The following is a 120900-nucleotide window of genomic DNA, read 5'->3' on the forward strand; positions in this document are numbered from 1 at the left end:
GCTGATTACAGAGCTACTGCCTGTGTGAAAAGGGTCATAAAGAATATGGGGATCTCCCTTCTCCCAACCCCTGGATTTTAGGGAATAAGCAGAGGCAAGTTAAACCTTCTCAAGGTGCACCCCAACACTGAGGGAAGGGAGACTTGGATCCTGAATAAATTACAGGCAGGGGAGGTGTTTGGGGAATGAAAGAGTTAAGCATTGGGGGGCTCCCCTTTTGGGGAACCCGTGTAGTGAAAACTGCCCCCTCCTGCCCATGGAAACCAGCTCCTGTCCAATGACACAGCTAGCACATTTCACCCAATAACCCCAATAATTGGTCCTCCAGGCCCAAATGTGGCTCCAGATCTCTGGGGCTCCCTTATTTCCTTCCCAGCAGGAAAAGATCTAGACATGCTCACGGCCACACTGGATGCCAAGGGAGCTAATACTAGGAGAATACAAGTTGCACAGCATCTGCATTCCTCACATAACACTGCAGAGCAAGTCTGACCTCCACCGTCCACTCCTGCTGGTCCAGAGGAATAGCCTAGCTTAGCATCCCTCAAACAGCCTTTTCGGGTTCTCTCCTCAGCCTTAGCCAGGTACCTGGTTGCGTGCAGAGAAGTGTCAGCAAAGCAAAGCTGGCTGTGCATGCAGAGCTCTCTGGGTCCAAGCCTCCCGCCTAACCCAGATCTCTGCTGGAACATGGAATCCTCCAGAGGCTCCCAAAAGCAGTGCTTGTTCCTGTGACATACAAACCCGTTGAACTCCTCTGACTTGAGTCATGTGAGTAGCCGAGCCCAACGAACAGAGACCGGGGAGGGGCTCTTAACACTGCTGCTGAGATCGTTCCATCTGTTCTGATGAGAACAGAAGGAAAGGTATTGCTGATGAGACTGGGGCTCTGAGACAATCTCGTCTCTACATACACAAGGGAGACATTGCCAGTAGCTTATTCAGTCCTTTGGGTCATTTATTGGGAGAGGCTAATGCTGCGCACTTGGATAGTGCCTCCCAGTCAAGGGTCATAAAGTGCTTTACACAGAGGGGTACGAACACCTCATTCTACTGGTGGGGAAACTGAGGCATGGAGCGGGGAAGTGACTAGCCCGAGGTCACTCAGAAAGTCAGTGGCAGAATCAGAAATAGAACACGGGTCTCCTGACTCCCAGTGCCCTGCTCCAACCACCAGAAGAAGTTGCCTGCCTCACACACCGAAGGGGACTTCTCCAAGAGCTCTGAAGGGCTCCTGTGCTGGAGAATTCACACTGCAGCAAGACAGCCCATCCGCCCACTACTGAACTGGCAGAGGGGCACACGATCCCTAGTGCCGTGGCGACCTGGCCGTCTGTGCAGGACGAAAATGCCTTCCTGCCATCAGAGGTTGATAGAGCCGCCTGGAAAGGTAACAGCAGGGTCCAACAACAACAGCTGTTCAGTGTTCTGATTGGGAGCGGGAGAGGTCTCCCTCGGGGGGGGGGGGGGGGAATATAGCAATAGAAGGATTAACCAAGGGAAACAAGGAAGCTAACTTATCGAAGAATGGCTGGATGGTCCATGGAATTTAATGAAGGGTGGGGATGGTCCTTTTGTGGGTAGCTTTTCTTATAGCCTTCCAATTCTGCTCCCAACACCAATGAGGGGCAGGAAGTTGGGTAGATAGACCCCAAACTCCACACCCCTCTCAGCCTAAACCGCAAACACTGCCCTACAGGAAGATGCTTTAGGGGAGAGTGACTTTGGAAAGGCACAAGCATTCTTAACCCAACAGCACCTGTCCCTCCCCAGCCACACCATCTGAACAGGTTTCAAACACACCTCCAAACTTTGGATTATCTGCCCATGGCCAGTGGTTTGGGCTGCCCTATATTGTAAATGACTCTCTGCTGCATGGAGTAACAGGTGTTATAGAATACAAAAAGCTTTGTTTAAATAACAAAGAGAAGAATCTTGCGGCCCAAAAGAGCCACTAGCAGCCTGGGACTGCAGGGAAAACCTAATATTGCTTCCCAAACCCACCCTGTTTCTGACCAGCTTAGATCTAAAGTTGGTGTGAAAAATAATTCACTGCATGTTCCAACCAATATTTTGTGTTTCCATCACTACGTAGGTCCTACATCACATGCAATATGTCCCTGTACACAGGACTGGAAAATAAGAACAGTCACACTGGGTCAGACCAATGGTCCATCTAGCCAGTACCCTGTCTCTGACAGCGGCCAGTGCCAGATGCTTCAGAGGGAATGAACAGGACAATTTTGAGTGATCCATCCCCTGTCATCCAGTCGCAGCTTCTGGCAGTTGGCAGTTTAGGGACACCCAGAGCATGGGGTTGCATCCCTGACCATCTTGGCTAATAGCCATCGATGGACCTATCCTCCAAGAACTTACTTAATTCTTTTTTGAACCCAGTTACACTTTTGGCCTTCACAACATCCCCTGGCAACGAGTTTTGCAGGCTGATTATACATCATGTGAAGAAATACTTCCTTTTGTTTGTTTCAAACCTGCCGCCTATTAATTTCATTGGGTGACCCCTGGGTTGTGTTAAATTAAATGATTCAGGGATGTGAGGGAATTAAGCCTTGGGGCATCTAGAGGCCACAGAGCAGGAAAGAAGGTGGGAAGTAAGAGGGATATTTGCAAAAACTTTAAGTCCATATATTTAAATGATAATGCTTTCACAGCTGCCCTGAATGTAGACTTCAGCTGCTTCTAAAAGCACTAACCCCCACAAAGTTTCTTATTTTAATAAGCATCTAGCTTTGAGTGAGCCAGGTGCATTTCAAATCCAGTTCTGACTGAGAAAACTTAGAAGCTGCTTTCCTCACACCATCTACAGAGCACAAAAGCTGGTTTGCATAACCTGTTGGCCCAGATACTTAGGTTGCGTCCAGCAATACCATATTAAAGGAGGCGGGTTTCTGTGCACCAAGGCGTCCAACGGATTAACGTATTAAAGCCCCTTATACAGCCACCCTGCTTCCTCGGCTCAATTTGTTTTCTTTGCAGAAGGGACACGTAATTGGTTCAAGATCTAAAGCAGAGAGTTCCTACTGCAGCCTTTAATTTTTGCACTCACTCAGACTAGTGTACCTAAGCTACCTAATTCACACCCAGAAATACAAAGTTTGTAAGTAAAAATGTAGAGGCCAGCAGAACACTGGATTCTAAGCGCAAGGCCAAGATTTCTCCTCGGCTGACGCTGCTCCCGCTTCGACTTGTGACTGGAAGGATACGGTCTATCTTTAGAGAGCATTTCCTGGCCCGCAGTTTAAAGCAGCCTCCCGGCAGACCACACTAGGTTCATGCCATGAAATGCAGTGTCAGACCCCACACGTGGCAAGCTGGGTACCACGAGCCTCAAGGGTCATCCTGCTTTATTAAAGAGATTGATTCTTAAAGGTAAAGGTTTATTGAGTTAGAGCAAGCAGGAAGCCCTGCCCATGTTTCAGCTTTGAGTCTTTCTTTGCAGTTTCTTAGATGCACAGGGAACAGACAACCCAGCTCAGGGGAAAGTTGCCAATTGTCCTAGACTTCTTTCTGAAGACGGGAAGCCAATTCCATTGCTCCCATTTCCCTCTTCTCTTCCCCTCCTGTCTACACTGACTGTTCATTCAGTCCCACACTCCTTAGCCTCTCGCCTTCAAGGTCACCAGGGTCCCTCTGAGGTTCTTCCTGAGTCAAAGGTGGGCCTGTTTGACCTCTCCCTTTGACCCACCCTGGAGTTGAATGTGCCGTGCTCCAGCCCTGCCTGCCCAGAAGGCAAGACAAGGAGCAGGGCCCCCAATACCACTGAGTCCCACAACAGGGCAGAGCTCTGTACTGCTGCCATGCCAGCTGGGCCCCACACTCAGCAGATCAGGTCACTGGCAAGGGCACCATTGCCATTAGCTGGAATGGGCGAGTGAAGAGTTACCACTATGATCCACAGGGACCCCAGCCTAGATCAACACGGGAAGAAGTTGTCAAAACACCAGTTGAGGCAATAAATCAGCCAGAGCGGCGACAAGGATGACCTGACAGCTCACTAGTGAACTAACCTCAAATGCCCTCTAGCCTACGGCTGCCTCATTGGGTCCTTCAACCTGCAGCTGGCTCCCCACATCCAGTCCTAGAACCACACACCTGGGGCCGGGGGGAGATGAAGCAGTAGGAATGCATAACACCTTGGTCTATACAGGGCCAGAACCCCCTCCCCTACAGAAAAGTCTTTGCACTGAAAAGCGCTTGGAGAAGCTGGAAAGCGGCACCACACTAAGCTCTGCTCAAGGGCAGGCGGAGGGCACATGCAGGAAAGGAGAGCAATTACCCAGGCTGTTGCTTAGCTGGCTAGAACAGTTCAAATTCTCACAGAGACAGGGTTGTTTAAAACCCGTCCCTCCTCGCGGATGCCACCCTGCACTGCCAGACCTCGTCTCCCCCACCCTGCCTGGGCCGACCGACTGCTAGTGAAATACAGGCGTCAGCACGGCACCCAAACAATGCTGCTTCTGTCCTGGAAAGCTGCAAGGAGCAGCCAAAGCCCATCAGGAAGATACCAGATCTTTGGCTGCGACAGCTCTGGGCTCAGTCTCACCCCGCCCCAAAGAGATCTGATCAAGGAGTGAGGAAAGCCACAGATGGAGCCTCACTTCCCCTCCAAGCTGGATGGAGCTAATTCTGCTTTGGGCTCTCCTTTTCACACCTCTGCCTGAGGACCAGAGAGCCTGCCCAAGGACTATGCACCATCCCAGCTCCACTTAACCCTTCAAACTATGGCTGCAGTGGGCCTTACACTGAGAATAGGCCTTAATCTGGCTCTGGCACAGAGGTGAATTTTGCTCCTTCGGGCTTTGATCCAAAGTCCATTGAGGCCAATGGGAAGACTCCAACTCAAAATCCATCCTACCCATAGCGGTCACAGAGTCCCATCAATTACAGCATCACACCCTTCGTGAACATTTACACCCGTGAGTAGCCCCACTGATTTTAAAAATGCTACCCAAGGTAAGGATGCAGGATCAGACCGTCAGTGAACAAAATCCCCTCTCTCCTTGTCCCACTAGCTCTGAAGCCAGCTGCTTTACACACTTCTTAAAAAGGTTCATTGCGAAAAATGAAAAGAAAAAAAAATTAAAAGCCTGTAAACGTGTCAAGGTCCTTTGAGAGGAGAGGTATTTCCCTGTAATGTAACTTTTTTTCTTTTTTTTTTTTTCCATTAAAGTTAGTTTTTAAAAAAACACGATGGATTCGGAGGAAAGAGATGCGTGTAAAAACGCAAGCTTAGAAAAGGTACTGCTGCTGATATGAAATTTTAAAAGAAATATATAGATATATATGTATATACGTGGGGTATTCTGTATATATATCTTTCTTTTTTCTTTCTTTTTTTTTTTTTTTAACATACATACATATATATGTCTGAACAGTGCAAATGGATGGCATTTCTATTTCCAGTTGTAAAAAATATAATATAAGCACAGTCCATCTTCCAATGCAGGACCCAAGTGAAACGAAAAAAGAAAAACAGAATACCCTTGGGTGGATTTTGTCTGTTGTTGAAAAGTTTTCCCCTCTTGTTACTCTGATAAGCCTGCTGGTTTTTTCCTAGTTGCTTAATTCCATAACCATGAAATTCACAAATGGTATTGTTATTAATAATATTTAGTTTAAGGGCTTTTAATACAATAACAGAATTTTTTAAATCTTTTTTTAAGTGTTAATTTTGGGGGGGTTTACGTTCTTTCACGACAGGAGGGGCTAAGTGGCGGCGTCCCTCTGCTGTGATCTGGCCATCTGAAAGATATTCTGAAAGAGAAGAAAGGGAAATTAAAAACAAGATATTACTTACAGTAAGCCTCTGGGTTTGCTCTTGCAGCCTCATTAATCATCAACCCTCTCGGGGCAAGTTAGACAGAGGGAGCCTCCTTTGCAGAGGGGGAAACTGAGGGACAGAGAGGGTGACTTGCCCCAACGTCACTTGAAGAGTCCACGGCAAACCAAAGAACAGACCGCTGAGTCTTAGTTCCAATTCCCAGTCCCCCACTCTAGACCCCTTCCCATTGCTCGGTCTCATCACTAAACTAAAGTCCCTCCCATGAGTGAAGGGCTACCAGGATTAGAAAACCTGCCTTATAGCAAGAGACTCAAGGAGCACAATCTACGTAGCTTAATAAAAAAAGAACGCTAAGGGGTGACTTGATCACAGTCTGTAAGTACCTACGTGGGGAACAAATATTTCCTAACGGGCTCTTCCGTCTAGCAGAGAAAGGTCGAATACGATCCAATGGCTGGAAGTTGAAGCTAGACACACGCAGACTGGAAATAAGGTGCACGTTTTTAACAGGGAGAGTAACTAACTTTTGGAACAATTTCCCAAGGGTCATGGTGGATTCCCCGGCAGTGACCATGTTTAAATCAAGACTGGCTGTTTTTCTAACAGCTCTGCACTAGGAATTTCTCTGGGGCAGTCTCTGGCCTGTGTTCTACAGGGGGTCAGACGAGATGATCACCGTGGTCCCTTCTGGCCTTGCAGTCTATGACTATGAAACCTCCTGGGGCTAGTCACATGAGGCTCCGCTAATGCTCCTCAGTGCTGACCTGCAGCTCCTCCACCTGCTACACTAGTCCTGCCCTCCCTCCTCGTTCACCTCATTCTTCATCTGCTGCCCCCTGGACCATTCCAGCTCTGCCAGTACGTCACGCCCCACTCGCGACCTCCATTCCCCAGCCCTGTAATCCAATCCTGGGCACAGCCTGGCAGTGAAGCTAGGCCAAATGGAGGCTCTGCAATCGACTGTTCACTTGAGACCCAGACAGGACTGCTGAGGGAAACGACTGGCGCTCTAGCCCACCGTACGAGGCAGCCTCCCCCTCAGCTTCCCAAACCCACCATCACCCTAAGTTTGTCTGTCTAAGAACACAGCAGCGCGGTGGTTGAGAGCAGGCAGATCTCCAAACACACACACTGATTCCTTGCCAGTGCTGGGTGCAGAACTGATTCAGGTACCTGGAGCTACAATCCCCAGCACCTTGGGATGCGCAGGCTGCAATTCTCTGCTCCCGCTGCACTCCCTGCAGCAGCCGCACAAGCTGGCTTGATGGATGACACCAATAACCATGAGTAATTGCCATCGCTGGCAGCAAGGGTTGGAGGACCAGCCTTGTGGCAGGCAGCAAAGATCGACCCCCCCTGGGCGTGCAGCTGTAGTTTAACTACCCCCAGCAAGGATGAGGTTTCCATTCATGGCGGGGGCCTTTGCGGAAGCTGCAGTCGGTCTCATGGCAGTGTGTTATAAAGGGGAGGGGTTTATACTCCCATCTCTCTAGAGGTTTGTCAGCGAGTGGACATGGGAAGCCGTGCTCTGGAGGGGAACCAGCATCTGGCCTGAAACAGGTGAACTCCCAAGAAAGGGAAGGAGAGGAATCCAGACAGGTTGCACACACTTTGCTCCTCTTTGAAGCAAATTCATCCAACTGTCGGGTGGTTTGTTGTACTGATTCTTTTGAACAAGGCATTTAAAAACCAAAGTTCCTGGTTGTGCCAAATGGTCATTAAAAATCTCACAAGAGGGTTTTGCCCAGGTGTCCTTTGTCTCAACTCCTCCCTCCCAATCCCATAACCACTGTGCCCTGGTGCCCAGGCTGTCCACTCACAATCCCCACTCAGAGGTGGCTGCATTTCAATAGTGAATTGATTCCTCTGCGGATTGCTTTGGGAGCCGGCAGAGGGAACGGAAACACACGGCTTCCCTCAGTCAAGGCTGCTTCCCCCCTCTCCAGAGTTCCTCTAATTTAGTGCTTATCACCACAGCGTTTAAGTGCTGGTTACCCTTGTGACTGAATTAAACCACTGATCTACTCTTCCATATGGTCACAAGGGGGCATCTAACAGCCTGAACAGCACATGACACTGCAAAGACAAACCCTGGCACCGAGTCTCAGAGCCCAGGTCGGCTGACTCAGGCTCACGGTGCTTGGGCTGTGGAGCTAAAAACAGCAGTATAGAGGCTGGGGCTGGAGCCAGGGCTCTGGGACCCTCCCCCAGGTTTCAGACCCCAGGCTCGAGCCAGAGCTGGAACGTCTACTCAGCTATTTTTAGCCCCATAGCCTGAGCCAATCAGCAGAGGCTCAGAAATGTTTATTGCAGTGGAGACGGACCCTAAGCCCTGAGTAACTGTGAATCGCAATCTCCTCTCTAGCCATATTACTGACCACATTTTACAGCCAGCAACTGACTACTCCAGCTGTCCAGTGGTCACCACGGCAAACCTGACATTTAATGCTGGCTGAGATTCACATTCTCACGTGCTTAGCACAGGGAATACGGCGCGTACCATTTGAGCTAACCACAGTGCCGTTAAATGGCAGCCACTGGCATTGCTTAAATGCTAAATAAAAAGGGGAAGCTGCCGTTTTTGTGTTGCTTTGGAGGTCTAAGTGACTTAGTGCCTTAATTTAGGATCTACGAGCAATTAAGTGGAAGGCATCGTATACAAATGCAAGAACATCTGGAAGCTTAGCAAGGGGAATTATCTAGATCCGAGTTCTCCAGAGCCAGAAGGGGCATTGTGGGCAAAGACAAACGTCATAAGCAATTTTTACAGGCCAATAAATCAAGTATGGAAATTCCATGCTGCTCATTGTGTCCCCCCCTACCCCTGCACATATGGAATAGGCCACAGCAGTCTGCAGAGACTTCACTTGGCAAGATTTCTGGCACATAGAGATGCAGGTCAACAGCACAGGCCTATGCAGAACCAGATGCTGCATCCAAATATAGCTGGAGGGGAGGGACAGAGTCAAGTGCATTCAAAGCTGCTGCAAGCAGCCTTTACTTCAGCAGTAGAAATGGCTGGGCTCTCACCCGGAAGGAGGAGTGCAAAGCAACTAGACAGGAACTGGTACTCACTGGAGAGCCTCAACTGAACTCATCCACCCTCCTTTAGAACGCGGACTAAGGAATCCTCGAGCGCATTTAGGGCAGCAACGGTGAGATGAGGAGTCAAAGATTCCCCTGCAGGAGGCTTTGGCACAGCGGAAAGGCTGGAGACCGCACCACAGCCAGAGGTTAAAGCAGAGCAGAAAATGGGTGAGGGGAGGGCCTCAGGACTCCGGCAGTAAACAAAAGGCCTAGGCTCTCGCAACACGATGAGACGAGTGTCGGGTTTGGCTCATGTGTGTCACGTACACTTGGACTGTATATTAAGGTGGGGGCAGCAGAATAAAACCCTGAAACGACGTCTACTCTACAGCGCCTACACCAGCATAGCCCCTAGCAGAGACACAGCACACGCCGACAAATGGATAGGATCACCTCCCCAGATGACATTAGCTACGTTGACAGGAGCACTTTTCTGCTGGTGTAGTTGTGTCTACACTGGTCAGCACAGCTACGCCGCATGGGGGTGTGGCTTTTCACATCCCGGACTGACCCAGCTACGCCAGTCTAAATTTTAAGCATAGATTAGGCTTAAGATAGAAAACCCCAGTCAGGCAATGGAAACTTCTTGGGGGCATCTGAGGGCAAAATTTGAGGCTAAAATCTGTAGAATCAGTGAGAAACGCTTCAGCGTAACTGCTTAGACAACAGCAGGGCGGCTTTACTTAAAAGATTCAGCTACACAAGATGTTTTCCCACCCCATTATTCAATTAACCCCTTGATTACTGAGATGGAAAAGAGATCAGGACCTGCCAATCAAGTGGTACCAGAACGCCCCTCCAGCACTACCATGGTAAAAGTTGGCATACAGCTGCCAGGATTAGTCTTTGGTCCTTTAAAGAAACTGAAAAATGTGTTTCAGAGTAACAGCCGTGTTAGTCTGTATTCGCAAAAAGAAAAGGAGGACTTGTGGCACCTTAAGAGACTAACCAATTTATTTGAGCATAAGCTTTCGTGAGCTACAGCTCACTTCATCGGATGCATACCGTGGAAACTGCAGCAGACTTTATATATACACAGAGAATATGAAACAATATCTCCTCCCACCCCACTGTCCTGCTGGTAATAGCTTATCTAAAGTGATCATCAGGTGGGCCATTTCCAGCACAAATCCAGGTTTTCTCACCCTCCACCCCCCCACACAAATTCACTCTCCTGCTGGTGATAGCCCATCCAAAGTGACAACTCTTTACACAATGTGCATGACAATCAAGTTGGGCTATTTCCTGCACAAATCCAGGTTTTGTAAGAAACCAGGGGGATGTGAGAAAACCTGGATTTGTGCAGGAAATAGCCCAACTTGATTGTCATGCACATTGTGTAAAGAGTTGTCACTTTGGATGGGCTATCACCAGCAGGAGAGTGAATTTGTGTGGGGGGGTGGAGGGTGAGAAAACCTGGATTTGTGCTGGAAATGGCCCACCTGATGATCACTTTAGATAAGCTATTACCAGCAGGACAGTGGGGTGGGAGGAGGTATTGTTTCATATTCTCTGTGTATATATAAAGTCTGCTGCAGTTTCCACGGTATGCATCCGATGAAGTGAGCTGTAGCTCACGAAAGCTTATGCTCAAATAAACTGGTTAGTCTCTAAGGTGCCACAAGTCCTCCTTTTCTTTTTGAAAAATGTGTGTCCCCTTTACTGCTCCTTTCTGACCCCCTTTCCTTCTCATCTGGGAGTAGAGACAGCTTCACAGGTAAAGTCTCATTCCAGGTCCTCCAAAGATTGCCAGTGTCCAGGACCCATCAGGACTAAATATTTTCAATGTAAGGAAACAAAGAACATTTCTTAAAGCGGCATGGCAGTCTCTCCCCAGCATACAGCAGCAGGAAATGTTTTGCTTTGCAAGGTTCCTTTAAGGACGAGCTGACACTATTATGAATGCTATTCTACACTAGCAGGAATTGGAATGGAGAAGCAGGAAGTAAATAGTAAGTCCGCAGTACAGCAATCAGACTGGCTCAGAGAGCCCAGATGCTGTTTGCTTTCACCCCAGTTACCTTGCTGCACATATTGTCTTTACTGAAGTTCTTGTTATGCTTGTCTGTCGCTTCCTCCTCCACCTTTACAAGAAAAAAAAAATATAAAGGATATAAATAAAAACTGATGGGGTGGGAGGGGACTAAATCTATTTCTATGGTAGTGGTGCATTTAGGGTGAATTTAGGGATGGGATTTGGGAGGTTCCAATAAGCACCCCAGAGCACCAGGCAATGAATTTCAACTGCCTACTATTCTTTCTGTTAGGAACTGACGACCTACGCTCACCACACACGCTCAGACATGGCTGCTGCTAGCCCTGCTCAGACACAAGTGCAGAAAGAGATGCGAGATGTGAACGTTTGGACTTAGCCCCTGGAGCAGATCAATATTTCCCAAGCAGAAGACAGTAAGGGTATGTCTACACTACGGAATAAGGTCGAATTTATAGAAGTCGGTTTTTTAGAAATCGGTTTTATATATTCGAGTGTGTGTGTCCCCACAGAAAATGCTCTAAGTGCATTTAATAAGTGCATTAACTCGGCGGAGTGCTTCCACAAGACCGAGGCTAGAGTCGACTTCCGGAGTGTTGCACTGTGGATAGCTAGCCCACAGTTCCCGCGGTCTCCGCTGCCCATTGGAATTCTGGGTTGAGATCCCAATGCCTGATGGGGCTAAAACATTGTCGCAGGTGGTTCTGGGTACATATCATCAGGCACCCCTTCCCTCCCTCCCTCCACGAAAGCAAGGGCAGACAATTGTTTCGCGCCTTTTTTCCTGAGTTACCTGTGCAGACGCCATACCACGGCAAGCATGGAGCCCGCTCAGGTAACCGTCACTGTATGTCTCCTGGGTGCTGGCAGACGCAGTACGGCATTGCTACACAGTAGCAGCAACCCATTGCCTTCTGGCAGCAGACGGTGCAGTACAACTGGTAGCCATTCTCGTTGTGTCCGAGGTGCTCCTGGCCACGTCGGCTGGGAGCGCCTGGGCAGACGTGGGCGCAGGGACTAAATTTGGAGTGACTTGACCAGGTCATTCTCTTTAGTCCTGCAGTCGGTCCTATTGAACTGTCTTATGGTGAGCAGGCAGGCGATACGGATTGCTAGCAGTCCTATTGCATCATCTTCTGCCGGGCAGGCAAGAGATGAGGATGGCTAGCAGTCCTACTGCACCATCTTCTGCTGAGCAGCCATGAGATGTGGATGGCATGCAGTCCTTCTGCACCGTCTGCTGCCAGCCAAAGATGTAAAAGATAGATGGAGTGGATCAAAACAAGAAATAGACCAGATTTGTTTTGTACTCATTTGCCTCCTCCCCCGTCTAGTGGACTCATTCCTCTAGGTCACACTGCAGTCACTCACAGAGAAGGTGCAGCGAGGTAAATCTAGCCATGTATCAATCAGAGGCCAGGCTAACCTCCTTGTTCCAATAAGAACAATAATTTAGGTGCACCATTTCTTATTGGAACCCTCCGTGAAGTCCTGCCTGAAATACTCCTTGATGTAAAGCCACCCCCTTTGTTGATTTTAGCTCCCTGAAGCCAACCCTGTAAGCCGTGTCGTCAGTCACCCCTCCCCCCGTCAGAGCAATGGCAGACAATCGTTCCGCGCCTTTTTTCTGTGCGGACGCCATACCAAGGCAAGCATGAAGGCCGCTCAGCTCACTTTGGCAATTAGGAGCACATTAAACACCACACGCATTATCCAGCAGTATATGCAGCACCAGAACCTGGCAGAGTGATACAGGGCGAGGAGGCGACATCAGCGCGATCACGTGAGTGATCAGGACATGGACACAGATTTCTCTGAAAGCATGGGACCTGCCAATGCATGCATCATGGTGCTAATGGGGCAGGTTCATGCTGTGGAACGCCGATTCTGGCTCGGGAAACAAGCACAGACTGGTGGGACCGCATAGTGTTGCAGGTCTGGGACGATTCCCAGTGGCTGCGAAACTTTCACATGCGTAAGGGCACTTTCATGGAACTTTGTGACTTGCTTTCCCCTGCCCTGAGGCGCATGAATACCAAGATGAGAGCAGCCCTCACAGTTGAGAAGCGAGTGGCGATAGCCCTGTGGAAGCTTGCAACGCCAGACAGCTACCGCTCAGTTGGGAATCAATTTGGAGTGGGCAAATATACTGTTGGGGCTGCTGTGATGCAAGTAGCCCACGCAATCAAAGATCTGCTGATATCAAGGGTAGTGACCCCGGGAAATGTGCAGGTCATAGTGGATGGCTTTGCTGCAATGGGATTCCCTAACTGTGGTGGGGCCATAGACGGAACCCATATCCCTGTCTTGGCACCGGAGCACTAAGCCGCCGAGTACATAAACCGCAAGGGGTACTTTTCAGTAGTGCTGCAAGCTCTGGTGGATCACAAGGGACGTTTTACCAACATCAACGTGGGATGGCCGGGAAAGGTACATGACGCTCGCATCTTCAGGAACTCTGGTCTGTTTCAAAAGCTGCAGGAAGGGACTTTATTCCCAGACCAGAAAATAACTGTTAGGGATGTTGAAATGCCTATATGTATCCTTGGGGACCCAGCCTACCCCTTAATGCCATGGCTCATGAAGCCGTACACAGGCAGCCTGGACAGTGGTCAGGAGCTGTTCAACTACAGGCTGAGCAAGTGCAGAATGGTGGTAGAATGTGCATTTGGACGTTTAAAGGCGCGCTGGCGCAGTTTACTGACTCGCTTAGACCTCAGCAAAACCAATATTCCCACTGTTATTACTGCTTGCTGTGTGCTCCACAATATCTGTGAGAATAAGGGGGAGACGTTTATGGCGGGGTGGGAGGTTGAGGCAAATCGCCTGGCTGCTGGTTACGTGCAGCCAGACACCAGGGCGGTTAGAAGAGCACAGGAGAGCGCAGTACGCATCAGAGAAGCTTTGAAAACCAGTTTCATGACTGGCCAGGCTACGGTGTGAAAGTTCTGTTTGTTTCTCCTCGATGAAACCCCCCCGCCCCTTGGTTCACTCTACTTCCCTGTAAGCTAACCACCCTGCCCTCCTCCCTTCGATCACCGCTTGCAGAGGCAATAAAGTCATTGTTGCTTCACATTCATGCATTCATCACACAAATAGGGGGATGACTACCAAGGTAGCCCAGGAGGGGTGGTGGAGGAGGGAAGGAAAATGCCACACAGCACTTTAAAAGTTTACAACTTTAAAATTTATTGAATGACAGCCTTCTTTTTTTTGGGCAATCCTCTGTGGCGGAGTGGCTGGTTGGCCGGTGGCCTCCCCACCGCGTTCTTGGGCGTCTGGGTGTGGAGGCTATGGAACTTGGGGAGGAGGGCGGTTGGTTACACAGGGGCTGTAGTGGCAGTCTGTGCTCCAGCTGCCTTTGCTGCAGCTCAACCATACACTGAAGCATACCGGTTTGGTCCTCCAGCAGCCTCAGCATTGAATCCTGCCTCCTCTCATCACGCTGCCGCCACATTTGAGCTTCAGCCCTGTCTTCAGCCCGCCACTTACTCTCTTCAGCCCGCCACCTCTCCTCCCGGTCATTTTGTGCTTTCCTGCACTCTGACATTATTTGCCTCCACGCATTTGTCTGTGCTCTGTCAGTGCGGGAGGACAGCATGAGCTCAGAGAACATTTCATCTCGAGTGCATTTTTTTTTCTTTCTAAGCTTCACTAGCTTCTGGGAAGGAGAAGATCCTGTGATCATTGAAACACATGCAGCTGGTGGAGAAAAAAAAAGGGACAGCAGTATTTAAAAAGACACATTTTATAAAACAGTGGCTACACTCTTTCAGGGTAAACCTTGCTGTTAACATTACATACATAGCACATGTGCTTTTGTTACAAGGTCGCATTTTGCCTCCCCCCACAGCGTAGCTACCCCCTCAACCCTTTCCCCTCCCTGTGGCTAACAGCGGGGAACATTTCTGTTTAGCCACAGGCAAACAGCCCAGCAGGAATGGGCTCCTCTGAATGTCCCCTGAAGAAAAGCACTCTATTTCAACCAGGTGACCATGAATTATATCTCACTCTCCTGAGGATAACACAGAGATAAAGAACGGATGTTGTTTGAACGCCAGCAAACATACACTGCAATGCTTTGTTGTACAATGATTCCCGAGTACGTGTTACTGGCCTGGAGTGGTAAAGTGTCCTACCATGAAGGACGCAATAAGGCTGCCCTCCCCAGAAACCTTTTGCAAAGGCTTTGGGAGTACATCCAGGAGAGCCGCAAATGCCAGGGCAAAGTAATCCTTTCACATGCTTGCTTTTAAACCATGTATAGTATTTTAAAAGGTACACTCACCAGAGGTCCCTTCTCCGCCTGCTGGGTCCAGGAGGCAGCCTTGGGTGGGTTCGGGGGGTACTGGCTCCAGGTCCAGGGTGAGAAACAGTTCCTGGCTGTCAGGAAAACCGGTTTCTCCACTTGCTTGCTGTGAGCTATCTACAACCTCATCATCATCATCATCTTCTTCGTCCCCAAAACCTGCTTCCGTATTGCCTCCATCTCCATTGAAGGAGTCAAACAACACGGCTGGGGTAGTGGTGGTTGAACCCCCTAAAATGGCATGCCGCTCATCACAGAAGCGGCATGTTTGGGGCTCTGACCCGGAGCGGCCGTTCGCCTCTCTGTTTTTCTGGTAGGCTTGCCTCAGCTCCTTCAGTTTCACACGGCACTGCTTCGGGTCCCTGTTATGGCCTCTGTCCTTCATGCCCTGGGAGATTTTGACAAAGGTTTTGGCATTTCGAAAACTGGAACGGAGTTCTGATAGCACGGATTCCTCTCCCCATACAGCGATCAGATCCCGTACCTCCCATTCGGTCCATGCTGGAGCTCTTTTGCGATTCTGGGACTCCATCATGGTTACCTCTGCTGATGAGCTCTGCATGGTCACCTGCAGCTGGCCAAACAGGAAATGAGATTCAAAAGTTCGCGGTTCTTTTCCTGTCTACCTGGCTAGTGCATCTGAGTTGAGAGTGCTGTCCAGAGCGGTCACAATGGAGCACTCTGGGATAGCTCCCGGAGGCCAATACCGTCGAATTGTGTCCACAGTACCCCAAATTCGAGCCGGCAAGGCCGATTTAAGCGCTAATCCACTTGTCAGGGGTGGAGTAAGGAAATCGATTTTAAGAGCCCTTTAAGTCGAAATAAAGGGCTTCATCGTGTGGACGGGTGCAGGTTTACATCGATTTAATGCTGCTAAATTCGACCTAAAATCCGAGTGTAGACCAGGGCTAACATGAGGTCCCGACGGAACGCTGCCCAATGCCAACCCAAAGAACACGGATGGAGTTAGAAGTCTGTATATACTGACCAAAGAGCCTCTTCTCCCCCTCGCTGTGTACCCATAGTGCCCAGCTGTTGCATGTGATTAAGAATCCTGCCAGCCACCACAGTGAATGCTGCCCCTGAGGAAATCCAGCAGTGCACGTGGCAAAGGCATGGTTATGTACAGATGAGAGCTATCCAGACTGCCAGAGCATATTCACATACCAGCTTCAGATCTCTGGGGTATAGGAGCCCACACAAATATCAGCACGTCAGTCCTTACAGAAATACACATCTGCTCCAGGAAGCTTGTGTTCAGAGATGGCACCCAACAGTGTTCTAATAAGCAAAGCTAGTCACTTCTAGAGGCTGCCTGCTTCAGGATCAAGAGACGATAGAAGTGACAGAGTTGATCCTCAGAGGTAATGGGTTAAGCAGCGGAGCTTAGCAGCACAGAACAGACTAATGGCCCATTTAGTGCAGTATCCTGCCTCCAGCAGTTGCTTATATCCAAGGCTCCAAAAGGAAGACACCATCTCCCTTTATGTACTGGGATGACTGAGAATCACCAAGACAATAGAGCAGCACAAGTTTTCCAACAGGCACCTTGTGGCGATTCAAGACACTACACATGATGATGCCCAGCACATTGCTAATATCAGACTTCGGCATCCTAAGCAGAGGAGCTCTGCATCATCTCCTCTGAGTCAACTGCCTGGAGGGCAGGTTGCCAGCTACCTTCTTCTGCCATCTCCCTGCTACACTGCAGTTAGCTGTAGCAGGAAGCTGTACCATGGGGACACAGAGCCAGGCAGCAGTCACATGGGGATAGGGAGACTCTAGCAGGTGGATGAGGGGCGGCCAAACATCTCCTCTAAGGACCAGGAGAGGATGGAGAGGTGCATGCAGTAGAAATAGAAAACACTGAATACAAACAAGTAAACAAGCAACAGGTGGGGTGGGCTTATTTGCTAAGGTCTCCTTGGCTTGGAAAGAAACCCCAACACCAGCCAGAGTCCCACCTAAAAATTTAATAATTTACCAAGAGGACATCATGACTGACAGATTCTGAGCATGGGATTCTTGGTATAATTGAAAAAAAAAAAAAAAAAAAAAAAAAAAGATACTTTGCACTTCTACAGAGCCTTCCCCTGCAGGATCTCAAAACTCTTGATGAACAATTAAGCAGTCCTCATAACCCTCCTGGGAGAGGGAGGCTTTGCTCTCTCCTTTTAACAGATCAGGAGACTCAGGCAAGGGAGTAACTTGCCCAAGGTGTGTCAGGCAATGACTTGCAGAGGCGGGTGTTTGATTACCCCATGCCACACACGCCCAGTACCACCTCTTCAAAAGGAGTTACGTGACGCAAAGGACGAGACCATCAGGCCCCAGGAGTCCTGACACCCAGCTCCCTGTTCTAGTCACTCACCAACACTCCCATCCAACAGCTGCAGATAAAACCCCGGAGCGACTCCCATGTGCCCGCTCCCAGAGTTGGGAATAGAACCCAGGCGTCCCTGCTATCAGCCCTCCACACTACAAAACACTCCCCTCCTTGTTTGGGCGGTAAGCCGATATTGCGAACGAGTATGAAAGCTTGCCAGGAAAAGGTTACTGCCAACTCACAAATGTACTAAGCAATTTCTGTGCAGTTACAGGATCTTACCTCCTTCCTCCACTTGAGCTCACAGAACACCCGCTCGAAGCACTCATGCATGTAGTTGAACTGAAAAGATAAAGCAGCCCTCTCTTAGGTTGACATAAAGCCAAGCACAGCAGCATAGCGCTGTGCAGCTCTGAAATGACAGCCGCCCATCAGAGAGCGGGACAGGAGTCAGAAGCTGTACACCCCGCTTCCGTTTACAGCAGGGGAAGACAAAGGTACCAGCTCTAGCCAGCAAGAACTTACTGTATCTCTGGCTCCTCCTAGTGGCTGTCTGGTTACGCAGCGCAAGGAAAAGTTGAGTGTCAAATCTTCTCTCACACCAAGAGATCAGAGCAAAGAGAATTTTACACCAGTTTCTAAAAACTGGGCGAGTCCCTCTCCTTAGTGCATTTGCAGTTAACAAGGTCACTTACATATGGGGTGAAGATTTTAACCCATCGAGGTTTCTTCTCTCCTCGTGCGTATTCAAAACAGAATGCCATTCCTTCTTCGTCTGTGTCCCACCGCTGCATCTCGTCCCACTCAAATGCTATTACCTGGTTCTAAACAGAAGAAGAGATCAGGGTCCAGAGCGGGCCATGCTCCAGTTGGCCGAGTCAGGAGGCAAGTTAGCTCCTGAAATGCTACAGGGCAAATCTGAACCGGAGCCGGGGGTGGGGCAGAGTGCAGGGGAAGAGATGAAAAAACAAGGGAGTTCCAGGAATGCTGCAGAATGGCACGCAGGGGAAGTGGGGATACAGAGTCCTAACGCTGCAGAGCTTGCCGTGGGAATCCAACATAGCAGCCGTCCCTGTAATCACACAGCAGCAGCCGTCCCTGTAATCATACAGCAGTGCATTTACCACCCTGTTTTAAAATCCACCTCATCCTGCTCTCAACTTTACTCTTAGAGCAGCTGCAGTATCCCAGGAATGGGGAACCAGTGTTCTGCCTCTTCCTACAGCAAAGTTGAACTTCCTCAGACCCAGGAAGCCCTGCCATGTCCTTGAGTTGCTTACCTCTAGCTGACCCTCCTCTGTGCAGGCATGGAGTTTAAAGTGCTTGATGCTGATGGCTGTAATCACATGACCCTTTCGCCGGGAGTCACAGGAGCAGTGGGGGAAGATGATCTCATTGTAACCCTCACATGTCCGCAGCATGTTTAAATACTGGAGAAAAGCAAGAAAGTGATGTGTTGGCTCTTTTAACAAATGAAAGGCCCCCCCATCACCCCAAACCTCTGAAATCCCCTCAGTGCCCCCCAGCCCCTTACTGCAATCCTGTACTCCAAATATGAACCTTAATTTCTCCCTCTAGCTTTATGATTTGAAGTGTTTTATGTAAGGTTTTGGGGACAAGAGCCATGTCTTCCAGTGAGTTTGAACAGCTCCTTGCACAAGAGGGATCCGATCATAACTGGGACCTATAGACTCTCTTGCAATAGGAACAGTTATTAATTAGCACAGGTGAAGTGTTCCAATTATATTACCTTGACATTGGCCCTTTAACTCTATTTATGATGTTTGCAGTAGTTGAAAAGCCAGTGACGGAACAGCCCGTAAAGGAAGGTAGGGGCTCAAAGCTTACTGGAATGTCTGGGCAGTGAAGCAGGCAGGGGGAGGGGGATGTTTTGTATTCACTGTGGTAAGCAAATACATGGATTAGGGAGTGATTAGAATGCCTCGCAGATGACCTGGAGCTCCCCACAGAGGCATTTCAAGCTCCTAGAGCAATGATCTGTGGCAGCTGTTACTGTCAAAAAGGGTCAACAGGGCTCCCACTAGTACCAGCATGGGCGGCAGGCGGAGCCACCTCTGGGGAGGCTAGCCGCCAACTCCGCCCCTTCCGCCTGCGCCCTCCCCACAGCCGGAGCTGCAAGCCCCTCCACCCCCCAGCTACAGGAGCCCCAAGCCTCCCCAGGCCTGGGCAGAGGAGCTCCGGGCTGGCCAAAGCCTCGAGCGCCCCCAGCACCTTTCACCTGCCTGGAGGAGCCCGGGGCCAGCCCTCTCAGCTAGAGGAGCCCTGGGCCAGCCACGTACAAGCCCGGAGTGCTCCCACGCCACCTGGAGGAGCCCCAGCCGGGCTGGCCGAAGCCCCAAGTGGAGGAGCCCTGCAGGACTGGCCAAGGCCCAGAGTCCCTCCCTCCCCCCTCCACCTGCCTGGAGGAGCCCCGGGCCAGGTGCAGCCTGGAAACCCCTCCCACGAGCATAGGAGCCCCGGCCAGGGTGGCCAAACGCCGAGCCTCTCCGCACCTGGGGAAGCCCGGGGCTGGCCACAACCCTGCCGTGCCTCCCCTCGCCAGACCCAACCCGCCCACGGGAAAAGCGTCTGTAGAAGACGCTTTTCATATGCTCCATGCAGGTTCTGGGGTGGTTGCGGAGGCACATACAGTACCACCTCCTCAGCCACCCCGGAACCTGCAAGGGGCATAATAAAACAAAAACTTCGCTGCCAAATGCCACAACCAGGGGTCCGGTGCCCGCAGCAGCCCTGGGGGAGGCAGCGCCTCCCTGGCCTATTATACCTGCAGCCCACGAGTACAAGGCGCAGTAAGAGCTGGCAAAGACTAACCGGGGAGAGGATTTCAAATTGGGAGATCATTGGCACCAGAGACCAGCAATCTACAGGCGGGAACAATGCTAGAGGCTGTGAGCATCCACCAAAGGTGATTAGGGAAATAAAACCTGACAGGATGGAGCTCCCATTCATAAAGGACAGCGGAAGGCCCCTTGTTTATTCAGTCTCAGTGATCCCAGAGCAATTCAGTAAGTTATTCCACGTACAAGCCCAGTGATTCTTCTGACCTTGAAGCTACATTTTCTGCCTCTGACAGCCCCAGCAGCAACAGGGAGGCTAGGACCAGAGCTCAGCTCACTGTGTGGTGATGTGCAAGGCAGGGTACCACCCAGCTTGCTCGTGCGCAGCCTCGTTGGCACAGACCAGAAGCCAGAGGTGTGTAAATAAAGTTACACTAGTGCCACAAGCACCAGCTATGCAGAGTGCTTGGCAATGGGTTTTAGAACCTTCCCCTGAAACGTCTGGTACAGGCCACAAAGAGAGAGGAGATACGAGATGAGACGCACCACTGGCCAGACCATTCTTGTTCTTAGAACAGATCCGGATGGAAACAGCCCTTTGATGATCAAATACTAAACGGGCAGAAGAGCTGCCATAAAAGGACCCCAACTGAGTGATTTATAAAAAGTCTTTAAGTGCTGTAGATTTACCAGCTCAATGTTTTTTAAACAAGAATTGAGTCTTGCCCCAGCAGCACATACCACACAAGTAAGGGAGTTTGACTCAACGCAACGCATGATCTGGTATATGGACATTAGCTCCATACAAACTAACTCACCGAGTGTTTTGGGAGTCTCGCTTACCAGTCAGCACCGTGATAACCTTGCATTCCCTTGTGTATTCAACCAACGCAAGTCAAAATACACCCACAGTGCTCTTCCAAACACAGCTTCCCTTGGAAAGTGGTACTTTTATAGCTTCACTGCAGACTGGAAAGGCACAGTCCAGGGCCAATGCATCTGGCTTCATTTGCCAGAGGAAACAGCCATTTCCAAGTAATGAGAAAATAAACATACCATAACCATCTTTTTCTGCTCAGACAGCTTCTGTAACTGGTAGGACTTTTCCTCGGCTTTGATGCAACCTTTCTTTACATCATCCACAGCCTAAACGAAAAAAGGGGGAAGGAAACTGAGCAAAGTTGAGTCTTCAACAGACTATTAAGGGATTTCTTCACTGGTCTGAAATGAAGTACTTTCACCTGGCACTTCTACAGGATAGTCATGTGCTTTACAAATATGCATTCAGTGCACAGCACCCTTGGGCAGTAGGTGACACGCTGGTTTTACAGAGGAGTAAATGAAGGAAAACAGGTGAAGTGACTTGCCAAACGAGACAATGAGTCAGTGAGAGCAGAGACAAGAACTCAGGGGTCCTAGCGTATCTGGTGGCTAGTGCAGGAGACGGAGTCTGAACTCCTGAGTTCTTCTGTTTGCTCTTTGAGGGCCTGAGCCAGTGATGAGTAGCAGCAGGATCCTGTACTCTGTTTATGAACCTGCCACGGAGTCACTGGGCGACAGTGGGCAAATCACTCAACCATCAATTTCCATTTCTTACACAACAGTGATGTACATAGGATGGGGCCTTCCCCACCCCAAGCTCTTCATGGCGCTGAGGCATTCAATGTCTTGGAATTCAAAATCGCTACAGCAACACGAGTGGGAGCTGGTTTAAATGGCCTGTGGTAAAGTTAGTTCAGCATTCCGAGGCAAGGAATTCACATGCACCCACCTGGTGGAAGAAGTAGGTAACTGCGAGGTCATTGTCATTCAGAAGGGCTTCCTCTTCTGTAGTGAAGAGCCATTTCCTGATAGTCAGACAAGTCCCCGGCACCGCCGAAGTGTAGTTCTGTACGTAGAGCTTGTGTGGGAATTCATTGGGCGCCAGTTTACGCACTGCAAGATGTATGGGAAGAGTAGGCTGAGCTCTTTGGGGCAAGAACCATCCTTTTGATCTGTGTTTGTACAGCACCTAGCACAATGAGTTGCAGGCCCATGACTGGGGCGCCTAGGCAATACCGCAACACACATGAATAGCTGTACCTCAAGGAAGTTACACTGCCTCGGCTAACACAATGCAAAGGCGAGTGAGTGAGCAGGTCCCCATGGAGCAGATGGGGTCAAGACCCCAGCTCTGCTTTTTCCAAGATCCTTCCCCCATCTGACTTTTGCCTTCACAATGTCAGAGCTTTACTAGGCTAGTCATTTGCAGGCTCAGGTCAACACACAGGCACCCCAGAAATCAGGAATTTGTATGAAACCAGAATCCACTCGCTTGACCTGCTGTCTGGGGAACGCTGCTGTCCAGGGGCTGTACCTCAAGTGTGTGTGGAAAGCAGCTGTGTAATGCAGGACTTCAGCTGAAAGCAGCCACGCTTGGCGAAGAAAGACCACATTTGTCAGACCGTCACAGTTTGTTTTCACTCTTCGTTGAAGAGTACAGGGATGTATCCTGCTCAAGCCTTCGATTTTGGTTCTCTGGCCTGGGCATTGGGGCATTCAAACCACAGGAGAAAACAATGCAGGGAAGAGTCTTGCTTTGGCCTATGGGAGTGGATAACATGGAATCCAGCGGGGCTACAATTCTTATGATCTATCATCGAGCGCTTCAGAACAGTACATTTTCTCGCACACACTGAAGCTGCTTTAAGATTCTCCCAAGCAACAGGAGGATCTCACACTATCTGGGCAGTCTGCCATCAGAACCAGAACAAAGACCCGTAGAGCAGTCAGTGACAAAGGAGCTGCCTTCAAGCTATTCAATACCAGCTCGGGATGATTGGTACCACAGGCAGCATGCCTTTGTTGTGAGTTTACTGTATTGAAAAAAACACCTTGCTAAACAACGAGGGAGAAGAACACAGTGTGAGCCAGCATAACCCACCTGAGTGGCTTTTCAGCCCACATTCAGGTAGGAACATTGTCCTTGCACTATCACAGATAGAGCTCAGTTGTTTGCAGAGAAACTAAATGGAGTGTGTATGGTATATACAGAACTGTGGCTATTCAGAATGAGTTTTACCAGTGCACCCGCCATGAAGGTTAACTAGAGCATTTCAATTTTCAATAGTTTGAAAAGCATGGCACTCATAAAAATAAGGAATAACTATTATTAATACGCAGCTCTTATATAGCACTGGTTAGAATCACGCAGTGTGAAAACTTCCTGTGTGAAGCTTTGCCAATACACCCCAATTCTGAACTCCAGCATGCCTGACATTCCTGTCTGGGCTCCCTACACAGCTCTGCCAATACATTTCAATCCTGTCCTGCAGCATGCTCTTCTAGGCAGCCGTTCTGCAGAAAAGGACCGAGGGGTGACAGTGGATGAGAAGCTGGATATGAGTCGACAGTGTGTCCTCGTTGCCAAGAAGGCCAATGGTATTTTGGGATGTATACGTAGGGGCATTGCCAGCAGATCGAGGGACGGGATCGTTCCCATATATTCAACATTGGTGAGGCCTCACCTAGAGTACTGTGTCCAGTTTTGGGCCCCGCACTACAAGAAGGATGTGGATAAATTGGAAAGCATCCAGCCGAGGGCAACAAAAATGATTAGGGGACTGGAACACATGGCTTATGAGGAGAGGCTGAGGGAACTGGGATTGTTTAGTCTGCGAAAGAGAAGAATGAGGGGGGATTTGATAGCTGCTTTCAACTACCTGAAAGGGGGTTCCAAAGAGAATGGATCTAGACTGTTCTCAGTGGTAGCAGATGACAGAACAAGGAGTAATGGTCTCAAGTTGCAGTGGGGGAGGTTTAGGTTGGATATTAGGAAAAACTTTTTCACTAGGAGGGTGGTGAAACACTGGAATGGAAACCTAGGGAGGTGGTGGAATCTCCTTCCTTAGAGGTTTTTAATGTCAGGCTTGACAAAGCCCTGGCTGGGATGATTTAGTTGGGGATTGGTCCTGCTTTGAGCAGGGGGTTGGACTAGATGACCTCCTGAGGTCCCTTCCAACCCTGATATTCTATGATTCTATGATTGCAGTCCCGGGCTCCCCACACACAAATCTGCCAATGCCCTGGGATCCTGCCCTGTCATCTCAGTGCCAGGTATCTCTGGTAAAGCAACTGTCAACTTGGTGGCATCAAGTGGTAATTTTGTGATTGAGGCTGCTGCACAGGACACAAGAATGAACCACAAAACGTTGATGATCCAGGATCAAGATCTGCATGCCAATCTAGTCTGCTGTGTCAGAGATATTTTAGAAGTGCTTTCTTTAAAAATCTAAAATGCTCCTGCAATCCAAGCCAGCGGGAACAGTTTGTACTATCTCAGCCTATATTGCACAATTAGCAACATAACACAAGGCACAAGGATTTAGGGCACTCCTGCAGCTGTATAAGAAAGCTGTTAACATACAGATTGTGAGAACAGGGCTAGGAATCAGGACCCCTTGGCTCAAAGCCTAGCACATAAAACCAAACACATTCACATCTAAGTTACCGGACTTCCTTCTGCTTCAGCAAATTCGGTTTGAAACTGGGTGAAAAACAGAAGCACTACTGCTGATGATTTAAGAAACCACAGATAAAATCAATAAGCTTTACTTCTCTTTAGCTGGCAGGGTGGTTTCATCATCAAAACCCCCCCAGACTCCCACAATCAAGGCTCAAATGCCATCAGAGTTCTCAGCCCTTCATCCTCCCAGGCACTATAAGAGCATCTTAAGCACACTGGAATCCTTAAAACTAAAACAGGTTTTCGTTTCTCACAATTTAGTCTCCTTGAACTGTTTAAAAAAGGGAAAGTCAAGCATTAGCAGAAACAAAAACTATCAAACTTCGAGGGCTCCTCATTATCAGAGTCTCCAAGGCCTGGCAGATTTCCCTTGGGGGCTCTGGATTTTGAGAGGAGGTCAGAGCTAAATGAGAACGCCAGCAGGCTCTGCCGCTGCAGAACTTTTGCGTGGTTGGGTTGGGAGGATTGAGACTTACCAAAGGAGTGATTGATCACTTCAAACAAGGCAAAGTAGTTTGCTGTAGTGCTGTCCATTCCTACTTTAGCAGCCACAGCCTAAAGTGCAACCAAAAAGAAAAATCGGGTCAGCAAAATAGTGTTCAGCCCGCACCCGACCTTCTTCGAGGACAGGGCCGGCCTAGCTTCACATATGTTATTTACAAGTCACCGATCCCAGGTATTAGTCACCAAGGAAAGCTTTAACGCTATTCCTGTTCAATCACAGTTTTTATTTAACTAGGGCTCAAAGTCTCTTGCTCTTTCCTTCTGTAAACTGCTCCAGATTTCAAGCACTGCCACAGCTGACAATTAGGTCATCTTTTCTTCTGGCGCCTCAAGTTTCAGTTCCTAGTACACCAGGCACAGACACCCTCCCCCGCTTCCCTTAGGAGTTTTTCCAGCAATACTTCAGTCCTATATGCTAACAGAGCCATGCTTAAGTAGGAGCTCAATACAAGTATGCAATTCAATAGACGGTGTCCTAAATGCATTAATATACAGAATCTGATCAGACAAGCACAGATTTTCACTGCATAAATCTAGAACCCATGAGATTTTACTGTCATGCATTTCCTTTGGCTCTGTTACTTATAGCAACACTTGCATTTGTTCAGGTTTCCTTCTGAACCTGTATCCCCCATTAATTTTCTACGAGCTACCATCCCCAGTTACAGCAGCATTGGCTGCATTTTGTTAACCTACTTTAAATGGATCCCTTGACGGCAGCACCACTCTCTAGGCATACTCACGAAGCAGTAAACCAGTTAAGATCACTATGGTGTGGGGTGTTGCAGTGACTTCAATGGGAGTTGAGAGGGGTCAGGACCTCCCCGGGGTCAGGCCTTAAACCTGCTAGTCCAACTCTACAAGGCAGCTAAATACTAACCCCACGCTCACGATTTCCCCAACGCAGAGAGCTCCTATTAAGACTCAAGTCACTGCCCTACTAGACAGCCGCACAAGAATCGTATGTTGGGTTTGCAAGCTCTCATTGCCTGCAGACAGCTAACTCTCTGCAGCAGCAAGACAAAATTTGTCTAGTAATTAGAGAAATCCTGCTGCAGCTTTTAAGATATCATCAGTGAAAATTAACAGAGCGACGACTCTGCCCTTGCAGGAGAAACTGCCAAAGGAAACACCATTTCACCAAGATGTAAGGTTGGATTTCTCCAGCTCTCTCTTCCCTGTTGTGTTATTGCAGGAACAGTTCCATTGGAACACACCCACCACGGAGAACAGCAATGGGAAAGGTCTCTCTGTGCATCTAGGGTCTTGCTTCAAGTTTGAACCACATTCATCTATTTCAGATATTTAGAAAGCTTCATGCAAATATGCACCTTACCTGATACACCTGGTCTGTAGTGCTGTTCTTTTTGACCCTGACTGTTACTGTTGTTGTGTCTGGTAGTGCTACTCTTAGTTCCACATCTGACACACCATTGTAATTCTGGAAAAGAGAAAATCCATCACAGTCCTTTCTTCCCATCATGCCACAGAGCATCCAACCAAGAATCACTAGATTTGTATCTCCTGCAGTACCTAGATTACTACAGTCCTGAAGAGGAGTTATTTTACCCCAGAGAAGTGATCTAGAAGTGGCATGGCACATATGCACTCCATGAGTTCAAATTAAATTGGCTACGTTTACAAGAAGATTTATTTTTCTAACGGCCAGCCCTGCAAACTCACACTGGGATCTGAGAATTAAAACAGGCTCTTTCTGGTTCACCCATCGCTATCGGTATCTATTTTATCTGGCCCCCATTATAACAGGATCCGAGTCCCACACAAATAGTAACGCATTATCCTCACAACACCCATGTGAGGCGGGGCAGGACTATTATCTCTCTTGTAGAGGGAGAACCGAGGCCCAGAGACATTAAGTAATTTGCCCAAGATCTCACACAGGAAGTCTGTTGTGGAGCAGGGAATTGAACCAGGGTCTCTTAAACCCTGGCCTAGTGCTCAAACCACGGGACCATCATCATCCCTTTCTAAGGGTTCTGTAGCCCAATTTTGGCCGGTGTTCATAGATGTAAGTGACAAGAAAATTTGTTCCTACAAACAGAACTTGGTTAACCATTCTGGTTGAGGCTGTGTGAGCCAGAACAGACTCCAGCTCCCATTCACTGGAGTCAAAGGTGTCAAGCGTCACTATAAATAAAAATACAGGAACCCATGAACAGGAAGGGGTCATTTTTACATAGTCAATTTTCAGAATATAACCACACTTCAAAATGAATCTTTTACAAGCCTCAGAAACTGATTTCTGATTGCAACAGAGGCAACTTTTTAAAAAAAGGAAGATGTGAATCCAGCTACTTCACAGGACAGGAACTTGAAAGAACCATTTCAGGTCACGATTGGAAAGGATTTTCCACTTGCCTGAATCAGTGCATTCTAAGTTTGCCAGTGAAGGAAGAAAAGCTCTTGGATACAGCAGCTCTACATACCACAAGAAGTTTTGGAGGAAAAGCAATAGCTGGTGATAAAATAACTCCCAATTGCTGCTTTGCAATCACAACTAAATCATTCCGAGATAAAATATTAATGTTTATAACACCTATTGCCTTGGCTTCCAAAGGCTGCACCATAAAATATGAGTAACATGCAAATGCAAAGCTACTCAAGCTACCAGAGGCTACACAGAAGCCAGCAGTGCTGCAAGATGCAACATTAACACAAGCAGCAAGCAACAAACCCCCATCAGTGGATCTAATATTGGGCCTGCCAAGGGGACATGTACAAAAGGCAAGGGTCCACTATTGAGAGAGTTTGGTTGCTTGTTTGTAGAAATCTGAACTCCAGGAACTGAAAAGAACGGCATCAGAGCTGTTCTTCATTGCAGCAATCCCCTGTATCAATAGCAGGCGGATATAACAGAGGCACATGGCAAACTCTGAGAAGTCTTTTGCCCCCATTATGATGGTACCTAGTGGCCAGAAACGCAGCTTTCTGCAGGAAGGTAACAGTTATGAAAGAGAAAACACAGCATCGGATTAGCACGCCGGCGTAGTCTCCAGCACGCCCACTTACCTCGTCCGATTCCGATAAGAACTCCTGCATGACGTCGCTCTCCCCAATAACTCGTATGGAGCACACTACAGGACAAAGAGAATGCTGCGTTAGTGGATCACACCTGGAAATGGGCAGAAACCAAACCAGGGGGTTGGTTTGAACAGAGCCTGGGGGAAGGGAAGATAACTTTCAGTCACTGATAGGTGGCCTGTGTGAAATGAAGTGGTACCTAAGCCCAGTCCACTAAGGGCAGGGTCCACAACGCTAACAGACACTGCTGATTTATTCCTTTCTTGAAAGACTTAACAGGGAGGCTGAGGATTCACTGGGCCATGGAAGGCAGGGCTGAGATATATTAACAATGTGCGAGAGAAGTTTGCTGTGCTAACACCCATGCTGTACCCACTCTAAGCAGAGAACCCTCAGGCTGTCAAACTTGCACCTGGCACAAGCATTTGCACGCACACACTTGATCCATCTCACCCAGCAATAGCCAATCCCTGCTGCTTCAAGGCAAGCCAAGCACAGGGCCATACCATGGGGTGAAAATTCCTTTCTGATCCCCATTTACAGTGCACGTGTGGGGCATGGTCTCTTACTAAGAACACTTACAAGGGCCACAGATAAAGCAGGGGATCTGGATGCAGCATTGCTACCCAGACAGCATAAGCAACTGAAGCCACAGAAGACTCCAGACTCTAAGCCACCAAGCTTAAACAGAGACACACTACCACCCTTTAAAAACACACAGCAGTGGCAAGGCCATGTTACTGCAGTCTGGCTGGGACTCCCTAAGAAAAAGATCTTAAGAACGATTCTCTCCACAATATCAAGTTTTCCTTATCTCCCTCTTATCCCCACTCTATCCAGCGTGTGTGTGTTTACTGGCAAGCGATACAACACTATAAATAACGGCCCACCATGCATTAAAGACTAACTATGTTTTGTTCTTGGAAGTGCTCAGCAAGCTAACACCCGCACCATTACGTCAAGTGAAGTTTGGTTTTTCCTGCAGCGTTTCGCTTGGAAAATTGAGCCTGGTTTTAAATGAGCCTCTTTTCCTTGCTGGTAGGCTTTACCGCCATCACCGTAAGACTACCTTTCACTTGCTTGAAAGCTGACAGCTTCAATGTAGCACTGGGCTTCTGGCTCAGCTGGCCCTTTACCTTTCTCTAGATACTCCTCGAGCCCTCGGCGCCTGGCATCCAACTGCTGCTCTGATAAAGAGAAAGGCCATTTCCCCGGCAAGCGTGGGAAGGTGAAATTGGCAAACTCCCGCTTCAGGTTCTGGTGGAGGATGGCAAACTCCCGGTACCGCTTCGAACACAGCTGCCTCCCTGCCATGTAAACATTGTAAACCTATCAGGATGCAGAGGGAAGAGAAGGACAGGAAATTTGTCTAGTGCAATAAAAAGCTTCCCAAATGTAAACAGATGCAGAGCTGCCTTCCTGAGTCTGCAGACAGCCTGAAATTAGCTGAGAGTTGTGAACTGCCTCAGTCATCTCAATGGGGTGTTGACTTTGAAGCTTAATGATAGGTTAGAAAATTGCCAGTAATTTAAATAATTTACTATGTCACAACCGAACGTTTGGTCAGAGAAACACACCAACTAATAATTCCAGGTATCACTATTTGACACAGCAATAGACTGGGGTGGGGGCAGTGAAACAGCTGGCAAAAGAAAAAGGGTTGCTGGAGTTCAAGCTGCCTTTCACCTACAAAAAACATGCACCCTAACCCTCTTTCCAAATGCCCCAACTGTGCACTATCCAGGTGCCACAGTGTCCAGCTTCCACCCTGACAACTTCTACAATGAAGAAAGTTTGAAGGTATCACAAACTGAACATCAAACAAGAAATACTGCACTGATTAGATCAATTGTTTCCATAGCCAATAACGCCACACACACACACACCACCATACATGTGTGTATATATACACACACACACAATATACACTTAAAGTGACAGCTGAATTTCCAGTCTGCTGCAGAATTCAGCATCACAGGGCCACAGAAATCCAGGGCCTTTGCTGCAATGTTTAGGTTCAGAAAACACGAGGCCTTAGTTAAAACACAGACATTCCTCCAGAGCCTAAAGACAGCCTCTGATCAAGGATCAGGCTTAGCAGTAAGAGGCTCTATTCAGCCATGGAGTCTATCAGGCACTGCCAACTGTGCAAGAGACAACGGGGCAGGGGAGAGGGGTTCAAATCTTTTGGAAACATCCTGTCATCCAACTAGCTTCCGTGCTGCGCAAACAGCTCTGATTTCATACAAAGGTCATTCAGGAAATGGAATTTGGCCTCTGTACCCTGATGGGAATTTGACATCAGAAAGGAAAGGAAAACTATCTAGAGCAAAGAGGGGGTTTGGGCAACTTTCAAAGATCTAACATATCTACAGATCATGCCTTCACCATTCAGCCAGGCTCCAATTTTAAGGTCAATTAGTCCTACATACTACATGTGGCAAGGTCTTTTACAAAGAATACTGTTAAGGGGTCCAGAAATGAGCAAGGGATTCAGAATCAGCGTTACCACCTGGACAGCATAATGCAGTGGTTCTCAACCAGGGGTCCAGGACCCCCGGCGGGCCACAAGCAGGTTTCAGGGGGTCCGCCAAGCAGGGCCAGTGTTAGTTTTGCTGGAGCCCAGGGAAGAAAGCCGAAGCCCTGCTGTGCGGGGCTGAAGCCCAGGGCCCCGAGCCCTGTCACCTGGGGCTGAAGCCGAAGCCCGAGCAACTTCGCTTTGCGGGGATCCCTGTTGTGTGGGGCCCCAGGCAATTGCCCTGCTTCCTATCCCCTAACACCGGCCCTGACTTTTATATGTAGAAATTGTTGTTGTGGCAAAGGTGGGCCGTGGAGTTTTTATAGCATGCTGTGGGTCAGAAAGAAAAAGGGTGAGAACCCCTGGCATAAAGAACTGAAGGCACGCACTAGGCTCTTATCCATTTTGCAGATGTCTTGGCATTGCTAATATGCCCACAGTGATAAAGAGGCCCCAAATGATGGGACACTGCCTTAACTAGCTTAATAGGAGGAAAGGAATGTGCTAAAGATATAAAACATGCTTACACCTTTTTGTCGACGTGTAAGAGAAATTTGCGTAACAGCAACCATCTCTCCAAAGTCACACATCAACCCTCCTTGGCATTTGCAACACTGAAAGCACTGGCAAGTCAGAGAAGTAGAGTATTTCAAAAGGCACCAAACTAGACACAAAAGAGAACCTTCCACAGCTCTTGGAAATCCAAAGAATTCTGAGTCCCACTTCGCTTCCAAGATCTGTACAGGGCGTGGTCTTGGAATCTGAATCAATTTGTTTTCAGCATTAGCTATATGAATAGCTGATCTGTGACCTTCCAAAAAAAGATATTTTTTCAAAGCACAACTCTTGTGTTGCTCAAAAGCGTATATTCATTCTTTTGGCATTGCATGACGTGATGCTGGAGAACGCCAGAGGAGGTGGGAAACAAGGAGGCGAGGCCAGTATCAGCTGACCTCCGTCCAGCTGAGAACATACATTGCATTTGTCTAGTCCTTTTAAGACTGCATTTCATCCCAGCCACATTACAGACTTCCTATAGCACTGATACAGCTGCTGTAGCTTCCCTGCAGATTTCTTCTCTTTACACTAAGACTCATGTTTCTATCACCCTTTCCCACGTGGTGCTACAGGATAGAACTGTGAAATGGGAAACTTGCACACTCCCTGTTCACACTATGTCTGGCCACAGCTCTGAATCCTTTGTTTCCATGAGGATCAAATTTGTTCCATTTAAACGCACACGGTACATGTCCTAGGTTACAAGCCTCACACTAGATTCTGCTTCTTGGTGATGAACCAAGTTCTAGTCCTCACCTCCCCACAAACACACATGCTTCTGTGCGTCTGCCCAGTTCCTGGAACAGTAACACTGTGTCAAGTTCTCCATGGGAAAATGCCTCCATTTTCTATGCTGTAAGGGGAAAAAGTAGCAAACTGGGAACCAATTCATCATTTGTCAGCTCCTTACGCTCCAAACTGTAACTGCAATGCACACAGACGGGATTGCTCTGGTTCACCAAGCTTTCAATCTGGGCAGAGCAATTCAAAAACCAGCTGAGTTCCCTTTAAAAATCCCTTCACCAGTGCACAACTGCCTTGCATCCCCCTCCACCCCACCCAAAAAGCAGCACCACATCTGACCCTGACATCTCATCTCAAGGCCCTCGGCAACTGTAGGTCCAGTTCTCTGTGACTGAAACAGCAGCTCTCTAGCCACTAGGAGGTGAAGGGAAGGTTCTGGGTAAGGTGATAAGATATGGGCAAAACGGAGAAAGAAAACCACAATCTGGGCAGTGAATTGGCCAATGCAGTTTTTACACTATTTCTCCCCCACCCCAGGCAATGTATTAATAACCAGCTTTTAAAGCACCCTAGCTGCCTGAGTGTTTAAGTACTGGGAACCAGTGCTGTGAGAATTTTCACTTTAACACTGATCTATGGGCCAGTCCCAGGAGCTGATGACTGGTAACTGTCCCCTTGACAATAAGTGCCTATTTGAGAGGGGAAGAATACCACACTTGTGGTTGGCTTCTGTCTCTGAAAACCAAAGGCCAGATGGAATTTCTTCTTTTTTGCTTTAAGACTCTTTGCTGATTTTTCTCATGGTTCAAACCCAACAGGTATGTTCTCAAAGCTACGCAAATCACCACTAAGGCTAATGGTGCTGAAGGGCTCTGGCCCCAACGGATGGAGTACAGGACACACCTCAACAAGTTTACTACGGAGGCACTTAGGGAACATAAAACACAACCAAAGGAGTCAAGTAAAATGGCCTAGATGAGGCCTGGCCAATTAATATCACTGGAACATGCCCAGAATTCCACTTTGCGACATGTAAGCCATTAAAATGAGATTCTCAGTGTAAATTTGCCTAATCCAGTCAACAGTTTTAGGTCATTCTCTGTGTTGCTTCCCAGCCATTATTCTGCTTGTAATAGATGGCTCACTTTTTATTCTGGCAGGTTGAAGCCCTCTCAGCCATGCTCTAGGTGAACGTTACAGGAGCAGTGCCCAAGAACATTCATGTCTCCATTTGCTCTTGGTAAAATTACTATGACCACGGGTCTCTGCAACGTGGCAGGTCCAACCTCTCACGCGTGATCTGACAGGGTGGCTCAAAAGTGAGAACGAGTTTGATCTCACATCATGAAAGTATCAGACTCACTCTCACAATTCAGGAGCAATTGGACGAGTATTCAAAAACAGCCTGGGACTGGAATGGCAGGTGGGACTGAGGACCAGGATTGAAGTCCATCAGCAGAGCTTGTAGGGATCCCAGAGCTGCAAAAACAGGGATGTTGCAGACCAAGATTGAGGTGATAGTTGTAGGGGTGAACAGGCAAAGCTTCTGGGTGTGTTACTAGAATTGCAGGGGTGCTGAGGAAAGGATTGAGGTGCATTGGCACAGATGCATGGGCCCCAGAATGGGAACAGCAGCAGATGCTGCGGATGTGCATTGGCAAAGCTCTATGGGCTCTGAAGTGCTAACAGGAGTGAAAATGTGTGTGAGTCATGTCTATAGACATGACTCAGACACACAAGGAGCTGAGTCTGGTAAGATGGTGCCATTTTTACACCGTCACCGTTCTGACTACAAGCAATCTTTAACCGATTCTACCCCCTTCCCCAGCTCTTACTGCTCTGGGAGTCAGTGATATGTTCTCAATTCGAAGCACAGCAAATGCCAGCAACACAAGCTAGATGGAAATACATGCAGCCTAGCTGCCAGCAACAGCCAGCACCAGTCTTTGGGAGGAAAGATGACTAACAGATTTTTCCCAATTGATTCAAACTAACAACAACAATCAGTAAGTAAACTTTAACTGCCACCAAGAGAAAAAAATAGAAGTTTATTTGGTGATCTGCAGGAATTAGATTATTTTTCAAAATTTAACACTGAAGGGGAAGTGCGTACTTTAATCATCCACAACTCAAATTAGGTTTTCCCCTCTCTACATCTCTGGGAGAAGGGAACCAGAATGGAAACATGCAAAATAGCTAGTGCATTCCAGTCCAAGCTGCAGCCAGGCACCCATGATAAGCCAGAGTCAATAGCAAGCCTCAGAGATGCATCTGCTTAGGCGGCAGTTTCAAGACAGACCATGTTATTTGAAAGAATGACCGCCAGCTCCCACAGTGAATGCAGCCAGGCAGGGTCTTCCACCCGGGAAGAAAGTGGTACTTTCTACAGCTGATCCCTAACTAATGAGAACAGAAAGGGAAAGAAATACACAATCTTAACATTTGTTATAGCACAGAGGTTACACACTTAGCCTGCTTATCAGGAGTACTGAACATGTAAACAGCTCCCACTGAATTAAGTGGGAGTGGCAGATGCTCAGCAACTGTGAAAATCAGGCCACCTTAAACACCTGTATGTGAAATCTTTGACCCCATCCCTGAACAGTAGTGAAGGATCACTCATACACACAGCACATTCTCAGGAAAGGCAGCAGAGTGAAACCAGTACAATCACTGTCAATTTCACTCTGCTGCGTGGGAAGCTGTAGGGACACAAGCATGAGAGGAGAGTTTTTCTTAAATGATCATACTCCTTAGGTACTGATTACAGATGTTCCAGGCACTTAATATAAAACAGGATATAGATGCATATATGAGCTAACTGATGGTACTGAATAGAAAGTGTCAACCAAAGGCCATTTGTCAAGGTCTCCCTCTGGGACCCACTGCTCAGAACTACCGCACTTGTATGAACTGGTTAGAAACTGACAGATAACGCAGTTCAGAAAAAGAGTAAGCTTGGGGCCAGTGTAAGTAACATACCTTTGAAAATAACGAGCATCACGAATGAGCTGGTCCTGATCCCAACAGGAACATGTTGGCATCAAAAAAACACCATTATAACAGGCACTAATTGGCTTCCTTGCTGGCAGACTCCGCAGAGAAGCCAAGGGACTGAATAAACCATGGAGGCCACGGTCATCTCAGCCCCAGAAGAGGTTCCTCTGTTATGATGGGTCCTTCTCAGCCTCTCAAAATCACATACAGAGGAAAACTCACACTACTGCTGCTCTATGAATCAGAGGCCTTCATACATGGGACTGTTAATCACCTTTTACATGCACTAAAATTAAAGAAAATAATGGGAGTTGGAGTTCCAAGATATGGTCAGTATTACAGCCTCTTTGGGGTTGAGGGAGAGGGTCTGGCAACCAGAATCCAGGGATCAGATTAAAAACTAGGCCTCTCTGAAAACTCTGACAGCTTAGAACCTGATCAGCAGGAAAACAAACCAATCCTGGACTCCACAAGGCATGCTCAAGCCAATACTAACCACAAACTTCTCGCCGTTCTGCTCCACATGTTTGTATGTGGGGATGGAGATGGGCACAGCTTGCTTTTCAGTGTAGTCATAGAACGACTGCCCCAAAGAGTCGTCGCTGGGGTCGAGGTTATCAGCCTCATGGGGCGGAACGGATAACACTGTCAGTATTAACTCCTTCTCTCCCGCTCGAATCAGGTCCACCACCTGCTTGTGCGTTGCCCCTTCTACATTCACGCCATTCCTGGGAAGGGAAAAAACAATAAGGCTATAAACAAGGCAGATGTCCCTAAGAAGCCGCAAAACCAAGCCAGGTTTCAGAGTAGCAGCCGTGTTAGTCTGTATTCGCAAAAAGAAAAGGAGTACTCGTGGCACCTTAGAGACTAACCAATTTATTTGAGCATAAGCATAAGCATGAGCATAAGCTTTTGTGAGCTACAGCATCCAATGAAGTGAGCTGTAGCTCACGAAAGCTTATGCTCAAATAAATTGGTTAGTCTCTAAGGTGCCACAAGTACTCCTTTTCTTAAAACCAAGCCAGGATCAGCCTAAAAAAGTGTGAAAACAACGTGGCTCTTCTTATTTACTCCCTTTACAACATTATTAGCTGAAGCTGCCTAATATCATGCGGTTTGACATCCCATGTCCTTTCAGTGACTTCCACCAGTCATGAATTTGAGCCAATACCTATTTAGCTCCCAAATTGTAGGTTTTGCAAAAAATAAAGTAAATAAAAAGGGGGATTGGATCCTCCTGATGAATGGAACTGGTTTCAGTTTTATGGCAGCGGAAATAGGATTTGCAATTTAACACTTCACTTGCAGTGCTGGGAAGCCAAACACTACCTTGAGGTATGCCAGTACAAGAGAACTGAATAGATCTGATCAGTAGAGATGGATGAAATTTTCTCAGCAAATAGTAAATTTGCCAAAAAGTCCATTTTTCAGGGCCCCCAAAACTATTAGCAAATTCAGCTAACAGATTCAGCTGGAATTTTTTTTTTAAGAAGTATCTTTCCAAAAATCAAAAGTTGTATTTCATTTAGAAATTTTTCTAATTTTTTTTTCTAAAAAACAAAAGAAAAGGGGGAAGCTCAACCCTCCCAAATGACCCAAAAAGCAAAAAAATACCAAAAACATTTTGTTTTGGGTTGAAATAAATGTTTTAATTTTTTTCATTTCGGTGCAAAAAAAAAAAAAAAATCAGTTACGGGTTGAACCGATCCAATTTTCCCCACACACACACTTTTCAGTTTGGCCCCCGGATAGAAAAATATCAGCTCTATTGACCAGTTTAGTTTCACTCTCCAACCTATGCGAAGTCCCAAAAGTAAAAGATTTATTGATAGCGAAACGCCCATTCGATTTTAAATCAATGATCAGTTTTTGATAATTTTTTTAATACTAATACGCCTGCTGTAATTTTCAAAATAGGCTTTACTATTTACTACAATTCTTCACCCTCCCAAAATGTTCATTGCTAGATAGGTCCCTGGAAGATGAACTTGTCGCTTTCGATTTAAAGCACAAATCTAAGGAGGTCCAAGGTTAGGGAAGCAAAGCTTTATAATGAATATTGTGCATTGTTCCAATCAGGCAGCAAACAGAAAGCAGCTTTAATAGATTTTAAGGCCTCAAGGGACCACTATGATCACTTTGTTGACCTTCTGCACAACACTGGCCAGAGAATTTAATCCAATAATTTCTGTATCTAGTCCCATAACTAACAGTTGAGTTAGAGCAAATATTTAAATTAGGAAATAAACCCAATGTAAAAAAATGGAAGGTTTGAAACTCTTGACACTAAGTGGTCTCTAAGAACTGCAAATGTTATTGCTCTCTCAACAACACACACTGGACAGTCAAGCTCTGCTAAGTTCTGTTCCAAGGATAGCCCAAGACACAACAGACCACACCTGGTTACCAGTTTTTAAAGGCATTTGTTTTGTAGTCAAATAAAATCCAAACATAGCTGTTTTGTTTTTTCTTCCAGTTCTGGGGAGGGGGGGGGGAAAAGCTGTTTTTCTCCCAGATAAGAATTAAATTTAGCAGCAAGCCTCCATAGATGGTGTCAACGGAATAGTCTCTGTCAGGGTTTGGTATCTGAAACATCCAGTTGTATAAACAAGAACAGTCCAAGCTGCATCCCCGCTAATCAGCCCAGATGCACTGGAACTGGGCTGCAGGCTCCAGACAGAGCACATCTCATCTGAAGGGACCAGTCCCCTTCTCTTCATTAACTGCACAGGCTGCTCAAAAACACATACTTGGAATGACATGAACACAGAATTAGCTCAGGGATAGGGCAATGAGAAACTCCTTTAATCTTGGGGTCGCTGGTTCCAATCCAACTAAAGTCAGAGTGACCAAAACTAGGCCCACCGATTTGTTTTCTTGCCACAAAGGAACTGCTCTGTCCTATCAAGCTAATTGTCCATCATGTCCCATATACTGTGCCTCTGGCCATGAACACCTAATGCTTCAGAGGAATGCAAAAGAAAAGCTGTGCGCACTTAGTTATGAAACACTGCCCATGCGAGCGGAGGAAGAGAAATTTTTCTTAAACACCCCCCTCAGGCAATTCCATATCTCCCTCCTTGAGCGTGAGAATGGATTTTCATTATCTAATTGAGGAAAGCCACAACCACCACTCTCAGAATTATCCAAGCCTGCTTGAAATGCAGCCACCGTATTTAGCTTTCTGTCCTTCCAAATTCTCCTTAACACTGAAATAAAAAAAAAGGCAGCTCTTACTGCTTAATATCCAGTACCTTTTACTGAACTTTTACTTATAGGAACATCCCTGAAAAGATTGTCTAAATTACAAATCCGATTCAAGGTTCTGAACCAAGCCGAAAAAACTGCTTAAGAGGGTACTCATAGAAATGGACAGGATCAAACTGTCACAGCCAGGTTCAAGTTACTCTCTGGACCAGGGTATTAAGCGTGGTCATTAAAATTCTGTTCAAAGCTCTATGCAGCCAGGGTTTCCGTATCGTTTTAAAAGGCAAAAGTGAACCTTCCCCACACACTGCCTTCAGGTTCTTCTGGGCTTAGAGGAGTTTGCAGAACAATGAAAGCTCAAACGCTTTGAGCACCTGAGGAAGGTGGCATTACTTTGTGTACAACGGTGCGGGTACTAGCCTGGGACATGGGCTCAATTCCCTGCTCTACCACAGATGTCCTGCGTGATCTTGGGCCAGGTACTTAGGGCTTGTACACACTACCACTGATGTCACTCAGGGAGTGTGAATAAGCAATATGTTTCACTGACCTAAATGCCAGTGCAGACAGTGCTCTCTCTCCCCCATCAACATAGCTATTGCCTCTTGCAGAGGTGGTTTTATTATGCCAACAGGAGAGCTCCCTCCCATCGGCATAGAGCATCTTCACCAGATGCATTACAGTGGTGCAGCTGCACCGCTGTAGTGCTTCTAGTGTAGACTGGCCCTTAGTCTCACTGTGACTCAGTTCCCCAACTGTAAAGTGGGGATAAGAGCAGGGTTCTACCTCACAGAGGTGGCTGTGTGGATAAAAACATGAAAGCAGTGGTTCTCAATCGGCGACCCAATCAGCACACAGCTGCGGCTCATGTGACCTCCTCAGGGCCATACAGGTACAGTAACTCCTCGCTTAATGTTGTCATTATGTTCCTGAAAAAATGCTACTTTAAGCGAAACGATATTAAGCGAATCCAATTCCCCATAAGAATTAATGTAAATAGGGAGGGGGTTAGGTTCTGGGGGGGGGGAAGGGGGGATAAATATATGTGTATATATATATATATATATACACACACACACACACTATAAAGTTTTAAACAAATAATTGAATACTGTACACAGCAATGATGATTGTGAAGCTTGGTTGAAGTGGTGGAGTCAGAGGGTAGAATATTTCCCAGGGAATGCCTTACTGCTAAATGACGAACTAGCACCTGGCTAAGCCCCCAAGGGTTAACACATTGTTGTAAATGTTGTACAAGGCAACATGGAGGGAGGAGACACAACAGACCCATGGCAGTGGCTGCAAACATTCCCTGCAGAAACTGAACGTGATGAACCACCCATGCTATCCCATTAAAGCACACCACTCCCTCCACTTTCCAAAGTACTGGGGGTGGGGAGGGTCCATGAGACAGGCACACACACCATGTGCGTGTCTGAGAGAGAAAGAGAGACAGACAGACACACAGCATGTGTGAGTGAGAGAGACAGACACACATTGCCCCTTTAAGTATGCTGGCCACACTCTAAGTACACTGCCTTTTTAAGAAGATCAGCAAGCTGAGACAGCAGCTGCTGCCAGCAAGCTCCCTCTGTCCTGAGCCCTGTCATATCCCCTCCTGCTCCGTGGAGATGCGGTACAGAAGTGGGGGCATGGATACCCTGACATCAACACCCCTTCCCCCACCCCCCCGCACAGCAAGGAGGCGGCGCCCAGGAGCAGCTCCAAGGCAGAGGGCAGGAACAGCACACAGCAGAAGGGGGAGGGACATCTGAACTGCAGGCAATTGATAGCCTGCTGGGCTGTGCACAGGGAACTTAGGGGAGCTAGTAGGGGGGCTGCCGGCCCACCCTAGTTCCATGCCCCCCACCAGCTTGCTCCAACAGGCTGCTTTTCCTGCAAGCAGTGGACAAAGCAGGTGGCTGCCAAACAATGTTATGAGGGAGTATTGTGCAACTTTAAACGAGCACATTCTCTAATGGATCAGCAAACAACATTAACCAGGACAGTGAGGAGTTACTGTAGGATATATATTGTGTGGATGCAGCCCACATAACACATTCAGAGCTGCATATGTGGCCCACAATAGTAAATAGTGTGAGAACCACTGCATTAAAGAATGGGAGGCACTGTGCTCCTAGCAATGAGGGCCGGGTAAGTACCTAAGACAGATAGCTATCTAAGATGTGTCCTACAGTCCCTCATCACGGATCACCTCCTGCCACAGGATTAGAGTGTGTATGGCTCCCTTTAAATTCGCATTCTGGATATTATAATGCAGCCATAACTGTCAACTGAACCAAGCTGTCCGTCACTGAAATTTAGTGCCACAATAAAAATGAGAAAAGGAGTACTTGTGGCACCTTAGGGGCTAACAAATTTATTTGAGCATAACTTTTGTGAGCTACAGCTCACTTCATCGGATGTGGAAAATACAGTGGGGAGATTTATATACACAAAGAACATGAAACAATGGGTGTTACCATACACACTGTAATGAGAGTGATCAGGTAAGGTGAGCTATTGCCAGCAGGAGAGGAAAAAAACCTTTTGTAGTGATAATCAAGCCATTTCCAGCAGTTAACAAGAACGTGTGAGGAACAGCAGAGGGGGAATGTAATGACACATCCACTCCCAGTCTTTATTCAAGCCTAATTTAATGGTGTCCAGTTTGCAAATTAATTCCAATTCAGCAGTCTCTCGTTGGAGTCTGTTTTTGAAGTTTTTTTGTCGAAGAATTGCGACTTTTAGGTCTGTAATCGAATGACCAGAGAGACTGAAGTGTTCTCCGACTGGTTTTTGAACATCATTCTTGACGTCTCTCATTTGTTCCATTCAACTGAAGTTCACGTGCTTCAAGTTTACCCTGCATGGGAATTGTACAGAATTACACTGGGTCTGTGAAACCCCAAGATACTTATTTCATGAGTAGGACCCCACCAAATTTACGGCCGTGAAAAATGCATCACAGACCATGAAATCTGGACTCCCCTGTGAAACCTGGTCTTTTGTGTACTTTTACCCTATACTATACAAATTTCACAGGGGAGACCAACATTTCTCAAACTGGGGGTCCCAACCCAAAAGGTGGTTGTGAGGGGGTGGGGGGGATGTCACGGTATTGCACCTCTGTGCTGCCTTCAGAGCTGGGCAGCTGGAGAGCAGAAGCTGGCCAGCCTCCCAGCTCTGAAGGCAGCGCTGCTGCCAGCAACAGCACAGCACCAAAGGTGGCAACACCACAACCCCCCCGCACAATAGCCCCCATGATCCCCTTTTGGGTTGGGGCTCCCACGGTTACAACTCTGAAATTTCAAGTTTAAATATCTGAAACCATGAAATTTATGATTTTTAAAATCCTATGACTGTGAAATTGACCAAAATCTACCATGAATTTGGTAGTGCCCTATTCATGAGACAGCAATCATAGAATATCAGGGTTGGAAGGGACCTCAGGAGGTCATCTAGTCCAACCCCCTGCTCAAAACAGGATCAATCCCCAACTAAATCATCCCAGCCAGGGCTTTGTCAAGCCTGACCTTAAAAATATCTAAGGAAGGAGATTCCACCACTTCCCTAGGTAATGCATTCCAGTGTTTCACCACCCTCCTAGTGAAAAAGTTTTTCCTAATATCCAACCTAAACCTCCCCCACTGCAACTTGAGACTATTACTCCTTGTTCTGTGATCAACTACCGCTGAGAACAGTCTAGATCCATCCTCTTTAGAACCCCCTTTCAGGTAGTTGAAAGCAGCTATCCAATCCCCCCTCATTCTTCTCTTCCGCAGACTAAACAATCCCAGTTCCCTCAGCCTCTCCTCATAAGTCATGTGTTCCAGTCCCCTAATCATTTTTGATGCCCTCCGCTGGACGCTTTCCAATTTTTTCCACATCCTTCTTGTAGTGTGGGGCCCAAAACTGGACACAGTACTCCAGATGAGGCCTCACCAATGTCGAATAGAGGGGAACGATCACGTCCCTCGATCTGCTGGCAATGTCCCTACATATACATCCCAAAATGCCATTGGCCTTCTTGGCAACAAGGGCACACTGTTGACTCATATCCAGCTTCTCGTCCACTGTAACCCCTAGGTCCTTTTCTGCAGAACTGCTGCTGAGCCATTCGGTCCCTAGTCTGTAGCGGTGCATGGGATTCTTCCGTCCTAAGTGCAGGACTCTGCACTTGTCCTTGTTGAACCTCATCAGATTTCTTTTGGCCCAATCCTCTAATTTGTCTAGGTCCCTCTGTATCTTATCCCTACTCTCCAGCGTATCTACCTCTCCTCCCAGTTTAGTGTCATCTGCAAATCTTGCTATCCAAGAATTGTTTCCTTCAGTGTGAAGTTAGTGTTGTTAAACAGTGCAGCAATAGACAGTCCGAGAGACTGACGCCATCTGTCTGTCCATAGACCAGGTTCAGCACAAGGGGCCGCAGGTCATGTTTTCCTCACACTGTCTGCCGCCTCTGTGCTTCAATCCAGACCTGAAATGGGGAGGGGGAGTTGGGCGGAGGAGAGAATTCAGTTACTGTGGCCCATTCAATCCCGGGTTTCCCGGAGAGACTGCCACGGATTGCCAGTTGTGATGGTGGTTTTGGTAATATGGACGACTATACAATAGGAACTGGACTGAGATCCACCAGATTCATTTCACGAGGGCTACAAGATGGAAACAGTTTTTAGTCACTCACAACCTGAGCTGGATACGACCTAGGACCCTAGAAGAAAAAACTCAATACTCATTCCCAGTCACCAGAGCCACCCCCGTCTCTCTCCTGACAGAGGTCATGCCAGCAAGAAACATAATTCAACTGCCCTCCTCTCCTCACTCACAATTTCTAGAGCTTGCTTAACCATGCCTGCTTCCAGGCTGATCTGAAAATGGCTGCTTCCTTGTGCAACTGGATACAGACAGCCCCAGTTCCCTTCTAGAACCACACTTCCTCCCAGAGCTGGGAACGGAACCCGGGTGCCTCAACTCCAAGTCCTGTCGCTAACTACTGCAATGTATCATTTCATTTGCACAAAAGTAACTGTCTGTGAAGCCCCCCGCCCCCCCCCCCCGCCACCCAGTCACTTAAAATATCAACCCAACAGGCTTCTTTATAAGCCCAGACACGATTTCAGTGGCAGTCCTGCTGCTGCTCCACTGCACTAGGCCCCAGCTCGGCAGTACAAAGGCGCTGAAGGGAGCTGTGCAATATCACAGGGGCCAGAGGCCTAGCACCTGCGCAATAAAGTCACCATAGCAACTCAGCCAGGAGTAATCACCTCCAAGCCAAAGAAGGGGAACGGTACTTCATAACCAGGGATACTAGTTTTCTGTGATATAAAAACCAAAATTCTCTGATTTTAAAAAAAAAAAAAAAAAAAACAGCATTTTTCCGTGATTACAATGAAACGCGGAACTTTAGTTTCCCTAGCCACAATATATACAGGTATCAGTTGAACACGACGTTTTACTGATGTACAGTAGAACCCAGTTTATCCGAGCCTCCATTATCCCGCTCTCTGTATTAACCGAACCACCAGCTGGCCAGGGCTGAAAGCAGCGGGGCTAGGGCTGACAACTAACGCTCCGGGCTGGCGGTTCTGTTAATACAGAGAAGCGGATAATGGAGCGCAGATAAATGGGGTTCTACTCTATATTTTTTCACAAAATGTAAAAACTAAAGATTTTCTGTAAAAACGCAAATTCCACAATTTTCTGTGGCAAATGGATTTCTAGGATCCCTGATAATATGGCACGGACAAATCAGAAGCCTCCAGAAGGGCGAGATAAGCTTAGCCAAACTACGTAATATTTACTCAGTGATAGAACTGTTTGGTTTTCCAGAATTTAAACACACTGGTTCCTAAGACAATTGGACACTAGAGGATTTTTTGGACATGAGTGCATTTTGTTTTGGTTTTACTTCCACCCTTGTCTGGACGTTGTAAGAATGATACTAAGTTCCCCTTGCCTTCCAGCAGACTCGCCCTGTCCCAGAGGAGAACTAGTTGGCTCCTATCCAATCTGAGATGTCTCGCTGCAAGACGCAAAGTTGTATGGAGCCCCAAGGTGGAACCCTTAACGAGGAAGCATTGGTAGCATTCACTACCAATGGGCTGGAGAACCAAAATGATCTGCCATGACAAGGCTCGCCAGCCCCTGGGCAAGGCATCCTGCTAGAGGGAGCCATTTGCGGTACATGGTTTTCCTAGTGTAAATGGGGCCTTGGGGGACACTGACCTAGGCGCTGACTCCATGGCTGGAGCACCCACGGATCAACTCCTCCTCCTGCCCCCCTGCATCCCTTGTGCCCACTGGGGCATCGAGAAGCTCCTCCCCCCTCCCTCCAAGTGCCTCCCACAATCAGCTGTTCAGTGGCATGCAGGAGGCACTGGGAGGGAAGGGGACGGGTGGGGGCAGGAAGAGGTGGGGAAGGGAGCAGGAAGAGGCAGGACTGGGGCGGGAGTCGAGCAGCTCCCGGGAACTGGTGAAGTCAGTGCCTCTGGACATAGATATTTTTGACAAGGTAGGATTTCCCCACATCGCTATGCTTAAAAAGGGATATTTCCAAGGTTTACAGTATTTCTGGTTTTAAAAGTTTTTACATTTATAAATCTCTTTAGAAAACGTTTGAGGATTTCATTCTCCTAAACCATCTCAAGAGAAATGCTAAAACTATCCCAGAACACTTAAACTGTGTGGATAAAAATCAGTTATTTTGGGGGAGGGGGATCAGTTTTTATTTAAATCAGATTTTTTGATTTGGTTATTTAGATTATAAATTTTTCATTAAAAACTGTTTAAAACGAAATCTGAATTTAATACAAAATATGTTGAGGACTAAGCTTGTTATAATCTCCTAAAACATTTAAATAAAAAAAATAAATATGCTGAATCCATGATCCTCTATCAAAAACTCAGTTAAAGGCTGCTTTTCTATATAAAGAAAGAAACGGGGGGCGAGGGGAAATCTAACTTTTACGGTCAAGCTTTATAAATAGGGTACAATGGTAGTAAATAAGCAATACAGCATTCATTTTCTAACATACTAAATATGCACAATTAAGAAGCTGAAAATATTAAGCTACATAATTGCTTAAATAAATGCATATCATTATAGTGTACCCACCTAAAAAAGATGTACCAAATCTAGTGTGAAGGCTCTGTTTAGCAATAATCAACATGTTTCAAATGTGAGTGTGCCTTTCTTTAGAAAATAACTCAGATACAAAGGTAAAAGTTGATTAAAATTGAAGATTTTAAATGGCAGCTTTCCACATCGTGATTTAAAATCAATCCAGCCTGAGGGAAAAAGTTTGAAATCAACTTTGTCCTCCCCTAGTGGAGAGCAAAATGTCAACAAAAGACTAACTCTAAAAGCTGCCTTCTCACCTGTGTGCACCTTTCACCCAACAAGTCCCAACCATCCCACTACTGGAGGAGAATGTTCCAGGGACCAAAATATGTGTAGGTTTTAAAAGTGACCTCTTTCTAAGGAGCCGAACCAGCAGAACTGTTACTCTCACCATGATTTCATGTATCGTCCACCTCTGTTAACAGAGCACTCTTCCCCAGCCCACTCCCTCACCTCTTTCTGTTCTTGACACCTGACTTGGAGCATGTATGATTCTGAAGTTTTACATTATTTTGAAGTTTACAAGTTTTAAATAATTTAAAATAATGTAATGAAGTTTTACATTATTTTGTTTTTGAGTACAGTTATGTAACAACAAAATCTACATTTGTAAGTTGCACTTTCATGACAAAGAGATTGCACTATAGTACTCGTAGGAGGTGAATTGAGAAATACTATTTCTTTTGTTGACCATTTTTACAGTGCAAATATTTGTAATAAAAAATAATACACACTTTGATTTCAATTACAACACAGAAAACAATATATATGAAAATGTAGAAAAACATCCAAAATATTTAATAAATTTCAATTGGTATTCTATTGTTTAACAGTGCGATTAAAGCTGCAATTAATTTTTTTGGAGTTAATTGTGTGAGTTAACTGCAATTAATCGACAGCCCTAACTTTTTTCCATGAGTATTGTTACATTAGCAGGTCCTTCCTCACCATAGGAATTAGGGCTGGAAGAGACTTGTTCAACCATCCAGTCTGCCTGCAGCTCAATCCTAGGATAAAGATGATACATCCTATGAAGTGAGCTGTAGCTCACGAAAGCTTATGCTCAAATAAATTTGTTAGTCTCTAAGGTGCCACAAGTCCTCCTTTTCTTTTTGATGATACTTCTGCAATTTCATCTTTGACAACAAGGCATAAAACCCTGAAATTCCTGGGGAAATGGAGAGAGAGTCTCTCTTATCGGCTTGACTATTTTCCCTGTGTAAAGCCCCACACCAGTAACACATACATGGCTCTACCCCAAAGAGCTTACCATCTAAACAGTAATGTTTCAGACAGTGGAACAGTCTCTAAGGCTACGTCTACACTACAGCCTATGTTGGCATAATTTATGTCGCTCAGCATGAACAAACCACCCCCCGAGTGACATAAGCATTGGTGTGCACAGCGCTACCTCTGCAGGAGAGCTTCTCACGCCAACGTAGCTTCTGCCGTTCGCGGAGGTGGGTTTTTTATGCCGACTGGAGAGCCACAGCAGCATTGTACATGTAGACATGGCCTTAGGCTATGTCTTCACTAGGAAAACCACAGTACAACAGCTGCTCCACTGTAGCGCTTCAGTATAGAGCGGTGGTTCTTGACCCGTGGGTTTCGGCCCAATCAGCACACAGCTGCGGCCCACGTGACATCCTCAGGGCCATACAGGTGTATATATATTGTGTGGTGGCGGCCCACATAACCCAGATAGAGCTGCCCACAATGGTAAACAGGTTGAGAACCACTGGTGTAGACACTCAATACAGCAATGGAAAGGGTGCTCCGACCACTGTAGTTAATCCACCTCCCCGAGAGGTAGTAGCTAGGTCAACAGAAGAATTCTTCCATCGCCCCAGCATTGTCTACACCCAGGGTTAGGTTGGTTTAACTACAATGCTCAGGGGCGTAGATTTTTTTTTGAGTAACGCAGCTCAGTCGACCTAATTTTTTAGTGTAGACCTGGCCTAAGTGGAAACCTCATGACTTGAGACCGTGAGAACGAGGCTGGAGAGAGCACTGGAGAACAAAAACAGAACATATCCCTGCCCTGGCAATTCAGTTAGAACCTAATCAGTATTTCCCATCTCTAGTATGCTCCTAACAAAGGGAAACACTTGTATGCTGACCTTTCTCTTTTCCAGCTCAAAATCAAGTCCTAGTTTTAACATTCTTTGAGTACGATAAATACCCATTAAGTAGAGACAGCATAAGCAAACTGAAGTCCACTGACTTTACCACTGCTGATATATTCCTCACACTGAGAAAAGAGCCTGGATCATTTAGTAATTGTTTTCACACAAGCTTGTCATGCCATTTTAAGGAAGTTCTAACAGCTCCATGTGTATTAACAGGCTCAACACTAGTGTACGATATAGTTCCCATTCTTCTGTTTAGGAAGCAATAAAAAGACTTTAAAGTAATGCTAGTGAGAAAGGTTTTGAAGTACACACAAAAACTCGTGCTAACATTTCCAAAGGCTTTAAAAAACAAATGTTGCTATAAGATGAGTAAGAATTAACTAGGCAAAGGAAAAATACTCTGTCTTACTAAAGGGGGTAAGTATTTTTGGCCACTTCAGAAATAAAGCTTGGTATCAATTCTGGAAACTGAACAGCAATTACTTTCTTTCAGCTTATACAAGCAAACAAAGAATCGCACCAATAAGGACAGAATATCATTTAGTCCAGGTCAACACTACAGAATTTGTCAGCATAGCTATACGAGTCAGGGTGTGAAACAAACCACACCCCCAGCCAACACAGTTATGCTGGCAAAATCCTCAGTGTAGACACAGTTATGCCAACAGAAATCTGCCTCTGTCAGCATAAATAATGTCATTTGGGGAAGTGGTATTATTATGCTGACAGAAGAACTCCTTCCATCAGCAGAAGCTGTGTCTACACTAGGGGGCTATGGCAGGATACTTATACCAGCATAACGTTTGTAGTGTAGATAAAATCTTAGGGCATGGCTGCAGTAGAGAGTTTACAGCAGCGCATCCACCAATGCAGCTGCGCCACTCTAAGCTCTCTCATGTCGCCACTCTAAGCCAATGGGAAAGAGCTCTGCTGTTGTCTTAACGACTCCAGCCCCTGCAAGTGGCAGGAGCTATGTCGGCAGGAGAAGTTTAACTTATGTCACTCAAAGTGCTGATTTATTCACCCCCCTGAGTGACATTAGTTATACTGACATGTAGACACAGCCTTTAGGCTCAGTGCCATTCATATTGTATTCTCCTCATTTGGTCAGAAAGTGAAAATTGGGTTCTGAGAAGAACTCCAAAGAGAGAGTACAAACCGGAGAACAAGACTTCAATCATCTTGCCAATTGCTGCTGATCTTTCTGATAGCACTGTATCTCATCGCCACTTTCAGTTCCATCACAACTCTCCCAACAAATCTTGTAACACTTATATGGCTCTTGCCACCTGTGACAAAGAGGGTATTTTCTTTAATATTTTTATGAATCCTAGGCATGCCTCAGTTTCCCTCTGTACATTGCATTGCTACCCAGTGGGTGCAAAAGGGTTAACCCTGCTCCTGGGACAGTGCAGGAGGGGTGTGCATCACCTCACTGTCTGGGGGAATGAATGAAGTTGGAAAAGAACTGGCTCAAACCAATCCAAATCAACAGAGGGTCCAGCAAGACAAAGATGCCCTAACACAGTGATCCCTGAACATTTTACCTTGCAGCCCCCCTTACCCCATCAATGCCCCTCCCTGAGCTGTGGTTGGCAGCCAGGGCTGCGGACGGGGCCAGAGCCATGGTTGGGGGCTGAAGCTAGGGCCAGAGCCGCAGCTGGGCACCAGGGCTGTGGCAGGGACAGTGGCCGGGGGACCTGGGGCAGGGCTGGGTACAGCTCTCTCCCCGCTCGCCCATGGGGGCTGACCAGGGCCCTGCCGCGACTCCTGAACATTCCTCTGTGCCACTGCCCCAAGGACTCAACACTAACAGCAGGAACCCCAAGCAAGACAAGGAGATGCCCTCAGGACTGAACATCTAACAACCGGAAACAACTCCCACCCCCGACCCTGCAGGCTGGACCGGGGACTGAGCTGGAGAACAAGATGTCAGGTGACTGGAGGAAGGGTGACCCTTTTGGAGGGACTCGGGAGCCCGGAGCTGGGCAGATAAAGGGGGAACACAGGACGAGAGCCAGAGGTGGAGTCCATCACAGCTTGGCTGGCTCATCAGGGCACTGGTTTAACCAGAGTGGACTATGGCATAACTTCTGCCTCTCTGTGCTACCCAAAGGACGTTCGGATTCTGTAGCCAGGTGACTCATCAATGACTCCCTTGTTCTGAAAAAGGCTGCCTGTGTCACTGTAAATACTCCCGGAGAGCACGGTGCGGGCCCGGTACAAGCCTCCCGCTGGAGTTTGGCTTGGCTGGATTCACTCGAGGGAGCCACAGAGACAGACAGGGAATGCTGGGGTCAAAGACCCAGTCTTGGGGTCCACAGGCCTGACTCTGTAGATCTGTGTGGGTCCTTTTGACCCAGCACAGTAAAGGGGTCACTCCAAGGAGACCACTTACAGGCTGGGGCACATCCCACACCCCGTGACACCACACAAATACCCAAAGAGAGACATCCCACCAGCTTCTTCATTTATTACTACTATAAGGCATTACAGTGAGGTAGCAAAGTACTAGAATATTGCTAGTTTCAACAGGACACAATTAGCATTCAACCTAGGGTTCAGGCTTTGTAAATAAACATTTCAATCCTAGTATGAAATATGTTTTTCCAAGAGCTTTTATGTTTTCAAAATAACCATTTCCTCCTTGCAGTGTCGGAAGCCCCAACACAGCACTGTCCTACTATACCAGAACCAGAGAGCGAAATTGACTCAACACAAGGGAAACTGACCAACTTATATTTTCATTTTTTCAACCTGCAGGAAATGCAAAATGCTGAACAAGTGGTGAAAAGTAGCTATAAATTATTTCAGCTTCAGTAGTCTCAGGTGCTATTAGTCACACACATGGATTTTGTTTAAACATACTATGGAAATTTTACATCAGCTTAGATGGATACATGCAAGAGCTTTTCAATTGTATGCTTGATGAAAAGCCCATAACACAAGAACCCTTCATTAGAGTGGATTTATAAACACTACTAGAAAGACAAAAACAAACTGTCACAGCAATATACAAACAGTGAATTATGTTGAGGAAGAAAGTCAATCAGCTAGTGTTGAGAAGGATTTTGGTTTTGTATCCTTACAGGAAACAAAGAAGGTAAAACAATAAGACTTAATGCACTGTGCAAGTAGTTATGCATACAGACTTACAAGTGGAGGAGTCTTTCAAGCGATACAGGACTAACAGCAACCAATGAGCAGAAAATGGTGAATCAATTTGGTAAAACGCAAAACCATGCATCCCTCTTACTCGTTTTAGACATTCAAAGGCCCGGAATTGAGCACTATCACTGTAAAGCACTAGTATGTTCTTCAGCTTCTCATCAGCTAAAATTACAGGAAGACTTTTAAAAAGTTTCCAAGACTGAATTACAAAATTGCAAGGAGAAAGTGAGGTATATTCAGGGAACGTTAATTCAAGTACTTGATGAGCTATATAACACCACAACACTTGCTACCACAGTATTGAGCACTAAAGCTGAGCCCTGCAGGTCTCAGAAAAGTCACTCAGGGAAAGGGAGTTCGGCCTAGCTCAGCCTGCTGACCATTTCGTAAGGTGATTTTCTGGCAATTTGCCCTCTGGGCAAGCAGTAAAACACTGAAAAAGCAGCACACACAGCTGCCTCCTTGTTTTTCTAGAGACAGTGTCTGTACTTTTCCAAAGCAGAATCAGCTGTTTGTGCCTCAAGTCCATGCACAAAGTTAGACTTCAGAGCAAGGAGATGAGTTTAATCTCATTCGAACAAGGAGGAGCTAGTCTTTTTATGTGACAGCACTGAGAAAAGAGAAGCGTGTGTGCACCCACATATATAGGTCCAGCCAAGCCCAGAGGGTGTTGGTACAGTCCCCAATGTATTACTCAGGTCTTTAAATAACCTGCAGACATGGCTAATTTCTCACCTATTATGAATAATTTATTTGGCTGTTGACATCCCAGAGGCATAACTGGAAAAGTCAATTAGTAGAACACCCAAAATATTTTCTCTAAGCGCTCATCTAGCCCCAAATTACCACAGTATCTGAGCACCTCCAACATTAACAGATTCATCCATACAACACACTATGAGGCAGGAAAGTATTATCCCCATATTATGGTCAGGGAACTGAGAAAGAGATTAAATTATTCTTAACGCTTCTGTGTCAGGGCATAAACCAAACTCCAAGGGAAATTTTTCAAAAAAGGCGCACTTCAAGCTATTTTGCATATTTCTTTGACGTACTGTTGGAGACAGGACACCAGGCACAGATGGACCACCTGTTGGATCTGGTAAGCCAGTTGCTAGTGTTCCTGTCTGTGGCAGAGCTATGAACTGAATTTAGCTTTGGCCAATGACTTAATCACCAGGCAATTCTTCTACACATGGCTCACTGATACTTAAAACTTGACTCCTTCTATAACTATTAGATCATCTCAAGCAAGCTTTGCTGTAACCAGTGATTTGCACACCTGTGAGAGACATTTTTTTAAAAAGATTAGTTATGACTGTCATTCAAGGTGATAATCAAGGAACTAAATTTGCTTTCTTTATCTGCTTTCAGTGCCCTCAACTCCCACAAACAGACAACATGCTAAGAAGATTAGAGAAGCACTTTGCAGTCATTATGCTGCAATGTCAGCTTTCAAAACCAAGCATTTTGAGCTAGTAGTTACAAGGGGGAGATTCATATCAGGGTATCATGCAGTTAAGTGCTTTATAACAAGCATAGAAAACACAATTAGACACTGTTGAGAAACGTCAGACATGCATAATGCTTACCCACAGATTGCAAAGTAGTTTACAGATATTAACCCTCACAGACCCACAGAGATGCCATACAAAATATTTTTATTGTGATAGCACCTAGGAGTCAATTGCACTAGTTGCTCTACAAAGACAGAACAAAATAATGGTCCCGACTCCAAAAAGCTTACAACCTAAGAATGGATGAATACTACACCCCAGTATTTCTCTTTACTATGGAATTCCTTATTCCTTTAATGAGGAACACTGCAGAAAATTAATGACCCAGCGTGCTAGATATCCTGTTTTAAATGGCACCCACTCTATTTACATTTTATATCCATTTTACAGATAGATAAGGCAAGGCACAAAAAAGTTAAATGACGTGATCAAGAACATGTATGCCGTGCTTGTGTAGCTGTGTCAGTCCCCGGATATTAGAGACTGCCCAAGGTGGGTGAAGCAATAATTTTTTTTACTGGACCAACTTCTGTTTTATTGGACAGAAGTTCGCCCAATAAAAGATATTACGTCACCCACCTTGTCCCTCTTGATCGAGACCACACAGCAAGAAAGTGGAAGAGCTGGGAACAGGAACCAAGAGACCTCATCCCAGTTGCATGCTCTAAAAGAATGTTACTTTGCTTTATTATAGCAAAATTGCACGGAATTTGCCTCAGCTTATGTGAGTTCCAAACAAAGCCCATCTCGGAAGCGTACAGTTTTAGTGCTTTTGAAGATGTGAAACACTATATAAGCATTTGCAAACACGGATGCATTTAGGCACCTAAAAGAATGGCCTAATTTTCAGGGATGATCAGCGCTCCACAATTCCTATTCAGTCTCAGGATCCCTATTTATTTACCTAATCACAGGCTGTGGAGCTTGGGAAGGAGGGCAGGGGGGCCACCCGGACCATGGCTCAACCACTTTTTGGCTGGGCCAAACTGTGTGGCACTGCAACCCTGCACACCAAGTCACAATACCACTTTGTCAAATTTGGAAGGGGTGGGTATAGGGATCCATGGGCAGAGAAGTCAGGCTGATGCAGGGTGCAGATCTATTGTTCCTCACACGTACACTTTAAATGGCATTCCAGAGCCCCTGTGCTTAAGTATGAGTTAGCTTTGACACCCAAGTTTGAAAACAGTCCATCTCTACAGTACTATCTCTGCAGCATCAGATGATCCTCTGCAGAACTTAACTTTAAGAGCTGGTTACACTATAATGGAATGAATGACTTATTCAAAGTCAACCAACTAGAAACCACTGGATTCAGTGTGCCCCAAAATCAGCAAACGACAGCACACCTGGTACATATGTGTGCCTCCCGAGCTCCAGGGAACCCCACTCCCATCATTGCGCTTCTGTGGAGAGGAAGGGAAATCAATGCTATTTCTGGAGTCAGTTTTATTGTTTTCTCCTCCAACGTGCTGCAATACTAGAATTACTTCCAGGGGTTGGATCCAGCAATAACACAGCTAAGTGTGAAAGACACAGGATCCTCTGCTCCATGCTGACAAAATGCAATCAGGAACAATTAACTTTTTAGGGTGCCAATTTATGCACTTAAGTTAACAAAAGTAAGATCTGATATTTGCTTTCTCGCACTGGGGACCCTCCTATTTCACCAGTGCTACAACAGAGACACTGGGAGAGATTAAAGTGTTTTGTCCCAAGAACACTCACTATGTCAGTGGCAGAGCCAGACATGGGAATCCCAAGTCCCAGTTCTCTGCTCTGCCTACTATTCTATATTCCCTCCAATAGATGGGAATAGAACCCAGGAGTCCTGACTGAGTCCTCTGCTCTAGCAATTAGACTACATGGCCTTTCAAGAGCTGGAGCAGAGCTCACTAGAAGTCCTGATTCACAAGCCTCTGCTCTAACCACTAAACCACATGTTGCCATGTGAAAGAAACTAGGGGTCAAATCCTGAACTGGTGTTAATTGTCCTGGCTCCACTGGACAATTTATACCAACTGAGGATCTGCCCCCAAGTAACCTGGACAAACAGCAAATCCTTGGCTCCCAGGGTCAAACCCCAAAGCCAGCCCATAGCCTCGAAACCTATTTCAATAATTTTAAACATTCAATTCTCTTTAGTGCTTTCCACAGGGAGCACAAGGAGGTGGAGGATTTTAGACTCAGGGTCCTGTAACGCATACAAATATTCCTTCAGTCAATAAATACTGTTTTCTAAATACATCCTCTAGCTGCAGAATTCACCCAGTGAATGAATGTGTTCTCGGTGAAGGAAAGTCAAAGCACAAATATTCGGGTCACACAGCAGAAAGCCCATTGTGGATACAAGGCTCCCCCAGCACAGGTTATGAATACTCACATAACCAAGGGTCTGTAAGAACATTTCCCATCCAGTGGGACAAAACATAAACCACTTCTCCCTCACACACTTAAATCCTCAAAGACTGGAAACCAAGGCATTTTTAATTGCTATGAAACACTCATATTTAATAAGTATTTCAAGATAACTGACTCTGCAGACATATTGATCTTTACGTATTTTTAATTTATCTTACAGCAGAACACAATTAGGGAAAATATCACAAACAGCCAGAGGCACCGCAGAAACCACCTGAAGAATTACCATGTGCCAGGGGAAATTCAGTTCAAAATCTCAACAGGTCAAGGACAAGCTATAAAGGAGGCTCAATTAACACTGGAGACATGACCTAGCAGTTTAGGGCCAAATTTTAAGTTCTGACCAAAAAAAAAAAATCAGACAATATAATAAAGATTTAAATGTTTTTATTCAGAGACTTTGTTGGAGGTTGTATTTAAAATTTCCTCTGCAGGATTTAAATACTTCTCTGCATAGGACCAGTGCAAGTGACCAGAAACCAATGACAGTCCAGTACCACTGTCCAAGTGATGTGAAATGAGAATAAAATCATCCCCACCTCCAGAAAGTGGCTCCCTCTGCACTCGCTCCTCCATGTAAGGGCTGGGGGGGAGGGGATTGAAACCCTATTCTGGAAACATACAGGTGGGGAGAATATCCTAGGTTATCTCCAGAGAGATCTTTCCCTTCTCCACAAGGAGTATGTGCTGGGGTGGGGAGAAGAGATCCTTCTCTCTGCCAAGGATGCAATTCCCCTTATGCACCTTGACCTATGTTCCCTCCAGTCCCAGAGGGTGGGGGTGGGGGAGATCCTTTTCTCTGCCAAGGATGTAATTCCCCTTATACACCTTGACCTATATTCCCTCCAGTCCCAGAGGAGTAGGATCCCCCTATGTGGACAGGGATCACCTCCCCTCTCCCCACAGAGAGACTGATTCTCCCAGAGAGGGGTCTCTATCCTGGTTGAGGCATATTCCCATTCCCAAGGGAAGGCATTAACCCTCTCCCCTACAGCATATGCTCAAGCCCTCCAGGATGCAGACCCCTTTGCACACCACAGTTCCCTCTCCCCACAGAAATCTCTCTGATCCCTTCTGCTGTCCCCCAACTCCCCCTCCCCAGAGCCCTACTCCATATCCTCATCCCGTAGTCTCCCCAGCCCTGCTCCCATCTCCAGGGTACTCCCCAGCCTTGGTCCCCCTCCCCTGCTGGTCTCCCATAGAAGAGTTTCTCAGAAAGATCACCTCTCCCTGTCTGCCATCAGGCAGTCCCCCCATGCTCCCGACTTGTGCACTCCAGCCTAGATGGCTAGAGATCTCAGGGCCCCAAATGCCCCCCAAGATGGCACCCCTCCCTTGCCAAGGCCCCACTCCTCCAAGAAGTAAGGGATTTTGAGGGAGAAGGTCATCTTCTACCACGTCCCCCACAGTCCCAGCTCCAGTATGTAATCTCCCCATCCCCCGCCCCAAAACAGCTCTCTGAGCTCAGCTCCACTGGGGCTGGTTCTCCTTCAGGGGTTCCACCCGGGTCCTCCATGAGAGGTCTCCTCCCCCTCAGCTCTCCCTTCCCCCTTCAGGGACCCAGTCCATAGGTGCTCGGGGCACTGCTGCATGCCTCGGCTTGAAGTGGTTTCCATCAGACACAAGTTCAATGGTTCTCAGAACCACCACAATACAAACTGTTCCAGTAGTCCCCCGCGCCCCAAGTACTTGCATCCCCAATATGCGGTCACTCTGTGTGGTGGGGAGGGGTCCACCTCCTCCTCCCGTCCCCATCACTCTGGGCAGGGCAAGAGGTCCCCCTCCATCACTCTCTGTGGTGGGGAGGGGTCCCCCTCCACCCCCCGAATCACTCTAGGCAAGGGGCCCTTTACCCCCCCCCCGATCACTCTGGGCAAGGGGAGGGGTCCCCCTCCATCCTTCCCCTCCATCACTCTCTAAGGTGGGGAGGGGTCCCCCTCCTCCCCCCGGATCACTCTGGGCAAGGAGCCCTTCGCCCCCCCCCATCACTCTGGGCAAGGGGAGGGGTCCCCCTCCATCCTTCCCCTCCATCACTCTCTGCGGTGGGGAGGGATCCCCCTCCTCCCCCCGGATCACTCTGGACAAGGAGCCCTTCGCCCCCCCCATCACTCTGGGCAAGGGGAGGGGTCCCCCTCCATCCTTCCCCTCCATCACTCTCTGAGGTGGGGAGGGGTCCCCCTCCTCCCCCCGGATCACTCTGGGCAAGGAGCCCTTCACCCCCCCATCACTCTGGGCAAGGGGAGGGGTCCCCCTCCATCCTTCCCCTCCATCACTCTCTGAGGTGGGGAGGGGTCCCCCTCCTCCCCCCGGATCACTCTGGGCAAGGAGCCCTTTGCCCCCCCCCATCACTCTGGGCAAGGGGAGGGGTCCCCCTCCATCCTTCCCCTCCATCACTCTCTGAGGTGGGGAGGGGTCCCCCTCCTCCCCCCGGATCACTCTGGGCAAGGAGCCCTTCGCCCCCCCCCCCCATCACTCTGGGCAGGGGTCCCCCTCCATCCCTTCCCCCGTCACTCTGGGCGGGAGGGGCGCCCCTCCCCCATCTCCCACTGCCCCGCCCCCCCAGGGTCACTCTGAGGGGTCCCCCTCCCGCCCCCTCTCTCTCTCCGCCCGGCCCCCCCGTACTCACACCTCCAGGATGCGGTCCCCCTTGCGCACCCCGGCGCGGTCGGCCGCCCCCCCGCCCAGCACGGCGCTGACATGCTGCAGCGGCGCGTACAGCTCCCCGTTGATGCTCCGCAGCTGGCCGCCCTCGCTCACTTGGCCCCGCACGTTGAAGCCGTAGCCGGACTCCGACTTGACGATGCGGACGACGCGGGGCCCCCCCGGCCCGGGCCCGCCCCCCCCGTTACGGTGCGGAGCCGGCGCCGAGCGCTGCAGCCCTTCGCCCTCCTCGTCCGCCATCTTGCCGAGCAGTTCGCGGCCGTCGCCGTCACGCGATCCCCTGACCGGCCACCGTAGCCAGGCCGCCGAAGTGCTAAGGGAGATGTAGTTCAGGGAGCCTGATGGGGAGCACGGCACCACGGGAAATGTAGTTCAGGGAGCCTGGGGGCGCACAGCACCATGGGAAATGTAGTTCAGGGAGCTTCGGGGGCGCACGGCGCCATGGGAAATGTAGTTCAGGGTCTCTGAGGGGCGCAGGGCACTATCGGAAATGTAGTTCAGGAAGCCAGGGGGAGGGGTGCATGGCACCACGGGAAATGTAGTCTGGAGAATCTGAGGCGCACAGGACGTCATGGGAAATAGAGTCGGGGGGAGCCTGGTGATGCATGGCACTATGGGAAATGTAGTCCAGGAATACTGGGGGCACCAGGAGAAATGTAGTCAGTGGAGCCCAGCCTGGTGGGCCTTGTGGGAAATGTAGGCCCGGGATCCTGAGGGGTGCATAGCCCTATGGGACATTTATTCTGGGAAACTAAGGGGCACACGGCCCCATGGAAAATGTAGTCTGAAGAGTTTGGGGACAGATGGCGCTATGGGAAATGGAGTCTGGGATGCTGGGAAGCATGGCACCCTGGGAAATGTAGTCTGGGGTCACCTCAACCCCCCCAAGCCTCATGGGTGACACAGGTGCTGTTGCCCCCATAGCTCCATGGGAAAGGTAGTTCAGCCATCTGCCAGCTGCAGAGGCTCATGGGAATTGTAGTTCCACAAGCCCTAGCACTGCCTCATGGGAGATGTAGTTCATAAGGAGAACCCCAGCCACAGGTGTGTGGGAAGAGGTGGGCGCTCTGGGTTGTAGTTTTGCCTGGGGCCTGTGAGCCCTGACCTGAGCCCTCCCTGGGATGGGGCATCATCTCTGACCGCACCCTCTCACCACAGATGGCAGCTGTCACTCATTGCCATAGCAACTGCGAGGGCACCAAGCCGCCCTGAGATGTCATCAGACTGCGATGTCATCATGTTTACTCTCATGACAGCCCATTGCATTGGAATCCCATCATGTCAAAAAACCACCATCACATCACATGATGTAGCAACAGATTATGATGTCATGGCCACTGTGACGAAGTGCCACGGTGACACATGTCTAGGCTGACAACACATTGTGGTGTGATATCACCTGCATCACTCTGCAATGTCGTTGCTTTTTGAAATGTCATCACGCCCCCACAGCCAGGCCGACATGGTGGGCATGCATCCAGCCTTCGCCCTACACCATGTTGTGTCAGAAATTACATGTTACACCACGTTCCAGCTCCCACAAGTTCCATCACAGGCCATTATTATGATGTATCTGTATTGCAGTAGCACCTAGGAGCCCCAGTCACGGACCAGGACCCTGTGGTGTTAGGCGCTGTACAGACATACAACACAAAGATGATCCCTGTCCCAAAGAGCTTACAAACTGCGTATGAGGCAACAGATCCTCCTAGCTAGCGTGGCACCGTAATCCTCCTAGGCTAGCCCTTTAGAAAGGCCCCCTCCACAGTGAAATGAGGCATATGAGAAAGCTTCCAAAATGTCTGCTGCTGCTTGGGCTCCATTTACTGGAATGTACCCCCTTCCAGCACACCCATCATCCAGAAGGTGGAGGTGCCGTGCTGTTATATCATTGGCTGGGGAGAGTATGAGACATTGCAACACTAGTCAATTCCTTTCACTCTGATATAGTCTCCCTCTACCAAGCAGGGCAGGGAACCCCACGCTTACCCCACCCCAACAAAAGCTGGTTGCAGCTGATCCCAAAGCGTTTAGCTCAGAAGGTCTGTTCCAGCCGGAAAAGCAGCAAGTTCTCAACGAGAGAGAGAGAGAGAGAGAAACTCAAGGATACAGAAAAGTGGGTGTTGGCAACTGCTGTATTTACTGTCAACACATATGCACTAATATGGCTGAATCTCACAAATGTTTGCAAATGATGCCAGCTGCACCAGCCGGGGGAGAGCTTCCGAGGCTGCACTGTGTGGTGCATCTAGCAGGGGTCGCGTGCTACGCAGCATCAGACGTGCAGCTCTGAAACCAGGTAGCAATCCTGAACATGGCAAGTAATCAGAAGCATCCTGGAGCTGCCCTGTTGACACTATGCTGCAAGCAGCAACCACTATGGAAACTCTAAGTAGCAGCAAGGCTAGAACTCAAAATCTTCCTGCTCCAAAAGACCAGCCCCACTGCATGTGAGTGAACAGAGAATTCCATGGTTTGTCATAGTCTTATCCCAACTCCGGCAGGGAACCGGGAGCCAGGACTCCTGCGTTCTGCTAACAGTCAAGGGAAGGAAAATGGTCTAGCAGTTAAGCATAAGGGGACTGGGAGCTGAGATTCCTAGGTTGTATTCCTGGCACTGCCACGAAGGTCCAAGCTTGGGTGAGTCTCTTCATCTCCCCGCGCCTCAGTCTCCCTGTTGGGGTATGTAAGGGTTAAGAAAAGACCTGGGAGCCACTATCATGGTAATAGGGAGTAAAGGCATAGGCAGGCACTGTCTTTTTGCCTGATAGATAAAGTTGCCACCCCTTTCCCTTCCCTTCTGCTTGTTAAGGAGAGATAAGTGTTGCAGCTGCATGAGAAATGTGTTATCTCCCCCTTTCCTCCTTCTTTCCCAGCTACATAAACAAGCTCAGGGTCATGGCCCCTTCCTCCCTCCCCTATGAACTGTTGCTTAAAGGGAACTTGTGGCTACAGTTACTGCAAAGAAATGTTTCAGAGTAACAGCCGTGTTAGTCTGTATTCGCAAAAAGAAAAGGAGGACTTGTGGCACCTTAGAGACTAACCAATTTATTAGAGCATAAGCTTTCGTGAGCTACAGCTCACTTTAATGTGTCTTCAAGATAAAAATGTCTGTATAATATGCTTAATGATGTAAACAGGGGCAGGTATAATTATATTCAGTATGTAGCTATTAATATTCATTATATGGGCATTCATATTATCAAATAAGGGTTTTGGGGGTGTTGTAGTAAATGTGGTTATTTACATATTAACAGATAAAAAGAGTGTGATGTGACTAATTCAGGGCTTACTCAACAATTGGGTAGAAAGGAACAAGTACCCCCATAAAGAAGCCCGTTTACTCAATCCGCATCTAGGTCCTCCTGCTCATTCTTTCTATCTCTAATACTCCCCAGCTGTATAAATGGGGCTAACCACTTTGGCCAGGATACTAGAGCAAGCCCCAGTTTTTACAGAAACCCCTGCATCCTGCAGAGCAGACAAGGCCTTGGGTCTCTACAGTCTTGTCTGAATCATGCTGAAAGAGCAAGCAGGGTAGAACTTCGATGCATCTGCCTTGGGAGAATGAAGGGCCGAGTCAACCCTGAACCAGAAATTGAATCTCTGGCTCCAGGGCATCGGGCCTAGAAATTCAGACAATTTATTCTTGGTCCCAATTTTGGGGTCTTTCTTATATAGGCTCCTATTATCCCCCAGCCCCATCCCAATTTTTCACATTTGCTGTCTGGTCACCCTAACCTCTTTGTAACAGCAGGGGGAAGGGGGAGAACACAGGGAAGGGAGAGGAGCACAGAAAGTGACCCCTTCTGCAGCATCTGTCTCCCTTGCCAATCTCCAGCCCTCCCCCTCAAGTTCCCTTCATATTCGTCCTATTCCCATCTGGGACGATGCAGGGGCTGATGCCAGAGAATACCTGCTACAAACGCCTTCCTGCCATAGAGTCCTTTCATTGTATTAACCTATTCCCAGACCCAGGTGACTTGGTCCCTTCTTTTCCCTGCTCTCCCTGACCTGTGGGCCAGTCCAGCTGGTTGGCCCCCAATTTTAGGGTCCTTGCAGAGAATGAGCTGGTGGGTGTAGGGTGAAGGGAAAGAAGAGATCCTGAGAAATTGCCGGCTGACCTCAGTCTCTGTCTGTGCATTAAAGAGTCAGAAACTGCTTCCCTCACTTGGCTGTCAGCAGAATTCCTCCCCATCCTGCCCCCCGTTTAGTCAGGATTTGGCCTGGGCATCTGCACAGAGCTAAGACTCGCTATAGGAGCCCTCCGTCAACACCTCCAGGTTGCATTCTCCTTCCCCTCCCTAGTCATCTTATTTCCAGCCATTTCAGAGGCAAGCTGGGCTCTAGTCAATCTTTGGTCTCCTCTACAACTGGGAGACCACCACCAGCTGTCATGCCTGATCAATCATCAAAGCAACAGCATCAGTGCTGCAGATTGATTGCAAGACCTGTGATAGTTGGTGGGTTTTCTTAACGTCTCCGCTCCCACAGCCAGGTGACTACATGAGAGTCTCAGCATTCTTAAAAAAAATACATATTCTAGCTCTGGTGACTGGAGAAAACTAGAAGAGGTGCCATAATCAGAAGGCGACTAAAGAGCTCCACCTTCCATGGTGCTCATTTGAAAGCTCAGTAGTTGTGGGGAGCTCAACTTCTGATTTTTTAAACTCTTGAGGTTGGTCCCTACGTCCCCTCAGGAACAAACCAAGAACCGCCAGCTTTATTTGATTGCCAGTTGGTCCTTCAACAAGCCCTGGCATGCTGGCTGTGAGGACAGAATCCAGTGATTGAGGGTACATCTACACTTAAAAATACAACGTAGCCGTGGCAGCCAGGATACGTTCGCCCCAGGCGTACCTCGTATTGCAGGCACATGCAGGGTGGTGAGGTAATCCTACGGGGAGCTGCCTGTTCATTGGCTGCAAACTCCGAGGAGAAGACTTGCACCAACGGCACGGAGATTATGTCAAGGCACGGTGAGGCAGCCAGTGTCGGGGTGGGAAAGAGGTGGAAGTAAATGAAGGGGAGGACAAGGACCAGTCTGGACTCAAAGGGGAGCCAGGGGAGATTGCCAGAGATGAGGGTGGCTACATCCCATGAGTCTGGCGAGCCAGGAGTAGGAAGGAAGAGGGAAACCGGGAGAGGCGGACAACACAATTTACACTCCCAGCCTGTGACACAATTTAACCCTCTCCCTCCCTGCCCCTCAAAAAACATCTGAAAACACAGCTGCCAGGAGCCATCCTGCATTTTCACCTAGTGTAGACAGGCTCCTGGAAGGAAAGTGTGGGGTCAGGAGGAGAGCAGGGTGGTGGAAAGGGAATGGATAGCTCCAGGGGGTGAGCAATGGTGAGGAAGCAGTCCACTATGCAGATCTCCTGGGGATCCTTCACTTCCCCTCTGGCCTCAGACTCACTCACTCCAACTACCTCATCATGTCACAGCAGCCACAATGGAGCTAACGTCCCTGGGAATTGTCACCCCAGTGGGCGGACAGGGGTCAGCCTTCTGCCATCTGCGAAACCAGGGCCTACAGGATGGTGAGGCAGAGCAGACAGCACCACCCAGTCCTTCAGCCTAGGTGAGCAGAGATCAAGACTCTTGGAAAGGGAGAGGAAAGGAGGCCCTGATTCCTGCAAGCTCTATCCCATTCCTCAGCCCTGTGCCTTCGCACCAGGGGCCCATGAGTGAATTGAGCCTGACAGCAAAAAGCCCCCATCACGAGTCCACCTCCTCCCTCTTGTACAGAGGAGGAAAGCTGGGGCAGAGGAAAGCAATTTGCACCAAGATCACAATCTGAAGCTGTGGCAGAGCCAGGGATTGAAACCCAGGAGTCCTGCCCAGGGCCTTAGGCCCATGGCAAACCCCAGCAGAAGGCAAAGGAAGGAGGTCTGAATGGAGCACCATGGGGACACTTGGATAAAGCTGGAACGGGTGAGGTTTAGGCAGGGACAGTAGATTTATCAGGAGGGAGAGGGAGGCTGAGAGACAGACCCCCCACGGAGCAAGGCCCAGCTCTGGCAGCAACATACACTGAGAGCACAGCCTCTCAGCCTCCCCAGATACTGGCTCTGGGCACACCTAAAGCAAGCAGCATCCCTCCTAGCTACCCAAGGACGCCATAGCAGGCTCAGGCAGCTGTGTGCAGTATTCACTTCTCTGCGGTTTAAGGTTAGTTACTCCATAGTAGCAGCCAAAAGAAAGGTGAATGAGGGGTTAAAGGTCAGGGAATTAAAAGAGACCTAAAACTGGGGGTTCTTAGAGAGCTCTGGACAGCGCAAAGGAGATAAGGAATTAGGCCCAAAGTCTCAGCCTTTGGGGTTTAATTCTCCAAGCACTTTCTGATGCAGACAGTATCATGCCTCACCTCCTCAAGCTGCCACGCTCCACCCCATTACTAGCAGCATCTGTGTGGTGGAATGAACAGATCCTTAGATGTAGATAATGCAGCAGCTTCAGTGTGCTCTGGTAGCCTTCAAGCAGGCAAGTGAGACGGCTTAGAAGATGGCCAACAAAATCCCCTTCACCGGAGAGATGTCAGCATTCGAGAGAGCCACATCGAGGTGAACCGCACCCCCGCCACTCACCCCAGTTGCATGTTCGTGACTCCAGCCTCCGGCTGCCTCAGATTAAAAAAAAAAAAATCAGAGAAAGAACTACAGACAATTAGATCCCTTGGTGACCACAGATTCCTTTAAGAAATTCTGCTGAGCTGCCTGGCCTCTCAAGGAGTGGGGAGGGAGGGAGGGAACAGCAACCCTGGCACACCAGGAGGGTTGGCTCCTCCTCGAGACAATGCGCAGGGTACATCTAACAGCAGTTGTGTGCACGACTCCCAGCACAGGTAGACAGACAGGCATTAGCTCTGCTCAAGTTGGTGCACTAAAAACAGTAGGGGGTTACAAGGTTGAGAACCCCGAGTTTGGCAAAGCACAGTACGTAGCACACACATCCCCCCCATACACAGCACCATTGTCTCTGAGCACATCACCAACATGGATGCCTCTCTCCTCACCACACCTGTGGGTAAGGGAGTATCATCATTTTAGAGCTGGGAAACTCAGGTGTTGCACTGGGAAGCTGTCAAGAGCTGCAAGTTGAATCCATGGGTCTGCCGAGCCTTAGTGCACAACCCTCCCCTGCTGCATTTAGTCTCCCTACCCCGAGGCACGTCCGGACAGCTCCAGAACTCTCAGCAGCCCAAGGACAGCGACACACTACCAGATTCTCTTGTCAGACAATCTGGATCTCACTTAATACAGAGATTAAGAATTCAACCACCATCATCCTGGTAAACCACGCAGGAGTTTATCACAATAAAAGTCCATGAAGTTGTTTCCCCAACCCTGCAAAATGAAATGCTCCACTGCCCTCAGCAGCTACAAGATTAAAGACGTTCTAGGTACTGTAGGTGGTGTATCAAACTTCCCATGGTTTTGTACTTAGGCCCACTGAAGCAGTTTTATTTCACAAGCAACAGCAGAACAGGATCAATAGCTGCGCCGGTGACTGCATCTTCAAGGTAGCTTCAGTTAACAGTACATACTACCCAAGAAAAAATAAAATGAAAGGTGCAGGTGTCCCTGATCTGCTGAAATGAGTAAGAACTTGGACTATCACAATGGAGCAAACCCTTAAACAGAAACCATATAGACAAACATGGCTGAAATCAACAGGATGCTCTAAAAGTTACCCTCGAGAATCAGATCCTTTCTAGAAGATTTTTAAGCCAACATCTAGAAATCAAAGAACTGTATCATTGTTAGAGAACCGTATAAGTTGGCTCATAAGGGCTCTCCCTAAAACAAGCCTGATATTCAGTGACATTCCTGATGTTCAGTATTCGTTATCGGTCTTTTGCTTGAAGGGAGAAGAAAACTCACTTTTATTTCAGAAGAGGCTTTGATCAGGAAATCTGATAATCTGTGCAGAAAGCCAGCATCGCCCCATCCAGCTACAATGTGGTTAGATGTTGATAGATGTTTGGCTGCATGTGCGTTCCCTCTGTGTAATGCCCCAGCCCTGCACAGACAGTTGGCACGGCGAGCGAACCGCCCAATGACCACAAGATCTGTTAAGGGACGAAGGCACCCAGCCAGGTTTATTGTTGACGAAGCACGATACTAGTATCCCGCAGACTCTACTGGACTGCTAATACATGCATGGACCATAACAATGAACCAGCTCAGTGAACAGTGGGACATTCTGCTCCTCCCTAAGCCAGACAAAGATATTCCCTCTGAGATACATCTTTTTACCCTAATACAAACAAGTTAGTACTGCCCCTCTGACATAGTTACTTCCCCCAAATGTGGCTAGTTATCACTCATCCTTGTACATATTGGTTCAATTAAAACATCTCTATTACGTACAGTCATCCTGACCGTATCTCCTAGGAGGGGTCAGTGTGTTCCTGTTATCCTTGGGAAATGTTTTCGTACCATCCTTAATATCGGGATGTGTTTGCACGAGTACTCTGACTAGCACTCCTTAGGAATGTGTATTTCTGCAATATTAGGTCTGTTCTTGCCAAATTATGTGAGCAGGTCCTGCCTCATACCAGGCCTCTGACACAAGGGCTTATGTCTCAGGCTCTCTTCCTACTACAGCAGGATTATTTGGAGTCAATATCTGCTTCAGCCAGTGACTTGTACTAATTGTGTGATACCGAGTTTCCATTTTCCTACTCGCTGTTCTAGGCCAATACAGAAAGACCGTCTGCCTCCATCCCCACCAACTGTCAACATTCAAGCCAATACGGGTGTAAGCACCTGACAGGCTTCCCTTCTTCCTTTACAGCTGAGCACTATATCTGCCTGGGACGTGCCATACTGTGCCGTACGGGGCTGAGTGGCTCTCCTCTGCGAAGAATTGGATGTAGGCTAATCAAGAGTTATGCAGTCCAGGGCTACTGGTCTAAAACCTTTAAACATGCATCAGCGCAGGCTGCAGCACATGACTGAATAGCTCAGGGACGTGGAGCCATTCGCTTCCAGGATGCTGGTGTTAATAGTGTCTGAAAACTGTTCCCACTGGCTGCTGATCAGCGACCCGCATCAAATGTTGACATCCAGCCTGAGTCCAAATTCCCATAATTAATGTATAAAAACACAAATTCCACATACATCCCAGCACATATGCACTATTTACATAATTTATTCAATCCGCTACAGATTATTTGGACGGCTATGTAAGGCATATGGTTTTCTGCACTAAAGAGGTTATTTGATAGGTACCTTTCACAGGACTGGCTCTGCCTTTGTCTACACTAGTTTATAGAGATACAGGTGTCATATGCTGACATCTTTCCTCTACCAGAGATATAGAAAAAAAAAAAGAGAAGACTGCTTCTTTTCAAATCACATACAAGTTATATAATAACTTTCAAGCCCGGAAGAAAAACCAGATGGTATCTTCCACTGAAATCAGGAAAACAAGCACGCACTAAATATGCTACATAAAACTATGGCATTAGCACTCGTGCCCGTTTCCAAGCTAATATGAAGACACTAATAATTTACTGAAATAAATACAAGTAGGAACTGGATAACCTCTTCATTTATACCTACACAGATCTGTGTAAGGTTCATCTCTATGCTCCAGAGGAACAGACTATTGAAAAGCCTTGTGTTGGATGCGTCCCAATGAACAGCCACACGCAGCACTCGCTGTGAACACAGGAGGGAAGAGCCAGACCTTAAGAGGACATCAGTTGGAGTCAGCTGGTTTGGTGCGGTTTGGGAGAGAAACATGGGAATCTTTGTGATTTCAAGAGGATGATTTTGGGTGCTGATATTTTTAAAAAAGATTAAAAACTTAAGTCCACCATGGTTAGTTGCAATTTAAAAAAAGCAGGATTCCACTGAGGCATAAAGAAGGCCTATAGTATTGTAAGTTGCTCATAGAGCAATACCAGGCTTAAGCAAAGGAAGAAATAGTAAAAATAACTGTATCAGGGAAAGTCAGCCTAACTCTTGGGCTGAGTGCAAGTGGGTCTGTCTGTTATATACACACATGGGTTGGATGTTCCCCAGACACCACATCAGATACCATGCTCAACAAATTTGCTTCTGATGGACTCTGGAAGCCCCTAGGGACAGCAGTATGGAAAGGTCAGTTCAGTAGGCCTTGCTGCTCTGCCAGTCCCCTCCAGGAGACGGCTTAGCCCTTAAAGCACTACAGTTCTCTGGAGGCATTGCCCTCCATTTGTCCAGCGAGCACAGGGGGTGGCAGTAGCAAATGGTGAGTTTCTTCAGTTCAGAATCCGTGCCCAGGAGAGCTCATGTTTCCAGTACTCTGATGAGAGGGAGGGGCTTGGGTCCAAGGGGCTTCGCCGACCTTTTACTACAAAGCAAAAAAAGGAAAGCACTGAGGCACGTAATCAACTATATGCATTGGAGCTATAACTCAAATTATAATGCATGCCTATCAAACCTGGGTTCTTTACGTCCCCCGCCCCGCCCCCAGATCTATCTGGGTTATTATATGCCTCCCCGCATCAATCTCTGATCATCTTCCAAATATCTATGCACTAAGGTTGACAAGTCTTGTACCCCCTTTACAGACAGGGAAACCGAGGCAGAAGGATACAGTTGCTTTGCCCCTTGCCAGTGCCTTCCATCAGGGGTCTTGGTGCTTAACAGTGAATCAAGCTTCACAAGCACTCCCACAAAAAGGTATCTCCCCATTTTACAAATGGGAACATTGAGGCAGAGTGAAAAAAATGACTTGGTTCAAGGCAAACACTGAGGCAGTGACAGGATTAGAACCCAAACCTCCTGTCTCCCAGGCCAGAGCTTAGCTCACACGTCCCTGTAGAAGAAGCAGCTTGGAGCTGAACACCACAAAACCTGGTCTTGGTCTTCCTCCACAGGTCAATGCGGCTCCCTGCTTACCTGCTCACATACTCAGATTTTGAGCGAGCTCTGGTGCTATGGCTGCCAGGGTTGGTTTGCTTCTCGATCAGGTGCTCAATACGATCGTGCATCTCCAGATTCTGAAACACAGACCGGACCAAGAGTTTCAGGTCAGTCTGGAGAGAAAGGCCAAAGCGGTGGCGTGGAGTTGATTAAGCTACCACCCAGTGAACAGAGTGCTAGGTCAGCAATTCCCATGCGTTATCAGTTTGCCACTTTCCTAAAAAATAGTTGTGAATAGCGCTGGGGGAACATCAAGATCACCAGTGGTACGTGAAATGTGCACCACAATTTGGGAACCCCTGTGCTACATTAACCCATTGCATCGGAAGACCACATGACACAATGCTGGATAAACAATAGACAAGTTTTACTCCTTGCACTAAGGGCCTGAGGTCAACCCATCTTTGAGCAGACTGCACGTTAATTAGGGGCCCAAAGAGGAGTCAGGGGCAGATTAATTTCTTGCGGCTTTCATCTAATTCACCTTCCTACGTGCAAACTGCAGCCAACATTGTGCTTTGACACTTATGATCCAAACAGAGCTCATGCCCCTGTGCCGCCCCCCAGTCAAGGTTTCATTAGCTTGGCAGTTCTACAAGAACATATGGGATTAAACAGGACTTTAACTTGGATTTTAGATTAAAGCAAAGTATCAAATAGACAGCTGGCTGCAGTTGCACCATTTCAGTTTTCTGCCTTCAGGTTCAGGAAAAGGGGTGACATGCACTCACTGCCCCATCCCCCTCTGCTGATTAGCAAAATGCCAAGGCACCATGAACGGAAGAGAATGGTTAAAAGCTGCCAGCACAGGCTCAATTTTAGCCAAAAAAGGAGATGCATTTGCATTCCAGTATCAAGGACCCCGAAGCGCCGCTTTGCAATTTGCAATGTTACTATCTGGCCCATACATGCCACCAAAATAAAAGCTTCATGGCTACGGAAGCACGCTTTATGAGATCATGGACTAGACTGGAGTTGTGTCTGCTGCAGTAACGCAGCTTCACTAAGAGAGAGACAATATAGTGTAAGAAAGTGGCTCAGCGGAAACTATCTAAACCTACAGACTTCAACCCAGCATGACCTGTCCTTGCTTGTGCAGTGGGCACACTGCATGCTAAGGCTTTGCTAGCTTCTCTATCACCCCGACTGGGTGGCCTTCAGTGCTTTCGAAGAAAAAGCAAAGTTCATTCCATACATTCCAGATGTTCCAAACTTCAAAGTGACTTGCAAAATAATCACACGTGACATTTCACTGGCATTTAAAGTTTGAGAGGTTAGCTCGTATCAGTTAAACGGGAAAGCTCTGATCAGTTAAAGCAGGCTTTATCACCCCTCAACATGCACTTTGAAAAAACAACTCCTAGAAAGGCAGCTCAGCCAATCTAAGGAAACTAACAAACATACCTCAGCTTCCAAATAGGCAACTCTCTCTTTGAGCTCCTGAATAATCACATCCTTCGCATGAATCACTGTTTTGGAATTCTGAAGCTGTAAAGGAAAAAGTTAATCAAGATGACTAAAGAAATCTCAGACATGCCTACACTAGACAAGGTATCTGGAAAGCATAATAAAACGAGGAGCCTTTACCAAAAAATAACATACCGTACAGGTTTTCTGTAACTTTGGATCAGGGAAAAGGAACTCTACGTTCTGGGCAAGAGAGTTCAGAACTTGTGGACAGTCTAGAATTAACTATTTCACTCCCAGAGATTCATTGATGGGCCCCACTGCAGACAATGGGCCAAATTCACTGCTGGTATACAGGAGAGCAACTCATTTTATTCCCAAGTAACTAGTCTTGCTGGGCACTATGGTCCGATTCCCATCATCGCAACCATTCCTTCAGAAGATCAGACCTTTCACACCTGGGTCCCTCGGGGACCGTCATCACTTTGGAGGGCACCGGGATGGAAAGTGCATGGTGATATTTTCAAACAACTCCCTCTAGCAGATGATCAGAGCCAGGCTAAAAGGCTCTGTGTGGCATTCGGCTCATGCTAACTCAGACAGGAGAGACTTGGCACACTTTTCACTGCCTTGGTCCCTTTTCCTCCTCACACCCAAAAGGAAACATTGCCTTCTTCCCTTAAAGAGGGTCTAAAAATAGCTTTACGCCCCTCAGCGCAGATTCTGCAAACTCAGCATCTTTTGTATTATTTGCATTCCTGTAGCTCCAGGAGCCCTAATCATGGACCAGAGCCCCACTGTGCTCAGCACTGCACATACACAGGTGGGGGGAAGACACTGCCTGCCAGCACCAATATGTTTCCTAGCCCCAGCAAGGCGCACCCACCTGCTCAATCATCTGCCGGACTTTGCGCTGCTGACTCTTCAGCATGTCATCGAGATGGTGTATCTTCTCCCGCAAGGTGGCAACTTCTTTCTCCAGTTTGGCCGACCTAGGAAAGAGACATACGAGTGAAAGAGCCATTTAGCCTCCCCCGATTAGCAGAGGAATACGAGACTGAGCGTTTCACCACAGACATCTCACCACCTCCCCAGAGCGGTGTTTATTCTGCCATGGACGGTCAGTTGTGGGTAGTGTCTCCTGTACACATGCATGAACCCCAGCCACTTGGCAGAAAAGGAGCAGTAATAGGTAGAGAAAGTAAGGGAGATGGGGTTTTATCAGATGATGATTCATGGAGCTAGACAGCTGCTCTGGACTGCCAACAGTAGCGAAGACTGAGTGGAGCAGAGAAAGACAAGGTCTCAGTTTACCATTTGGATCCTGGAGCAAACAGGAAGCTAGTGGAGGTATCTGAGAATGGACTGATGTGGTCAGGTTTTGGATGTGGGAGATCTTTTTTCTAACAAGGCCACATGAGGACAGTGCTCAAATTATAGGGAAGGTTTTTGGGGCACAGCAGCCTGCAGTAGGAACAGGCGGATTACTCATCTTCTTGAAAAAACCCTGACATTCGGCAAGCAGCTACACCCGCCCTTCACAAGAATGCAAAGTCATGCCCCAGCGAGCTGACAGCCTCCTAGGCTCTCTCCCAAATTGGTGACTGCCTAGAAGGAGTCTCAGCATCCCTGCCCAAGGCTGAGTCTCACCTATCCTGTTCGGCGAGCTTGTCATTTTGCAGGCTTCTCAGTTTCTCCAGCTCTGCTTCACCTTCTTTCATCTTCAGCAGCAAACTCTGATGTTCCTGCAACAGATCAGAGGACAAGTTACAACAGATGTTCTGGCCTCTATTTCAGGGCAGAGGCAAAGCATCAGGCTATGTGGATCTGTAGCACTGGGCAGTCCTAGGAGGCAGCCTTGGTTGTCAGCAGAGATGGTGACCCTACAGTCTGTATCTCATGGAAATTTAATGTCTCCTTTCACAAACAAGAAAGAAAGAAATTCTCCATTCCCTTTACAGGATGGGGCAGCAGCAGTGCAAGTCTCCCCCACACTGCGCTCTACCACCGTGCTTCACCCCTGCCCTAGGCAAAGCCCCCAGTAGGGGAGCTCAGTCTCCAGGGCTTGTTGACACCTTAGCCCCTCTCCTGAGGATGCCAATACAGGTGCCAGCTGTGCAGGTAGTTATTACATGGACACCCATCCCCTGGAACAGGTTACCCAGAAGCCACCAACAAATGGCAACCGGCAGACAGCTGGCACGCTTTCTGCTGTAGGGGAGACACTTGTGCTACAGCAGCATTGCTCTGGAACTGATCAACATCCCGCACCTTACATGTTGCAAGCACTAAACCCATCACCCTTTGCAGACAGAGTGGTCCAGCCACTAGACCATTAAGCAGGTCCCATGTTGATCTCTAAGCAGTACCTTCTCCATCCCTGACATGAGCCTCTGCACTTCCTCCAGCTTCACTTCCTTCTCCATCATGCCCTCCTCAGCCTTCTTCAGAGCTGCACTGGTTTGCTCTATTTCTTTCTGGTATTGAGAGGTTGTCATCTGCAACAGGACACAAAAGAAAGATGTTTCTGATCCTCAGTCAACAAAGACAATGAGAAGGCCCCACTCGGTGACTGCATTTTAAAGACATGATGGCATTTTTAGTCTCAGCAGGTGTATTTTGCTGAAGGAAGCCAAACAGCCCAAAGTGCTGGAGAGAAGGAACGATTACAACGCTTTGTCTTCAAAGCACTTCAGGCTAACTGATGCATAAATCCTAGGGCAATGAAGACAAAAGTGCATCATAAATGCCAGAAAACTCATCATTCAGGCATGCGAGTTATGGACGTTTTCCATCTTGTTTCAGATGAACACACTCGGGGTATGTCTACACTTGAACCACTACAACAGCACAGCTGTGCTGCAGTAGGGCTTCTGTGTAGACACCATCTACAGTGTACATCATCTACAACCAGAGCGGTTCTTCTGTCAGCATAGACACTCCACCTCCCGGAGAAGTGGCAGCTAGGGCAACGGTAGAGTTCTTCTGTCAACCTACCTCGGTCTACATTGGTTGGCTTAACTACATCACTCAGGGGTATGAATTTTTCACACCCTCAAAGAGGTAGTTTTGTCAATGTAAGATCCCAGTGTAGACCAGCCCTCAGCTTGCATGACATCCCCTAGCCCAGGAGTCAGCGACAGAACCGGAACTAGAACTCAGGAGCTCCTGGCTCCCAGACTTGTGGGCTGAGCATTAGATGCTTCTGTTGTTCTGTAGAGAAGGATTCTCTCTTCTCACACCCACCAATCTCCCAGGCTTGTCCAGAAGGTATAGCCGCCAAACCAACTGATTAGCATCTATACAACATCCATTTAAACAGGAAAATTATTTGTCAGATAACTAGTACAGCAGATCTCCGGAATCATGCACAGATTTCCAATCCCTGGGGTTTGTGTCAGGAGTGCCCCAAACTCAATACATTTCTGCAACTCCCACCACCCCCAAACTCTCTCCAGGAAGCAGCAGAGCCCTAGTCTGCACTTAAAATTTAGATCGACCTAGGTACTCCACCTGTGCTTCCCCACCAGTTAGTTACGCTAGCTCTTAGTCACCCAAACACACATCCTTGCTTTGGAGAGGAGGGGAACAAGCAGATCTCTGCGGGGCCTCCCTCTAGGAGCACACATACAGGGTAATAGCATTGCCTTTTCCAGCCATTTTAGGGCTAAAGGGATTTCTCTTAGACAACAATTCACTCAAGATCCAAGAAAGGAAATGGAGCCTGGAACCATTGACACAATGGAACTAAAACCTGAGGTTATCCACAAACATGGACTCCCCTCCACCCCAGGAGCTCATTACATTTAATGGAGTCTCCATATACGCTATGCCAACATGACAAAGCCACAGTTTTTCCCTAAAAAAAGGGGACCATTAATCCCCAGTGCTGGGGAAAGAAGCAAGAGAGAGATCCTGCTGCGTCCGCATCACCTAGCACACAGGACCTGTCATTTGAAGTTACTTGCACTGCAAAACCTGCTTATATCTCTAAAGCAGTGTGTAAATTGTCACAGCTGAGTGAGTATGAATTCAGCTGCCACCTCAGAAACCCACGTTTCCATTTAATAAGTTACTTGATATGAAAACATGGTGGGGTCCCAGCTGCCCAGTTTGTGCCACATCCCTTCACCACCAAGACATCTTGTGATCTTGATGTAACAAGCTAAACATCTCTCAGAGGAAGGATTGTGTTGTGGAGAAGGCACTGGACAATTCAGCAGATCTGGCCGGGCTCAATCCTTGGCTCTGCTTCAGACTCCCTATGTGACTCTGTTCAAGACACTTCGTCTCTGTACCCACCTTTCCCCATCCATAAAATGGAGATAATACTTCCCTCATTCACAGTTTGTTCTAAGGCCAGAAGGGACTAGTGTGATCATCTAGTCTGACCTCTTGCATAACACAAGCATCCTACCACCAGAACAAGGACTTGAACCCTGGGCCCTCAGATTAAAAATCTGATGCTTCACCATCCGAGCTATCTAGGCAATTCACTGCCGTACGCAAGATACTCCTATGCTTGTCATGAGCACTAGGATGTCCTACACGTAATTAACAGGATAAACAGAAATTGGAGGAGACTAAGGAAAATGACCAAAATGTCACTTGTCTTAGCAAGTGCTTTGCCACCACCCACTAAAGTCATTATGATTGTACCTTTTAACTAACATTACCTGGAAACAGTCATTGTATAAATCAAAACCAGTTTGTGAAAATTTCAATGCAATGTGTTTACTTACAGTTTACAGATTGTACATATTTAGTTAAGACTAATGGCAACCCCCATGCTCAACTTGACCTTTCAACCTCACATGGGGAAGAGGCTGGTTGTGCTGGCTGGTGTGAACTAGCCAGAATTTTTTTTTAATCAATCATTGTTAAAAGCTACTTAAGTCCATTTACTCTCTGGGTTTCAAAACTGCCTGAACAGCAGCTCTTCAGAAGTGTCCCCCAACCACGCAGGCCAGCACAACCCCAAACTGGTTTCAATTATGATGTATTTTTTGTATTGTGCTTTCAGCCAGGAGCCCCAGTCAGGGATCAGGGCCTCATTGTGCTAGGCGCTGTACAAACCCAAAACAAGTTTGGGTGTTGCTATCAAGAAAGGGCAATGTAGCTCTGATTGTCTGGGGGAAAAAAATGGGAATTGATGGTTGACAGATTCATGATTTATAACAGGGGTCGGCAACCTTTCAGAAGTGGTGTGCCAAGTCTCCATTTAGTCACTCTAATTTAAGGTTTTGCGTGCCACTAATACATTTTAACGTTTTTAGAAGGTCTCTTTCCATAAGTCTAACATATAACTAAACTATTGTTGTATGTAAAGTAAGTAAGATTTTTTAAATGTTTAAGAAACTTCATTTAAAATTAAATTAAAATGCAGAGCCCCCGGACCAGTGGCCAGGACCCGGGCAGTGGGAGTGCAACTGAAAATCAGCTCACATGCTGCCTTCGGCATGTGTGCCCTAGGATGCCTACCCCTGAGTTAACACCTTTAATCCATATCACACCCTCCCATTCTGCTTTCCAACACAGCTTGTATCAGCTCCAGAAGGACGGGTCTGGACTGTTTCAGAGAGCTCTGAAAGCTACGTAGCAGCATGCACTTGAAGCTAGCCCCTCATTCAGACAAAGGTCAAGATCTTTCAGCAGTTCAACACTGCTGTGTATTCACCTCAAACGCGGTCTTGTCGGACTGATGCCGCTTCTCAGCCTCCTGCAGTTTCGTGAACAATCTCTTTGCTGTCTCACGAATTTTTTCTGTGTCTTCTTCTGAATCATCATCCTCCTGCAAACACAGCATGGAAGCTTTATTGGTCTCAAGCTGGACACTACCAGAACAGACACATTCTTTTTCTCTGCATGTGGAGGAGCCAATACTTTTGACCAATAGGTTACAAAAGTAAATACATAAAAGGCTGCAGAAGTTGCGGTAAAGTTTGATTTAGGCAAGTAAGAGAACAAGTTCTCAAATTCTACACTGAGTCAGGTGCCTGAGGGCCCATAAAAGAAAAAAAGTTGCATGTGACTTTCTTATGTCTCCTTTCAGCCCCCCACATGGTGTTTCTAGGATGCTGTCATAAGCCACCCTTAGGTATCTCAAAACCATCAAGTGAACGAAGTCATGACAGCTTAAACACTGACCGATTACTGAATCCTGCCCCCCTCAGTTATGGCTTTTAAACTATTGGCAAAAGGGCTGCAGCATTGCATGGTGCCGCTCTGTAGCATGGAATGCCCTTACTGCAGAGACAGGATGAGATGCTGTATATTGCTCAATTTTCTTCAAATTGCACTCACTTTCAGATAAGATGGACTCCTTAATTATCCCTGCATCCAAAAGGCTTGTGTGAAAAGGAGCCTTGTGCTTGCAGAGATTTAAAAAGAAGGTGAGCTCATTACTAGAGCAGCTGGTTTAAATGCATGTGAAAATTAAGACCTGACTTCTAACCAAACCCAGATACGGCCAGAACTGCACCAGTGAGCTTTGGAATGCAAGGAACCCAGACACAGCCAAAACAGTACCAGTGAGCTTTGGAATGCAAGGAAGATCTTAGAGCAGTTATAGGTTTGAAGTGACCCCTGAAGTGAAGATTTAAAAAGAAACCAAATCTAACTGCTCAAAATACAGTTTCCCTTTTTCGGTTCCATACCTGATCCTCCAAGGAGTTCCTATGCAAGCCATCAGCGTATCGCCATATTCCATTCTGGTTTTCGAACATTACCTATTAAAAAAATTTAAAAATCAAGAACTGTGATCCTCCCTCAAAACTAGGCTTAGATGTTACAGACAGAACACTTCCATCAGCTTTAAATCTTTGTATTACTGTAACAGCTTTAAAAAAAAGGAATGTATTCTTTGTAATAGGTTTACAAAGAAAACGTGCACTAGTGCATTTGAACAGCCAATGCATTTAGCTTGCTGAATCTCTCGTTTGCTTCTGCATATTTCTCAGTTCTTCCTCCAAAGAAGGTCTTCGAACAGGCTTTTAATCACCCAAGAGGATTTTATTTCTAGGCCACACTTTGCTGTTATTTTTAATCCAAATGTGGCACCTCTTTCCTCAGGAAAGCAAGTGCCACTGCAAGTTGACTGAAGAAATGTTCCTGTTACCTTTGCACATTGCAGGTTAGTCTTAGCTCCTTGTCTGCTCTCAAGTTTACTACTTATATCTTCCCGCAGCATCTTCAAAGAACTTCTAGCCTGGTAAATGCAAGTCAATTTAGCTTTGTCTGTGTGGACAACAGTGTCAATTATTCTTTTCAATATACATCAAATGCACATGTAATAGGTCCCCAAAACAGGGTGTAAATTCATTACATGCCAGTGTTTGAGGCCAAACAAGCAAGCAGAGGTCTTTGTCTTGTACCAGCGTGCCACAAAAGTCCCTGATTTTACTGGATATTCGCCAGCAAGCAGCACTGACTACAAGTGTCTTACTATCCTTGTTAAAGTGTAAAGGACAGAAGAGGGACATCCCAATATGTATGCTGATTTTTCATTATTGTTTAATTTTCTTTGCAAGAGTACTTTGAAAACTACAACAAACAGAAGTACCTAACAGATTCTTGTTATTCCATACATCTAAGCCCATGTGTCTTCAGCCATATGGCAGTTTACTAACAAGTACAGTCTTGACTTGCACCTGTGATACAGAATTAGTCACTAGAGAAAATGAATCCATGTGGTCAGGTTTTGGATGTGGGAGATTTTTTTGGGTAATTTTTACAGGGTCACTCCTCCAGCAATAGTGACACCAAGGCTGAAATGCTAATATTTCAGCATGTACTTTCTGCATCTATAAGCACTTTTCATACAAGGATCATCAGACACTTTTCTAGCTTTAAAGCTCTCAACCCCCTCTGTGAGGTATGTAGTGACTCACTTTAGAGGAGAAATCTGAGACACAGAAGAGCCAAGATCATACAGCAGGTCTGACTATGCTACGTGGCACATTCTATCTCAATGACACCAGCCACGGATCCAAGGTTCTTATAAAGCACAAGAGCGGCTTCAACTGGTTTGAGGTAAAAGGCTTCTTCTATACAGTTTCAGTATGGGTGTAACAACAACGTCTGTTAGGGGTGCATTTATTTATTGATCTACTTATATCAGGACAAGCCCTAGGGCAAACACAGTTCTGTGCTTATTTCTCCTATAGCCGTTTCCATCAGCAGATCTCAAAACACTTCAGTCTTTTAATGTATTTATCTTCAACTCCCCTATTAGGTAGGGCAGCATTATCAGCCCCATTTAACAGATGGGGAACTGAGGCACCAATTGGCAAAAGGACTTTAAGATCACACAGGAAGTCCTTGAAAGAGTAGGGAATTAAATGCAGGTGCTCCCACATCTTAGGCAAGTACCCGTAGATCCTTCCTCATTCTGCTGGTATAGCTTATTCCCCTTCCCATACAGATAAGAGTTAAAGCACTACACCATACGTGTTGAATAAGGCCTAAGTCACACCATTACCATGACGGGCACTTACACCAAGTATACATCCAGCTGGAAGTGGGGGACACCCTGACCAATACACACCCAATGAGAACTCACTGTAACAAGTGAAGAGTGGTTAATAAAATGGAAATCCCAGAGACTTAGCACATGCATATAAAGATTAAAGCATCTTGATGGCTTAGAGATAAATTTCAGTGGCTCTAACTCAGCAGCGTCCAAACTTTTCCTCTCGCGCCCACCCTTACCAGTCATGGAATGTGCCCCCCCCCCCCCGACACGAGCCAGGAGTGGAGCCATGGCTGAGAGCGGGGGCATGGCCATGGATGGAGCCGCAGCCAAGGTGGAGCTGGGGAGGAGCGGGGCTGGTGGTGGCACTTCCTCCCTACGCCCCCAAGGGGGCTGGCCTGGGCTCTGCCACACCTCCCGGACATCCCTCCATGCCCCCCAGGGGCGGCACACCCCAAAAATTGGGGCCCACTGCCCTAACAGCAGGAACTGTTAAAGCCTTTGTGCTTTTCAACTAGTTTTCAATTAGTCCGACTAGGTCTGTAGTGCGATTACTGCAGTGAGGAGACAGAATGAACTATTTTTATTTTTTAGGGGAAATGCATTTTGACTCAGAAGCTGGAGGCCAGGATTCAGAAGGATAATATAGAATGGAGGCATACGAACTGTCCTAGTCACTCAGATGTTGGGCTCTCTAACCCAGTATCCCATATCCCACAGTGGAAAGTGCAAGAAGCCCCCACAATAGAAAATTATGGACACATTTAAGTTTATTTAAAAGCCAAGCCAGAGACAGACCAGCCTAGACCCCACTATTGCAAAATATGGAAATGGTTTAAATAGCAACCAGCTATTTCCCACCCCCAACCCCACAAAGGTCCAGTCCCATCACTGCTGCCAACTGGACAGGGAAACGTTAACGGGTAGTGATCAATGGCTCCATGTCTAGTTGGCAGCCGGTATCAAGTGGAGTGCCCCAAGGGTCGGTCCTGGGGCCGGTTTTGTTCAATATCTTCATAAATGATCTGGAGGATGGTGTGGATTGCACTCTCAGCAAATTTGCGGATGATACTAAACTGGGAGGAGTGGTAGATACGCTGGAGGGGAGGGATAGGATACAGAAGGACCTAGACAAATTGGAGGATTGGGCCAAAAGAAATCTGATGAGGTTCAATAAGGATAAGTGCAGAGTCCTGCACTTAGGACGGAAGTACCCAATGCACAGCTACAGACTAGGGACCGAATGGCTAGGCAGCAGTTCTGCGGAAAAGGACCTAGGGGTGACAGTGGACGAGAAGCTGGATATGAGTCAGCAGTGTGCCCTTGTTGCCAAGAAGGCCAATGGCATTTTGGGATGTATAAGTAGGGGCATAGCGAGCAGATCGAGGGACGTGATCGTTCCCCTCTATTCGACATTGGTGAGGCCTCATCTGGAGTACTGTGTCCAGTTTTGGGCCCCACACTACAAGAAGGATGTGGATAAATTGGAGAGAGTCCAGCGAAGGGCAACAAAAATGATTAGGGGTCTGGAATACATGAGTTATGAGGAGAGGCTGAGGGAGCTGGGATTGTTTAGCCTGCAGAAGAGAAGAATGAGGGGGGATTTGATAGCTGCTTTCAACTACCTGAAAGGGGGTCCCAAAGAGGATGGCTCTGGACTGTTCTCAATGGTAGCAGATGACAGAACGAGGAGTAATGGTCTCAAGTTGCAGTGGGGGAGGTTTAGGTTGGATATTAGGAAAAACTTTTTCACTAAGAGGGTGGTGAAACACTGGAATGTGTTACCTAGGGAGGTGGTAGAATCTCCTTCCTTAGAGGTTTTTAAGGTCAGGCTTGACAAAGCCCTGGCTGGGATGATTTAACTGGGAATTGGTCCTGCTTCGAGCAGGGGGTTGGACTAGATGACCTTCTAAGGTCCCTTCCAACCCTGATATTCTATGATTCTATGAACCCTTGAAGTGTCAGACATCAGATTTCCTTAGGCAAAACTGCCTTTTAAGAGGCAGCTCTGGTGCCATGCCTGGGTGTGGCTGGGGAAAGCCTAGGCAAAAATCATGCAGTTCTCACACTGCTGACTTGCACTTTTCCCAGTGCAGCACTGCAAAATGCCTCGGCACTGTGGCAGTGTCAGGCCATGTCTACACTTACAAATGCACCTGTGCAGCCATGTTATGCCGACAGGAGAGAGCTCTCTGGTCAACGTAATAAAACCAACTCAACAAGCAGCGTAGCTGTGTTGGCAGGAGAGCGTCTCTCCACCCCACCCCCCCCACACACAGAGCCCTGTGCACACGAGCTCTTATGCTGGCAAAATTTATGTCCCTCAGGTATGTGGGGCTTTTTTCACACCCCTGGGCAACAAAAGTTTTGCTGACATAAGTACTAGTGAAGACATGGCCTCAGTCTTGCAGCTGTGAGAATTCAGACTTTGGTTGGGTTAAGTCAACAACATATTGTACGTTAATTCTGAAACCAAAAAGCTACCTCTTGAATGTAACGAACTTCGCTTTTCAGCTGACTGACATTCTGTTCATGCTTCACCTTGTCCTCAGCTCTTGCTTTCAAGTAAACCTGAATCAGAAAGAAATACCCAATGAAACAGCTGTTCAGTTGCAGAAGATACAAACCAGAATGGTTACAGTCACAGAGTCAGGTACAATGAGGCATTGAGCTCTCAAAGCCCTCTAAGATCTTCCAGATTCCTTTTCTACCTCTAGTCCTCCTTTCATCAGGACATTGTAGCTGAGATTTGGACACCCAATTCCCATTAATTTTAACTGGCTTTGAAAACTTCAGCCTCTAGCTTGACCTTTTCAATAAAATAGTTAATGATGGTTATTGCCATCAGTTTTTCCTCCTCTTTCCAACTAATTTTTATTCACTGCCTGGTTTTACATTTGGATGGTTTTAAAGCATTTGTTTATTTCTCTAAGCTCTCCCTTAGGATTCCCAGGGTGTGGAGACTAAACATTCCTCAGATGCCATTTTTGTTTCGAGTTTTTAAGAGTTCCAGTTTAAACAAGTTAATTCCATTAAACCTGGGAAAGTTACTCAGCAACTCTGCTGAAGTTAATTTACTGAAACAATGCAAGGTTTCTACTTTTCAAAATGGCCGCTCCTGAAAGAAAACCCACTCTGCAAGCATTGCCACATGCTCTCCTCCCCAAGTAAGGACACCACTAACCACACTTGCTAAGATTTCTTGTTTGCATAGCCAAATCAAAATGTTTAGTTTACATCTAAAATTAAACAAGATGAATTTAGTCTTAATGCATATTAGGTACCTCTAAATTAATTGTGCAAATTAATTATTCAGATCAGCTGGGAACCATGATTAACACTAACCTTGATGATCTCCTCGTGACCATCGCTGGATTTGATGCATTCTGAAGCCAGTGAATGGCCATTACTTGATCTGTTGGCCACCATAGCAAAGGCCCTTCCAACAGGCTGCAAGAGACAATGTAGTAAGACATTTAGATATTGAGATGATTTGTTTGCATAGCTTGTCTGGACCTGGCACAGACAGCTTTCTAGTCAGATCAGCATCAAGCACTTTATTAGAGGAATGCTGTGTAAAATGCAGTCTGGACCCTGTGGGACAGGGACTGTTTTTTAGTTCTGTGTTTATACAGCCCCTGCACAATGGGACCCTTCTACATGACAGGGGCCCCTAGGAGCTACAGTAATTAAAGGATGCTCCTTTAAGCGATTTGCAATGAGAAAATGCTTATGCAGCTCAGGAAATGAAGTTCTCTCTAGCATATCAAGCATAGCACAGTTTGACTACGATCCTTTACAAAGTTCTCTCCCCTCCAAAAAGTTATTGTGAACAACAGCTTTTACATATAAGCCAGAACAGAAGAAATTTCTACTCGTTTTAAAATCACTGTTTTTTAAACAGCCCTTAGCGTGGAGTCTGCTGATAAAATTCAAAACATGGTACATAAAATTAGCAGTTCCTACATACAGCAGTATGTTCATGCCTGGAACACACACCTTTTGTTTCACCTGATCACATCTCTCGCCTGGAAGGTCATTCTGCAACGTCAGCCGTAGCACTTTCACACTGTCCTGTAAAGACGACGACAGACTTTAATTAAAAATGGTTTATGTTGCTCCATGGTTAGGTTTTAAAATGTTTTTTTGTATCCACATCAAACATTTGACACAGTTAAATACAAATCTCAAATACCCATTTACATTTTTTCCAAAGATCAGAGAATTGTCTGCACAGACACGAGGGAAGTCCTGCCTCTTCATCTCTTTGATTTTGACTACAGTTGATGTAGTAAAATAGTTAGGATTAAAAAGGGGAAGACTTGAAGTGAAAAGGAGATTGGATAGCACCTCATCCAAGCCCCAGATAGACCTGAGGAAGCACTGGTGGGATGGGAAAGCCGTCAGAGGACCTGGCAATGATTATACTAGCCCCCAGGCCAGAAGACCTACCCCTGGCCATATGTGATACAGGCTGATCGTTCAGGGGTTGCCATAGATCCAAAGCTGCTACTGAAAGTATCCAAGTCTCTGTTCTGCAGTAGTACCTTCCCTCAGATGGGAAAAACCCAGACACACATTTATCCCTTCCTTTAGTTCTTTGAGACTAGCTAACTTCACTGCACTCTGCCTGGAAGTGGAGAACACCCAGAAACTGAAGATGGTGCAGAATGCATTTGTCCATTTAAGCCATACTTCATGCCAACTGTGCACACCCCCAGGGCTCCGCGAGCTATTATTTCCAAGTGGCACATAAAGGGATTGGCTTTAATCTATGACACAGGTTTGAGACCTGGCCACTGTAGAGACCACTCTGCTATCCCATAGCTGTGATCAGTACAGTCAGAGCACTCATTTTAAAAGGACACTGGTTGCAGCTGAGGCACTCTCTGAAGGCCTCAGAGAGGCTGGAAGAATGTGTGCGCCAAACTGAGAACACCATCTTGCTTTGTGAGCGCCATTTCTTATCAGGATCCCCACAACCCAGGAAAGGGGTGTAGATGCAGGATTTGCTCATGGGAGTGTGCCCAAGAGACCCAGAGCTCAGAACAGTGACCAGATGACACTACCCAGAGCCAGGGGGCTTAGAAACACGTGGGATCCAGCAGTTGGGTCTGCTGAAAACCAACTGGGTATGCTGCAAAGCCCATCTCTTCTCTGGAGTTTAGAGAGAGGTGGCTGGGGGATCTAGAGTACACAAACAGCCCCTTGTTGATTGCTGGTGGGGAGTGGGTAGTTATCTGTTAGATCTGACAACTGGGGTTAGACCAGAAGATCAATCATTTCGAAAATCCAGATCAACAGATGGGCACTTAATAAATCAATTTGCACAGTTAAGGTTGCTCAGCTCTCCTTCAATATTTTCCTCATGCACTAGGAATCAAACAATTAAAGTCAACAGCAACACTTCTGTTTCTCTGCCTATCCCAGTATAAAACTTAGCAACTCTTAATTTACTATTCTCCTTCTACAAACACCCAAGCCTTCATAGGCTACCATGCAGCCTTAAAGACACAAGGAAATAAGTTAAAAGTAGAATTCACTCTTTTAAGGTATGGTTTTCTTTTTGTTTTCTTAAAAATAGAACTTTTAACAAAGTCTCCTGAAAACAAATGTCAGAGATGGTCTCGGTATTCTTGGTCCTGCGCAGGGGAATGGACTAGATGACCTCTCGAGGTCCCTTCCAGCCTGCCATTTCTATAATTTTATGGCTCCAGGTCAGAAACCCAATATTGATATTTGTGTAAATAGAGCTGCTGTAATTGGACAAACCCACTGCCACGAAGACAGGTAAATTGCTGGATATCAAAAGCTATGATATGGTTAATGAGATGCCCTCAGATTGGCACAGTACAAGTCAGTTCTGAAATATAATCTTTACTCAAATTCCAAAACAGGAAGTTATACAAAGCTCTGTAACAGATATATTGTAATTTACACCTGAAATACCGTATAGAATTTCCATGTATACTCTTTACAAAGGGTTCTGAAATAAGCCATTCAGTAGGGTCCAATTTCAAAAGCCATCTCTATTTCCAAAATATCTGAGTATGTTCCTCACACAAATTTTAACTATGCTATTTTGTTTTTTCCTGATGTTAAGCATTAACATTATTTCCATTCTTTTCTCCTGTTAAACCCAATTCTCTGATACAACCTTAAGCTATGGTTTCATTACCACTGCATCAAATATTTAGTAATGTCAACACATGTATTTGTTTGGAATTTATATTCCAGCAGATGTTTACATAAACATGATTAAGTAATTATTTGAAAAGCCAATTATACAACGAGACAAAAAACGGTGGCAGTTAACTTTAATACAGAGTTCAGAGTAGCAGCCGTTTTAGCCTGTATTCGCAAAAACAAAAGGAGTATTTGTGGCACCTTAGAGACTAACAAAAGCTTATGCTCAAATAAATTTGTTAGTCTCTAAGGTGCCACAAGTACTCCTTTTCTTTTTATAATACAGAGGCGTGCTTTCAAAACAGTTCAAGTTTTAGTATGATTTAAGGTCATTGGCGGTCACAGTTTTACAATGGTGAAAGCAATTTTGTAGAAATTTATAATCAGGTTTATGGAATATTTCACCAGAAGCTTCCTCATGCATGTGTGTGTGAAGCAAATGAGGCAGTTGCATTGTAAAGCAATTGGGCTAACAGCAATACAGTCCACGTCACAATAAGACAACCTCATCCGGAACCACTTTCTTATCACAGAGAAACAAGTATATCAGAATACTGGACAACTAATTTAATGATTTAGTATATCACATGAACTAGCATTTGAATCTACAATACTCTGCAATTAGCTACCTCGAGAACAGGCAGGCTTCAAAAAGTGCAGCTAAACCCACTTGCAATAAGACATATGTCTAAGAATTCAGGTATTATGGAATGCACCCCAGATTGCCTGTGCAAGCATGTAGGATGCAATTTTCAAAAGCACCTGAACGACTTAAGAGTACAAATCCCACTGACTTTCATTGGGACTTATGCTCCTCAATCTTCAGAGAACTTTGAAAGTCCCCCCCTTAATACATTGACTTCTACTTATTACAGTTGATCTGTTTTTTTTAATTCATATGCAATCACTTGACATATCCGACAGAGCAAGAAGTTCTTTAATATTCGACATTGGTGAGGCCTCATCTGGAGTACTGTGTCCAGTTTTGGGCCCCACACTTCAAGAAGGATGTGGAAAAATTAGAAAGCGTCCAGCCAAGGGCAACAAAAATGATTAGGGGACTGGAACACAACTTATGAGGAGAGGCTGCAGGAACTGGGATTGTTTAGTCTGCAGAAGAGAAGAATGAGGGGGGATTTGATAGCTGCTTTCAACTACCTGAAAGGAGGTTCCAAAGAGAATGGATCTAGACTGTTCTCAGTGGTAGCAGATGACAGAACGAGGAGTAATGATCTCAAGTTGCAGTGGGGGAGGTTTAGGTTGGATATTAGGAAAAACGTTTTCCCTAGGAGGGTGGTGAAGCGCTGGAATGCGTTACCTAGGGAGGTGGTGGAATCTCCTTCCTTTGAGATTTTTAAGGTCAGGCTTGACAAAGCCCTGGCTGGGATGATTTAGTTGGGGATTGGTCCTGCTTTGAGCAGGGGGTTGGACTAGGTGATCTCCTGAGGTCCCTTCCAACCCTGATATTCTATGATATAAAGTTTATAAACCCATTACACTTATCAGTAAAAGCAGGTTAATCTTTAATTCATATGCAACAGTATTTGTCTCATTCAATAGGTTTTACAGTTCAACATGGCAGAAACAGGCTATCCCATTCAGATCCTGTAAGTAAGAAAAAGTTTCTTGAAACAACATACTCATTTCCCTGTCTCATTTGGAGCCTTGTTTATGAGTGCAAGATTCTTGTCGATAGAAACAACAAAGTGAAAGGCACCTGGATGGGTTTTAAGGTGTCACACAGTGTAAAAAGTCATCTATACTGCATGCCTAACAGTTTGGATTCCTTAAACAATCTTTTAACAGCCAGTCTCTGCAGCGGGCAAGTGTTAAAAAAAACAGACTTGCTAATAAGTCTGTATAAGTAGGGGCATAGCGAGCAGATCGAGGGACGTGATCGTTCCCCTCTATTCGACATTGGTGAGGCCTCATCTGGAGTACTGTGTCCAGTTTTGGGCCCCACACTTCAAGAAGGATGTGGATAAATTGGAGAGAGTCCAGCGAAGGGCAACAAAAATGATTAAGGGACTGGAACACATGACTTATGAGGAGAGGCTGAGGGAACTGGGATTGTTTTGTCTGCGGAAGAGAAGAATGAGGGGGGATTTGATAGCTGCTTTCAACTACCTGAAAGGGGGTTCCAAAGAGGATGGATCTAGACTGTTCTCAATGGTAGCAGATGACAGAACGAGGAGTAATGGTCTCAAGTTGCAGTGGGGGAGGTTTAGATTGGATATTAGGAAAAACTTTTTCACTATGAGGGTGGTGAAACACTGGAATGCGTTACCTAGGGAGGTGGTAGAATCTCCTTCCTTAGAGGTTTTTAAGGTCAGGCTTGACAAAGCCCTGGCTGGGATGATTTAACTGGGAATTGGTCCTGCTTTGAGCAGGGGGTTGGACTAGATGACCTTCTGGGGTCCCTTCCAACCCTGATATTCTATGATTCTATGAACGCTACAAATTATGCATGTGCGCTACAATGCATGCCTGCTATGTCTGCACACCAAGAAAACTGTGTCAGTGCTATATAAATTTGCTGCAAAAAAGGACAAGGAGTGAATATTCCTACGACTTGCAGTCCATGGGCTATTCATTATCTACAGAGCTACATTCACCAGTCTTAGTAATCCTCCTGGCTACCTGAAACTCGTTCCAGAATTTTTGGGTTGCCAGAAATTTTCTAATCAGCTAACCTCACAAGCACCTCACAGGACCCTACGCAACTGTTCCACATCTGCCTTTGTGGGCTACCTCTCACATAAATTCAACAGTAATTAAATTTGCAGACAAAATCAAAAATCAGAGGAACTAGGACTAGAGATGGACTGAACCAAACCGCAGAGCAACCAAGGCCATAAGCAACAAAGGGGACCGAGTCAGTCCTAATAAATGTGAAGCTGAACATCCAAGAAATGAACAGCACAGATACAGAACAGGAGAGATCTAATCAACCAGACCTACTCATTGCACTGGAGCCTGGTTATTTCCATCATTCCTTTAATAGCATCCTATTACTTTTCCCAACATAAACAGGTGCCTCTAGTTGCCATAGGGAAGATACAAAATTAAGATGGAGATGCTTGAAGAGAGACTAAGAATTGTCATCTTCAGTAGCGAGGCACAAGATGGAAGTTTGGGAGCCACTACCCTAGACCAAAGATACCACAAACACACAAAAACTTGTATGCTGCTTTTGGGGATGGCAGGGCCTAAAGAAAATCCTGTAGACATAGGAAAGACAGACAAGAACTCGGTGAATTTTTCCCCACAGCCTTCCCATTTACTGCTTGTATTCTACAATAGTGACACTATTACAGCAAATAAGCATCTGCTCCGGAATAGCTGGTGGGGGAGCAAAGAAAAAAAATCTCTATGGAAAAATGTTGAGACTGACCGCAAGCTGTGATGTAACCAGGGAGAGCAGGTACTGTCTCATAAACATCATTCCTGGAGTGGGGCTGGCACTTTAGCCAATCATCCCAGCTATAAGATTCCATGCATGCTTTAAAATCTTGTCACACTAATCTTTCCCAAGTCAATCATTTGAGAAGTTTGGAGCAGACACATCACTGACAGTATGCAGGTTTAACAAAGAAGCTAGATAGACCAGCTCCAAGCATATCCATGCTTGCCCAAAGTTCGCATAAGCATGGATCCTTCATAGCTTGAGTCAACCTCTAAATAGAAGTGCCTCACATTCTTAAGAAGAGCTTCCTAAACATAATTCAAATAAATGTCCTGAAAACTTTTAGACTAGGGTGTGATCTGATCACTCATTCTTTCTCTGATCTTACAGAAAAGCAAAGACCCCTCCAAGTACACACAGCAGAATGTTTTAATTTCCATTGCTATTTGTACTAAATGAGGATTAATCTATGAAACTGCACAAATTTACTCGATCGCTAACATTCATTTTGCATTAAGTTTCTGGTAGATTTCCTTGTGCTTAAAATCAAGGGGTCATGAGCATAAAGAAACCCTTTCTGATTAACTTAATTTTCTGGGAGAATTAAATCCTTTAAAAAAAAGGAGTTGGAAGAGAATGCATCCGATGAAGCTGTAGCTCACAAAAGCTCATGCTCAAATAAATTGGTTAGTCTCTAAGGTGCCACAAGTACTCCTTTTCTTAATGCTAAGATGAACTCTCGTAGCATGGCCAAACCTCGCTGCTGTAGTACACGTAAATTCAGGCACCTATTTACCTTGTAAGAATCCTAAGTGAAAAGGAGACCACGCACAGAAGTCTGCACTAATCTCTCCCCTACACAGACAGTCAAATTCAACTCCTCCGGAGATGCATTTGGCCCATGTAATTCCACTGATTGCAATGAAGTTAAAGCAGGAATGAATCCCACTTGTCTTCCTTCCAGCTACATTTAAAACCATGACTATGCTGGTTTCCCCCTCCTGCTCTTTTAGAAAAAAAAATTAATAACCACTAACAATTTAGAAATTAAGGAAATATATATTACTGCCCCCAGTTATTTTCTTCAAGAGGCAGGTGGTGTTCTTTGTAGCATGACAGGTGTGTCTGTGAGTTAGTAAGTGCTACGTACTACCTATTAAAAAACACTCATATTTGGAACAAACCTCACATGGCAACACCTTAGTAAATATCATATTAACCTTAAGCTATTTCCTGCATAAAGATTATGCAACTTGCTCAATTTTCTTTGCTTCCAACACACCTTGAATTGCACATGTTTAAAGCATTTACTACAGGGGTCATGAATTAAGGAAGAGCCAAAGGAAACCTGACAATTTTTGCACCATTTTCTACTTGCGCTTCTGTGAAGATCTATCTACAGCTAGGGGAGATTTATGTGGTTGTTTTTTTTTTTTAGTAAAATAAAATAAAAAATGGCTTTTCTGATGTCAAGAGTTTATTCCGAGCGGGAAGTGGTATCTGATTTAACACTGACATTCTCAGATTTTTTCAATCCGTAAGATTGAAAATGATCCAAACGTAGATATTTCCGCCACAGAATAAGGTAACTGATGTTGAAGGGGAAGTGAAATAGGGTCAGTAGCTGAATTAGGATTCACATATTTTGAAAAGTCCTATTTTAGATCTCATTTGTGATCGTGGCACATTCTTTGCTGTGAAACCCACCAAGAACAAAAATAAGCAGGAACACAAGGGATGCAGATTAGTTAAATAATTAAAGGAAGAGACACTGAGCATTGCTCAGCAAAGTATGTTTCGGCTATCTATTCTCAAGAGCATCCAGAAGCAAGAAAATTAGTCTAGGAAAAAGAGAAGGTTAGTGGAGTACTAAAGACCTGGGTTAAAAACAGAAGATTATGTTGACCCGACTAAAGAAGTGACTGGAGAGCTACATAAGAAGAGGATTCAGAGTAGCAGCCGTGTTAGTCTGTATCCGCAAAAAGAAAAGGAGTACTAGTGGCACCTTAGAAACTAACCAATTTATTTGAGCATAAGCTTTCATGAGCTACAGCTCACTTCATCGGATGCATTCAGTGGAAGATAAAGTGAGGAGATTTATATACACACAGAACATGAAAAAATGGGTGTTATCATACACATTGTAAGGAGAGTGATCACTTAAGATGAGCTATTACCAGTGGATAAGAAGAGGATTATCTTTTTTGAGACCAGGGAAGAATGCCTGAGACTGAAAGCCAGGAACCCAACACCAGCATTGAATCACTTGGTCACAAGTCACTTCATCTGTGTCAAGGAAAGGAGTACTTGTGGCACCTTAGAGACTAACCAATTTATTTGAGCATGAGCTTTCAGTGAGCTACAGCTCACTGAAAGCTCATGCTCAAATAAATTGGTTAGTCTCTAAGGTGCCACAAGTACTCCTTTCCTTTTCTTTTTGCGAATACAGACTAACACGGCTGTTACTCTGAAACCTGTCATCTGTGTCAGTTTGTCGAATGGGAACAGGACTGACCAGAACGGTATTGTGAAGAGTAATTAGGCAATGTTTGCCAAGTGTTGAAGACACAAGGTGTGATAGTGTTGCTTATTACTACAGTACCACACATAACATGTATGCAATACATGCTTAACACCGCAACAGTTCCATATATGGTAGGGAAGGGCTGCAGGGAGTTAGGATTCTCTCATTAGAAGACTCAAAGATGAGTCACCTTCGATACATACAAAGGCCAGTGGACTGATACTAGCAAGGATAATGAGAAACCAAACATGAAACAATTAAACTTCTGTTGAACAACTGCAAGGGAGAAATCCAGTGTACATTTATGGGAGCCATGTTTTTCCAGGCTGGATTTCCCCCCAAGACATTAAAAATCTAGCTTCTTTTTCTTGTCTAATATTTATATAGTAGAAAGAAAATTGGATCAATTGACTGACACACAGGACTGACTGCAGGACCCAAATGGATAATTTGGTGTGCCTGGAACTGTCTCTCGAAAACTTGGGGTTCTGGAAAACCCAATCTATCAGATCCAGTATTTCTCTGCTTCATCATTAACCCAAAGAACAAACAATCTATGTCAAGAACTGTAAGCCACACCAAAATCTGGCATTCCTATCAATGAGATCTGCTGAAAGCAATTTAGAAGGACTTTGAACAAAACAAAAAAAAACACACGAAACAGAACTACTTGTAAAGTGACACAACTAAAACCAGTCCCTCTTCAGCTTTGCAAAACCTTGAAAGCATGTCTCTCTCACCAACCGAAGCTGGCCCAATAAAAGATATTACCTCATTCACCTGGTCTTTCTAACAACCAAAACACATTTACTACCAGCAACTGCCAATGCCTAGATTACTCAAATCTTATTATTAAAATCTCCAATGTAATTATCACCTTGACTACAGGCACATTAAACTCCACATAAAGCACACAATTCCATTAGCACAATCTGGATATAGTTATTTGACATCTGTATTATATCAAAACCATTTGCTGCCTGCATGACTTTTCCCACATATGTCGTAAACATTACATGAGCCATGTCTGTGGGCATCACATCAAGCAGTGCTATATAAATTGTGTATTTATAAAAATTTTAAATAGATAAATAGATAAAGGTGTAGCAGGCAATGATTCTTGTGGTGTTACTGTTTACATTTCTCTCTAGGTCCTTATCGTAGATCTAGAGCACCTAAAATTTTTTCAAACAAAAAAATATAAAACAGAGTACAACACTAGTGAGGGTGGCTAAAGGTTTCTGATTAGCCTGGACAATATTCTGATCTATAAACTCTCCTGACAGCATACAACACTTGAAGCACACACTTGTGCCACAGGGAAAAATTGCTACTCTGAAAGAAAATAAGCCTACAGTATGTTAATACAAGATTACACGACAAACACTTTAAGGATAACGTATTTTGATAAGCATTCAACAAGGCTTCTAGTATTTTTACAAGCCAAAATAAATTAGTAGAAGGGGAGGGGGAAAAACCTTATGACAGAACTGCAATTGTAAGAGATTGAAACAAAGCCCTGTCTGTTCTTGCATTATGGTCTGATAACCTTCCCTGTTTTCAAGCAGCTCAGGAGCCACCTGCTGTCTATGGCAGCTTTCAACAACCAAGGAAAGTTTCAGAAAGGCTTTCTGGTTACTGGAGTCTCAATAACTCTCCCTTGACCTTAGGTGCCTCCTGCTTCTCCTTTGCAAAGGGCTGCCTCCCCCCACCCCCCAGGAGCATGGCAGGGGTCTTCATCTCAGACAAGAGTCCCCCTCCAGGGCTGGAACCAGAGGTGCCACAGATCCTTCACCCCCTGCGTGCCACCACAAACCCTGCACCCAAGCCCAAAGCCACTTCCATCGCAAGATGGAGGACAGCCCTGGGGACAAGAGCCCGGAAGTCACAGGGGAACCCACAGCCATGCCAGGAATCAAGGGGCCACAAGGAGCTAGATCCAGCTTTGAGACCCCCCCAACACACACACAGGGGAGAGGGTGCCCCCCACTAGGGGTACAGGAGATCAGTCCTGAACTAGGGAACTGAGGGGGAATCTCTGGAGCCAGGAGGGGGTAAGACCAGCTCGCAGAGCGCCCCCCAGGAATTGAGGGGTCCCCCACAGAGCCCCAGGGGGTGAGACCAGATTATGGGGGTCCCCCCTGGACCAATGAGGAGGTGTGACCGGGGGAGGAGCCCCCAGGGACTGAGTGGGGTCCCCCATAAAGCCACAAGGGGGGAGACCAGGTCACGGAGCCCCCCCCCGGAACTGAGGGGGGCCCTACAGCACCACAGAGACCTCGGCCCAGCCCTGCACCAGGGCCAGCCCTGGTCACCCCCATGCGGGGGGCTGGGGGCGCCTGGCCCGTTGGGGGGATGCCCTGCCCCCCACAGGCCCGGAGGGAGCGGCGGGGGGGACTCACCGGACTGTCGCCGCCCGGCCGCACCTCTGCCAGCGTGCACACGCTCCGCACCTCGCTCATGCCACCGGTCCGGCTCCGACGCGACTAGGCGGCGGCGGGGGCCCGCCCGCGCGAGAAATACCGGCCCCGCCCCTCCGCGCCTGCAGGCCCCGCCCCTTGCTGCCGGGCGCTGGCCTCCCGCTGGGCCGGTCCCGCGCTCCCCGCCTCGCGCGTTGGCTGCTCGTGAGCCCGGGGCTCGCGCTGGGGGTGCTGCTGCCGCGCGCGCGGCGCCCCAAGGAGCAGGGAGGATGAAAGCAGGCAGGTCAGGGTCTTGCATGTAAATTAGTGCACCGCGATCGGGGGAGTCTTGTATGAAAATGAATGCAAAGTAGGGCGGGGTCTTGCGTGTTAATTAATGCAAAGTAGGGCAGGGTCTTGCGTGTTAATGAATACAAAAGCAAGACAGGGTCTTGCATGTAAATGAATTCATGGCGGGTCGGGGTCTCGCATATAAATTAATATGCCGCAGGGCGGAGTCGTGCATGTTAATGCAAAGCAATGCAGCGTCTTGCATGTACATTAATGCAAAGCAAGGTGGGGTCTTGCATGTAAATAAACCCACGGCCGATCAGGGTCTTCCTCCGTTGTAAACTAATGTACAACGGGGTGGGAATCTTGCATATGCAAAGAACCGCACCGTGGGGCGGGGGTCTTGTATATAAATTAATGCCCCACAGGTAGGATCTGTAAATTACTGTGGAGCGGGGCGGGCTCTTTTGTTCAAATCAAGTACTATGGAGCCACATATATCAAGTACATTGTAGCCACCTCAATGTATGGGCGGGCCAGCATTATGTTTGCACTCTATACCAGTTCATGGTTCTGGTTATCAATTGTTCGCTCCCATCTATTTGCATTGGCAAATTAAGGTATGGGCTTTTAAGCATTATTTCCCCACCTCCCAAAATTGCATGGGGTATAATATATGGAAATTAATCCAGGTCATTTAATTGTCTAATTACTGAACTCTTCTAAATTTTTATCTAATTATTTGCATTGGAGGATATTACATGGAAAAAATGCATGACTATTATTAAGTTTTCTAAGATAGTTATCCATATGATAACTAATTCACATGTATACATGACATTGTTTTTAATATTTACAGTTATTTGATGCAAGGGGGATGCTGCATTTATAGTTTACAATTGCTTTCCACTTACTTTAATTGGAATGCAAAAAAAAAAATTCACAATTTGAGATGTTTTCAATTTGTCAAGAAATTATATGAAAATCAATGCAGGATTTTTAATTGTGGTTTCCAGCCAGTTGTACTGGAAGGTATATTACATGCAAATTAATTCATGATTTTTATTATTTTTGAATTAAATATATGGATTTACATGCAATGCATAACTTAATTTCATTGCTATTATTTGCATAATCGAGGATGCATGTATTGTTTCTACATTAATTCTGCAGTCATTTGTATCCAGAACATTACATGTTGGTGGTCCATGAACTTGAAGAATCTTGCATTTGTTTGCATTGGGGCAATACATACATAACATGACTTTGAGTTGTTTTCTAGTCATTTGCTTTGGGGGGATATTTAAGTAGTTTAAGGTGCTGCAGCCCCGAACAAGAAGGAAGGGGGTGAAGATTGTGTCCTGCAGGAGAAGTATGTCAAAGAAGTTTAATGACGTAGCTGGTTAAAGAAGATCTGGAAGTCAGCTATATTTTCTTCTGGGTGGTACATTCTATTGGAGTTGCTGCCTAATTAGCCTATTCACAGAGACTATTCTGGAGTTTTGCTTAAGTGTCTTCAGAGAAGGCTAACCATCATTTCTGATCTCCTGCCATGTATTAACATCATGCTTCTCTAGCACCTTTTCAGCCAAGGATATTGATTAATTAAGCCTCACAGCACTCCCTTGAGGTGGTGTCATTGCCATTTTACAGAAGGGAAACTGAGGTATGCATGTTTCAGAGTAACAGCCGTGTTAGTCTGTATTCGCAAAAAGAAAAGGAGGACTTGTGGCACTTTAGAGACTAACCAATTTATTTGAGCATAAGCTTTTCGATAAAGTGAGCTGTAGCTCACGAAAGCTTATGCTCAAATAAATTGGTTAGTCTGTAAGGTGCCACAAGTACTCCTTTTCTTTTTGAGGTATGCAGGTCGTGACTGATTAAATACCCCATGTAACCCAGCAGGGTTATGGCAGGGTCAAGAACAGAATCGATAATGCCTCTGTTTTAATTTTTAGGGTCACATTCCCCATCCAGCATCAGCAAAAGAACCTAGGTGTTCAGCCTTCTAGGCTCCTGCTCTCACAACCAGACCATGCTCCCCCCAAGAACCCAAGAGAAGTAGAACCCAGGAGTCCTGACACCCGCTCCTTTGTTTTAGCCACTGGGCCAGACTTACACTGAGATGCAGCAACAGAACCCAGGAGTGCTGACACATACGCTGTTGCTCTAACCACTCAACCACATTCCCTCTCCCGATTTCTCTACAGTTACTCCCGAGGGCCTAGAGTTCTCCCTAAAGCCAGGTTTGCTGCAAAGGAGAATGAGTTAATTGTTGCACTGAATCTTTCCCGTTCACCCTGCTTTGTTGTGGCGCTTTTCTTTGCAGGTGCTGGATGAGTAACCAGCCAACTCTCTCTCCTCTGTGGTTCAGCAGGCAAGGACTTGGAAAGAGATCTAGCATGCTGAGGGATTGTTTGGGGCGAGGCAAGGAAGTTTCCAGGAGCCGCTGTGAGAAGCAGACTGTCTCTTTCTCAGAGCTGAGCAGAAGAAAGAAGGTGCTTGGGGTTTTATGTTCGTGCCAGCTTACTTCTCAGCGTGTGAGAACAGAACCGGGGAAGAGAGGGCCACAGCTTGTCCACGTGAGAGAGCCTCACAAAGCAACGTGAGGAGCGGGGCGAATGCTCCATGGCCCTGTTTGCTTTTTGATAACAAAGCCTGTGGCCCCCACGTGCAGAGACGCTAACCCCTCCATGCTGTGTCTTTCTGAGCGTGGGCATGTGAATTCTTCCATCCGTCTAGATAGCTGGCCCCTGTGACCATCATACCTGAGCAGGTCAAAGTCTTCCATGTACTGATCCTCACAAATCCCTTGGGGTGGGGCTATGCTGTTGTCCCCCTTGTACAGCTGTGGATCTGAGACCACAGAAAGACTTCAGGGGACATTATCACGAATTCCGAAGTGCCTTAGAATCTGTCTATGCTGCAAACCCCCACTCCTGCAGCAGCGAGTCTCATAGCCTGGGTCAGCTGGCGCGGGCTCGCAGGGCTAAAAACAGCAGCGCAGATGTACGGGCTCGGAGCCGGGCCTCCAGCCTGAGCGGGATCATCTCCATTGCTCTTTAGACCCGTAGCACAAGCCCTGGGTGCCTGAGTCGGCTGCCGTGGGCTCTGAGATTCTGCTCGGGGGTTGTTTTTGTTTTGCAGTGCAGACGTCCCCTTAGAAGCGTTAAAAGTCCCATTTACAAAAGGGACGGAGCACTTCGGGGCAGATTTTGAAAGGAGCGTAGGCGCCCAGTGTGATTTACAAAAGTGACGTGCCTTTGGGACTCCCACTAGCACCTAGCTGCATCTTAGTCACCTTTCAAAATCTGGTCCTTGGTGACTTGTCCACAGCCCTAAGGGACCTATAGCACAGCAGGGACTTGAACGTAGGTCTGCCCCATCCCAGGCAAGCACCCTAACCACTGGACCATCCTTCCTCTCAGCCTACTGCTGCCTTGTTGTGGTGTTGGCCTGCCAGCCCCAGAGACTGGTACCCTCCATCCCCACAGAGATGGAATAGCCTGGCAAGCCAAGCTTCCCCATTACTGTCCTGCCAGTGGAGCTTAGCGTTGACCCCTGGCAGGGCTCTCCACTAGGGGCATCCGTTGCCTACGGCCTCTCTGCTGAACCTGGCTATTGAGCTGCGGGATCTGGAGCGAGACCTGGTGACCAAACCCAATTCACACCAGCCTCCCGGTAGGAATCAGAGGAGAAGGATTCCCAGGCATCTGTCCAGAGGCAGAATCCCAGTCCTCTGAGCCAGCCAGCTACACAGAAGACCAAGTAATAGGTCCCTCACCATCTCTTCCTGCAAAGAACCATTGACCCTTCAGCCTCAGCATGAGCTCAGTGCCCCGCTCCACGCTGCCTGTGGCTGGGAAAAGTTTAAATCGGATTCCCTCCCTTCCCCCGGAGACACCATCACAGGATAGAGCCTACCTGGCAAAAAATCCCCTCTTTCTCTTCACCCCCGGTGTCAGGGCAAGGCGCCTCTTGGCCCCCCTCTGCTTCAGGGATCAGTGCCAGCTGGGTCTGCAGCCTCCAGAAGGCCATTTCTTCCCTTCTACAAGAAGCATCTGCAGCAAAGCCACCTCCTCGCATCCCAACTCGCAGGGAGCCAGTCTGTCCTCCTCCTCTGCCAAAAGGGCGTGCCGTTTCCCCTTCTCCCCCTCCTCCACTGCGCTAATTGCTGCATTCCACAGGGATGAGCTCAGGGGACCTGATCCTGCAGCTGGGGGAAGAGAGGCGCTGAGCCGGAGCAAATGCCTGTCTTGCCCTGTGTTCACGCCAAGCAAGTTGCCCCTTAGATGGGGGTAGATTCGAGAAGGGAGCCTGGCTCTAACCATGGAGGCAGCAAACCTGAGAGGCTGATCTCTCTTGAGGTTGTAGAATGACCTTCTCCAGAAACTCAGGCCCATCCCAAACCTCCCCACCTTCCGCTCCAAGGCCGAAGCGCGCTTCTTTGATCTGTCTTCTCTAACGTAAATACAGAACAACGTGCGTGTCTTAAAATAAAACAACCCCCCTACAATTCTACCAAACAAGACACTCCACTGTCCACACTTCTCCCCTTGGGGAGAGGATGAGAGACCAAATGACACGTAACCGATGTGACGTCACAGTGCTTCATGCATAATGGACAGGCCCAGTGGAAGTTAGGGGGTTCAATACCTTTGAGAATCTAGGCCTCAGTCCAGTGATAAGCGCAGTGTAAGAAAGAAGAACTGACCCAATTCTTCATCTCCTTCACCCCCCCACATTTGCACTGACTCCACAGAAACACGGGACTCCTTATTTCTCATGTTCACATAGTATCTGCTGCATCCGGGCAGAACTGCCCGTGCCCCCAAGAGAGACCTGGTTCTCAGGAGATGTCTAGCCTAGCTGGGGAGACCCAAGATGTTCCAAGTAGCAGCTACCCATTTCGGTGTGTCTATGTTTGGGGGGAATTGTCCATTAGGAGCTGCAGCTGAGGAATTCTGACTAACACCACAGTGGGTCACAGAAACCAGCCGAGAATTCTTCTGTCATGTTTGCAGATTGCATAAAGAACCACTGGAGACAAAACTATGTGCAGGGCATTTGCTAAAATAGAGGTTGTGAGGCATACTGATTAGAGCAAGGGGACTGAGAGTCAGGGCTCCTGGGGCCTATTCCCAGGGGTGGGGTGTATGGGTTACAGCAGGAGCGTGGGAGTCAGGACTCTCAGGGTTCTACTCCCAGGTCTTGCATTTCCTCATTAAGGGCCAGTTTTTCAAAGGCTCAGCACCCATAATTGGAGCTGGATTTTCAAAAAAGCTGGGAGCTCAGCACCAAGCTGCTCCCTTTGCAGCACCCAAGGTGCGGAGGTCTTTTGAAACTCCAGCTCCCAGTGTGGCTGCTGGCATCTTTGGGAAAAATGGCTCTATGTGGAATATCCCTCCCCATGCCTCAGTTTCCCCATCAGTAAAATGGGGATAATAATTCACAGGTGGGGACCCAGTATGTTTGAGACCCCGCCCACCCCCCGCTGCATGAGGTCACTTTGAAGCAGACTCACCTTTTCCAACAGAAGCCCAGGGCTGGCTCTACGGGGTGCTGGCTCAGTGCTCCTCTGATGGCACGCGCCACTCAGCGTTTCCATAGCTCCCTGTGAACACAAGCATTGCTAGGGAACGAGGTGGAGACGTTCTGCAGGGACCGAGCAGGGTAGGGGCGTGAGAGCAAGAAGCTGAGCCAGGCTGTAAAACATGAACTTTGCCCCGTGTTAGCTGGGTAAACAGCGGCCACAGAGGCCCAGTGGGCCACGCCCATTCTGCCCTACGTCACAGGCCCAACATAGCGTCTGGGGAGCCACCCACCCATCCGAGTGCAACTGCTGGTGGTTTTTTGAGCACGATGGGATGTTCCAAGCCAGTGTAAACACGCACAGCTCCTGGCACAGCCTCTGGGACAAAGGGTCTGACTGGTAAAGCAGTGCCACGTGCACCCACCGGGCGGTGGGCGAGTACGCCAGATAAGTCATTTACCTGCCAGAAGAGGGTTGTGGCAGGGAAAGCAACCAACGGGGGAGGTGGGCCATAAGCTAAGGCACAACTCCCCCACTCCTTCTGGCATCCCCCTTTAAACACTTCCTAGTCGCCAGCACCTCCTGTCAGGGTCCCAGGGCCAGATTCTGATCTCAGCCGCATTGGCGTAAAGCCAGAGGAATTCCACTGATGCAATCTCTCTGGGTGCCACTGTTACCAGAGTGGATGAGCCCCTCAAAAACCTTCAACACCTGTCTGAGACAGGGGCATGTCACACCCATTGTACGCATGGGGAACTGAGGCCCACAGGGATTAAGTGACTTGCCCAAAGTCCATGGCCCGAGTGACCCTCTCCCCTCCTCTGCCCTGGCTCCGTGTCCTGTGCTGAGGTCACCCAAGGAGTCTATGGCAGAAGAGGGCATCCCCGTGTCACAAGTCAGCGCCCCAACCACTTTTTCTTCCTCCCTCCTCTGGATTGAGACCAGTACAAATGCCAAGCCAGTGCAAACTCCTCCTGAACTTGTAAGGGTAGGAGGCCTGGGCTGCTCATTCAGCTGCAGCCGTGATGCCCTCCAATGCCCATTTTGCTAGCAACTGGCCTGTCCCAGGCTCACATCTGTGGTCTCTCTTTTTTGGTATTGTTCTTGGGTCTTCAGCCCAGCCCCCACATTAAGCTTTGATCCTTCCCTTGCCCCTGGGACCCAGACTTTGCTAACACAGATAAGGTCCAAGGTCCAACCAGCAACTCTTAAAAGGAAACCTCCGCTCATGGGTCTTTCCAAGTTCCTGATTTCATATTAACGCAAAACAAACGTACGTACAGTCGTAAATGTCAGGGCATCTACAGGTGGGTGTGTCCTAGAGACAAGCCAAACTCCACCTCTCCCTGCAAAAATAATAATCTCCGCCCTCCCTCCTTTCCCACTCCACAGTTAAAACCAGGCTCACCGACCCCCTTCCTGCTCTGCAGTGAATCAGGCCCTGATGACGGCTTTGCATCACACAGGATCTGCCCCATTACACTAATTGCTACATCGGTTGCAGTCTGGCTCAGGTGATTCAGCTCTGATGTCCATGACCCAGCCATAGACATCTCAGTCCACAGCTCATTAGCCAATAAACACCTACATTATTTAAAGATGGATGAATCCTTCAAAAGTCCTAGAGAACCAAACTGAAATCTCCATGGAGATAGTGAAGGCCTGCTGGTCAGAGCAGGGGCCTAGGAGCCATGACTCCCAGCTCAGGGGCAGGTGAACACAGTATCTTGGTACTTATATGGTCACCATAGTACCTGAGAGTCTCATAATCATTACAGTGTGTTTTGTCTTCACAGCCCCCCTGCGTGAGGGATGTGAGGATGGGGCTGTGAGGCACAGACATGTTAAGTGACTGGCCCAAGGTCACAGAGGACACCTGTGGCAGAGCAGGCCTTGAAGCCGGGTCTCCTGCAGCTGGCTAATGGTTCAGGACGCCTGGGTTCTATTCCCACTGCTGCAACAGACTCACTCTCTGAACTTGGGCAAGTCACTTCCCCCAGCTCTGTGGTTCCATTTGTAAAGTGGGGATTATGATGGTGGGTGGGGATTGGTTTGAAGAATGATCGTAAAGTGCGTTGAGATCCTTGGATGACAGGAAAGAGCAAAGAGCTAATGCTGTCTGAGCTACTGGAAGCCCGGACTTTGCAAGGTCGCTTTTAAATCTTTCGGCTTCAATCCTCAGGTTGCTTAGTGCTAGAAAGTAGCAGCTGTTTGCAGAAGCAGTGTTATCATCAGAGAAGTAACCTCATGTGATGAAGTGACCTTGGACTGCCTGCCTAGCATTCGGTGGTTCAGAATGAGTGTGTTTCTGAGACACTCCGGGATCCCTGTAGCACTCGAATGGAGCAGCCTTATCCAAAGGTTCCTTTATTTATAACTTTATAGAGGTCTATAAAATCAAGAGCGGTGTGGAGAAAGTGAATAGGGAAGTGTTATTTACCCTTTTCACATAACACACGAACCAGAGGCACCTGATGAAATTAATAGGCAGCAGGTTTAAAACAAACCTAAGGAAGTACTTCACACAAGGCACAGTCCATGGACACCCAGAGCATGGGGTTGCGTCCCTGACCTCCTTGGCTAATAGCCATTGATGGACCTATCCTCTAGGAACTCATCTAATTCTTTTTTGAACCCCATTATACTTTTGGCTTTCACAACATCCCAATAGGTGCCTGTCTGCACTTCCAAGTGCCTAAATCCCTTTAAAAATCCAGCTCTAGACACATAGATATGGAGTAATTCCACTGAAATCACAGGTCCAGATTGTCCTCTCCTACTGACTTGGCCCTGGTCACTCCATTTCATAGAATCATAGAATATCAGGGTTGGAAGGGACCCCAGAAGGTCATCTAGTCCAACCCCCTGCTCGAAGCAGGACCAATTCCCAGTTAAATCATCCCAGCCAGGGCTTTGTCAAGCCTGACCTTAAAAACCTCTAAGGAAGGAGATTCTACCACCTCCCTAGGTAACGCATTCCAGTGTTTCACCACCCTCTTAGTGAAAAAGTTTTTCCGAATATCCAATCTAAACCTCTCCCACTGCAACTTTCACTTCAGCTGAGTTGCTCCAACATAAGCAAGAGCACAATCTGTCCTCCAGAGTTGGCCATGTTCATGGAGTAGGGAATGGAACCCAGGAGTCTGGACTCCCACCGTCTTCTGAACTCACATCTCTATAGTCACACTTGGCAATTTTAACCTCTGGACTTGGATAACATTCGTTTCCTCTTCTCTTTGTGAGCTATTTTCATCTCATTGTTCCCTGCTAGGCAAATCTTTCTCTAGTGGGTGTCACCAAAGGAGTTGTTCTTCCCGATAACTTGGGCCTAACTAAAGTAGGTTACATCCAACACCCTGCACTTGGGGTATAATGGAGAAGGCATTTCTATGTTTATCTCTGAATGATGAAATATGCCCTAGCTAGGCCTGCGTGAGGTCACCTCTCTGTGTGATGAATACACATGTCTGAGGGCAAGGTCTGCAATTATACTGGCCAAAATAGCCCCTACTCAAGTATTTGTTTGTATTTTCCATGCTATGAATCACCCCAATTGTGGTTTATAGTAAATATATCCAGTTGCTATTGTAGCTGTCCTAGGCCTTTCATAATTGAGGGCAGATGCCTCACAGCAGTCATATGGGCTAAACAGAGCATGTGTTTATTAGAACACATGTTCACGGCTAGTTCTTCAGTGGGTGTAAATCCACACTGCGCAACTGAAGTCAATGAAGTGATGCTGATTTATACCTGCAGAGGATCTGGAGCAGGGCTCATTCACACCAGCTGGGGATCTAGCCCCATTGACTCCAATGGAGCTCTGGCCAATTCACACCACCTGGAGTCTGGCTGCATGTGGTTCCAGCTGTAGAAAATTGTTATGGTGTTATTTATTGGAAGACAAAGACATTGTCTCATTGTTAGAAACCAGAATTAAGCAACCTGGGCTGCCAGCCATATGGTAACACCAAAATGGGGCAGCAAAGGTGACAGGTCCTGTGGTTAAGGCCGACTGGACTGGAACTCTGGAGAGATGGATTCAATTCCGGACTCTGCCACAGACTCCCTGTATGATCTTAATCAAATTGTTTAATCTCCCTGGGCCTCAATTTCCCCACCTGTAAAAAGGGGATAATAATCTTTTTGGTCTGTTCAGACTGAGCTCTTCGGGGCAGGGACTCTCTCACTGTGTGTCTGTGCAGCACCTGATGCAAAGGGGACCTGATCCCGGCTGGGGTTTCTAGATGCTACAGTGAAATAAATAAATTTCTGTATGCACCTTCTGCGTGAGGATCGCAAAGCACTTCAGAAACATTCATTGACTAAGCCTCAGAGCTCTGATCTGAAGTGACATCCAAAAGTGTCTAGGAACATAAGAACATTACATAAGAATGACTGTGTTGGGTTCGACCAATGGGCCATCTAGCCTAGTTGTCTTTCAGCAGTGGCCAGTGCCAGATGCTTCAGGGTGAATGAACAAAACAAGCCAATTATCAAATGACCCATCCCCTGTTGTCCACTCCCAATTTCTGGCAGTCATAGAATCATAGGGCTAGAAGGGACCACAAGGGTCATCTAGTCTAACCCTCTGCCAAGATGCAGGATTTGTTGGGAATAAACCATCCAAGACAGATGGCCATCCAGCCTCTTGAAAAACCTCCAACAAAAGAGTTTCGACACCTCCCTAGGCAGTCTGTTCCATTGTCCTACTGTGCTTACAGTTAGGAAACTGTTCCAGAGATTTAATCTAAATCAGAGTATAGTCAGAGGTTATGGGACACCCAGAGGATGGGGTTGCTTTTACCTGACCGTCTTGGTAAATAACCACTGATGAACCTATCCTCCAGGAACTTATCTAATTTTTTTGAACCCAGTTATACTTTTGGGCTTCACAACATCCCCTGGCAAGAAGTTCCACAGGTTGACTGTGCATTGTGTGAAGAAGTACTCCCTTATGTTAGTTTTAAACTGCTGCCTATTAATTTCATTGGGTGACCCCTGGCTCTTGTGTTATGTGAAGGGGTAAATAACACTTCCCTATTCACTTTCCTCTCACCCCTCATGATTTTATGGACCTTTATCATATCCCCCCTTAGTCATCTCTTTTCCAGCATGAGCTATCCTGGGCTTTTTAATCTCTCCTCATACAGAAGCTGTTCCATACCCTTACTGATTTTTGTTGCCCTTCTCTGTACCTTTCCCAATTCAAATATATCTTTCTTTCTTTTTTTTTGAGATGGGGCAACCAGAACTGCACGCAGTATTAAAGATGTGGGCGTACCATGGAGTTATAGAGAGGCAACATGATATTTTCTGTCTTGTTATTGATCCCTTTCTTAATGATTCCCAACATTCTGTTCACTTTTTGGACTGCTGCTGCACACTGAGCGGATGTTTTCAGAGAACTATCCACAAGGACTCTGAGATCTCTTTCTTCTGTGGTAACAGCTAATTCAGACCCCATCATTGTGTGTGTAGAGTTGGGATGATGTTTTCCAATGGGCCTTACTTCTCACTTATCAACACTGAATTTCATTTGTCATTTTGTTGCCCACTTGCCCCAGTTTTGTGAGATTCCCCTCGTAGCTCTTGGCAATCAGCTTTGGGCTTAACTATTTTGAGTAGTTTTGTATCATCTGCACATTTTGCCACCTCACTTCATTCCCTTTTCCAGATCATTTAGGAGTATGTTGAACAGCACACAGGTCCCCGTAAAGATCCTTAGAAGGCCCACTATTTACCTCTTTCCACTGTGAAAACTGACCATTTACTCCTACCTTTTAACCATTTACTGATCCATGAGACGACAAAGTTTGATTGCTTACTTTGCTTTAAGAGCCTTTGTTGAGGTACTTTGTTAAAGGTTTTCTGAAAGTCCAAGTACACTATATCAACTGGATCCCCCTTGTCCATATGCTTATTGACACCCTCAAAGAATTCGAATAGATTGGTGAGGCATGATTTCCCTTTACAAAAGCCATGTTAACTCTTCCGCACCATATCTTCTCAATATGGCTGATAATTCTGTTCTCTAGTACAGTTTCAACCAGTTTGCCTGGTACTGAACTTACGTTTACCAACCTGTAATTGCCAGGATCACATCTGAAGGCTTTTTTAAAAATCGGTGTCACATTAACTACCCTCCAGTAATCTGGTACAGAGGGTGATTTAAGCAATAGGTTACATACCACAGTCAGGAGTTCTGCAATTTCATATTTGAGTTTTCAAAACTCTTGGATGAATACCATCTGGTCCTGGTGACTTACTACTGTTTAATTTATCAATTTATTCCAACACTTCCTCTATTTACACCTCAATCTGGGACAACAGTTCCTCAGATTTATCACCTAAAAAGACTGGTTCAGATGTGGGAATCTCCCTCATATCCTCTGAAGTGATGACCGATGGAAAGGATTTGTTTACCTTCTCTGCAACAGCCTTGTCTTCCTTGAGTGCTCCCATGGCCCCAATAATTGTTATCAGGCTTCCTGCTTCTGATGTACTATAAAAAAAAATAAATAAAAAAAATATTACTGTTTAGTTTTTTTGTCTTTAGCTAGTTGCTCTTCAGATTCTTTTTTTGGCCTGCTTAATTATACTTTTACACTTGACGTGCCAGAAATTACAGTCCTGTCTATTTTCCTTAGTAGGCTCTGACTTCCAATTTTCAAAGGATGCCTTTTTGCCTCTGTCTACCTCTTATACTCAGTTCATGGTGGCATTTTTTTGGTCCTCTTACTCTTTTATCTATTTATTTATTTCAAGTATATATTTAGTTTGAACCTCTTTTATGGTCTTTTTAAATAGTTTCTATGCGGCTTGCAAGCATTTCACTCTTGTGACTGTTCCTCTTAATTTCCATTTAACTTAGCTTCCTCGTTTTTGTGCAGTTCCCCTTTTTGAAGTTAAATGCTACTGTGGTGGGCTTCTTAGTATTTTCCCCCCTACAAGGATGTTAAATTTAATTACATTGTGGTTGCTATCACCAAGTGGTTCAGCGATACTCACCTTTTGCACCAGAGCCTACATGCCATTTAGGACTAAATCAAGAATTGCCTCTCCTCTTGTGGGTTCCAGAACTAACTGCTCCAAGAAACAGTCATTTATAGTCTCTAGAAACTTGATCTCTGCATCCCTTCCTGCGATGACATGTACCCAGTCAATATGGGGATAGTTGAAATCCCCCATTATTATTGGGTTGTCTGTTTTTGTAGCCTGTCTAATCTCCGTGAGCATTTCACAGTCACTGGCACCATCCTGGTCAGGAGGTCGGTAGTATATTCCTACTGCTATTCTTTTATTATTCAAGCACAGAATTTCTATCCAAAGAGATTCTGTGGTACAGTTTGATTCATTTAAGATTTTTACTATATTTGACTCTTTCCCCCCCCCCCACATCTAATGCTACACCCCACCAGCACAACCCACTCTGTCATTCCTATATATTTTATACCCTGGTATTACCTTGTCCCATTGATTATCATAATTCCACCAAGTTTCTGTGATGCCTGTTATATCAATATCCTCATTTAACACAAGGCACTCAAGTTCACCCAACTTAGTATTTAGACTTCTAGCATTTGTATGCAAACACTTATCAAATTTGTCAATATTTAGTTGTCTAAATTAAATGTGGTTTAGTTGAATTGGGCTCTTTTTTGTTTGACTGTTTCTCTTCAGTTTCTACACGTACGTTGTCGATTTCTATCCTATCCTCTTTACTAGGATATAGAGAATCCCCTTGGATAAATCCTCCCTTAAGGGATGTCTCTGTCTGAGCCACGTCCTCCTCTCACCTGTCAGCTTTCCCCAGCCCTTAGCTTAAAAACTCCTCTGCGACCTTTTTAATTTCACGTGCCAGCCATCTGGTTCCATTGTGGTTTAGGTGGAGCCTTCCTGGATAGGCTCCTTCCCCAAAAGGTCTCCCAGTTCCTAATAAACCTAAATCCCTCCTCTGTACATCATCATCTCATCCACGCATTGACACCCTGCAGTTCTGCCTATCTAATTGGCCCTACATGTGGAACTGGAAGCATTTCAGAGAATGCTACCCTGGAGGTCTTGGACTTTAATCTCTTCCCTAGCAGCCTAAATTTGGCTTGCAGTATGGGTGGCGGGTGAAGCTTCCCTTGGGAGAGGCTAGCTTCCTGTCCTGCCTCTTCTGCCTGGGGTCCCGCCTCTTCCGCCTGAAGCCCCGCCCGCACTCCACCCCAGGCCCCACCCCCTACTCTGCCCCAGGCCCCACCCCTGCTCAGCCTCCCTGCCGCCTCCTTCCTTCTCTCCTCCCCAGCAAGGCCCCCACCGCCCACTGCTCCCCCGTCCCTCCTCTCCTCCACCCCACTCCCCCACGAGGCCCCCACTGCCCGCAGGGACAGAGCGGCGGGGGGGCCTTGTGGGGGAGGGGAAGTGGAGGAAAGGAGGGATGCAGGGAGCAGCGTGGACCTCCGGAGGGGGATGGTGGAGACTGGAGTGGGGGAGATGCGGGACTCAGCCAGGCAGTGGCCGGGCAGTGAGGGCCTTGGGGAAGAGGCAGAGCAGGGACGGGAAAAGGCAGGGCCACCACGGCGGGCCCAGGCATCTGGCTACAGATCTGCGGCGGCTGCAGCAGGGGAGGCTTATACCTGCCGCCTATAGCTTCCAGGACCTCTCTTCCACCTTTCCCAATGTCACTGGTACTTCCCTGGCACCAGCTCCTCCCCACCACGACACGTAGGTCTGTTTAGATGTCTCAAACCCAGCTGAATAGTCAAATCCCCCATTACTATTACCTGTCTCTTCCTAATCACTGGGGTTCCCTCCCCTGGAGGGTTATCCTCAGGGCGAGAGGATACCATGACATCATCATGGCAGCCTGTGGCCGAGCCAGGAATAGAACCCAGGAGTCCTGACACTTGTATGCTCTGATCACTAGACCCTGGGCGACTGCCGATGGCATTTATTCACATGCAGATAACCATGGCCTCAGCACAGGGCGGTTCCTGCCACCATTAATAGTCCGAAGATCAGGTTACATTTATCTGCGCTGTTTGTGCCAAAGTGCAGCCCTTCAAAGGGCTCCCAACGCCCCACCTAGCCAAACACAAACAATCAAAGAAGAGGGGCTGAAAGAGTATTGAGGGTGGAGAGAAATCACACCCCTCCCGGAGCTTCCAACTGACCAGGGCTATGAGAGGCTAAGAGAATATCACAGCTAACACCGCCCCTTTCATCTGAGCATCTCAAAGCAGGTCACACACAACATCACAGCCCCCTAGGGAAACGGTAAGCAAATATTATTGCCTATTTATCCTGGGTGGGAAACAGCATCACATTGTTGACTCATGTTCAATTTGTGATTCACTGTAACTCCCAGAGTCTTTTCAGCAGTATGACTGCCTGGCCAGTGATGCCCCGTTTTGCAGTGGTGCCTTTGATTTTTTTCTTCCGAAGTAAAGTGCATGGCACTTTTCTCCGTTGAATTTCATCTTGCTGATTTCAGACCAGCTCCACCAGTGCCAGTCCCAAGCCCGGATCAGAAAGGAGGAGGGTTGGTCGATGGGGCAGCTTCCTGTCTCCGTAAAAAAAAAAAAAATAATAATAATAATAATAAGTTCTAGCACCAGAAACTACTCACATAAACCAAAAATCACGGCCTGAGGAGATGGAAAGCGTTCACATGCGCATATGACAGTGGATGATCAAATCCATCGGGAAGTCATCCATTCGATGGTCCAAATTCTCACGGCCAAAAAGAGTACATCCATAGCGACCTGGAATGTATGAACTACGAATGAAGAAGTCAGAAAACTTACTGGACAAGGTACCCTCTCACAAATAATCTACAAAAGGAGACATCAACGGCTGGGACATGTGCTGAGAATGGAAAAAGAACGCTTACCAAATATCGCCTTTGAATGGAAGCCAGAAAACGCAAGAAAAAAAAAAGAGAGGAAGAGCATGAATAACATGGAAATGAACAGTTCTGAACGATATCAAGCACCTCAACATGAAATGGGAAGATTTGGAGTGAAGGGCAGTTGACAGGCAAGGAGGGCAACTGTGGGTAGCCCAATGTGCAGCAAAGCAGGGGGGGGCTAAGGTCTAAGGATTTCAGACCAGTTCTCTAATTTGTCAAGGTCATTTTGAATTCTAAGCCTGGCCTCTACAGTGCTTGCAACCCCTCCAAGCCTGGTGTCATTCACAAATGTTGTGAGCATCGTCTTCTCTCCATTATCCATGTCATTAATGACACTATTGAGAGTACCAGACCCAGGACTGACCCCTGCAGGGCCTCACTAGCTCCACTCTCCCAATTTGACAGTGGGCCATTGCTAACTACTCTCTGAGCACCGTCTGTCAACCAGTTGCGCGCCCATCTTGTCGTAATTTCACCTAGAGCACGTCCCTGGCTTGAATATCCCATGGGACGGTGTCAAAAGCCTGACTAAAATCAAGATATATCACGTCTATTGCTTCTCCACATCCACTAAGCCAGTAACCCTGTTGGCTGGGCACGATTTGTTCTTGACCAATCCATGCTGGCTTGGAAACCTGTTCCCCTGTGGGTGCTTACAAATAGATTATTTAATAACTTGTTCCAATAGCTTTCCAGCTATCAAAGTTAACCTGCCTGGTCTATAATTACCTGCATCATCTTTGTTCCCATTTTTAGAACCCAGGAATCCTGAGTCTTAGCCCATTGCGCTAATCTAGCATTGCGCAGCTAGCCAGAGATGTCAAGAGTAACAAGAAGGGTTTCTTCAGGTATGTTGGCAACAAGAAGAAAGCCAAGGAATGTGTGGGCCCCTTACTGAATGAGGGAGGCAACCTAGTGACAGAGGATGTGGAAAAAGCTAATGTACTCAATGCTTTTTTTGCCTCTGTCTTCACTAACAAGGTCAGCTCCCAGACTGCTGCGCTGGGCATCACAAAATGGGGAAGAGATGGCCAGCCCTCTGTGGAGATAGAGGTGGTTAGGGACTATTTAGAAAAGCTGGACGTGCACAAGTCCATAAGGCCGGACGAGTTGCATCCGAGAGTGCTAAAGGAATTGGCGGCTGTGATTGCAGAGCCATTGGCCATTATCTTTGAAAACTCGTGGCGAACGGGGGAAGTCCCGGATGACTGGAAAAAGGCTAATGTAGTGCTAATCTTTAAAAAAGGGAAGAAGGAGGATCCTGGGAACTACAGGCCAGTCAGCCTCACCTCAGTCCCTGGAAAAATCACGGAGCAGGTCCTCAAAGAATCAATCCTGAAGCACTTGCATAAGAGGAAAGTGATCAGGAACAGCCAGCATGGATTCACCAAGGGAAGGTCATGCCTGACTAATCTAATCGCCTTCTATGATGAGATTACTGGTTCTGTGGATGAAGGGAAAGCAGTGGATGTATTGTTTCTTGACTTTAGCAAAGCTTTTGACACGGTCTCCCACAGTATTCTTGTCAGCAAGTTAAGGAAGTATGGGCTGGATGAATGCACTATAAGGTGGGTAGAAAGCTGGCTAGATTGTCGGGCTCAACCGGTAGTGATCAATGGCTCCATGTCTAGTTGGCAGCCAGTGTCAAGTGGAGTGCCCCAGGGGTCGGTCCTGGGGCCGGTTTTTTTCAATATCTTCATAAATGATCTGGAGGATGGTGTAGATTGCACTCTCAGCAAATTTGCGGATGATACTAAACTGGGAGGAGTGGTAGATACGCTGGAGAGGAGGGATAGAATACAGAAGGACCTAGACAAATTGGAGGATTGGGCCAAAAGAAATCTGATGAGGTTCAATAAGGATAAGTGCAGGGTCCTGCACTTAGGACGGAAGAATCCAATGCACCGCTACAGACTAGGGGCCGAATGGCTAGGCAGCAGTTCTGCGGAAAAGGACCTAGCGGTGACAGTGGACGAGAAGCTGGATATGAGTCAGCAGTGTGCCCTTGTTGCCAAGAAGGCCAATGGCATTTTGGGATGTATAAGTAGGGGCATAGCGAGCAGATCGAGGGACGTGATCGTTCCCCTCTATTCGACATTGGTGAGGCCTCATCTGGAGTACTGTGTCCAGTTTTGGGCCCCACACTACAAGAAGGATGTGGATAAATTGGAGAGAGTCCAGCGAAGGGCAACAAAAATGATTAGGGGTCTAGAACACATGACTTATGAGGAGAGGCTGAGGGAGCTGGGATTGTTTAGCCTGCAGAAGAGAAGAATGAGGGGGGATTTGATAGCTGCTTTCAACTACCTGAAAGGGGGTTCCAAAGAGGATGGATCTAGACTGTTCTCAATGGTAGCAGATGACAGAACGAGGAGTAATGGTCTCAAGTTGCAGTGGGGGAGGTTTAGATTGGATATTAGGAAAAACTTTTTCACTATGAGGGTGGTGAAACACTGGAATGCGTTACCTAGGGAGGTGGTAGAATCTCCTTCCTTAGAGGTTTTTAAGGTCAGGCTTGACAAAGCCCTGGCTGGGATGATTTAACTGGGAATTGGTCCTGCTTCGAGCAGGGGGTTGGACTAGATGACCTTCTGGGGTCCCTTCCAACCCTGATATTCTATGATTCTATGATCTACCAGCCTACACTCCACTGTCAGAGCCCCTTCCCGTGCCTCAGTTTCCCTGTCCATCTGGTGTCAATGATACCACCTTCACCTCCATAAAGCTCTGTGTATTATTAGTAATAAAGCCATCAGGCCAATAGTTAGCAGGACTCTGAGGGAACTGAATGCTAACTGAAGGGAAAAATTCAGCTGACTGGCCCTGGCTTTTGCTCAGTGGTGGACTACATTGGGCTAAGCCCAGCACATACATTTGGGCAAGTGCGGTAGCCTGGCCAAAGCGGCCTCAAACCAGTTCTGCTGGCCAGTCACCGCCTTCCAGCCCCGGCTGCTGTTAATAACTCAGGTGCAAGCTGGCAGGATGCAGCGCCAGGTTTTTAGTGTTTCCTAGCAGCCTGGAATGTGGTGACGACAGCCTCCAGGAGACAGTGGTGTTACAGGGTGGGTTAATTTCCCTGAACCATTGCTCCTCCCAGGTGAGAGGAACCTGAGACATATCCTAAAAAGGAAGCACCATCTGGCTGTCACACGAGAGGCCCCAGCCCCTTTGGCACCAGTGGTTGGCTTCCTAAGCTGGTTTCTTGATGAGGGCAGGACAGGCGGAGGAGAAAGGGAAAGTGTCGTGTCTCCGAATTGGGTAGTATCCCTTTAAACTGTTTGTGAGCCCTTTAATGGCGCTCACTGGGTTCTAGGCTTCCAAAGCCACCAGAATCTGCCAGAGCAGCAGCATGGCTGGGCCTTGTGTGTTACACACACGGGTGTTTGGACTCCACCCTGTCAGGCTTTCATATTACACATGCTGTGTAAAGAGCAAAAGACACAACAGAAATCCCAGGGCATTAGCAGCATCCCAGCCCCAAGACAAGGATGGGACACCCCCAGTACCAAGTGGCCGCTATTCTGTTGTCACTTACGCCAGTGTAAATCAGAAGAGACCTCACCAAAGCCAGGTGCACTCGCCAAAGGGCAGCTGTACACCAGCATTGTGGGCGAGTGGTGAGAGCACTAGATTGGGATTTGGGAGATGTGGATTCTATTCCTGGCTCTGCTAGTGACCTTGGGACAGTCTTTACTTTCTGCCTCAGTTTCCCCCCCCCCCAATCTGTAAAATGAGCATAATGATACTGCCCTCCTTAGTAAAGTGCTTAGGGATCTGGGGATGATGAGAGCCAGTTAATGCTGCGCTAGGAGTTCTCCACTGGGAGTTCTCCTTCCTGGCTGTGGTTTTCCACGTGCAGTGAATTTGATAGGTCTCAGCCTAGCTCTTAACAGAGAGATGTCCCCATTCTAAGGAGCCCATTCTAATAGCCATTCTAATAGCCCACTCTAAGGGCTATTGTAATACACATCATCAAACACATTTAGTACCGTAGTGCCTGAGGGCCACCCAGCAATGAGGCCCCATTGTGTTGGGCAGTGGTACAGTGCAGTAGACAGTCCCTGCCCAGCTACTAATAATACCGGCTGCATTCCCCATTTAGCCCTAGAGAAGGGGTCTGGAGGACACGGCTGCATGGAGGGAGATGCTGGCTATGCTGTGACATTCTGTGGCCCACCTGGGCCCCCAGCCCCTTTCGCTAGCATGGCAAAATACCGAGGGGGTCTGAAAGCCACGGGCTGCTTAGGACAGAATAACTCCACCATCTGGGCCCAGGACCGGCAGATGCGTTGCCACCTTGAGATGACGTGGGTAAGTTCCCAGGACCCAGCTGGTGTAAATGGTGCTGCTCCATTGCCCAGTGGGGCCTACAGCACCCGACAGCAGCTGACACCCCAATGGGATTGCCTCCTGCAGGCCTGGGCAGGAGAAGCACCAGATGGGAGGAATTCTGCTCCCCTTTGATCCAACACCCAGGTGGAGGGGTGACCTCAGCTGCAGAATACGGGATGCCCCCCAGGAGACGGGCAGGCTCTTCGGCTCCAGGGACTCTGGAAGGAGAGCAAAGTGGGAAGTGGAAGGATGTTGGGCAGAGATCCCCCACCTGTTCCCCCACTGAGCACCCAACGCCCCTCGCTGCCCTGCTGCCGCTGCAGACAGGAGAGAACTGGGGGAAGCAGCCCCCAGCATGGGGCAGAGGGAGAGAGAGCAGGAGCACTTCAGCTGAGAAATGGGGGTGTCTCCAGCAGAGCCGAGCCCTGCTCCCTCTGCAGCCAGCCTGGGCTTTGGCCCCGAGCGCTGGGGTCCACGGGGCCAGATTTGGAGCAGGAGGCATGAGGCTGGCAGCTGATACCCTGCAGCATCCTTCATCAGCGCTTGCCTGTCCCTGCAACTGCATTGCACTAGCCTGACATCACCATCGCCAGACACCAGGGAGCGGGCAGGCCCCAGCTACCATCTGAGCCAGGGAGGCACTGCCCCACGGATTGCACATGGACTGCAGCTGGGCTGCCAGCACCAGGCGTGGTGTGGCTGCATGCATGGGAACGGATTCTCTGCCGGTGCATTTGGGGTGCTCCCGGCGCCATGTGGCCCAGATGCACCTTGTAGACATGGCACCTCCCTTCGTTTGATTTGGTGATGACAGAGGAACAATTACAACACTTAGCTCAGGAGCAAAACAAGGGCCTAGCCCAGCTTCCCCACTCCCTGCAAGCCAGGGAACCGGTTCTGCCCTCATTACTCCATCCGGACCTGATGGGAGGGGCCTCATGCTTCTCACAGCAGAGACTCTGGTGCCAAAGTGTTGCAGCAAACCCAAAACGAGCTAGGAGCCGAACTCACAGGGCGGCAGGCCACAGGGATTCAACTGGGGAAGGCCGGCAGGGACTGGAACTGGTTCCCCCATGCAGGAGCCTGGCCTAGCCCGGGCACGTATTTGTATAAGGCTCCTCTAGCAAAATACGGCTCATCTCAGGGTGGAGAACGTTTGTGTTTTGAGCAATTCAAGATTCCTCACGGGCTGAGTCCAATAAGTAAACCCACGCCCTTCTCCAGCACGGGATCCCCAATGGCCCGGCCGACATTAAATCCTCACAAGCCTCCTTGGGAGGTATCCCCATTTTGCAGATTGGTAAACTGAGGCACAGAACAGGGAAAGTGACTTGCTACTGCAAACACGTAATATCACAGCTGGGGTTTGAACCCAGGAGTCCTGGCACCCATTCCCTGCTCCAACCACCAGCTCCCTCTCCCCTCTCAGGGTGGGGAAGAGAACCCAGGAATCCAGACACCTAGCCCCCTGGTTTTATCTCTTGATCTCACTTTGCTCCCAGAGGTAAGAACAGAACCCAAGAGTCCCGGGCCCAAGTGCCTTGTTCTAACCTCTTCCACAGCTAGGAAGAGAACCCAAGAGTCCTGACTCCCGGTCCCCAGTTCTAACCACTAGACCTCACTCCACTCCCAGAACAGAGACTAGAACCCAGAGTCCTGACCCCCAGCCCCTCCTCTCAAACCTGTTTTATTTTATTGTGACTATTTTACATTTCTCCTATCTGCCTGAGTCAACACTGCCGAGAGCACTAAGCATACGATTGAGACCCAGTCCCCTGGCTCTGGCACTTACCTACTGGATGACCTTGGGTGAGTCCACATGCCCAGCCGTAACAAGGGAATCTTTATATAACCTCAGGGTTGTATTCTGCTGCCCATCATTGTAGAATCTAGGCACCTTCCACATAAACTCAAAACTAAAGTCCTTGGAGGAGTTCTCAGGATCTCAGGCTCTTCTCTCTTTTTTGGGTGAAAACTCTGTTTGGGAGTTAAGCTGCTCAAAACACAGAATTCCTGTCCCGGGGGAAATTCCACCTGTTTGACTTTTTGTTTCTTCCTGAATCAGGGATGTGGCAGCACCTGTTCCCTGCACTGCCTGGTGGCAGAGACCAGCATGGCTCCATCTCTGTTGTCCTCTTGGGGCATGTCTGCACAGCAAATTACTGCGGGGCAAGCCAGGGAGGGGAATCCACAGTGCAGCAGCTTGTCCCATGTGGACGCTGCTACAGAGCATTGACAGGCCCAGCGTGCAGCTTGTTGGGCAGCAACTTGCCTCGTAACCTGGCCTCAACTCCAAAGAGCATCAAACCAAAGGGAATTGCAGGCTGCAGCCCACTCCCTCGCAGAGCAGTGGCCCTCCAGACGTTCTCCATGGAGGCCTGGCTCCTCCCTGAGCCACTGACCATCAGCTCTTATTCCCTGGAGATCTTCCCACAGGTCCATCTTCCCAGGCTACCTCCAGCCTGCTTCTTCCCCATTTCCCTTTTCCTTCTGGACCAGTCACAAGAGGCAACCTGCCTTCTTCATCAACTGAGCTCTCTCAACACCCAACTCTTCCCCAGCTGGGTCTGATAGCTGAACCAAGTCCCCTGATTGCCAGCCACACCAGATCAGCTGACTTGGGGCAGCTGATCCATCACAGAGTAGAAATATATCAGAGTAGAAATGATAAAGTTGAAACCAAATGTCTCTGTAAAGGTGAAACGAAACATTTCTGCTCCATGGAAGAAAACATTTCAGTAATTCCCCATAGAAAATTTCAATTAAATCAATGGAAAATTTTGCTGAAATCAAAGATTTTGTACAAAATATTTCAATTTTGTCAAGTCAGCATTTTCCAATGGAAAAACATTCTGCTAGAACAAATATCAACCGGCTCTGCTTGCAGGGAGAGATTTTGTTTTGGATTTTTCAGATGGTATTGAGTTCCTTGGTTGTTTTGGCAGGCTGGTTGCGTTCAGGGGTAGGGAGGACGAGTCTGTGTTGGGGTTTAGCGCAGTGGTTCTCAACCTATTTACCTTTGTGGGCCGCGTATGGGGCTTGCTAGGTGTTATATGGGCCTCACCCACATAATGTATCTAGTACCTGTGTAGTAGGCCCTGAGGAGGTCATATGGGCTGCAGCTGTGTGCTGATTGGGCCGTAAGTGGCCCACGGGCTGAGAACCACAGGAAAGGGATACATAGGGGTGTCAGTGTCACGAATGTCGGTCTTACAGTGGAAAGACCTTTTCGAAGAGGAAGGTTGTGTAGCATTTCATAAAACTGGTCCGACTTCAGAGCTGTCTGATCTCCTCTGGGAGCTGGTTCCACCTGTGGAGCCCCTCGACAGAGCCTTATCCCCAGCTCTCACATGCTGTCCTGAGCTCCATGATCTGCGGTGTCCCAGAGCAGCGCAGTGGTCGCGGCAGCTCATAGATTGACATTCAGTCTCTGACGTAGGACCACAGCCTTAAGTCAGCATGGGAAGCTGGATGGGAGCCAATGGTACGGCTGGAGCATGGAGATTCACAGCCCCCCTTCCTCAAGCGCTGTGAAATGGACGGATGAAGGGTCTGAGGGGGTCTGAGGAGTTCCCCCTTTGCCTGCTAGTCAGCGCTGCCCAGCATATCTCCTGCCCATAGCCTGGCGAGCAGCATTCCCGTCAGCCACCAGCCCTGCCTATGGGCCCTGCAGAAGGGGAGGTATAATTCTGGCAACTCCACAGGGGCAGAGATGTCTCCCAGGATGGGCATTATTAATGCTCCCACCCCAGCTGCAATGAAGGCATCTCTGTGCATAAACAGAATCCTTTTCCCAGCATCCCTTCCCAGCTCTCCATTACTAGGCAAGTAACAACAATTAGTCCAAAGACCCAGCACCAGGACCCCTTTGTAAACAAGAGGCAGATGGGATGGAGGAGGAACAACTGGGGAACAACGTCCTTATTAACTGACTTCACAGGAGGCTGAATTCTCACTGGACTTGCTGCATGACCCTGGGGAGAGTCACAGTCCCACTCGGTGCCTCAGTTTCCCCAGCTCTAAAATGCCATAACGGACAGGAGGTTTTGGATCCGAAGCCCAGCTGCAGCTCCCATCCCAGCCCCAGGTGGGGGTTCTCTGGGGTCACTCTACCAATTCAACAAGGCTTTAGCAGCTGGAGAAGCCAGACACGTACTGCCCTGGGTTGTCTGTCAGAGGTGGGTGTGATCCATCCCCTGGATTGGGGGTGTGATCCCAGGAGCTATTTCTGACCTGGAGAGGGGAGAAGTGGGGACAGCATAGTGCCACTCTCTCTATTCACAGGATCAAGCAAGGTTTTTCCTTCATGGCTCCCACTGGTTTGAGGAAAAAGAAAAGGAGGACTTGTGGCACCTTAGAGAACTAATTTCAGAGTAACAGCCGTGTTAGTCTGTATTCGCAAAAAGCAAAGGAGGACTTGTGGCTCCTTAGAGACTAACCAATTTATTTGAGCATGAGCTTTCGTGAGCTACAGAGGAGCGCGGGAGAGATTCCCTTGAAGTGAGCTGTAGCTCACGAAAGCTCATACTCAAATAAATTGGTTAGTCTCTAAGGAGCCACAAGTCCTCCTTTGCTTTTTGCGAATACAGACTAACACGGCTGTTACTCTGAAATTAGTTCTCTAAGGTGCCACAAGTCCTCCTTTTCTTCTTAGAGACTAACCAATTTATCTGAGCATAAGCTTTCGTGAGCTACAGCTCACTTCAAGGGAATCTCTCCCGCGCTCCTCTGGATTTGGGGCACTGGTGCAGGAAGCAGCTCTGTCTCGCATGCTGCTGTGTCACGCCGGGTGCACGTTCACGCCTCTCCGATTCACACCCTCAGACACACACCACCCTGGCTGCGTGAGGCCTTCTCTGCCAGCAGGGAGGCCGCTGGGGAAGGGAGGAGAGGAGGAAAGGCTGCAGCCTGGGGGAAGGGATCTCTGATCCCTCCCACTCAGCCTGGCCTCCGGCGCCCCCCAGAGCTTCTCCCTGCACCCCAAATACCCATTACCCATACAGGGAGCGGGAGCCTGATGAATGAAAATGCCCCTATACCCTGCAATTAACCTCCCTTGCTGATTAACCAGAGTGATAGGGTAGCTAGGGAAACCACATCCAAACACAGCAGGAAACTTTCCATAAAAGACAGAGGAGCCAGCCACTAGCAGGGACTGCTGCTCTCAGCCGCTCCCACTCGCCTCTCCCACCACAGGGGCCCTCGCTGCATCAGGCCCTGAGAAGGCAAACAAGGTCCCTCGTTCCCCTGCCCGCCATCCATTTCTGGCTCTTAGGTGGTTCACAGCCTCTTGCACACAAGCCCGTCAGTGGCAGGAAGAAGCGATGGGTTGCAAGGAAAGACAAATTCCTCTGTGCCACCCCAGCAGCGCTGCTCTGCCCTGCCACCCACATCCTCTTCCACCCCCAGGCACTGCATCATGGACAAGAGAGACATGCTGTGACAAAAGTGGGGTTTTCCTCCTCATTACGTAATATGTGAGCCTATGTGAGTTACTGGTTTGCATGAATACTGTGCGTGCCTCAGTTTCCCTGTGTATCACTCCAGTGCCTAAGTGGTGGGAATATGGGTGTGTGACTTCTGCTCAGACCCTCAGGGGCTGCCTGCCCATAAGCGATGGCCAATGCCTTTTGTAACCTGAGAACTCGGAGGGGTGTGTGACCAGGTGACACTTTGCCCAGGAAGCAGGACTAAGATGGGAGAAGGAGCAATGGGCATGTCAGAGGCCAGGCAGCAGGGTCCAGTTCAGTCTGCTGTGCGGGACTCAAGGAGGGGGGAGTCCAGGGTGTCTGGCCTGGGGTTCCCCCAAGAGGGAGTTGGTTGAAAGTCACTGATTTCTGTGCTAACAAGTTCTGTTCCACGCTGTGTTCCTGTCAACTAAATAAACCTTCTCTTTTACACACTGGCTGAGAGACACTGCTGTCTGCGGAGTTGGGGTGCAGGGGCCTCTGGCTTCCCCAGGAGCCCCTCCCAGGAGGACTCACTGCAGGAAGTGAGTGTGGAAGGGGATGCTGAATGCTCCAACGTCAGACCCAGGAAGGCCAAAGCTGTGTAAACGTCTTGCCCTGGCAAGAGTGTCAGAGAGAGGAGGCTCCCCCAGAGCCCTGACTGGCTTCATACAGAGCAGTTCCAAAGCATCGGCCTGGTCACCCCATGACACATGCACACAAGCAGGGGGTGCAGCAGAGAGAGGCTGGTGTGTGCCCTGCTGGGAATATACAGCTCCTAGCACTGGGCACAGGGACAGCTGAGTTAAATCAGGCAGAGTCCGATTCTGCCCTTGGTGATAGCAGGGGGTAAATCCCATCTACTCTGCTCAAGTCACAGGAATGGTTCCCAGGAGGCTATGCCAGAGTAAACCTGAAGAGGGTGGACGCTTCTTCCCTGCTGCCAGGGCATGGTGCGAAAACACCAGGCCTGATCCTCTTCTCACTCCCAGCCATGTAAACCTGTTCACTTCAGTGAAGCCACTCCGGAGTCACCCCAGTGTGAGAGGCCAGAATCAGACCCAGTGCTTCTGCTTTAGCTTGTGATTCGTGGCCCTCTCTAGCCTCGCCAGGGAGGGGGCAGCCCGGCACGGGTATGACCACAGCGGGGTGACTACGTTTTGGCTCCACATTGCGTCAAGTTCCCACTGACACCACCCAGGGCCTCCCTTATTTTGCTGCCAGAAGACGGGGGGCTGAACTAACGTGTGTTCCTGGCAAGCAGGGCATGAGTCACTCTCTGACCCATCCCCACCAGGCTGCTCCAGCCTGTGGGGCAGGGGAGGTAGGGACACCCTGGCAGCCCAAGGATGACACCCAACCTTGTAATGACCACACCACAGGGGTGATTTTGATCCTATTTGGTTAAACTCGGTGCCCAAAGTTGGGTATAGAACCCACCTGCCAACAGCCTGTCCCTTCCCCAACTGCCCTCCTTCCAAAAACACGTCGGGGTCGAGACACTTGAGTCTGTAATGGCCAGAAGAGCTGCACCAGTTTAACGAACAGTCTCAATTTAAGCTGACGTAGGGCTTAGGTCCTGCTTTAATGCTACCGTTACCTAACGCAGTACATTACCTAACGCGGACCCCAGCTCACCGGGTATAAAGGGCTGGCAAGGGGAGAGTTCATTCCCCTATGGGGATGTTTTTTCAGGATAAGCCAAAGCATGAATTTAAACCAACCTAGTTACACCAGTATTCGCCTCTGTGGAGCCACACTTCTTCCGGCATAACAGGGCCTTTTCTTGGGTTAGCTCCTGGCCTTTGGGAAGGGGGATTAGATAAAAAGCCACTCTCAGTCTGGAATCAATGTCCAACCCCCGGGGTTATACTGGTTGTCAGGGCTCCACCGATCTGAGCTAGGCTCCAGCTTCCGAACAGTCCCTTGGAGAAATGCTGTCCATGAGCCAGACCCCCAAGGGGGCCCACTCCTCCTTAAGGGTAAGCCGTGCTGCCTCCATGTCTTGGAGACTGAGCTTCTGGCCTCCAGCATAGCTGCCTCCCACCATGAGCTCTGCCCAGCGAGTCCAACGGAGATAGACTGGTGGTAGGGCCTTGTCCACTCTTCAGAGACCAAAGCACCCAGCACATATTGCAGTAACACCAGACAGCCTTCACAAAACAAAGCAGGGTTTGTTACTCAACTGGGGTAGCTCCTAGGATGTGTCCATTCTAGTTTTAGAAATCTCAGCTGATGGGGAGCCTACCCCCACCCTGTCAAAACCAGAGAATAGCTGGTACAATGAGAAGGGCACTTACCTTTGACTAGTATTCAATTCCCAGCTCTGCCAGGCTTCCTGTGACTTGCCCAAGTTCACACTCTTTGTGCCTCAGTTTCCCCATCCATACAATGGGGACAATAGCAGGGCTGAGGATAAACACATTTAAGATTGTGAGGTGCTCAGATATTGGGGCAGGAGGGGCCAGATAAGTATCTTGACCAGCTATTTGCCTAGGTTAAAAACCCCAAAGTGCATTTTATTCCTAAAGACAAAGTTCAGTTTAAAAACAAAGGCCAGGTTGTTTCAAGAACGACTCATGACTTTGGGGGCCCAGCCTGAGACCCTTAAAGGAGCCTGATTTTCAGGAACTGCTGAGAAATTCTCTTCCCTCCCCCAACCTCTGAATATCT

At 47.5% G+C, this 120900-nt stretch overlaps 2 protein-coding genes across 10 annotated transcripts; both read right to left on the reverse strand.

Annotated features, from left to right (window-relative positions):
* Positions 1-5610: 5610 nt before the first annotated feature.
* On the reverse strand, positions 5611-57688 carry SNX27 (sorting nexin 27). Of its 6 annotated transcripts, XM_084613743.1 has the most exons (14): positions 57381-57688; positions 35677-35908; positions 29500-29692; positions 28352-28416; positions 26658-26762; positions 25294-25372; positions 22085-22248; positions 21370-21459; positions 18796-18945; positions 18211-18339; positions 17798-17857; positions 15674-15763; positions 15169-15577; positions 14045-14582 (listed from the first exon to the last, which is right to left on the reverse strand). In XM_084613743.1, the coding sequence occupies exons 1-14, from the start codon at positions 57653-57655 to the stop codon at positions 14062-14064; spliced, it is 2562 nt and encodes an 853-aa protein (XP_084469869.1). In that variant the 5' UTR covers positions 57656-57688; the 3' UTR covers positions 14045-14061. The 6 variants fall into 6 exon arrangements, with proteins under 6 accessions (XP_084469870.1, XP_084469871.1, XP_084469869.1 ...); XM_084613744.1 differs by lacking the exons at positions 14045-14582; positions 15169-15577; positions 15674-15763 and adding exons at positions 5611-5772; positions 10909-10971 and having other exon boundaries at positions 57381-57684; XM_084613742.1 differs by having other exon boundaries at positions 15169-15757.
* A 7804-nt stretch (positions 57689-65492) lies between these two features.
* Positions 65493-98692, reverse strand: TUFT1 (tuftelin 1). Of its 4 annotated transcripts, none has more exons than XM_084614124.1 (13): positions 98545-98692; positions 82214-82288; positions 81560-81664; positions 80699-80785; positions 76862-76951; positions 76401-76472; positions 75422-75535; positions 72114-72242; positions 71395-71489; positions 70631-70736; positions 69742-69825; positions 68314-68414; positions 65493-67762 (listed from the first exon to the last, which is right to left on the reverse strand). In XM_084614124.1, the coding sequence occupies exons 1-13, from the start codon at positions 98626-98628 to the stop codon at positions 67699-67701; spliced, it is 1206 nt and encodes a 401-aa protein (XP_084470250.1). In that variant the 5' UTR covers positions 98629-98692; the 3' UTR covers positions 65493-67698. The 4 variants fall into 4 exon arrangements, with proteins under 4 accessions (XP_084470250.1, XP_084470249.1, XP_084470252.1 ...); XM_084614123.1 differs by lacking the exon at positions 98545-98692 and adding an exon at positions 96945-97128; XM_084614126.1 differs by lacking the exon at positions 98545-98692 and adding an exon at positions 92733-92876.
* Between the last annotated feature and the right edge of the window lie 22208 nt (positions 98693-120900).

The sequence above is a fragment of the Lepidochelys olivacea genome (assembly GCF_965140295.1).
Source record: "Lepidochelys olivacea isolate rLepOli2 genome assembly, chromosome: 24".
NCBI lineage: Eukaryota > Metazoa > Chordata > Testudines > Cheloniidae > Lepidochelys > Lepidochelys olivacea.

Excerpts from the sequence above, each read along its gene's own strand:
- SNX27 (XM_084613741.1), bottom strand. The coding sequence starts at position 57,655 with ATGGCGGACGAGGAGGGCGAAGGGCTGCAGCGCTCGGCGCCGGCTCCG. Across the intron at positions 29,693-35,676 it reads AGAACGGCGAGAAGTTTGTG|GTTTACAATGTTTACATGGC; the intron begins GTTAGTATTGGC and ends GCATCCTGATAG. Across the intron at positions 25,373-26,657 it reads CTACAGACCAGGTGTATCAG|GCTGTGGCTGCTAAAGTAGG; the intron begins GTAAGGTGCATA and ends GTTGCACTTTAG.
- TUFT1 (XM_084614123.1), bottom strand. The coding sequence starts at position 97,106 with ATGCGAGGAGGTGGCTTTGCTGCAGATGCTTCTTGTAGAAGGGAAGAA. Across the intron at positions 82,289-96,944 it reads AAGAGGGGATTTTTTGCCAG|GACAGTGTGAAAGTGCTACG; the intron begins GTAGGCTCTATC and ends TCGTCTTTACAG. Across the intron at positions 81,665-82,213 it reads GTGATCAGGTGAAACAAAAG|CCTGTTGGAAGGGCCTTTGC; the intron begins GTGTGTGTTCCA and ends TGTCTCTTGCAG.